Source organism: Dipodomys merriami, unplaced genomic scaffold (genome assembly GCF_024711535.1).
Source record: "Dipodomys merriami isolate MVZ:Mamm:240054 unplaced genomic scaffold, mDipMer1.0.p SCAF_459, whole genome shotgun sequence".
NCBI lineage: Eukaryota > Metazoa > Chordata > Mammalia > Rodentia > Heteromyidae > Dipodomys > Dipodomys merriami.
Genome location: NW_027206023.1, coordinates 366,465 through 488,360, shown reverse-complemented (window position 1 = coordinate 488,360; position 121,896 = coordinate 366,465). Strand labels below are relative to the sequence as shown.

At 41.8% G+C, this 121,896-nt stretch overlaps 1 long non-coding RNA gene across 5 annotated transcripts; it reads left to right on the top strand.

Moving 5' to 3' along the window:
* The first annotated feature begins 1,293 nt into the window (after nucleotides 1-1,293).
* On the top strand, nucleotides 1,294-51,166 carry LOC138808601 (uncharacterized). 5 transcript variants are annotated; one of them, XR_011366513.1, is made up of 7 exons: nucleotides 1,294-1,484; nucleotides 20,088-20,242; nucleotides 21,923-22,044; nucleotides 23,543-23,581; nucleotides 30,262-30,346; nucleotides 39,367-39,587; nucleotides 48,769-49,569. It is a non-coding gene; the product is annotated as an uncharacterized lncRNA (long non-coding RNA). The 5 variants fall into 5 exon arrangements; XR_011366512.1 differs by lacking the exon at nucleotides 48,769-49,569 and adding an exon at nucleotides 40,674-41,659; XR_011366514.1 differs by lacking the exons at nucleotides 39,367-39,587; nucleotides 48,769-49,569 and adding an exon at nucleotides 49,779-51,166.
* The last annotated feature ends 70,730 nt before the right edge of the window (nucleotides 51,167-121,896 follow it).

Here is a 121,896-nt window from a genome sequence, read left to right as displayed (position 1 = left end):
GGACATCTTTTGTTCCCTAGGGCCACCACATAAATAGGAAACAAAACCCTAAAAAACTGTTCTGACAGAAATATTTTTGGATAGATTAAATCTCTGGAAGAGTTTTAGTAGGAAGTGATTACTAAAGATTTTAAAGGATAGTCAGTAAAAGGGAAAATAGATAATGAACCTCCTCACAATGAAAAACTTGCTCAGGGAAAGACTCTAGGAAGAAAGGAAAAAGATAAACTATAAACTAGCGTGAAATATTTGCAAGCCATATAGTAGAGGAATTAAATCTCCAATAAACAGTGTTCTCAAGTCTCTGTAGTACATAATGATAAAAACCAAAACACAATGATTGGATAATGACCAAAAGATACAAATAAATGTTTCACTGAAGAATATATATTCAGCAAATAAGCACATAAAAGGATGCCTTTGTCCCAGCCGTTAGAGGAATGCAATTTAAAAGGCTCAGTGAGGTACCACTACATACCTATTTGAATGGTTCAATCAAAATAGTGACAACACAAGGTTGATCAGAATTCAGGGGAACTTGATTATTCATACATTGCCACTAGGAAAATGAAGTGATAGTTTACTTGGGAAAAGAATAGAAAAATACCTTGTTTTGAGACAGTACTGTGGATTGAACTCAGTGCCATGGCACTATCCCTGAGCATTTTGCTCAAGTCTAGTGCTCTACCACTTGACCCACAGTGCCAGTTTCTGTTCATATGTTACTGAGGAATCAAACCCAGGGCTCCATGCATGCTAGGCAAGCTTTCTACTGCTAAGGCACATGCCCAGCCTAACAGTAACATTTAAAACTAAACTGAGTAGCCCAAGAGAAAGCTTTGGTTCCCATAAACACCTATACATAAGGTTTCTGAATCATCTTATTTCTGTGATAGTCCCAAAGTACATTTATAGCATGGACTATTCAGAAACAATAAAAAAAAGTCTTAATACAATAGAAGTTGGTCTGGAGGGACTTAAATGCTGTGTAAAAAATTCTTAACAAGTGGCATGCTATGTAATTTCATCTATACTTCTTGAAGTGAAAGAGTTTCAGTTGAAATCTGTTGAAATCTGAAGATTGGTGGATTCTGCCACAATGAATTATGCTTCAGTTATGGAAGCTGTTATTAGGAGAACGTGGGGGAAGATCTGTGGGATCTTGTCTGTATTAATTTACTAATGTTCCTGCCTGTGACTCTGTGAAAGTGTCAAAAGATTTAGACAAATAATGTATACTAAAAAAGCTGACCTCAATCACTTTTTTCCCTTGGGCTTTCTGATAACGATGATCCTTGAGACTCCAGTGATAACTGAAGATGGAAACTGGGAGTCAGTGGAGAATTCTGAGTCTGTGAAGACTAATGAATCTGTTGACCAACATGCCAATCAAGAAAGTTAATGGAAGCTGTAGTGCCCAGTTGAAAAGACCAGATGTTGGGTCTTCCAGGGACCCTGAGACTTCAGAAGTTCTCCCTTTTCAGGTATTACAGACAGCCACTGACTAGAATCTCTATTTTTTTGTGGGTCATGGGGCTTAGAGCTCTGCGCTTGGGCGCTGTCCCTGTGCTTTTCAACTTAAGGTGAGCACTCTACCACTTAAACCACAGCACCACTTCCGGTTTTCTAATGGTTTATTGGAGATAAGAGTCTCATGAACTTTCCTGCCTGGGCTGGCTTTGAACTGTGATCTTCAGATCTCAGATACTCAGCCTCCTGAGTAGCTAGGAAAACAGGTGTGAGCCTCTGGTGCCCAGCTAGAATCTCTATAAAATATTGGGATTTAAAAATATTGGGGTTAACCTGGTACCCCTGGCTCACACCAGTAATCCTAGCTCCTGAGGATGCTTAGGTCCAGATGAAATGCAGATACAATTTCCAACTAAATTTCAGCAAAATGCTACACTAGAGGTATGGCTCAAGTGGTAGAGTGCCAGTCACGAGCAAGCAAACCAAACGTGTGAGGCCCTGGTACAAGGAAAAAGAAGTTGGGGTTAAGAGACTCGAGCTCAATGCTAATTTAGGATTGAACTTCTTTACTTGTTTTTACAACCATAAATAATAGTTTTCAGTTCTATAAATGCCATCAGCGGTAATTACCTTTGCTGCATGGTGCCTACATGATGAAAACATGCAAGTGTCTGTCAGTCAAGCAGTGCATTAAGCAAATATTATTTGGTTCCCCATACTTTGGCTAATAATTAGATAACTTACGTATATTATACTATTGCTCTCTAATTTTTCATACTTTCTTTCTTTTTTTTTTTTTTTTTGGGTCCGGTCGTGGGGCCTGAACTCTTGGGCCTGGGCGCTGTCCCTCAGCTCTTCAGCTCAAGGCTAGCAGTCTACCACTTGAGCCACAGTGCCACTTCCAGTTTTTTCCTTTTTGCTTATGTGGTGCTGAGGAATCGAACCCAGGGCCTCAGGCATGCAAGGCAAGAGCTCTACCACTGAGCCACCTTCCCAGCCCTTTCATACTTTCTTGTGTCTTCCCTCCCCCGCTCATTTACTGGGATAGTAGGAAACTTTCCAAAGATATATCCCAGGCCAGATGGGGATATTGGGGCACCTGGAACAAGTCCTTGCTCTCCTCAGGCTCAGCTACATTAGCCACTGTGTGTAAGATCATCAGTCACTTCATGACTGTCTGTGTTCGTTTACATTGTTACAAGGGACTTTGTTAATAAATCTCCTTCTACATTTGTTCAAGGGATTTATTGTTTGAAGACAAGTGATCATGAGATAGATGATAGACATCGCATGTAGAATTGTTAGCATTTTCTTATTAGAATGAAGTCTAGAAATTGCTATAAATGTCTGTTCTTTATTGATGTTGTATCAGAGTTTTTGTATAAAAAATGTTATACTAAGGAGATATTTCCAAGGATTAATAACCCTAATTGTTAAAAATAAACTGTCTTATAGCTATCATGATTTTAGACACATGGACTTTGATATTACATTTTTGAAATTTAGTTTGTTTAGTTTGGGTAATAAAGAGCAACACATTTTGATTTTTCTCTAGGACAAGATACTTCAAATATCATTGAAAAGGCAGAGACTTCCCTTGGGATCCCTAGTCCCAGTGAGATTTCAGCCGAAGTCAAACATGCTGGAGGTCTATATATGGAAACATTAAGTCCTAGGATACTTTGGATTCAGTAGCTAGCTTGTGCAATTTTGATACTAAGGACATGGGGACATTCTACTGGTGTGGTGTGTTGTCTTGTGAATCCAGCTGCCAGTTAGAGATCTGTGTCTTGGAACTGCTCATATCCCTCTACTCTGCCTCTGAAGTAATTTCAAGGACTTCTATATATTAAAATTATATTGTCATATATGTTGAATATAAGAATTGCTTAGCACTTTGTTTGGCAACCAGGGCTAGGTGAATTTAAATCTGTCAGGACCAAAAAGTATTTTTGTTCATTTAGGGCTATTTTTTTGCCTTTTGTTCTTTGTTTGTTTGATTGTTTTTCTGCCTTTTGTTTTTTGATAACTGGGCATTGAACCCACGTTGTTGCACTAGCTAGACAAGGTTTTGCCATTGAGCTGAGGTACATTCTAGCCTTTTTTCTATTTTCTTTTTTGCATTTTCTTGATCTACTGAGGGGCATCTGAGTTGGTTCCATATCTTAGCTATGGTAAATAATGCTGCAGTAAACATAGTTGTGCTGATAGCTTTAGGATGGTCTTGTTTGTGATCATTTGGGTATATGTCCAAAAATAGGATTGCTGGGTAATAGGGGAGCTCTATGTAGTCTTTTGAGGAACCTCTATACTACTTTCCAAAGTGGTTGAACAAGTTTACACTCCCACTAACAATGCAGTAGGGTTCTGTACATATCCCCTCCAGCATCTGTTGTTATTAGAGTTCTTGATTCTAGCCATTCTAACTGGGGTGAGGTGGTATCTCAATGTTGTTTTGATTTGCCATTTTTTTATGGCTAGGGTGGTTGAGCATTTCTTGATGTGTCTATTGGCCATTCTTATTTCCTCTTCAGAGAAGTTTCTCTTTAAGTCTTTAACCCACTTATTTATTGGGTAGTTGTTTCTTTGAGGATTTATTTTTGGAGGATTTGATTTTTTGAGTTCCAGGTATATTTTAGATATGAGACCCTTGTCTGTTGTATGGCTAGTGAAGTACTTCTCCCCATCCATGGGCTTTCTATTGATCTTGCTAACTATGTCCTTTGCCATGCAAGAAGCTCTGCAATTTCATGCAATCCCATTTGTCCAATCTTTCTTTGATTTGTTGTGTTTCTGGGTCTCTTTTAAGAAAAATTTGGCCTGTGCCAAGGTTTAGTCTTGAAAGTTTGTATTGATCAAAAGGAAACCTGCACTTCTAATCCATATGGAAAAGTTTTGAAGACCAGTTTGTTTTCTTCATCTCTCATAGCCCTTATTGTTTCTCATTTAATACTCTGTGCTCATCTCTATCATTTTTCTCTGGAAGGAGATTTATTCTACCTGTCTTTCTACATCTTCAGAGTTATATTGCGTCTTGGCATACATACCTATCAGATACTAATAGGTTCCACTATCACTACTTGTGAATACCTAAGAGAGAACTGGATTGACCTACTTTCGGGTCCATAGTGCATGGGTCAGTAGAATGGAGAGATAACTTCATGGGACATGGCAAATTACTCCATATATGAGGCACTGTTCTTAATGATGCTTGCATAAGTGAGGCTACTTTGTCTGTGACTAACACACTATGTGTTTAAAAATGAATTTATTTTTCTCCCTGAAGAACTCTACAAATAGAGTATTGCATGTTATTTTGGCGAATGTAGGGGCCTGGTATCTTCACTTTTATTTGTTGGGTTCTTTATGATTTTGTAATTGTTGTCAGATCATGCTGTGAGTGCAGGTATGGTATTCTCAAACAGATAAGCTCAAATTCAGGAGTTATAGAGACAGGAAGTTTCATTTCTCCTCATGCTCCCAGCAGCTAGAATGGTTTAATGTCTAACTCTGATGCTTTGAGATGTTGGAAGATTAAAGTGTTGGCATTTTCAGAAATTTTTATCAGGAATTGCTTTTAGTGGGCAAGGAAAACAGGAGTTAGAAGTATGTTTGGATAGTAAACAGCAGTGATTTCATAAGACTTGAAGAATATTTGTCATTCAGAGCCATGTTTTAGAAGGGGAATAAAAATCATGGAGAACCCTGGGAAGAGTGGCTAGTATTAATGTCTTAAAAAGTTAGAGAGTTAATGGATCATGAATATGAAAATCTAAGGAAAGGAGATAGGGAGAATACACCTTTTTTTATACCTTTGAAGACTAGCATGGAGAACAGAATTTAGGTTGTGTTTACTTGTGTCTCATGAGTAGAGAACTCCCACTACTCAGTGGAAGTTTTATGGACTTAGATTTTAGTTGAATATTAAGTGTACCAGAATAGAATGGGTGGCTTTTTCATCCTAACGTCTTTCCCATCTAAAATTTCTAAGCATTAATTTCACTGTGAAGGAAAGTATACCGGAGATGGGTTTTTTTTTAGAAGTTTGAGATAAAAGATACCAATGAAATCACTTGGTATCTTTTTTGCAATTTTGTTATGTTCCTTTAAGGATGTTGTCTTCTGCTGTGTGTGTGTGTGTGTGTGTGTGTGTGTGTGTGTGTGTGTGTGTGTGTGTGTGTGTGTGTGTGTGTGTGTGTGTGTGTGATGTTCTTGGAGCTTGAAGTCAGGGCCTGGGTGCTGTTCCTGACCTTTTTGCTCAAGGCTGAGTAACTAGGATTATGGTTGTGAGCTAGGATTATGGTTGTGAGCTACCGGTGCCCAGCCTCTTTCTTTTTTAATGTGTATGTTCTGGCACTGGAGCTTGAATTCCGTCTTCACAGTCTACCTTGTCTCCCTCCTCCACAGCTGGCACTTGAACCCTGCCTCTCGTTTTTGCCAGATAAATAAATGGAGATGAAAGTCTCACAGACTCTTCTGCCCTGGTGGCTTTCCATTGTGATCTTTAGATCTCAGCCCAGAGTAGCTAGGACCATAGGCATGAGTCACCAGTGACCCTGTCCTGCTTTCCCAATTCAGATTCATACTTAAAAACTTTTTAACTGTTACTAAAATATACGGGTTACAGTTATATAAGTTGGGTAAAGAGTTCATTTCTTTTTTATCAGTCATGGACATGAACTCTGGGCGTGGGCGCTGCCTCTCACCTCTAGAGCTCAAGGCTAGTTAGTGCTCTACTACTTGAGCCACAATGCCACTTCTAGTTTTCTGATGGTTTATTGGAGATAAGAGTCTCACAGACTGGCATTGAAGCACAATCCTCGGATCTCAGCTTCCTGAGTAGCTAGGATTACAGGTGTGAGCCACTGGTGCCCTGCTAAGAGTACATTTCTTATTGGACAGTGTCACCATTTCCTTCTCTGTTAGGCTTGTTTAGAGGGAGTCTAGTGTGGCCTTCAATCTTTTTTTTTAATTTTTATTTTTTTATTGTGATTGATTACATAATTTCCCCAATTTCACAGTATTGTGGGATAGTGATGCTGTTAAAGTCACAAACACATTCTAACTTTCCTGGAACAAATCGTCTATTACGGTATAATATTTATGAGTTCTATGAGCTTTGTGATACAGTCATTTCTTCCGCATTGGGTGGTATGTACATTTCTTTTGTTTTGCATAGTATCAGCTGTTCCCTCTTTCCCATTTGTTCCCACCCTCCCATAATTGCCATTAAGTTGCTTAGTTCATTTTGGTCAATGTCCTGTGCAGCTGATGGGTCCCACTGTTGTATGTTTTTCCCTGATTCCCTTTAGTTCTGTGTCCTCTTCCTGGTTCTCCTCTGGTGTACACATATATACCATACATGTGATCAGCAGCATGGAGTTATTTAGTAGTGGTTTGATCAGATGAGTGGAAGTTCTTTGTTTCTTTTTTTTTTTTTTATTTAATTTTATTTTATTTGAGAACATACTGTACAGAGGGGCTACAATTACATGGGCAGGATAATGCATACATTTCTTACCAAGCATTGCAGCCTCCTCCTTTGTTTACCCTTCACCTCCCTTCCCAGCCTCCCCCCTCCCCCCCAATCATACCCCCCGCCCCCCCCGCACACCGACATTGTAAAGTTGGTTTTGACATGACATTTTGTACATCTCATTGTTGCAACAGGTCCACCTGAATCCTTAAACGAATTGTTTATCCCCATCTCCTCCACATGTTATACTGACATCAAATATAGTGAAAGCGGGGGTTACACTGTGGGGGAGGGACATACAAAGAAATAATCTTATAAATGCACTAGAAACACATGCATGAAAGAAACGAAAACATTAAAATACATATTTAAGGGTTCATTTTCCTAACATTACATTATCTGACCTTTTCCGCTTGACTCATACCTATACTAGATATTGCAAATAAGGGAAACCATGGGACCTATGCTTCTTTGGGCCTGGCTTACTTCACTTAATATAATTTTTTCCAAACCTTTCCATTTCCTAACAAATGGGGAAATGCCATTCTTTCTGATGGAGGCATAGAATTCCTTTGTGTATATATAGCACATTTTCTCGATCATTCATCTACTGAGGAGCATCTGGGTTGGTTCCATATCTTAGCTATGGTAAATAATGCTGCAATAAACATAGTTGTGCTGGTAGCTTTAGTGTGGTCTTGTTTGTATACATTTGGGTAAATGCCCAAAAGTGCGATTGCTGGATCATAGGGGAGATCTATGTGAAGTCTTTTGAGGAACCTCCATACTGCTTTCCAAAGTGGTTGAACAAGTTTACATTCCCACCAACAATGAAGTAAGGTTCCTTTCTGTCCACATCCCCTCCAGCATCTGTTGTTGTTAGAGTTCTTGATTTTTGCTTTTCTAACAGGTGTGAGGTGATATCTCAATGTTGTTTTGATTTGCATTTCTTTGATGGCTAGGGATGTTGAACATTTCTTCATGTGTCTATTGGCCATCCTTCTTTCTTCTTCAGAGAAGCTTCTCTTTAAGTCTTTCACCCACTTATTTATTGGGCAGTTGTTTCTTTGAGGATTTGTTGTTGGGTGGTTTAATTTTTTGAGTTCCAAGTATATTTTAGATATGAGACCCTTGTCTGTTGTATGGCTAGTAAAGATCTTCTCCCAATCGGTGGGCTTTCTATTGATCTTGCTAGCTATGTCATTTGCCCTGCAGAAGCTCTGCAACCTTATGCAATCCCATTTGTCCAACCTTTCTTTGATTTGTTGTGCTTCCGGGTCTCTATTCAGAAAATTTCGACCTGAGCCAAGGAGACCTAGGGTTTCTCCTATTCCATCCTGTAATGTTTTCAGAGTGTCTGCTTTGAGTTCAAGGTCTTTGATCCATTTGGAGTTGATTCTGGTGCAGGATCTAGCTTTAGTTTTCTATATGTAGTTAACCAATTTTGCCAGCACCATTTACTGAAGAGGCTGTCTTTCTTCCATTCTATTGTTTTACCTTCCTTATCGAAGATTAGATGGCTATAGGTCTGTAGGTTCATTTCTGGGTTTTCAATTCTATTCCATTGGTCCTGAGGTCTGTTCTTATGCCAATACCAAGCTGTTTTGATTACTATGGCTTTATAGTAGAGTTTGAAATTTGGTATTGATATTCCTCCAGCAGTGTTCTTTCCGTTGAGGAGCGTTTTTGCTATTCGGGGTCTTTTATTGTTCCATATGAATTTTTGGATTGCCTCTTCTATTTCCTTGAAGAATGAGGGTGGAATTTTGATAGGTATCGCGTTGAATTTGTAGATAGCCTTGGGAAGTATTGCCATTTTCACGATGTTAATCTTGCCAATCCAGGAGCATGGGAGGTTTTGCCATTTTTTAAGTTCTGTGTTGATTTCCTTTTTCAAGATTTTAAAGTTTTCATCATCGAGGTCTTTCACTTCTTTGGTTAAGTTAATTCCTAGGTATTTTATTTTTTGTGGGGCTATTACAAATGGAGTTGCTTTCCTAATTTCAGCCACACTTTTCTCATTGTTGGCATATAGAAAAGCCATTGATTTTTGGGGGTTAATTTTATAACCTGCTACTTTGCCAAAGTTTTGAATCAGCTTGAGTAATTTGGGAGTGGAGTCTATGGGATTCTTTAAATACAAGATCATGTCATCTGCAAAGAGGGAGAGTTTTATTTCTTCTTTCCCTATTTGGATCCCCTTTATGTCTGCATCTTGTCTTATTGCTGTAGCTAGGCATTCTAATACTAGATTGAAGAGAAGTGGAGAGAGTGGGCATCCTTGTCTTGTTCCTGAGTTAAGAGGAAATGGCTTTAGTTTTTCACAATTGAGTATAATGCTGGCTGTCGGTTTGTCATATACAGCCTTTATTGTATTGAGGAATGATCCATGGATTCCTAATTTTTCCAGAACCTTCATCATAAAGGGGTGTTGGATCTTGTCAAATGCTTTTTCTGCATCTATTGAGATAACCATGTGGTTCTTATTCTTGCTCCTGTTGATGTGATGAATAATATTAATTGATTTGCGTATATTGAACCAGCTTTGCATTCCTGAAATGAATCCTGTTTGATCATGGTTTATGATTTTTTTGGATGAATTGTTGAAGTCGATTGGCCAAAATTTTGTTGAGAAGTTTTGCATCAATGTTCATCAAAGAAATGGGTCTATAGTTCTCTTTCTTTGATGAGTCCCTGCCTGGTTTTGGGATGAGGGTTATGATGGCTTCATAGAATGTGTTCGGTAGTGAGCTTTCTCTTTCAATTTCATTGAAGAGTTGGAGGAGTATTGGTGTGAGCTCTGCTTTGAAGGCCTTGTAAAATTCCGCTGTAAAACCATCTGGTCCTGGACTTTTCTTAGCTGGGAGGTCTCTTATTGCTGTTTCTATTTCAATGCTTGATATGGGCCTGTTAAGCTGGTTTAACTCATCTTGGTTTAGTTTTGGCATGTCAATATTTGCTAGGAAAAGGTCTATTTCTGTCAAGTTCTCAAACTTACTAGCATAAAGTTTTGAGAAGTATTCCCTTATAATGTTCTGAATCTTGGTTGTTTCCGTGGTGATGTTTCCATTCTCATCTCTGAGTTTATTAATTTGGGTGTGTTCTCTCCTTTTTCTGATAAGGTTTGCTAAGGGTCTGTCAATTTTGTTAAGTTTTTCAAAGAACCAACTCTTTGTTTTGTTGATTCTTTCTATAGTTTTTTTGGATTCTAATTCATTTAATTCTGATTTAATTTTGATTATTTCTTTCCGTCTAGTGGATTGGGGTTTATCTTGCTGCTCTTTTTCAAGGAGGTTTAGATGTGTCATTAAATTGTTAGTTTCAGATCTCTCCAATTTGTTGATGTAGGAGCTCAGAGCTATAAACTTGCCTCTGAGTACTGCCTTTGCTGTGTCCCAGAGGAGCTGGTAATTTGTGTGTTCATTTTTGTTGAATAGCATGAACATTTGAATTTCCTTTCTAATCTCTTCCATGACCCACTCATGATTCAGCAGTGTGTTGTTCAGCCTCCATGTGATACCGGACTTTCTTTGGTGGCTTTTGGTGTTGAGTTCTAATTTTATTCCCTTGTGGTCAGAGAGAATGCAAGGTATAACTTCAATGTTTCTGAATTTAGACAAGTTTGCTTTGTGGCCTAAAATGTGGTCTATTTTAGAAAACGTTCCATGTGCTGCTGAGAAGAATGTGTATTCTGATGCTGCTGGGTGAAATGTTCGGTAAATGTCTGTTAAGTCTAGTTGATCTATGCAGCTGTTTAGATCTGCGGTTTCTCTGTTGAGTTTTTGCCGAGTTGATCTATCTAGTGGGGAGAGTGGTGTGTTAAAATCCCCAACAATTAATGTCTTTGGATCTATATGGGATTTGAGGGAAAGTAGTGTTTCTTTGATAAATTTGGGTGCTCCATTGTTTGGCAAATAGATATTTAGAATTGTAATATCCTCCTGAAGGAGAGATCCTTTAATTAGTATGTAGCGACCTTCTTTATCTCTTCTCACAAATTTTAATTTGAAGTCTATTTTATCTGATATTAGGATTGCAACTCCCGCCTGTTTATGAGGGCCGTTTGCTTGGTAGATTTTGTTCCAGCCTTTAACATTGAAAATGTGTTTGTTTTTACGGGCAAGATGTGACTCCTGCAGGCAGCAGATAGAAGGGTCTTGTTTTTTAATCCAACTAGACAGTCTATGTGGCTTAATTGGAGAGTTCAGTCCGTTAACGTTAAGAGATAGGACTGAGAGGTATTTGGGAGTTCCTGCCATGTTATCCACCTTCTTGGGGGCTGCAAAAACTGGGTTCTTCCTAAGGTTCTTGGATTCTCAGTTTGGGTGCAGTTTCTTGGCCTTTGTTGAGGTCTTGTTGGTTTTCTATGTGTAGGACATCTTTAAGAATCTTTTGTAGGGTTGGTTTGGTGGAGATGTATTGTTTCAATTTTTCATTGCTCTGGAAGGTTTTTATTTGGCCTTCAGTTATGAAGGAGAGTTTAGCTGGGTATAGTATTCTTGGTTGATAGTTGTTTGTTTTTAGGGCATGGCATACGTCATTCCAGGCTCTTCTTGCTTTGATTGTCTCTGCTGAGAAATCTGAGGTAATTCTAATTGGTTTCCCTTTATAGGTGATTACCCTTTTCTCCTTGACAACTTTAAGGATCTTTTCCTTGGTCTGGGTTGATCCTGTGTGGATTATAATGTGACGGTGGGATGTCCTATTCTGGTCTGGTCTATTTGGGGATCTAAAAGCTTCTTGTATCTGAATAGGCCTATCTTTTTGTATATTTGGGAAGTTCTCTGCTAGGATCCTGATAAACAAATTTCCTAGACCATTAACTTCTGTTTCTAGGTGCTCCTCTACACCCATTATCCTTAGATTGGGCCTTCTGATGGTGTCTTCCAGGTGTTGGATAGACCTATCATATTTCTTGGACTTGTCTTGGATGGTTGTATGTTCTTTCTCTATAATATCTAGGCTGTCTTCAATCCCTGAGATTCGATCTTCTGCATGGTCTAACCTGCTGTCAAGACTCTCTACTTTGTTTTTTTATCTCTTTTCCTTCTAATTGGTCAGCTTTGATGGCTTCAAGTTCTTTGTTGAAGCTCTGTTTTAGGTCTTGTATGAATTTCTTTACTTCCTTAATTTGGTGTTCAGTGTTTGTTCTCAAATCACTTAGTTGATTGGTTATGGTTTCTATGGACTCCCATTCCTTCTGTTGGGTTTCATTCAGCATTCCCTTTGTGGTCTCCCTGACTTCCTTCAGCTCTTTGTTAATGGATTCCATGAATGCCTTTAGTGATCTTTGTGTATTCTCTACCTGGTCTCTCAATTCCTGAATTACTCTTTGATTAGCTTCCTCCCATCTGTGGGATTCCTGCAGTTCTCTTTCCTCCCATTCGTGGGATTCCTGCAGTTCTCTTTGAGTGTTCTCTGCCTGCTCACGCCATTCTTCCCTTTCTCTTTGAGTATTCTCAAGTTGTTCACACAAATCCTGTATCAGTTTTTGAGTAGCATCCTCATGCTTATGATATTCCTGTATAAACTTCTGGGATGCCTCCTCTCTCTCCCTATCACGCTCATACAGAGTCCTTTGTACATTGTCAAACTTCTCATTTATCATGTTTGCTATTAGTGTTTGTAGAGCTATTTGGGAACTCTCCTCTGGATTATTCTTTATCTGTTCTAATCCCTGATTATCAAGATTGGGAATTGAGATACCCGAATTTGCCATTTTTCTTGTGTTTTTCTGGCTTACTCGGCCCATTTGAGATGAAGATTGCACCAGTTTTGTGCTAGAACACTATCTTAAGGCAACCATCAACCAAAGTTTGCCTTTGTACAGTCAATAGTCTACAGATACAATCTAGTTCAACAGATACATTTATTCAACATCAAACAACTATATGTTAAAGGACTTCGAACCGCAGAAAAGAATTTGGAAAACCAGAAATTATTAGGATTAGGGAGAGATGTGGGTAAAAAATAGGAATAGATTGGTGTGGGGAGGCACAGGGAGAGTTAACTATGTCCTAATCACAATGCAGGAAATGGGTTGGGTAGGATGCAAGTAGAGAGAGAGAGAAAAAGAAGAGACGGAAAGGGGAATGAAGAGAGACCAGAAAAAAATAGAAACATAAAAATTAATGTTATTATAGAGGTTAAAAGACCGTCTATTTAGAGAGGAATGTGAATATGTTCAGAGAAGGGGAGGGACATAGAGGAGATGTGAAAAACTTTAAGGATGGGAAAGGGAGAAGAAAAGATCAAAAGTTCAGTAGAGCTAGACAAAAAACAAAAAGATAATTAAGAAAGAAAGAAAAAGAGAAAGAAGACAAGAAAAGAAAGGAAAATGCTCATTCACATATTCCTAAAATAAAAATTATAAGATGAGAAAAAAAAAGTTACTGGAAAACAATTATTTTTTCAGAAGAGGCAAAAATTAAAGATTAATAAAAGTTTTAGAAGGGAAAAAATTTATATATATATATAGTAACAAAAAACAAAAAACAAGCAAAAAAAAGAAAAGAAGAAGAAGAAAAAAAAAGAAAAAAAAAAGAAAAAAAGAAAAAAAAAGAAAAAAAGAAAAAAAAGTCTTTTGATTTTTTTTTTTGGGGGGGGAGGAGTGGGAAGAATCCTGTATCTCCCTTTTGTCTGTAACCAGTCTCTTGTTGGAGTCTCTGGTCAGCTTGAGGTCCTGTGGCTTGATTGGTTTCTTAAGTCGGTTGGTTGGAAGAGGCAGAAAAATGCTCTGCTTTACCCAAGATTTTGAGATCCCCCTCCCAGGTTAGTTTTCTGGGAGGGTGATCTGCTTTGAGAATCACAAAAGAGGGGGATGTGGTGATGAGGCTAGGTTCTGGGTAGAGTTGAGGCCTTTCAACACACAGTAGCTTTTCCCTGGGGCTATTTTGTGATAAAGCTCACAGCGCCCAGCCTGGAGCCATTCTCAGGGTTTCTGTTTTTCAATTGATTATGGTGGCTGCTAGAGGGAGGGGCAGCCTCTGGCTCTGGTTACCCAGTGAGTCAAGGCACTCCAATGGCTGGCGCCTGAGCTGGGTGACTTTTCCCTCGATGGAGCTGAGTCTGGCAGGTCACTTCGCCGTTAAGTTCTTGTGACCTGCTAAATGACTCGTTTTATTCCAAGGCCTGAGCTGGAGCTAGCAGCTCCTCCGAGCTTTGTCGGTATCCAAGATGGAGATCACCGGTGCTGGGGGAGGAGGGGTGGCCTTCCCTCCTCTGCTCCCTGAGAAGGAGTGAGGACGTCGGGCTTGTACTCATGCCGAGTCTTGGATCCTGGGTCGTCTCTGGTCTGCAAACAGCAGGATGAAGATGTCCGCTCCTTGTCAGTTCTTGTTGGTGTTGAGTAGAATCCACTCGTCCGCTGCGTCTGGCTCCTTCGTCCCGGACTCTCTGTGTCTCAGGTATGACCCCGCGGCGGTGGTCGCCACCGCGACCCTGCCGCCGCAGCTGCAGCTGATGTGTTTCCTTGGCTTCCCCTCTCTTGTCTAACTCTCTGTCCTGTGATGGCACACTTGGTGTGATTCTCTGGCTTATTCCTGTTCACTGGAACTCTAAAACTGCTTTCTATGCGAGAGCTTGTTCAGATTCCAGCTTCTCCTCCGCCATCTTCCCAGAAACTCTCCAGTTCTTTGTTTCTTAAGTCTTGTTAATTTTGTTGTATCACCTAACATTTTGGATTTAACATCCACTTATCAGGGAGACCATACACCATTTGTCTCTTTGCTTTTGGCTTACCTCGCTCAACATGATTTCTTCTAGCTCCATCCATTTCCCTGCAAATGTCATTATTTTGTCATTTCTAATGGCTACATAATATGCCATTGTGTATAGATACCACAATTTTTGGATCCATTCATCTGTGGTGGGGCATCTGGTTTGTTTCCATATCCTAGCTATTGTGAACAGTGCTGCAATAAACTGGAGGTGCATGTGTCCTTGTATACTGGTTCCTGTTGTTCAGGATAGATGCCTAGAAGTGGTATGACTGGGTCATAAGGGAGGTCAATATTTAGCTTTTTGAGGACCCTCCAGACTGCTTTCCAAAGTGGTTGTATAAGTGTACATTCCCACCAGCAGTGTAATAGGGTTCCTCTTTCTCCACGTCCCCTCCAGCATTTGTCATTGGCTGATTTGTGGATGTGGGACATTCTGACTGGGGTAAGGTGGTATCTCAAGGTTGTCTTTATTTGCATTTCCTTCACCACCAGGGATGGTGAACATTCCCTCATGTGTTTCTTTGCCATTTTTTATCTCTTCATCTGAGAAGTCTCTCTTTAATTCCCTTGCCCATTTAGGTTTGGGAGGGATTAGTTTCTTTTTTTTTTTAAATTTATTTTATTGTGAAAATACTGTACAGAGGGGTTAAAATTACATGGGCAAGATAATGAGTACATTTCTTATCAAGCATTGTAGCCTCCTCCTTTGTTTCCCCTACCCATCCCTTCCCATCCTCCCCCTGGCCCCATCACCTAATCCTCCCCGCCCCCCCAAAGTTGTAAAGTTCTTTTTTGACATAACAATTTGTACTTCTCATTGTTGCAACGGGTCCTCCTGTATCCTCATTTAAACGACTTGTTTTTCCCCTTCCCCTGGGATTATTTTCTTGAGTTCCCTGTATATACTGGATATTAACCCCTTGTTTGATATATTGCTGGTAAATATTTTTCCCAGTTAGTTGGTTGTCTTTTTAGCTTGGTTGCGATAGCTTTAGCTGTGCAGAAGCTTTTTATTTTAAGGTAGTCCCATTTGTCGAGTCACTCTCCTAATTTGTTGTGACTCTGGGACTCTGTTCAGGAAGTTTCTTCTTGTGCCTATAAGTTCAAGTGTCTCTCCTATTCTGTCCTGCAGTAGTTTCAGAGATTCAGGTTTAATGTTAAGATCTTTAATTCATTTTGAGTTGATGTTGGTGCATGGTGATAGGCTGGGGTCCACTTTTACTTTTCTGCATGTGGCCGCCCACTTTTCCCAACACCAGTGGTTGAAGAGGCTTTGTTTCTTCCATTGTATGTCTTTTAGCCTTCAATCTTAAGGACTAGTTTATCTTTACTGCTGCGCCCTGATTCCTCTGAATTCACTCTTTTTTTTTTTGGGTCCGGTTGTGGGGCCTGAACTCTGGGCCTGAGCGCTGTCCCTCAGCTCTTCAGCTCAAGGCTAGCGCTCTACCACTTGAGCCACAGCTCCACTTCCGGCTTTTTTCTTTTTGCTTATGTGGTGCTGAGGAATCGAACCCAGGGCCTTGAGCATGCAAGGCAAGCGCTCTACCACTGAGCCACCTTCCCAGCCCATGAATTCACTCTTATTCCTCAGGTTTTCAGTGAAATCTGTTCACTTTGGTTGTTTAAAAACCAGATGTTTCAGCATAGCTTGAGCTATGGGGATTGTGTTGCTTACTACTTATGCTAGTTCTTCTCCCAACTGTGTGACGTTACCTAGTGTTTGAACAGTGTATTACTCAGATAAAGACAAATCAGCACATCTGTAGATTCTTGGAAAATTTTACTTATATAGCTGTATCCTCTGAAGTTTTTTGACTTTAAAGTGGTAGCTGCTTCAGCCTTACCTGATGCCAGACTTTATCCCTGACTTACATTGCCTGTGAGTGTTCTGTTGTCTGTAGGTTCTCCTCTGTGTGTTGGGGTTTGGAACTTTTCTCTAGGCAGAAAGCCCAGCTGTGGGGTTGACTTTGTTTCTCTTTTCTCCTGGACCAAAGTGGTTTTTTTTTTTTTTTTGTCTTTTTGTGTAGTATCTAAAAATAGTTCTTTCTTCTATTTTGTCTGGTTTTCTAGTTGCTGTATAGGAAGGCAAGTGTAGAACTTGAAAGCAAAAGTTCTCTCCATAATAGAGTGTTTGATATAATATAGTTAAATTACTTGGTGTACTAGTTGATCTAGTATAAGATTTTTAAAGGTAAACAGAACTAATTATTCTTGAAACATACTCATCTTTGTATTGTATATTGATTCCCATACTAAGAATCAGCATAGTCTTTTAGGACAAAGTTGAGCTATAATTTTCATACAGTAAAACTTTTTTTCTGCAATATGCCTTTGTGTTGAGAAATAATGGTTATGTTAATACTGTATAATCACAGTATATTGTGATGCACAGATACAGAATATTTTCTGTATTTGTATGGCTCACTGAGATATAAGAATATTTTCATTATCTGAGGGAGTTCCTTCATGCCAGTTTGTAGCCACACCTTTCTGTCTGTTCACAGCATTTGCCAACCAGTGATCTGTTTCTGACTATAGTTTCCCCTTGTTTAGAAAAATGTTTACTATGTGCAGATCAATATTTTTTTTTTCTTTTGCCAGTCCTGGGGCTTGAACTCAGGATTTGAGTGTTGTCCCTGACCCTTTCTGTACTTAAGGCTAGCACTCTACCACTTGAGCCACAGAACTATTTCCTAAATTTTTTGAGAAGTCATTTGAAAATAAGAATCTCATGGACTTTCCTGTCTGGGTGGCTTCGAATATGATCTTCAGCTCTCAGTATTCAGAGTAGCTGAGAAGCTAAGATTGCAGGCACGAGTCAGCAGACCACCATTGCCTGGCTATTGGAACCTTTCTTTCTTTCTTTTGGCAATATGAAGTACCACTTGAGCCACATCCTTAGTCCTTTCTTCTGCATGCCTCTATCTATCTACCTATTTACCTGTCTATCTGTCTGTCTATCTATCTATCTATCTATCTATCTATCTATCTATCTATCTATCTATCTATCTATCTATCTATCTATCTATCTATCTGTCTGTCTGTCTGTCTGTCTGTCTGTCTGTCTGTCTGTCTGTCTGTCTGTCTGTCTGTCTGTCTATCTATCTATCTATCTATCTACAGGGAGTAATTATTATTTTGCTCTATATTCTCAGAGATGTCAGTTCAAAATGGCAGGGAGGGCATGGCAAAGCAGAATCAATCATACGATGGCAACTAGAAAGCAGAAATAGCTAGTTTGTTTTTGGTTCTGATCATCGGTTTTGCTTGTGCTGGCTTTGGACTACAATTCTGCCTCTACTTTGTAAGCAGCTGTGATTATAGGCATACACTGTGTCTTTGGATTCTCTTTTTATTCTTTTCACTCTGTAGCCCGAGCATCCTTGAATGGATATGAATGTAGCTTAGGCTCGCCTCAGACTCACAATACTCATACCTTAGTCTCTAGAGTATTGGCATTATAGGCATGCACTACACTACAATATTTGGTTATACTTTAGCTTTATGCTTTATATTTTTTCTTAATTTTCATACTGAAAATTAAAACAGTGAATTTTCATAATGTGAACTTGTTCAGAATCTTTTTTCTTTCTTTTTTTTTTTTTGTCGGTCGTGGGGCTTGAATTCTAGGCCTGGGCTTTGTCCCTCAGCTCTTCAGCTCAAGGCGAGCGCTCTACCACTTGAGCTACAGCGCCACTTCCGGTTTTCTGGTGGTTTATTGGAGATAGGAGTCTATCGGTCTTTCTTGCCCGGGCTGGCTTTGAACCGCGATCCTCAGATCTCGGCCTCCTGAGTAGCTAGGATTACAGGTGTGAGCCACCAGCGCCCAGCATTGTTCAGAATCTTTAAGAGACAGTATGCCCCTTCTAGGAAGATAACTATAGTCCTGACTTTTATCTTAGATTAATTTTGTTTGCTTTTATACTTTACATACTTATAGTACATTTTGTATCTAGCTTCTTCCACAACATTTTTGTATTATTTGACCATGTTGTATTTTGGATGTGGTATTCCATTTTGTCACTATGTTATATTTTATTTATCCCACAGTTGTTAAGCATTGAAATAGTTTCCGTGTTGTAGCTATCACAAATACGGCTGCTCTGAATATTTTTGTTTATGTCTTTTTTTTGGCCAATACTGGGGCTTGAACTCAGGGCCCAGGCACTGTCCCTGAGCTTCTTTTGCTCAAGGCTATCACTCTATCACTTGAGTCACAGTGCTATTTCCTGTTGTACTGAGGAATTGTTCTCAGGGATTCATGCATGCTAGGCAAGCACTGTACAATTAAGCTGTCTTCTGATGAACCACTACACATATGTAGCATAGTAGATACTGGCCAGCAGTTTTCCAAAGAGGAGAACCTGCTATGGTTCCACATGCGGTGTGTATTTATTTCCCTTGCTGTTCCACATTCTTCCCAGTACTTAGTATTGTAAGTCACTCTTAAAGAATTGAAACATATAAATGGTTGGGCACTGGTGGTTCATGCTTGTAAACCTAGCTCTTCAGGAAGTTGAGACCTGGGGTTGTGGTTCAAAGACAGCCCAGGCAGGAAAATCTGCAAGACTCTTCTCTCTAATGAACCAGCAAACAAAGTAGGAAGTGGAGCTGTTCCCCAAGTGGTAGAGTACTATCCTTGAGGAAAACAGCTCATAGACATCACCTAGGCCCTGAGTTTTAAGTCCCTGGACTGCTACAAACCCCCCACAATATATGCAAATGTATTTTCCCAGTATAGTAGTAATGACATTTATGTTGCTTTCTAGGGAAAGGACATTATTAGTGGGAGTTTACATGCCTTAGAATTCATTGGGAAGAAGACAATGGATGTAATAGCAAAACGGGATCCTGTATTTAAAATGACTAAGGGTTTGATGAACTGGAATTCTGCACTGTCTCAGGTACTGTTACCTTTACTGGTTTGATTGCTGTTTTCTGTTGTTTGTGTGTTTTTTTTTTTTAATTTGAATTTTTCCCTTTGTTACCTTGGGACTTTGTTAGTGTGTTTTCTTGTAAAGAATTATCAATGCATCATAAAATTAAGGCAATTTTTATGGGCTGGATTTTTTTTATGGGTTTGTCTAATGCTTAGACAAACAGCCAGCTCTTTTCTTTCTGCAGTCGCCTCTGTCAGTGCAGTACAAAATCCTGAGCACTGTCAAGATTACTTATTAGGTTACTGTTGAAACCACTTTTGGAAATGCATGTGGCTCCTTAGGTGCTGCTGTCTAGCATCAAATTTTGTTTAGCTTCTTTTTTATTTCTATGCAGCTCCTGATCCTTAGTGAATTTGACTTGCTGTCCAGGAATGAAGGGTAGTACTTTATACTGGAACTTAGCTTTGCTTCTTTCCACTCTTAAAAACTTTCCCTTGAGCTCTTATTATTTGCTGCATCTATGCTTCCATCTCTTTTTAGGTTTTACAGTAAGAGGCCAAGGAAAAAGAAGAGCTAAGACCTCCAATGAGGTAGCCATGGAAACAGACAAGAAAACTCATTGTGAGCTACCCTTTGATGAACTTCAAGAACATCTAGAAGTTCTGGCGATGCTTTCCCAAGAAAGTGAAATAAAGGTAATTCCAATCCCAAACTCCCAGCTGAAAAGAGTCTTCAAAGAAAAAACGTTGCATGGTTTCTTTTCACTTTGTATATTTGGAAGATGAAATGTGTCTCTGAAGGAGATGTGGGTTGCTGGAAATATTATAATAGAAGAAAAATATCCCCTACTGTTTAATTGTTAGAAATAGTGAATAAGTCAAATATTTCTCTTAAAATTATAGAAAAAGAACAGGGCTGGGAAGGTGGCTCAGTGGTAGAGCGCTTGCCTTGCATGCCTGAGGCCCTGGGTTCGATTCCTCAGCACCACATAAGCAAAAAGAAAAAGAACAGAGGTCTTAGTATCAGATATCCTTTTCTTTCACCTTAGTCTTTAATTTTCTGTTTTTTCTCCAGTGTCATGGGTTTTTAGGTGTCAAAAAGCCTGTTATAGCTGCTAATTTGTATATAATTTCCTGTTAGTTCATCTCCTCTGATAATCTAAGCCAATCTTTCTTCTTCTTCTTCTTCTTCTTCTTCTTCTTCTTCTTCTTCTTCTTCTTCTTCTTCTTCTTCTTCTTCTTCTTCTTCTTCTTCTTCTTCTTCTTCTTCTTCTTCTTCTTCTTCTTCTTCTTCTTCTTCTCCTTCTCTTTCTTCTCCTTCTCCTTCTTCTCCTTCTCTCCTTCTCCTCCTTCTCCTCCTTCTCCTTCTCCTCCTTCCTCTCTCCTCCTTCTCCTCCTTCTCCTCCTCCTCCTCCTCCTCCTCCTCCTCCTCCTCCTCCTCCTCCTCCTCCTCCTCCTCCTCCTCCTCCTCCTCCTCCTCCTCCTTCTTCTCCTTCTTCTCCTTCTCCTTCTTCTCCTTCTTCTCCTTCTTCTCCTTCTTCTTCATTGGTCTTGGGGCTTATACTCTGGCCCTGGGTGCTGTGCCTCAGCTCTTCAGCCCAAGGCAGGCACTTACCACTTGAGCCACAGCAACACTTTCAGTATTTATTCTGGTGGTTTATTGGAGATAAGAGTTTCATGGCTTTTCCTGCCTGGGCTTCGAAGTCATGCTTAAGCACTGATAATTTTCATTTATCTTTTGGCCTATATTACTTTTGGAAATACAAATTCTGTCTATTTTCCTATAATATCTACCCTTTAGTGTTACGGTTATTAAAAAAATTAGTTCTGGCTCTAATCCTAGCTCAGGAGGCTGAGATCTGAGGTTAATTGAAAGCCAGACCAGACAGGTTATTTTTGATAAACAACTCAGAAAGCTGGAAGTAGTGCTGTAGCTCCAAGTGTATATCCGCTATCCTTGAGAACAAAGAGCCTCAGGGATAGCTCCCGGGTCAAGCTCCAGGATCTGCAAAAAAAAAAAAAAAAAAAAAAAAAATTACTACTGGGTACTGCAATCCTAGCTATTTAGGAGAATGAAATCTGATGATTATGGTGGGAAGCCAGCTCAGATAAGAGTGTCTGTGAGACTTTTATCTCCAATTAACCACCAAAAAGCTGGAAGTTGTGCTGTGGTTCAAATAATGCAGTGCTAGACTTGAGCACAAAAGCTACGCCCCCAGGCCTTGAGTTCAAGCCCTAGGACCAACACACACACACACACACACACACACACACACACACACACACAGAGCTGTGCTGGCATGAGCTCTTCAGTCTTTTCTCCTTATGAGATTTTTTTCATTAATATTTACACAATATTTTATTATTTTCATTCAGGTGAAATCTTTCCTTAATTCTCTGAGTGGAGAAGAATTAGAGGCTCTAATATTTGAATTAGAACAACTCAGAAGCATTTTCCCTAGCAGAATTTTATGAGGAAGAGGAAGAAGAGAAGAAAGGTAATATGAAAATTCAGAATCGGAGTGGGAAGATGCAATGTATTTATTATTACTAGAGTATTTATTATTACTAGGGTATTTATTATTATTATTAATATTATTACTAGATTATTTATTATTACTAGAGTAATTTGTGTGTTTGTGTGTGTGCACGCACAACGCCTGTGCTGGTCCTGGGGCTTGAACTCAAGGTCTGCTTGCTGTCCCTGACCTTCTTTGCTTAAAGTTAGACCTTTAAGGACTTGAGCCACACCTCTACTTCCAGCTTATTTTTTGTGATTAGAGATAGGAGTCTCATGGAGTTTTCTTCCTAGGCTGGCTTCCAACTGTGATCCCGAGATCTCAGCTGCCTGAGTAGCAGTCTGACAAGGATAGCCACTGGCACCCTGCATCTCTCTCTTTTTTGCAGTGAGAATTTTCATGTAGAATTCTTTTTGCAACTTTCCCCCATCTAGGTGTTCAGACACGTCAGCCTCTTGCTTATGTCTTCTTTTTTTGTTCCCTGTCAGACTCCTCTTAGCATCCCTCATACTGATATTGTTCATACACCCCTGCCAGTGATTACAGTTAAAGATTGCTCTTTTCAGAGTTTGTCCTCAGTTTGGCTGATGTTTCTTTATATCTCTGGATACTTCATCTGTGCCTCGTGACTTGTGGGATCCTTAATCCCATCTTGAATTGAGGCAGAAAAGGTGGTAGTACCTAAAACTTGAGTGACAATCTTCCCCCTCCCTGCCTCCACAATTTAAAGCCTGTATCTCTTAGAAAATATGAATGTTGAAGCTGCTCATTTTTTATAGTAATTAGGTAATGTGGCAGTTAGTATAAAATGTAATTTCTGGACAAATGAATCTTAAGGGTTGTTTTATTTTAACATTTAATTAGATATATTTCTAAGACATATTATCTGCTAATTGGCTATTTTAAGAAAGTGGAATCCAATGAATTCAGTTTTGTCTTTTTTTTTTAAGCTGGTCCTAGGACTTGAACTCAGGGCTTGGATGTTGCCCTAAGCTTTTTTGCTCAAGGGTAGTGCTCTACCACTTGAACAACTGCACCACTTCTGGCTTCTTCTGAGTAGTTCATTGGAGATAAGAATCTCACAGACTTTTTTGCCTGGGATGGCTTTGAACCATGATCCTTAGATCTTAATTTCCTGAGTAGCTAGGATTACAAGCATGAGCCACCAGTGCCTAGCCCATTTGTAGTGTTTAAATGAACTATTTACTTTGCCATGGAATGACATTTTCACTCTGAAGTATACAAGTGGTCATAGAGACTAGAATTTTATTTGGTGAACATTTCTTAAAAGTGAATGAAATGAGCCTTTACCACGAGAAAAGCAACGATGTATGAGTCATGATACACATTGAAACTAAGTTTCAATTTTGTAGAATGTATTTATTGCTCTATTGAGCTTTGTAGCTTCCCAGTGCTGTTTACAGACTATGCTGATGAAATCTGTGTTGATAATAACAGCTATATTCATTGATTTCAGGACAGTTGGTCAGCATTTGGAAGATTTGTGTGACTCAGTGTGAGTATTTTCCCATTATTTAATGTGTGATGTTAGCAAATCATGTACAGGCAAAAGAAAAGAAAAGACTAACTGATTTTAATTTAATACATCCAAGCAGAAAATCTTATGGTATAGCTTCAGGCTCATTGCTATCTATCTCATTACAACTAAATTTTAAGAGATGACCACTAGTTGAGTTTTAGTGTAATATTAAGGAGTATGCCAGCATTAGCTTTATTGATAATCTGAGAAGGCAACTAAAATACTTCTTCCTTTTCTAACTAAGTGACTTTGTAAGGTAGATTTTCTGCATATACTTGAAACAACATAACCCAAAAGACAGTATAAAAGCAGATGAGAGAATACAGGTGTCTTTCATTAGGCTAAAGGATGAAGAGATTTATTAAAGATGTAAAACAATGGGACTATTCTGCTGAAATTTTACCTTTTTTGGAAAATACAGTTTTTTTTCAATAAGTGTATATTAATAAGTAGTGTTTCTTTTCTTTCTTTTTTTTTCTTTTTGGTGAGTTGTATGGAGTAAACTTTGGGCTTGGGTGCTAACCCTCAGCTCTTTAGCTCAGTGCTAGTATCCTACGACTTGAGCCACAGCACCACTTACAACTTTTTCTGCTTATGTGGTGCTCAGTAATTGAACTCAAGGCCTCATGCATACAAGACACTCTACCACTGAGCCACCTTCCCATCCCCAGTGTTTTTGTTCTTAAGTTTACAAAACTACCATAAGCACTTGAGTTCTAAATTTTCTTTTGTTTGGGTTGTGAAACTAGGACTCAATACCTGATGCTTTGCTCATTAGCTGAGTTCTACTTTTTAACATATCTGTCTGTTTCTCTCGTGTGTGTGTGTGTGTGTGTGCACATGCAAATGCATGTGTATCCCCTATTTTTTATTTAATTTATTTATTTTTGTGCCAGTCCTGGGGCTTGAATTCAGCACTTAGGCATTGATCCTGAGCTGTAGTCTACCACTTGAGTTATAGTTGTACTTCTGGGTTTTTTTTGTTTTGTTTTGTTTTGTTTTCTGAGTAGTTTATTGGAGATAAGAATCTCATTGACTTTCCTGCTCCAGCTAGCTTTTAATAGCAATCTATAGATCTCAGTCTCCTGAGTGTGTAGCTAGGATTACTGGTGAGAGCCACCAGTTCCTGGCTCTACTAACATTTTTTTTGTCGGTTGTGGGGCCTAAACTCTGGGTCTGGGCACTGTCCCTCAGCTCTTCAGCTCAAGGCTAGCGCTCTATCACTTGAGCCACAGTGCCACCTCTGGCTTTTTCTACTTATGTGGTGCCGAGGAATCGAACCCAGGACCTCATGTATGCAAGGCAAGCACTCTACCACTGAGCCACCTTACCTTTTTAATTAGCTCTTTGGGAGCTCTCAAAATTTAAGAGTATTAAGAGGTCCTGAGACTAGCATGTTTGAGAGCTGCCAGATGAAAATTTTCCAAATATTAGTGCTTTTAAAGATGGCTCTCTGTTTACTTCTTTGAACTGTCAGTGTGCTTGCCACTGATATCTCTAAACCTCATTTGATTTTTTTTTTTTTTTGTTGGTTAATATTGTAAGGTCTGCTCCTGGATGGCGAGCAGACTCCACCCTCCTCACAGCAAAGTCTCCACCCAGTTACTGCATTACCTAGACAACTGGTACACCTGGAAGAAGTCACTTTTGCATCCACTGAGGTCATATCTGAATTTGATGTGGCCACACCTTTCTCTGCCCGTACCCTAGATAAGGCCTAGCCCAGGCCCAGACACTCTCTCTCTGCTCTCTCTCTGCTCTCTCTGCTCTTTTCTAGCTCTTTCCTCTCTCTTTCCTCTCTTTCCCAGCTCTCTCTCATTCCAAGGCCTTTCCCAGCCATGTGGAGTGCCAACCTTGCCTGGTCCCAGCAGGTCTACTATCCCTTACCTGAATAGCACGTGCATGTTGCTGTTCTTACTCGGCTATCTCTTTTTTTAAAACCTAACAAATGAGATAAGTGTCCTATGGCTGTAACTACTCAGGAGGCTGAGATCTGAGGACCTCAGTTGGAAGCCAGCCCAGACAGAAAAGTCCTTGTGAGACTCTTATGTCCAATTAACCACTCAAAACCCAGAAGTGGCGCTATGGCACAAATGGTAGAGCACAAGGCTTGAGTACAAGAGGCTCAGGGACAGCACACAAGTCCTGATTTCAAGCCCCACAACTGTCAAAAAATACAGAAAGGAAAAAAGTACTACCGGAAGCCAAGATGACTATCCAGACAGGTTGGTATTGGCATAAGAACAGACATCAGGACCAATGGAATAGAATTGAAAACCCAGAAATGAACCTACAGACCTATAGCCATCTAATCTTCGATAAGGAAGCTAAAACAATAGAATGGAAGAACGACAGCCTCTTCAGTAAATGGTGCTGGTAAAATTGGTTAACTACTTGTAGAAAACTAAAGCTAGATCCTTATATATCACCTTGCACCAGAATCAACTCCAAATGGGTCAAAGACCTCGAAGTCAAAGCAGACACTTTGAAAACATTACAGGATGGAATAGGAGAAACCCTAGGTCTCCTTGGCTCAGGCCGAAATTTTCTGAATAGAGACCCGGAAACACAATAAATCAAAGAAAGGTGGGACAAATGGGATTGCATGAAATTGCAGAGCTTCTGCATGGCAAAGGACATAGCTAGCAAGATCAATAGAAAGCCCACGGATTGGGAGAAGATCTTCACTAGCCATACAACAGACAAGGGTCTCATATCTAAAATATACTTGGAACTCAAAAAATTAAATCCCCCAACAACAAATCTGCAAAGAAAAAACTGCCCAATAAACAAGTGGGCTAAAGACTTAAAGAGAAACTTCTCTGAAGAAGAAAGAAGGATGGCCAATAGACACATGAAGAAATGCTCAACCTCCCTAGCAATAAAAGAATTGCAAATCAAAACAACATTGAGATACCACCTCACTCCAGTTAGAATGGCAAAAATCAAGAACTCTAACAACAACAGATGCTGGAGGGGATGTGGACAGAAAGGAACCTTACTTCATTGTTGGTGGGAATGTAAACTTGTTCAACCACTTTGGAAAGCAGTATGGAGGTTCCTCAAAAGACTTCAGATAGAACTCCCCTATGACCCAGCAATCCCATTTTTGGGCATTTACCCAAATGTTTACAAACAAGACCACACTAACGCTAACAGCACAACTATGTTTATTGCAGCATTATTTACCATAGCTAAGATATGCAACCAAGCCAGATGCCCCTCAGTAGATGAATGGATCAAGAAAATGTGGTATATATACACAATGGAATTCTATGCCTCCATCAGAAAGATGACATTGCCCCATTTGTTAGGAAATGGAAAAACGTGGAAAACATTATATTAAGTGAAGTAAGCCAGGCCCAAAGAAACATAGGTCCCATGGTTTCCCTTATTTGCAATATCTAGTATATATATATGAGTCAAGCGGAATAGGTCAGATAATGTGATGTTATGAAAATGAATCCTTAGATATGTATTTTAATGTTTTTTTCCTTTCATGCATTTGTTTCTAACGCATTTATAAGATTATCTCTTTGTAGCTTTGTATGTCCCTCCCCCACAGTATAACCCTGCTTTCACTATATTTGATGTCAGTATAACTTGTGTAGGAGATGGGAAAAAACAAGTCGTTTAAGGATACAGGTAGACCTGTTGCAACAATGAGAAGTACAAGTTGTCATGTGGAAAATGAGCTTTACAATGTTGGTGGGGGGGCAAGCCGGGAGGATTGGGTGGGCGGTTGCGGGGGGAGGCTGGGAAGGGATGTGTAGTGTAAACAAAGAGGAGGCTGCAATGCTTGATAAGAAATGTACGCATTAACCTGCCCATGTAATTGTAACCCCTCTGTACAGTGTGTTCACAAAAAATAAAAATAAAATAAAAGAAAGAAAGAAAGAAAAAAAAAAAGAAAGTTGAGAGCCAAGGTTCAAAGCCATCCTAGGCATGAAAATCAATGAGACGTTTTTCACCAATTAACCAGCAACAGGTAGGAAGCAGTAGAGCTCTACCCTTGAGTAAAACTCAAGTTTTAGCCCAGGAGCAGCATAAATGAAAAGAATTCTCATTTACTTTCCTGCCCAGGCTGGATTCAAACCACAAATGCTCAGATTTCAGCTATTTGAGGAGGTAGGATTATAGGTGTGAACCATATTTTTAAAATCTTGAATTGGCTCTAATATTTTTGTCCTTCTTTTCACTTAATTTATTATTCTTTTTCTCTTTTTCGCAAGTTTGGGTCATCCAGCTTATTATTAGGGCTGGCCACTCTTTCTGGGTTTTTGTTTTGAAGTTTTTTTTGTGGATTTTTGTCCCAACCTGCAGGATGTCAATGAGGGCGATGAACCTAAACGAGAAGGAATGAAGGGACAAGAGACATGAAGAATGACAGCAAGACAGGGATTCTGATCAAGCTGCAAATTTTTATTTTTCACACAGGGGTATTTATATGCTTGGAATAAGGAAGCTTTTAAATTGGCCATTAAGGAAGCTTTTTCATTGGCCATAGCAGCTGCAGGATGTTTGCGTAGGGCAGGGTGAAAGGGTGGTCATTAGCAGCTGCAGGATATTTGCATAAGGCAGGATGAAAGGGTCGGATTTCTGAGAGTGGTTCTGTAAACTCAGCCACAAGATGTTCCAGTGAGATAGTCAAGCCTATCTTCATGTTGAGAGACTCCTTTTGGCTCCCAACAGATTCTTTTTTTTTTGAGCTTTTTATAGTACTTGAACTCCAGGCCTGGTCATTATTCCTAATTTTTTCTCAAGACTAGTAGGCTTCCCACCTCAAGACAGTTCAAATTGTGGCTCTTTATGTATTTTTCTTTCTTTCTGCATTTATTTTAGGTGATGCTCTTATGGCTTGTACTCAGGACTTGGGCATTTTTGCCGAGTTTTTGTTGTTGCTGTATTTTTTTTTCTTCATTGCTGGTCCAAGGGCTTGAACATAGGGCCTGAACTTTTGCTAGTCATAAAATCAGGGCAGAGCCACTGTGTCTGAGGTTTTTCCCTTTTCTTTCTCAAGACTAGCAGTCTCTATGGCTTGAGCCACAGATAAAGTTCTGGCTTTATTTATTTATTTATTTTCATTTTTGTTGCTAGGGCTTCAACTCATGACATGGCCACTCTCCTGAGGCTTGAAGTCAGGGCAGGGCCACTGTGAATGAAGCATTTTTTGTATTGTTTGTTCTCAAGGCTAGCATACTTTAACAGCTTGAGCAACAGCTGCATGAATGGCTTTGTTTATATAATGTTCTCTACCACCCCCACCAGGCAAAAGTTGTAAAGTTCATTTTTTGAAATAATTTCTTGTACATCTCATTGTTGCAATAGGTCTAGCTGTATCCCTATTTAAACAATTTGTTTTTTCCCTTCACCTTCACAAATTACGCCAACATCAAATACAGTGAAAATGGGGGAGTTATTTATTTATTTGGTTCTGGTCCTAGGGCTGGAACACAGGAAGTGGTGACTGTTCCTAAACCTGAAATCAGGGCAAGGTCACTGTGCTGGAGTCTCTCCCATGTCCTGAGCAAGGCTGGCAGGCTCTAAAACTTAAGCCACATTTTAACATATGGCTTTGTAAAACAAATTTGGTGATTCATAAGGGATAAGTTTCTTATGGAAGAGCTGGGAAGTGGCTCAGTGGTAAAGTGCTTGCCTTGAGCTGAAGAGCTAAGGGACACCATCCAGAGCTGGAGTTCAGGCCCCACAACCCATAAAACAGAAAAAAGAAAAGAAAAAAAAAGCTGAGTGCCAGTGGCTTACGCCTGTAATCCTAGCTACTCAGGAGGGTGAGATCTGAGGATTGCAGTTCAAAACTAGACTGGGAAGGAAAGTCCATGAGACAATTATCTCCACTAAATCACCAGAAAACCAGAAGTGGCCCTGTGGCTCAAGCACTAGCCTTGAGCTGAAGAGCTTAGGGACAGTGTGCAGGCCGAGTTCAAGCCCCATGACCAACCCAAAAAAAAGAAAGATTCTCATGGGAAGACAGGGACATTAGCCAGGCTCTAAAATCAGAGGATGGTGGTTCAAAGCCAGCCAGGGCAGGAAAGTTGTTGAGACTCTCATCTCCAATTAATCACCAAGAGCTTGGAAGTAGAATAGTTCTAGTCTTGTGCAAAACAGCACAAGTTCAGGCCCCAGGACTAGCACACATAAAACCAAGTGTCATGGAGCTTCCTGCCCAGGTTGACTATGAACCACAATCCTAAAATTTCAGCTTCCACAGTAGCTAGGATTATAGGCATGAGCCACTACTTAAAAATATTTCATTGACTTCTCTCTTCTTCTTTTGTGTGTGTGTGTGTGTGTGTGTGTGTGTGTGTGTGTGTGTGTGTGTGTGTCCGTCCTGGTGCTGGTTCTAGACCCTTGAACTCTGGAGCCTAGCCACAGTCTCTGAATTTGTTTTTCTTTTATTTTTAATGCTGTTTCTAGGCTTTGTATTCAGGGCCTAGTCCTTGTCCCTGAGTCATTCTTTTGTTGCTGGTGGTGGTGGTCCTAGGGCTTGAACATAGGGCCTGGTCACTTCCTGGGTTTGAAACCAGGGCAGGGCCACTGTGTATGAGGGTTTTTGTTGTTCATTTTCCCTCAAAGCAAGCAGTCTCTGTGGCTTGAGCCACACAGATCAACTTCTGGCTTCTTTTACTTTTTGGCAGTTCATGGAAGATAAAAATCTCATAGAAGATAAGAGTACTGTATCAGCACCTGAAATCTGAGGATTGGGGTTGAAAGCCCAGGCAGGTAAGTCCATAAAACTTATCTCCATTTCATCCCCCAAAGAAAGGAAGTGGTAGAATGCTACCTTTAAGAAAAAAAAATTCTATTTCAACCCCTGGGTTCAACACCCACACCTGATACATACTCACAAATTCCTAAGGGACTTTTCTGCCTGGGTTGCCTTGGAACCCAGATCTTCAAGTTCTGTCTTTTGTGTAGCTTGAGCTCCAGGTATAAACCAGCAATTCTCTTGGCTTTTGTGCTCATCTTCCACTCTGATTTTTATTTGTGTATTTGTATTTAATTGATTAATTAGTAGTAGTCCTACCTGGGCCTGGTCACTGTTATTTTGCTTTTTCATTCAAGGCTGTTGCTTTACCACTTGAACCACAGCTCTACTTCTGGCATTTTTGCTGGTTAGTTGGAGATCAGAGCCTCATGGAATTTCCTGCCCAGGTGGGCTTTTAACCACCATCCTGAGATTTCATGCTCCTAACTGGCATTACATGTCAGCCACCAAAAAGTGCCTGGCTCACTCAATTTTAATATTTTTTTTTTGGTTGGTCATGGGGCTTGAACTCTGGGCCTGGGCGCTATCCCTCAGCTCTTCAGCTCAAGGCTAGTGCTCTACCACTTGAGCCACAGCGCCACTTCCGGCTTTTTTCTTTTTTGCTATATGGTGCTGAGGAATCAAACCCAGGGCCTCATGCATGCAAGGCAAGAGCTCTACCACTGAGCCACCATCCCAGCCCTCAATTTTAATATTCTTAATAGACTCTTACAGTCTTTTTATTCACATGATGATGATGATGATGATGATGATGATGATGATGATGATGATGTGCTGGTCATAGGTTTGAAATCAGGGCATGGGTGCTGTCCATGATCTTCCAGTTGAGCCTCAGCTCAAGTCCTGGACTTTATTCCTTTTTGCTTCTTTCTTGGTGGTTAATTTGAGAGAATTGTCTCATAAAAAACCTTGGCACTACTCAGGAAGTTGAAATCTGAGGATTGTGGTTTCAAGCCAGTCCTGACAAGAAAATCCAAAACACCCTTTTCTTTTTCTTTTTGTTGTTGTTGTTGTAATGACAAAGGTGAGGTGCAGTGGAGTTGCAGTTTCATTAACAGGTAAAAAGGATGTTTGTTTTTGAGCAATAGCCTCCCAAAGTACACTGCCTCCTGACTAGGGATGGTCCACTGATGGTTAGAATGACTTGTCTTCCTTCTATGACCCTATTACTCTGGTAACCGATTGTTTACAAAGATGTGATCCTGACACCTTAGCAACATGAGAAGGGACAATATCATTCCTAGGTTGGGATGAAAACCAAGTGGATCCCCCCATTTGGTGTGCTGTCTCGCTCTGGGGGGCCAGGATGATAGTGCACCCTTCTGTGAAGAAGGAAAATGACTTGAACAATTCTGTACTCTTTGTTCATTTCTGACAGATGAGGGCTGTAGATATATTCATGGACTTATCTAGGGACAAGCAGGGAATTTTCTAGGATCTCCATTGTGTCTAGGAAGGAAGTGCCTCAGGTTTTGCTGCAGAGAGATGCATCCTACAGTGCGGTTGCAGCAGCCCTGGCTTGCTCCAATGCCAGTGATTTCCCAGATCAGCAATATACCTGGACCCAGGAAATGTCACCTTATGCAGATGAAATAACTCTCAGGACATCTGTCCTGATGACCACGGAAGCCTATGCCAGTGCAAGCGACGGTGACACAATGCTGCTCATGTGGCTAGGAGTATGGAAGTGGCACTGGTGTGGATTAGAGGTGTTGGGTAGCACACGTGGTGGATGCTTTCTGCTCTGCCCACCACATGACTAAAGGCAATGCTGGATTCTGTCTGAATTTAACTGGGGTCTGGGGGACTGTGGATTTTCTGGGATGCCAAAGCTCCCAGGGGGACATAGGTTGAGCTGGACTAGGTGAAAGGGAGTGAAGGAAACCTCCAGAAAAAAGGAAGTCTTGATTCTCTTTAAAAGTTCCTTTAACGCTTAAATTTTAATCAAAATGGGAAATAAATGGAAAAAGTGATTCTAGATCTCAGTTTCCTGAATAGCTAGCATTACAGGTGTGACACTAGTACCCAGCTCACTCTTTTGTATCTATTGAGTTTATTAGGTTCTAGACACTGTAGCAAGAAAAAAAAGAAAAGCTTTGTTTTGAAGGTCTATGCCTTTGTGTGTGGGGTTGGGGGAGGGTAGGGAATGTATACACATAAATATGTTTAAATATATGATGGAAAAAATATATTGAGTGATGTGCTAGGGAGGAATGTTAGCAATTTGCAGTGATGTATGAGTTCAGAAAAGCCTCATGTGGTAAATGACTTAGAAGAGATCAAGGCAACTCATCCAGGCCCCAGAATCAGGTAGAGTCATGAGCTCGAAGTATGAGCACCTACACCGGGTCCCCTCCCATTTCTGGAGTTCCCTCCATACAACTGGCCCCTCCCTCTCTCTGCCCAGACCCACCTGGACTCCCATCTACCTCACTTCCTTTTCCCTCAGATCCTCCTGCTACCAGGATAGTGATGGAGGTCATGTGCTCCCTCTTGGGGGAAATATGGCTTCTCTAATAAACCTTGTAATAATCTTTCTCCTTTGCCTTCCTGCTTCTGCATGGTCCCCTTGCATGGATTTTTGTCTAATCCTCTTACATTGGTCGCCCCTGTGGGGATAGGCTCCCCAGTGGGTTTGATCCTCCCTCCACTTCGGAAGGAGGTTCAACCAGCTTCCCTGGGACCTTTCCTGAGATCCTATACGCCAGTCACCAGAGGACCACCAAGGTAACTTTCTCCTGACTGAGCACTCTACCAGCCCATCCAACACTGCTAATTAAGTCCCACTCCAGGGTAAGTGACCAGTTTATCTGAGGTCTGGGTTTCTGATTCTGATATTTCAGTGTAAGGCCACCTGGGCCTCTGTGACTTACCGAGCCCCCCTTCCCCTCATCAGAGCCAAACCTTGGCCAAGTGCCAGGGGCCTACCTTGGCCCAATGACCCATCCTCCATGGCCCAAGGAATACAAATGGACAAACATGAAGACATTCTCCACTGGCAGGGCCACCACCCCCTTTAGGAGCCAACCTGTACTGTGGAGAACACTCTAATATAGGCCCATGGCATCAGGTCCCTTACCATGGGAAGGACACTAAATTTCTTTACATTAAGGCCACCTGGGCCTTGGAGGGCTGCTGAGCCCCTTCAATCAAATTTTGCCCCAAATTTAAAACTCCACTTCTGTGAGTGCTTGGGCAGATAGCTCTGGCTCTCTCTCTCTCCCTCTCTCCCTCTCTTCCTCTCTCCCTCTCCCTCTCCCTATTTCCCTCTCCCTCTTTCCCTCTCCCTTGTAACTGAAGGTAAAAGTATGGATGAGTTTAAGTTTAAACTCCTCCTCTGTGTTCTGCCTTTGCAGTTTCCCCTCCCCTGCAGTCTCCCCTGTGAGGCGCTCCCCTCTTTTGTGGCCTCCCCCACAAGGCACCCTCACTTCTGCGGCCTCCCAGTGAGGTACACCCCTTTTTGCAGCCTTTTCTGTGAGGCCCCCTCCCCTGAAGGACTTCATCTGTGAGGTCCTCACTGCTCTGCGGGACCCCTCCTCTGCCTTTGTAGTGGGGGTGGAAGCTGAAGCTCCAGTTTTGCCAGAAACAATGCATAAAGCATAAAGTGACTCCATTTAGGGTATCATCTCTTACTCTTTTCCATGGTTTTCCATGGTCAGGACTGACATTGTCCTGGCCATTGTCTCAACATCCATTGCTGGGATAGCTTGTCCCGGTTGGCATTTACAGTTTGGACTCAAGGCCTGGGCACTGTCCCTGAGTCCTTCTGTTCCAGGCTAATGCTCTACTACTTAGAGTCACAATGCTACTTTCAGCCTTTGGCTGGATAGTCCTGGTTCTGTGCTGATTAGTAGGGAGATGGAGTTTTAGAAGGATTTTTTTTTTTTTTGTGCCCAGGATGGCTTTGAACTTTCTTACAAAAGCTCTTTTTATTTCCAGTTAAAGCAACAAGGAGATCAATGAGATGGAGCTTACCTATAACTTGTTCACAATTGACTAACAATTACTTGTCAGAGATTTTTAAAAGAAAGCCCAGTAGATGCTTTTAACCTGAGACTGATTGGCACTCTAAGTACGGCCCACTGCCTCTGGGTAGCCTGTTTAAAGTGGCTTATAGACAACATTTAACCTATAACAAATGTACAGGCCTTTTCTTGGGCTACAGCAGCATAGCCTGTTTAACACCCTGGTTTATAAAAGCATTGTCTGTCTGGCAGAGGAATGCCTACTTATGTAGGCCTTTAGACAGATCTCAATAGGAACATAATCTCAGCTCTACAAGCTTTCAACAGATGAATTTAACCAGCTCAAAAGTTACTGCCAATTAGGACTTTGAGCAGATACAGGGGTTTGGAGATTTACATTCTACAATCTTAGCTTTTACTACCCACTATCACAGATCTCTGGAAAGTTTTGCCCAGTTAGACCAACATGGGTGATAGGCATGTTTACAAACTTATCTTTCCATGACCTTCTGGCTTGATCAATTTTTTGGAGGACCAAGCTCAAGTAACTCAGGACCTGATACCACTTTTGTCATCCAAACATTTGTTTGCAATTGCCTCTGGATATTTTAACAATATCAGGGTCCCTGGAGTGCCTTTCTTATGTTGGGATAAATACATCTTTGGCATTTTCCTTGGTCAGTCGCTGGACTTGAACTCAGGGTTTGAGTGCTGTCCCTCAGCTCTCCAGCTCAGGACTAGCACTTGGCCACTTTAAACTCCAAAACAACTCAGCTTTGAGCACTCTGTTGGCAGATTAGAGATGACAATCTCACAGGGACTTTAGTCTGCCTGTGCCTGGACTGGCTTCGAACTGCAGATCAATGAGTTTTTTTGTTTTTTTTTGTTTTTACAAACAGTCACTTTTACTCCAACTAAAAGCAACAAAGATGGTCATTGGAAGTAGTTTTATAAGCATGGTTTTACTTATTAAATTACATTTGACAAACTTGTCCTATCTTTTACTGTGGGCCTTCCGGCAACTGTTACAAAAAATTTTAGGGGCAAACTAGAATAATCCTATTTTTTTTTTACTTTGAAATAAACCTTTAGGAAAATTTTATCTTTTAAACTTGTCTGGGAGGCCAGCCACTCTCCACAACTTCTCAAATTTTTACAAGGGGGATGTCATTTTAAATCCATTTTGTAAAGTTATTTTAATTTGCATTTAAATGCATCATTGAAACACTGGGCTGTATATTCTTTGCCTGTAGCCTGTCCTGTGAGCAGTGAATATAAAGAGTGGCCATTTTTTTTTTCTGCAGTCTGAGTTACCTTTAGGAATTTACCTCCAATTGTAAAATAGTATAGAAATCAATTTCTATCCTTTGCTCATACACCCCGTATGGTCTAACTTCTGGTGATGAACATTTACAGAACCAAATATCTAATGTGGCTTGTGTTTTACCCTTAATTAACAGGCTTTTGGTCATGTGAGATGCAAGGCCAGAGTCTGAGAGAGACTGTGGCATCTCCCAGCATGTATGGACTGTTGCACCTCCTGTTGGTAACCTGCAATATTTCTACATATACTGGTTAGAGACCTGGTTTACACTGGCTTTTGCAGGCTGGTGCCACTGGTTTAGGCAGCTGTGCCTGAGCATAGTCACTCTGGTCCCTTGATCTTAATTGAAGTTGATCAGCACACAGGGGAGAAAACAGAGAATGAAACCCTTAGCTTTAGTTTATTAGCCATGGTCAGTGTACAATAGTTAACTCTTAGCATAGATGGACATAGGAATGACATAATTCACAGCCAACTTAGTTACCAATTTCATTTACTTTGTAAAGGACATTGTCTTTTTTAAGTCCTTTTCCAAGGTCTTTTAAAACTGCCTGTTTTTTCTTTGGCTTAGTCAGGTCACAAAGTTTTAAAGCAATTTAGATTAATTCACAGCTTCCATTGACAAAGATTTTTAGTAGGCAGAGTAACCTTGAAACCATAATCACTTACATATAGTCGAATAAGACACAGACAGACATGTTTGTGCACAGATTATAGAGCGTGCTTAGATTTTAAAATAGACTTTTAAAGTTTTGAAATTTTAGTGGAACTACTTTTCTAATTATGATGGAACCATGTGGTCAGTTTAAAATACAAAACTTTGCCAACAAGAAACCTAGTGAACAGGAGGCAATAGGAACATACACTTGGCCTAACATAATGGCACCACAGGACAGGGGAGGGGGAAAGGGTAGTACCAAGCTGAAGTACCAAGAGGCCAATTTGGCACATCCACCACTTGCTCAATGCTAGAGAGAAGATTAATACACTTTTGGTAATATCCAAACTTGTTGGCCTTTATTTCGGGGAGTTTAGACTTAAACTCACCCATTTTCTATCTAATGAGTAGAAACAAGCAATTACTGGTTACATTCTTCCAGGGCTTAACCAAAGCGTTTAGCATATGAAATACTTGTGAAAGAGGTTACAAGCAGGTAATTTTGGCAAGAGGCAGAGTTTAAGGGGAGGGGGAGAGAGAGAGAGAGAGCTACTTGCTCAAGCACTCTCAGAAGTGGAGTTTTAAATGTGGGGCCAAATTTAACTGATGGGGACTCAACAGCCCTCCAAGTCCAGGTGGCCTTAATGTAAAGAAATTTAGTGTCCTTCCCATGGTAAGTGACCTGAAGCCATGTGCCTAGAGTAGAGTGTCCTCTGCAGTGCAGGTTGGCTCCTAAATAGGTGGTGGCCCCACCAGTGGAGACTGTCCTTATGTTGGTCCAAGGTGGGTCCTTGGGCCATGGTAGGCCCCTAGTGGCTAATTCCAGCACTTGGCCAAGTTTTTGGTCAGATGGTGAGGGTGGGGCTCAGTTAGCCCAGAAAGGCTCAGGTGGCCTTACCACTGATATTGGAATCAGAAACCCCGACCTCGGACAAACTTGTCACTTACCCTGGAGTGGGAATTAATTAGTGGGGCTGGATGGGCTGGTAGAGCGCTCAGTCAGGAGAAAGTTACCTTGATGGTCCTCTGGTGACTGGAGTGAAGGATCTCAGAATAGGTCCCAGGGCAGCTGTTTGAACTCCCTTCTGAAGTGCAGGGGGAGCAAATGCACTGGGGAACCTATCCCAGTATGGAGCCACCAGTGAAAGAGGATCAGACACATCCATCCTATGGGACCATGCAGAGGCAGGCAGGCAAAGGAGAAAGATTATTACAAGGTTTATTAGAGGAGCCATATTTCCCCCAAGAGGGAGCACATGACCTCCATCATCATCCTGGTAGCAAAAGTATCTGAGAGAAAAGGAAGTGAGGTAGATGGGAGTTCAGGTGGGTCTGGGTGGAGAGAGGGAGAGGCCAGTTGTATGGAGGGAACTCCAGAAATGAGAGGGGGCCCAGATGAGGGTGGAGCTGAGGACCAAAGGTGAGCGATCTACAAACTGCAGTTCAAAGCCAGTCCAGGCAGAGAAAGATTATCATCTCTAACTAGCCAGCAGAGTGCCAAAAAAGTGGGCAGAGTTGCTTTGGAGTCCGAAGTGGCAAAGTGCAATCCTTGCACTGGAGAGCTGAAAAACAGCACTCAGGCACTAAGTTCAAGTCCAGTGACCAAGGGAAATGTCAAGGTTGCGTTTACCCTAACATAGAAAGAGGCACTCCTGGGACTTTGGCAATAATGTTTGGCTCTTCTAAAATTGATCAGAGCTGGAGGTCATGGCAAGCTACTTTATAAGCATGCATAACTGGGCAAGAACTTGTCAACCATTTGTAATAGTTGGCTGTAAAAGGCTGAGGTTGTGAAATGTGGGGAATAGCTTAAATCCAAACTGCTCTGTATGTGCTTAAAACCCTAATTGGCAGAAAATTCTGGGCTGACACTAACCAAATAAATTTGTTTAAGAATAAAATATGAAATTGTTAGGACCAGATCAAAAATAAACAGATAGGGTATTAATTAGAACAAGGAAGGAGAAAATTCAAATTTAACTGAGACAAATAAGTCCCAGGTAAGCAGAGAAACATTGGTATAAACACCAAAATAAAACAAAATTGTGGTCTGATAATTACTAAAAAGATCATTTATATCAGGATTTAGACCAAATGTTAAATTTTCAAAGATAAGGGCTTAAGTAGAGAGTTAAGCACCAGGAGCTACACTAAACATCTGTATTCCAAAGGATGGCCTGCCTGTCCCACCTAGGCTATTTGAGGAGCTAAACAATGCTTTCGCCCATTTGGGGAGGTAATGTTTTCCTAGGATTTCAAGGTAAGACTTGTCCCACCTCCAGGCCTTGAAGCTGGGTGCAATGCCCCCATCTCCAGCCTAGATACCAGGATGTCTACAGGCAGTTGTGTGGACTCAACCACCCTATTTGCCTTGATGCAATTTGTAATCACTAACTGTTAGTTCTGCTTTTATAAATTGTTTGTCAATTACAAAACTGCCACTGAACACCTACAAGTGGAACTTCTTATGGATCTTACCTTTAAACATCCTAGACTATTTAAATCTTTTACAAACCAAAGTACTAAACAGGCTATGCTGCTATAGCCCCCCCCCCCAAAAGGGTCCATACAGTTATGAAAAGTTAAAAAAATATGCCTAAACTCTAGTTTGGAATAAAATGTAATTAGTAAAAAGTTGTCACCTTGACAAACTACCCCACACCATATTCTAAAAGCCAGTGTACAATCAGAAAAATATTAGGGGAGTTTACTAAAGTTAGTCCCTAGGTAAAACTTCTTTAATCAACCTGTGTAGACTAATGCCAACTGTTTACACACCCATAAAACATTTAAGCTTCAATTATTAAAAAAACAAAAAAGGGGAATCCCCAAGGGAAACTTTTGCCTTAACCTTATTTACTCTAAATGTTTAAAATTTCACTCAAAGTGATCCTTTCACTAAAGCTGAAAAGCATTTTATCCCTCTAGCACCACCTCACTATCTATTCCCATATGGTTTAAAAAATTTAATCAATGAAGACTAAGACTAATGCCCCATAAGGGAAAACAGTGTTTCTATCATTCCAGATGGATCCACTGGCAACATCTGGGTCCCTTTTTGACTCATTCGACCTCCAGAGAAGCAAAAACAACACAACACAATCCTGAGGAAGAAGATCTAGTACGCAGCTTTGCAGACCTAAGCTTGAAGTCCCGAGGAAGCCATCATCCTTATCTTAAGAAAACCAGCTTGACCCCACCAACATGGGGTCAGAATAAGGTGTTGACACAAGACCGAAGCCACCCTGGTCAGTACAAAAACCCCTAGAATACCTGAATATCTGTTTTGGCCATGATTGCACTGCTTGTGAATACTTCTGCAGTGAGTAGTGAACATGCATATTGGGCCTATGTCCCTCACCGACCATTGTTAAAATTAGTGGATTAGCTAGACCAAGGTCCGGTGGTGTATACAAATGACAGCACGTATTTTCCTCCACCATGGGATCATGCAGACCCTACTCATCCAGGTGAGGAAGGAATACCTCATATTATTTCCTTAGGATTTGAGTCTTTACCACTGTGTTTAGGGACATCACCTTGCTTACCAACCAGAAGACAGGTATGGGCATACATCTTGCCTGATGATAAAATCAACAATCATATGGGGCTATTCAGCACAATTTCCTTAAATTTTATTGGTAAGGATCATTCTTATACAAATAAGACTGGGCGACCACCTAACCTAGTATGCCAGGACATTAATTATTGAATTTTGTTTATGTTTCTATTCAGTGGTCTCAGTGTCAAAACCCTAGAGGAAAGATTATACAGCATAATGATAACATCTCATTTATAGATTGAGGTCCTCATGGATGTTTCATTGCCAATTATTCTGAAAAGCATGTTGGTGATTGGTATACTAATAATTCTTCTGATGGTGACATCTATACAATGGAGTTATAAATCATGTAGAACCCATTGGCTTGCTCACCTTACATGATGGAGGCCTTGTGCCTCGTAGGCCACATATGAATTTCAGGGGACACTTAGGGCCTGAGCAGTGGCATTTATAAAACTTGCCACCCAATTTTATACAACTCAGAATTGGATTGGTCACTTTACTAGGGCCCATGAGGCAAATTATACATTTTACAGGAACCATTCTTCTACTGTACAGGGTTGTATTAAACTTTCCTATGTACTAGCCCACAGGGACAGTGTCAATCAATGAGAACCCACGCAGCCTGGACTCTTTACATGCTTAAATCATACTATTTCTTTTAATATGCCTTCTCAGTCTCTCCTGATATTAAGATCTCGCTTAGGGGTCTGGGTGCCTGTTAACCTCACCCGACCTTGGCAGGAGAGCCCCACTGTTGGTTTGTTGACAGGAGTCTTCCAGCAACTGCTGAAGAGAACTAGGAGATTCCTGAGTCTGAGTGTAGCTGTGATCCTTGAAATGACTGCTATCATCATGACTGCTGCGACTGCTGGAGTGGCCCTGCATTCCTCCATCCAAACCAAGGACTTTGTAGAGAAGTGGCTGGACTGTCACCAGCTATGGACTCATCAGCACAATATTAAACAGGACATTGATTCCCGTCTGAACACCCTGCAACACACGGTGCAGTGGATGGGAGACCAGATAATTGATCTGCAGAAACAGCTAACCTTCAAGTGTGATTAGAGCTCAATAAACTGTGCATCACTCCTACTTGATTCAACACTTCTAACATTACTTGGCAGGGACTTCACTACCACCTGCCGGTCTTGCAAGGAAATTTGACTTGGGACATCCACCAGTTACAGCAGGAAGTCATTGAGACTTTCTTGGCACAACTCCCTGGGGTGGGATATGAAGGTCTGGCTGAGGAATTGCATCTGTGCTAAACCAATTGGACCCTCATACCTGGTGGCACAGTTTTACCCATAGTGTTTCTACAGGATTGATTGCATTATGTCTTGTCAAGATATTGCTGTCTACATTCCAAAATAGTTTCTGCAAATCCCTTCTGCAAAGGATCTCTTGCTTACGGTTGTACTTAAAAAAACAAAAAAGGGGGGAGATGTCAGAGGCATCAACCGGCATAATCCCATCTGTTGCTGTTTCCACAGCGGGATCTGGGAACACGATGTGTGGTATAGGCAAGAAGGGACTACACCATGTGGGTATAGACAAAATTTATTGAAACATCACATGCTTATATACAGCACACAAGCAGGAGAAGTAAATCTTCAGTCAGGGGCAGAGAGTTAAACAGTTTTATGGGAGCACAGACAATGAGAGTTTAAACAGAAAAAGCTAATCCTTGTCAACAAATGTGGAGCAGTTCCACTAATCAAGGTTGTAAAAGTAGGTAAAGCACAGGTGATTACACATGGGGAGGGGGGTCTCCAGGCATTGTTCTACGTGGTTAAGTAGATGAAGCAGGAATGGTACTTTGAGCAAACCATTACCTGAGTCTTGCACTGGGGCAGAACCTTTGCCCAGCATGGAGGAAAGGGTGTCCCTTCCTCCCTGAGAAGAATTGGAAGTGGTCCTGTGGCTCAGGTGGTAGGGCACTTGCTTTCAGCTGAAGAGCTGAGGGACAGCGTCCAGGCCCAGAGTTCAAGCCCCACAACCAACACAAATAAATAAATTGGAAGGAAGGGATGCATGCCTGTATGCACCCTCAGGGCACAAAGGTGCTCAGATGGGGTTTTGCAGGCCTATGCCTCCAACACCCATATGAACCCCTCTCCTTCTGCTCCCACTCCAACTCCCAGATCTTAGGCAGATTGGGTGGAAGGGGGCTGTGTCAGTCCTGGAGTTTTTCTCCGCCTCTGGCTGTGCCTGAGCAGCTGCAGGAGCCCTGGCCCATGCTGCATGAGGCAGCAACAACTGCTGCAGTCGCTGCTGCAAGTTTGGCCATTTGGCTCCACTCCTGCCTGGTTGCCCTGACACTGGAGGAGTCTCGCTGGCTCCTTTGCTGTTTCACACTGCACCTCCAGCCTAGGGATGAGCCCAGGAAGCTCGGCGCTGGAGCCTTTGAGGCCTGAGGTCAGCCGCTGGAGGGATTTGGAGGGGCTGCCCAGTCTGCAGGGTCTGGCCTGAGGAGCCTGTGCCCCAGCCATGGCTGCTTGCTGCTTCTCACTGCCGCTCAGAAGAAGCGGCGGCGGCGCTGGCCTGTAGCTGGCTTGCTTGCTCCCTCCGAGGCTCTTATAGTTGTGTTACTGGCAGAACAATATCCCAACTGCTCTAGTACTATTTTATTGTATTTTAAAAATAAAAGACTTCATGGGCCCCATAAGTGCTTTATAAAATATGACTGGCAGCCGCTATTTAAATAAATGTGAGAATTCAGGAGTTTTTCTTTTATCTTCCTAAGTGATTTTTTTTTGTCTGTCTTGGGACTTGAACTCTGGGCCTGGGTACTGCTGTCCCTTAGCTCTTCAGCTAAAGGCTAGCACTCTACCACTTGAGCCACAGGACCACTTAGGTTTTCTGGTGGTTTATTGGAGATAAGAGTCTCATGGTCTTTCCTGCACTGGTTGGCTTTGAATCTCGATCCTCAGATCTCAGCTTCCTGAGTGGCTAGGATTACAGGCAGGAGCCACTTGTGCCCAGCTCTAAGTGATCATTTTAAAGGCTAAGCATGATAGATCACTCCTGTAGTACCATCTACTTGGGAGGCATAGATTGAGAGGACTGCAATCCAAGACCAACCCAGGCAAAAAGTGAGATCTGATCACAATCATCAAGGTGGGCTGATTCCAATAATCTCAGCTAGATGGGAGGCTGGTCCTGGGATGGGAAGAAAACAGGATGCCCTAACTTAAAAACTAAAGTACAAAAAGGCCGTGGTGTGGATTAAGAGTTAAACACCTGCCTAAGCATGAAATCCTTTGTATAAACCCTAGTACTGAGAAAAGGAGGGAGGGAGGAAAGCAGGAAGGGATATAGGGGAGGGAGAGAGATGTTATTTCATTAATTTTACATTTTTCCTAACACCATTCATTTTGAGTTTCTTTTTTTTTATTCGAAAGTTTTTTATTTGCTTTCAAGCGATTGTTTATGACACATTCATAAGCATTTTGAGTTTCTTTTGCTCAAGACTAGCACTCTGCCACTCAAGCCTCAGTACCACTTCCAGCCTTTTCTCTTTATGTGGTACTGAGGAACCAAACCCAGGACTTCAGGTATGTGCTAGGCCAGCACTCTATTACTAAGCCACATTCCCAGTCCTTCTTTTATTTTGTAAGATGAGGTTTGGTTTTGTGTTCTTCTCTTGGCATGGAACTTAGGCTAGTCTCAACCTAACTTCTGACTCAGCCTCCTAAATTCAGAGATTGCAAACATAGACCACCATACTCAGCTCAGGATTCCTTTGAGAGAATCATCTTTTCAGAGACAGAGTTATTCTGTCTTCCTTGGATTGGATGGCCTTTTGCTTTTGGCATTGTGTTAATCCCATTTCTTGTCCTGATATATTTCTCCTTCTAGATCAATAGAAAATTTTCAGGTTCCCAACTTGAAGCCTATTTGTGTCATCGAATAATATCACAAAACTTGTGAATACCATTACCTGGCATCATGGGCATGCCAGCCAGCTAAAACTCAGCTATCAGATGGGCTTGGGCTTCAACAATGCAGGCATTTCTCTGCATAATCTGAAAACTGTCATAGATAATGTTGGTTTATTCCATCCTGTTTTCAGCTGCTTGCCATTCTGAGCTTTGTATGTTTTTGCTTTCTTTTATTTATTTATTTATTTATTTATTTTTTGAGTCATAGGCCTTGATCTCTGGGCTTGGCTTGGGTGATGTCCCTGAGCTTTTCAACTCAAGGCTAGCACTCTATGACTTGAGCCACAGAGCCACTTCTGGTTTTCTGGTGGTTTATTGGAGATAGGCGTCTCACGGACTTTCCTCCCTGGGCTGGCTTTGAACCACGATCCTCAGATCTCAGACTTCTAAGTAGCTAGGATTACAGGTGTGAGCCACCTGTACCCGGCCCTGACTGAATCTTGAAAAGAGAAGACAGGAATAGGTCAAGAGACACACAGTATCAAAATGGGGATGGGAGGGATCGAGAGTCCTGACTGAGCAGTGGATCCATATAAAGTCTGATCAGACTTACTCCAAACATGAAGGAACATCTTCAGTCTGGATGTGGGATGCCTATAAACATTGTCAGGGACATGAAAGGAGCAGGGTTGGGATGAAAGTTTTAGGGAGCACTGTGGGATGAAGTGTCATTAAAAACTCAGCTCTGGGGCTGGGAAGTTGGCTCAGTGGTAGAGCGCTTGCCTTGCATGCCTGAGGCCCTGGGTTCGATTCTTCAGCACCACATAAGCAAAATGGAAAGCCGGAAGTGGCGCTGTGGCTCAAGTGGTAGAGCACTAGCCTTGAGCTGAAGAGCTGAGGGACAGGGCACAGGCCCAGAGTTCAGGCCCCACAACCGGACCCTCCCCCCCAAAATAAAACTCTCAGTTCTGACAGCACAGATCAAGTGTATGTCGTGGGAGTCCCCTGTTGTGCTGTGGCAATGCTCTTCCTGTGTATGTCTGCCTAGAGGGGGAGATGTTTGCTCCTCATTTGTCATTAATTCTAGAGGACAGAGGAGCCCCATGAGTCCAGTAAACAGATGCTTTCTGGCAGCTTCTCACAGTGTTTCCTCCAGGCAGCACCAGGCTCTTTACTTGCTCTGATGAGGCAGCTGCATATGGGTCTGCAGGAATTTCTTGTCAAGAAATTAGAGAGTCATTCATTCATTACTCTAGAACAAAGAGTGGCAATGCCTAACTATAGGTTGCTTTGTTATTCCAATGTGTGTGCTACTGGCACTGGCTTGTCTCTTCAGTCTGCACAGGCTCAGGACAATACTATAGTCAGCTCGGACACACCAGCTTACACCCAGTCACTACTCAGAATGTGATGTCAAAGCTACTCCTGGTAATAGATGACAAGGCTGTTTAAATCAGAATAAGATCACAGCAGAATGCACTACGATATCTTTTTGCTCCTCTGATTTAACAGCTTCGAAGCTAGTGTTTCCTGGCTTCCTATCCTTGTGGCGTAGTATGAGAGCCATCTAGGTTGTTGCAATGCATCAGCCAGGAGAAGGGTGTCTATAGTCAGAGTATGACACAAAACATAGCATCTGTGGTGAGGTTAGACTTGGTGTTGGATTATAATTAAGCTCTTGCTGCAAAGCTGGGAACCATGGAAATGGACTGCCATTGTGAAATGGACATGGGATAATTTAGGAGACAACAAGGATCTGAGTAGCTCTCACCTGTAATCCTAGCTACTCAGGATGCTGTGATCTGAGTACTGAGGTTCAGAGACAATCTAGGCACAAATATCAGATAGTTTCTTTCTTCCAATTAACTAGCAAAAACTGGAACTAGAGCTGTGGCTGAAGTACTAGCCATAAGAAAAAGAGCTAAGGGTCAGCACTGAGCACATGCTAGCATGAAAAAAATGAGAAAGACATAAGAAGGGAAATTACAAGGGAAATTACAAGAAACTTACTGTGAACAATTAGACCTCTAATTATCTTTCTTTTTATTAGCAAGTATTGGTTGTACAAGAAGGAGGTTGTGAAGTTCCCATACATGGATACAATTTATCACAGTCATACCCCCTCCATCACCTACCCAGTCTTATTTCCAGTTAACACTAAAAAGCCAGAAGCAGTGAGGTAGCTCAAGTGGAAGAGTCCCAGCCTTGAGCAAAAAACTGAAGTGACATTACCAGGTCCTGAGTTGAAGCCCTAGTACAAGGACCACCACACCCAACAAAAATAAAACATTCCATGGGAATGAATGTAGATCTTGTAACATACAACTACAGAAAATAGTAATGTCTGGCATTGAGCTCCCTTAAATTATAAATAACATGAGGAAACAAAGGTCCAAAGTCTTTTTGAATAGCATTTTATTTTCTGAGGATAACAGAATAACAAGACATTGTTATTGTCTGTTCTGTCACATGGTGTTAGATATAAGTATGGGATACTCTGCAGGAAGAACCTCTGTGCAACTTCTGAGGAAACAGAAGTTGGCTGTTCTTTTAAGGGTGAAGGAAATACTTTGTATCTTTTGATGGCTGTGAATCTATGGGAAATCATCAACCAATTAAAAAAACTAGATATAGTTATAGAATTATATCATCTTTTAATAAGAAAGGTCATTAAAGGCACTTTAAAACTAAACAAAGAGGGGCTGGGAAGGTGTCTGAATGGTAGAGTGCTTGCCTCACATGCATGAGGCCCTGGGTTCAATTCCTCAGAACCACATAAGCAGAAAAGCAGAAAGTGGTACTGTGGCTCAAGTGGTAGAGCACTAGCCTTGAGCTGAAAAGCTGAGGGACAGCTCCCAGGCCCTTTGTTCAGACCCCATGGCCAACAAAATACATACATACATACATACTTACATAAACTAAGAATAAGAACTTTAAGAGAGTACACTAATAGAAATGGAATATAACTTAAATAGCAATCTACAAATTTATATTGTTAAATTCATTGAGTACTTAAACAAATGGGGAAATTCAATTCTTTCCCATAATAGATTGTTAACTGAAGAATATAATTTGAGTGAGGGAATTTTGTGTAGATGCCTATTACATATCATCTAATAGAAATGCCATGTAAGCCAGAACACATAAGCCTCCCACAGGACATAGTGCTGTCTGAAAATGAACTCATGGAAAAATGGTACAAAACCTCATTCAGAAGTCATACTAAACTTTTTCTGTGTATATGCTGATCCTGGGGTTAGAACTGAGGGCTTGGGTGCTGTCTTTGAGCTAATTTTGCTCAGGACTAGTGCTGTGCCACTTGAGTCACAGCACCACTTCCAGGAGTGTTTTAGTAGTTTTTTGGAGATGAGTCTCATGGACTTTCTTTCATGGGCTGGCTTCAAACATTGGTCCTCAGATCTCCACCTCCTGAGCAGCTAAGGCTATGGGCATGATCCAGCAGTGCTGGGCTCCAAACTGACAATTTTCTCTCAAGAAATATCACTTCACACTGAAATAGTGAATCCAAATAGCTCATAATGGAACAAGGAATAATATTTCCAGAGCAACCTATAGTGGATCTATTCGCATATACTGTGACAGATACCAAATGTTCCCAAATCAAATCTACCCTAACCATTTTTCTCTCATAGACCCTTCTTAAAGCAATTTCAGCAGGTTTTGTTAGTTTGTTTTGTGCTTATTCTAGGTCTTGAACTCGGGGCCTGAGTACCATATCTATGCTCCTTTTGCTTAATCTTAGCATGCTACCACATGAGCTACAACCCATTTCCTTTCTTTTGGTAGTTTTTTGGAGATAAGACTCACTGATTTTTCCTGCTTACAACCTTCTGAATAGATAGGATTAAAGTTGTGAGCCACTTTCCCCCACCTTCATTGTTTACTTTTGTAGGAGCACATAAAGTACTTCCACCACATTTGTCCATTTGCCCTTCCCCTCACAATGCTACCCCCACCAAAAACCTTATAATAGCTTTCTTAATCCCTTGATTAAAGTAAACTAAGCAAAGAGACAATTAAAAATGATATGCTATGTCTTAGGTTGCCTTGATCTTAGCAGAGTATCACTTCAAGTTAAAAACTGATTAACAAAAATTAAAGAAAAATACCGAGGAGACTCAAAATTGAACAAAGTAAATCCTAATCTTCAAGTTTCAGGTCTCCAAGTAAAAGGAAAGCAGAAACTGTTGTTGGGAGTTCCAGGTAACCAGTGAGGCTTGATAGTCAAATGTGATGTGTGATCCTGAAGTCTGAGGGGAGTATGAGCAGTACTAATGTATAAGTGTTTAAAATCCCTCACTTCAATGGTTATGCTAGGGTGAAGTTGAGAATGTCCTTGTTCAAGGTTTTGGGTATCATCATATTTATGACTTCATGAAATCCCATAACATCATGATGCCTCTTCCTGAAAATTCATTGAGTAATCCTAGCTACTCAGAAGGCTGAGATCTGAGCATCATGGTTCAGTTATCTCCAATTAATCACCAAAAAGATGGAAGTGGAGCTGCAGCTCAAGTGGAAAATCACTAACCTTGAGGGGGAAAAAAAGCAAACAAGAACAGATTCTAGGCCCTGAGTTCAAGCCCTAGGAGTGGGGGTGGGGGGAGTTTGATTGAGAAGGAAGACAAAAGACAGTCAAAGCCAAGAGTAAAGTAGCTCCTAAGAGTTCAGAGATTACAACCTAGAATGCCTTTAACCAAGGATGCTTGTCTTAGTTGGGTTTTTCTTATTGTGATTTTTTTTTTTTTGGGTCCAGTCGTGGGGCCTGAACTCTGGGCCTGAGCGCTGTCCCTCAGCTCTTCAGCTCAAGGCTAGTGCTCTACCACTTGAGCCACTTCCGGGTTTTTTTCTTTTTGCTTATGTGGTGCTGAGGAATAGAACCCAGGGCCTCATGCATGCAAGGCAAGTGCTCTACCACTGAGCCAACTTCCTAGCCCCTTATTGTGATTTTTTTAATAGGCAAACAGCATTGAATTGGAGAAAAAAATAGCTTTCTCAACCTAAACAAAATGTCAAAATGAAGAAAAAGCCTATCTTGCGCAAGCCTATAAGGCAGGAGTTACTTGAGGGGAATGAAGAAAGCCTAAAGAAGAGCTCAGCATCCCAGAGAATGGTGTGTCAGACCAGGAAGGCAAAGAGGAGGACCAGGAGCCAGAATCATCATGTGACCTCAATTCTGTGGATATGTGCAAAGTCATGTGTTCACTCACTAACTCTTAGGATTTTGTCATGGCTAGGACACTAAACTTGCTCCTTACTCAAATTTTCCCTTTCATCTGCTTGATCTCAAAACTTCTTAACTTGGGCGGCATTTTTTGTGCTTTTGAAAATTTTATTATTTCTCAAAAACAGCCTTTGAAGTGTTAAAAGGACATCTGGGTGAATAAAGTGGAAATATTCGAGTTTTGTTAAAAAAAAATGAATGAACTGAGGCAGTTGGAAGACCATGGGAAGAGGTGTAATAAGAATAGTCTCTTCCGTGGGAAAAGTCTTAGCAGTTTTACCTTCAGCTCCATCTGTAAGAAACCATTAACATTCTCTATTAGTAGTTATTATTTGTATAATTAAATTTGCAATTGGCACTTGATGATCCAAATATTAAGTACCATGTCCCCTGAGCAAAGTTTAGGTTGTCTGATATAAAGTTGAAGAGCCTACAAGTTTAAATTTTTCTTTAATATAATAAGTAACAGACTATTTTTCAAAATCTACTTGGTTTGGCAAACTTGAATTGCTAGGCCTGGTAATACTTTTCATTGTAGGAACAACTAGTTTTTCTACATAGCTTTTACCCTATACCCTGATGCCCTACTCTGCTTTGTTAGCCTTGTCCAATACTTTGGGATGTAGTCCTTTGTTTTATTTTTATCATTCTAAAGCTAGTCTCTATCATCATAGATATGTCAGAATTGGCATGTTGGTCTAAATATCTGGGAATAAATCTATTTCTTCCACTGTTCTCTCCACAGACATCTTTAGGTAGAAAAATGTTGTTTCCTGCTCTTTGCCTTAGCACCATCTTCCTAGAAAAAACAGCACCATGAGAGCCAAGTAGAGGAAGCGAATGCGCAGGCTGAAGGGCAAAAGAAGAAAGATGAGGCAGAGGTCTAAGTAAACCAGTCTGTGCACCCATCGAGGCCAGAGGAGCTGGAGGAATAAGGAATGCCATAGGCTGGGACACTGAGATGCTGGACTGCATGCCGCTGTGATTTCCCAGTGGATCCAGAACTTTCATTGCCAAGATCATCTCTGAAAGACACACCTTGCTCATAACCAAGCATCCCCTGATGGTCCTGTGCCCCAGACCTGTGACATTCTGGACTAGTTCTGTTCATAGTTGTGGCCAAGTGTGACACATGTACAATAAACCATCTCTTTTGCTGTTGCAAGAAAAAAAAGGAAAGAAAAATGTTGTTTCCTTATTGAAAATTCACCCATTTCAAATATTTTGTGGAAGTTTCTTTTTTGTTTATTGTTTTTTGTTTTTTGGATTTTGTTTTTTGTTTTGTCAGTCATGGGACTTTAATTCTAGGCCTAAGCACCGTCCCTCGTTCTTCAGCTCAAGGCTAGCACTCTACTACTTGAGCCACAGTGCCACTTCTGGTTTTCTGAGTAGTTTATTGAGATAAGAGTCTCAGGGACTTTCCTGCCTGGGCTGGCTTTGAACCATGATCCTCAGATCTCAACCTCTTGAGTAGCTAGGATTGCAGGCTTGAGCCACCGGTATCTGGCTGGAAGATTTTTATATGTGGATTTATGGAGGGGTGTATTTGTTTTCTACTTTTCAAACCATTATTTAATGACCATTATTTTGGTATTGAGCAATTTTATTATTTTAATTTGGGGCATTGCTTTATTTTGTTTTGTTTTTGCCCATAATGGTATTTGAAATCAGGGGCTCATACTCACCTTACTTGAACCACTGCTCAAGTCCAGCTCTTTGCTTGTTGAAGATGGAGTTGCAGACTTTTCTGCCTGGCCTGGCTTTGAATCACCATTCTCCAGATCTTAGCCTCCTAATTAAATTTTATGTGTTCAATAGTGTGGAATGTAAGCCAGGCATGGGAAGCTAACAACTATAATCCTAGCTACTCAGGAGACTGAGATGTGAAGTCAATCCCAAACATAAAAGTTTGTAAGTCTCTCAACTCTAACAAACTTCTCAGAAAAGGCTAGAAGTGGTGCCATGGCTCAGGTGGTAGAATGCTAGCTTTGAGCAGAAGAAGCTCAAGACAGCACCTAATCCCTGAGTTCAAGCCTCTGCCTGTTGGGGTGGGGGGCAGAAGATTGGGTTTCAAACAGTCAATTGGAAACTCTTCTTCCCAACATTTCATGACCAGTCTTCCCTCTCCTCATTCATAAAGGCCAGAGTATTACAGGTTTTCTACCAGAGGCATAGAAACTGGTAATATTAAGTGCTTTTTGTTTTACATTCAATTCACTTTGGAACTTTAAAAAACTTCTATAACTTATAATAAAGATTTATACTACTGAAAATTAACTGATTTTTTGAAAAGCATAGAAAAAAATCTTTGTCAAGGGTCCCAGTGGATACTAAGGAACATTATTGGGAAATTTTTACTTGGTTGCTTGTCTGTTGCATCATTTAAACACATGTGGAATTTGGGGTTTTTCAGCATTTTACCACCAAATCTTCAACAAACTACTTTGCCTCATTGGATTTTGCTTCAAAAGTTATAAAATATTTTGACATGTTTTTGGTTTGGTCTTTTGGGGATTTTGGCTTTTGGAGTGCTAGTGGGCCAGTACGTAGGCTTGAACGGAGGTCTGGTATCTTGCTTAGATTATTTTGCTCAATGCAGTCACTGTGTCATTTAAGTCACATTTCCACTTCTGGCTTTTTGCTACTTAATTGAAATAAGAATCTTGAGGATTTGTTTCCTTGGGTTGGCATCAAACTGTGATCTTCAGATCCCACCTTCATGAGCAGCTGAAATTACAAGTATGAGCCAAACCCTGGATATATTGTACTACCTATAAAACCAAAAGATGGACAAAATTCGGAAGCAAGTGTGTATGATATGTATTTTACATAATTATATAGACAAATATAACCATGTAAGTGTGTGTGTGTGTGTGTGTGTGTGTGTGTGTGTGTGTGTGTGTGTGTGTGATTTTAAATGTGTAGAGGGAAATGAAGATGTATTGAGGAAAGATTTCACCTAGGTTTTTTCACAGACTGGGCTACAATACAGTCATCATCCCATCCATCTGCATCCTTACCTAAGATATGCATATCCTGTGGTGGTATCATGGTTATTTTTTGTGTGTGAGCGCCACTACCGGGGCTTGGTTTCAGGGCCTGGATGTTGTCCCTTAACTTTTGTTGTTGTTGCAAGGCTGGTAGTCTGCCTTTTGAACCACAGCTCAGCTTTCTGTCTTTTGCTGGTTAATTGGAGGTAAGGGTCTTTTTGCATGGGTTGGCTTTGAACTGGGATCCTAAGATCTCAGCCTTCTGAGTAGCTAGGATTACAGGCCTGAGCCTCCAGTGTCTAGCTTTTCATTATTACTTTTACAACCTACATACTCATACACATCCCTTGCATCCAAAAATCTGACAGTTCAGGCTAACTGACAAGATGTGAGGAAAGATGGCTGAGTGGATAAGTTTCCAAATGGGCATCTAGCCATATTAATATCATTTTGGTAGGTAACTTATCCTTTAGTGAGCACATATTTCCTCTTTCACTCTTTCTTTAGAAGTCAGTGAAATGTTTTTGATATATCTTTCAAATATTATCTCCCAAACAGGAGATAATATTTTAATATATTTGACAATATTTCAGATGGGGGGTCTTGGTTGTCTGAAGCTCTGTGGGAAGAAGGCATCCAGCTGGGCTGTGAGCACAGAGCTGATGTTTCCAATCTGCTGGTTGCAGAGAAAAAGGTTTTCTTCCTGGGCAGGCTTTGAATCCAGACCCTCTGCTTTCAGGCTTCTGAGGATTACAAGCATATAGCACCACCAACTGGCTCATTTTAGAAGCCTTAGTTGCTTTTCATTCATCCCATTTTTCCTGCAAGGTTGATGTAGGCAGCCTGGTTGTACCTCATGATAAAGTGATTTTTATAATACTTTGCCTCTGCCATTTCTGAAACTTATTTCCTCAGTACTGGGTATATGAAGTTGATCTAAACCCAGTAGCATTTTCCTTCTGAGATGTTAGGTAGCTTATTTAAATCATTTATTCTTTGCTTTGGCAAACAATCAAGATGTTTCTGTAAAACCCAATTTCATGAGAGTATTATAGTTAGAAATTATCATATGCACACTTCAGTATAGTCTATGCTTTTTTATTGATTGATTGATTGATTGATTTAGGTTAGTCATGGAGCTTGAACTCTGGGCCTAAGCGCTTTCCTTAAGCTCTTCAGCTCAAGGCTAGTGCTCCACCTCTTGAGCTACAGCACCACTTCCAGTTTTCTGATGGTTTATTGGAGATAAGAGTTTCACGGAGTTACCTTCCCAGGCTGGTTTTAAACCATGATCCCCAGATCTCAGCCTCCTAAGTAGCTAGGATTACAGGCATGAGCCACGAGTGCCCGGCAGTCTCTGCTTTTATAAACTTATAAGATTGGGTGGAAGAATGGTGATTGTTGAATTAATTTAGTAACTATTCTATAGATTTTAATCCTTAAGGCTTATTAACTCAAAAAGGGATTAAATACATTCAGAATAGTGGAATGTGGCAAGTACTGATTTGATGTATGTGGACAAATGATCAGATTTCTTATGATTACTAAAAAGATTTCTTCAAATTTCCAGTGAGAGGCTGCTGTGCTAACTGGGAGGAGACAGTGGTGATGCTGGAGCTCTGAAAACTGGCTATGAAGCAGAATTTCAGAGGAGAGCATTTGCTAAGGATATAATTTCCAAGGCTCAGACCAAATATATTGAACTAGATTGCCCAATGATGAACAACGGGGCACATTTTGTTTGTTGGTTTGTCTTGTGAAGATTTAAATTTTGAGCCTGGGTACTGTCCCTTAGTGTTTTTGTTCTAGGCTAATGTTCTACCTCTTGAACCACAGCATCACTTCCAGATTTTTGGTGGTTAATTGAAAGTCAGTCTTACCAAATTTCCTCTTTGGGCTTGCTTCAAACCTCATCCTCAGATATTGGCCTTGGGGGTAGTTAGGATTCCAGGTATGAGCCACCAGTACCCGGCTAGCACCACATTTTAAAAGTATTCTCTAGGTTAGTCTGGTGTGTCTGGTTACAATTTGAGAACATTGGTTCTGGTGGGTCATGTCAGATTTAGAGTAAAATCAGAACTTTTCTTCCTGTAACAAGTAGCACACAATATCTAATTTATTCCTGTCTTCATCTCTGATCTCTTTCTTCTTCCTTGTTCCAGTCCTTCCTTGTTCCATGAACCTCAGCATGTCAATGCTGTCTTCCTTTTCTTAAACAAGTCAGGTCCGTTCCCACCATTGGGGATGTACTTGCTGTTCTTGCTACCTGGAACATCTGCCCCCAGAAAATTGCATGGATGATGGCCCTGCTTTCAGATCAAATGTCCCCTCCTCAGGGATGTCTCTTCCTATCCCCACTGTGAAGTTGTACCCACAATACCACAATGACATTGTGATTATGATTTCTGGTTTTCTTCTCAGCATGAAATAGGCATGGAGGCAGCCACATTCACTTCTTTTTCTCCAACCCCTGCAACAGTGCTCAGGAGCCTTAGCATGGGAATGAGCCTGTCCCAGCTCAAGTAATCCTAGTTACCAGTCAGGACAGCTCATCAAGCTGTAGCCTGGTGTCTAGCAGTCATTTCCTCTCATGCTTTGTGCCTCTCTATGTAACTGAGTCCACCTCAGGGCCAGATCAGTGCCTGAAATTTATCTGCTGCCATGGCAAAAGTATCTGTGATGTCATAGAAGTTATGGCCATTGTTTTGTGAAGCTGTGAGGACACCCACCCTCATAAAAGGTCACCCAGACAGGGATCTCCCATGCCCAGGAGTACATTCAAAAGTTCAGCAACCAAACCATCCCTCGCCCCCTGATGCACTCAGTGTGTTTCCATTCTTTAAAAAAGAAAAGAAAAGAAAAATTCAAGACATGCCTTTGATGATTTGTCACAGAATTATTGAAACATAGTATATAATTTTATGTGAGTATTTGTAAGACTTTGTCCATCTCTGGAGCCATTGGCATATTTATATGTGTTTGCAGCTTGGGAACAAAAATAAGCTTTAATTCAGCATAGTCAGAGACTATAGTTCAGAAGGCTCTTTTGAGACCTTTTTGGAGGGAATGCTATCTTTCCATCTACAGGTGGCCATCTTGGTACAGGAATTGAGTAGATTATCATAGGATAAGAAGCTTGTCCTTATTTCTACTGACTTTTCTCTGGGGTCAGGGAGGGTGATCCCACGGCATATGTGTCTTTGCTATCCTGGAGGGACCCAGACTTCCTCTCAAAGTCTAATGCCATGATGGTAAAAGAGGCTAAAACTCAGAACCCACCTTCCTATACAACTAGGGTTATAGGCCTGGACCTTGTACATACAACTCATAGCTCTTTTTTGGTACATAATGTGGTCAACTTAATTATATTCACTTTATAGATAGATGCACAAATGTATATACACATGTATTTATTCATCTATTTATAAACAGTGTTATATCTACACACACAAATATATATTTATATAATTATAATCAAAGTTATATCACCACTTTCCCCAATAATGTTTTACACTAGTTTGTGAAAAAATACCCCTGAGACTAAAAATGTTAAATGCTCTCATAGTTTGAAAAAATCATATTCAATCTTATATAATATATTATATATAATATAGTGTAAAGAATATAACATGTATTTACATATAACTAATTTAATTATGGATTTCCTTCCTGATTAATTATGGAACCATGTAGACAACGATAATTGTCTAAATCTAAATCTATTTTACTGTTGTCAGGAAATACATTATTATAATAAGGCTTGCAAAATTCACATTGGTGAGTTAGAAAGTTTCAATAATTAAAATATACAACTAGGATGATGATAAAAACAAAATAATAGAAAAAGGAAGAATGGGAGCTTGTGGGAAGAAAAAAACCTCCACAACCCAAATCTCCACAACCCATGCCTTTTTCCCCCAAAATCTTTAGAGACTTAATATATTGGAATCAACACTTACAGGCTCTACCCAAACAGAAAACAATCACAAATTTAGAATTCAGCTATTCTAGTCTCAATCCATGCCTTCTGTCAGACAAGCAAGTATTCATCAGCAATCTCCTTTTTTTAAAAAAAAATTCATGTGTATGAATCTTCTCCATTAACAATTTGATATACCAGAATTTGTTCAGAGTAGGTACTTGTGGCTCACACCCGTACTCCTAGCTACTCAAGACTGACATGGAAGGAAAACATTTGGCTTGTCATTCTTTAATGACAGAAGGGAAGCTCAGATGTGTTTAGTATGTAAAAGACCCTTAGTTCGTTACTCAGAAGCATAATAAAGAAATGGAAAGGAAGAAAAAGGGCAGAAATATATGTATATGTTCCATTGGGTAGGTGTGTGTACATATGTGTCTGTCTATATGTACATAGGCATACATATCCTTTAAAATGTGAATTGTATTGAATGTTTCCATTTTAATCCCCCTTTCTATCCTCTCCCTGCCCTGTACCTGCCATTACCTCTGATTTCACTGTTAGTTCCCTACTTTTGTCCATCTGGAGTCTGTCCAACCGCTTTTCTGGTGGACCTCTTGACATCAATCATTCATTTTCCTAAATTTTACAGATATGACATGCAATGTAACTATTTTAGAAATGATAGTGAGGGACAACTTCAAAAAATCAATTTCATGTATGCTGGAGACTCACCTGTAATCTAAGTTCTGAGGATGCTAGGATTCAAAGTCAGCCAGGACAGAAAAGCTTGTATAACTCCATCATATTCACTTAATCAGTCAAAAAACAGGAAATGGAGCAATAGCCAAATTGTAAAAAAAAAAAAATACTGTAAACCGAAGAAGAATCTTATAAGAAAAGCAATATATGCTGACCTCTGCAATTATGGAGTTGGGAGCATTTTGTGAGCCTCCAAGACTTGAGTTCTAATCCCAGTACCAGAGCAACAACAGCAACAAAAACCATTTTCTATTACCAAAATAATCCTGACAATTAATAACCTAAGTTGGTAATGTGTATTTAGTCCAGACGATGCTTATCCAGACTCAAGGGTAAATAGACTGAATTAGGAAAATTGAGTCAGAACTGGAGCTAAGGAAATAATACAAAAATAAAGGACTAAAATCTGAAATTAAAATTTAAACAAAATTATAGCAGTTTGAACAAGAAAAAGATATTTTTTATGAATAATGGGGTTTTGTGTTTTTTTCTGACCAAGGACTTGTACTCAATACCTGTGTGCCGTCCATTAGCTTTTTTGCTCAAGACAAGCACTCTAGTGCTTAAACCACAGCTCCACTTCCAGCTTTTTTTTGGATGGTTAGAGCAGATTATTTCTGCCCAGGCTGGCTTTCAATTGTAATCTTCAGAGCTCATCCTGGTATCTACGACTGCAGGTGTGAACCACAAGCACCTGGCTGGAATAATAGTTTGAAAGATTCAGTTTTAGAAGAGTTGGAAGACTAAGCCGAGTGAGCAGGTATGCTGAAACCAAGAAGCTAGAGGCTTTATTATTTGTTCTGATGTAGGAGAAATTATCTTCAGATTGTTTTAATCCTGGACAAAAACACTGTGGAAAAAATATCCAATGTTGTAAGGAATTTTGTGTTCTCAATTTGGGAATCACTGAGAGAGAGAAAAAAATAATAAGCTGTCCTGCCATAGAGCTCAGAAGTTTAAGTTGACTAGGCAAGTATTCTATTACTTGACCCCTGCCATAGGCAGGTGGTTTTCAGTTAATTTTCAGACGAGGTGTTCAGTTTTTGCCCTGGGATGGCATTCAGATTTGCCTTTTCAAAAGCTGTGGTTGATTATCAGTATGCAGCTCTACTACCAGATTTACAAACCAACAATTATATAAATGGAACAGTTGTGGAAACAGAAGTAGAAATGTAGAAGTCTTGTAAAACTTTGTGTTCCTTGGAAATGGAGGTATAGATGATGGAGAGCTAATATGTTATAGAAATCTTGCCCATGTAATTGTAACCCCTCTGTACAGTATTTTCACAATAAATTAAAAAAAAAGAAATTTGAATCTCTGGACTCAGAGCCTATAGCACAATTGAACAGTACTTTAGTAGGTCATAAATGTCTGATTTCTACTCCCAAAATGACAATAAATACCACCCAGGATATTAAATTGCCTCAAACTGGCAAATTTCTTTGCTTGTCACATTTAAGTCAGGCTTCAAAACTTTTCTAGGACCTCGTTATATGATTTTGTAGAAACTCAGATTTTTCCAAATATCACTGGCTGGGCACTTATTGATTCCCCTGAACATAGACTGGGGGCATTTTCCATTAGCCCCATGGGTAATACTTTATCCTGCACAACAAAACAAGTGCTGATTTGACTAGTTTGGAGCTGATCTAGGTGGATTCTAAACATCAATGGAAGTCATCCTGGATCATGTTCTTCCTTGGTGGTTCATGCAGGTACACCTGCATCACATGTGGGGTTCAGAACCACTGGAATGTGCACAGGACTCAAAACCTGTTTGGGCTTTGCTACCAATGGAACAAACCCCTCTATGTTCACATGCTTTCTGGAGTGCAGGGATGGTTCCAGATCTCCATTGGTCACCATCACCAACATCACTAATAGATTCCTTATCTGGAGTTCAAGAGAAGCTTCTCTACAGTAATGCTAACCTGAGAATGGAAATAAGCACAGGATTTTAGAGTGGACTCTAGAAGTTAAGGTGCAACTAAACTTCCATGAGGATCTAATGGGGGATCAGTATAGTTTGAAGTTGGACTGAACACTGATGAGTGGCTATGTTCATGTATTTTCAAAAAGAAAAATTACCTGGCAGAGAATATCCATAAAAGAACATTTTGCCAAGCCAGGTAGTACTAGGGGCTCTTGGCCATTCAGGCCCATCCCTAGACACCCAGGTTCCATCCCTACTCACAGGCTTTGAGGCATCTAAACAAGGACTTCTTCCCTTTTTCTTGGACTCACTGGTCACACAATCCTCCAGCTTGTCAAGAAGAATATGTAAGGGGAAGACCAGTCTGAAGAGGGCAAGTTGAATTTGCCATACTGTGTAAGTTCTTTCAGGGTGTCATGGTCCTTACGCTCATAGAATTCATCATTGTATAAGTCCATCCACACAGTGAAGATGAAACAAATGCTGCTGTGGGCAGATTGGTGACAAAGAAAGTGAGAGCCTGACCTCCCAATCCTGAGCCTTCTACCACAGCCCCTTTCTGCCAGGACTCATGCTGTGGCTGTCCATCATATATGCAGACTTGCCTGTTGAGAAAGGAAGGAGACTCCTGGGAGCAGAATGATCATCACAACATACTTCCAGGAGCTTCTGAAAGACAATTCTCCAAAATTCACCCTGTGATAGGCAGTGAGAATGTTGTTTCTGCACAGGATCTGATTTTCTGCACACTGCTTTCCCTGTCATCCACTAGAATCCACAATTGCAACCACATTCACAACTGTGTCATTTGGCATTCACTGAAGTGCCAAGCCTCAACCCTCATAAGTGGTAGACAAACAAACTTGCACTTTGGTTCAGAAGCCTCAAAGATACCCAGTTTTCAGGAACAGAACTTCTTTTTGTGTCAACATCCACTTACTGGTTTACTTGTTCATCTTCCTCCCAGTTATGGTGAAGGGATCTGTACCAATAAGAAGAGAGAAGGAAGTCAACTCTATGGTTCTCCTTTTCTGAACTAAGAGGACACCTATGGGACTGGCTAAGTCCTACATGGTAGTATAAAAGTGATGGAGAAACTGATGAGATATGTCTCTACAATACTGTGAAAATTCTGTGAAGAGGCTTGTATGCATCTGTCCAAAGTAAATGCCTGTAATCCTAGCTAATATCTGAGGATCACAGTTGGAAGCCAGTCTAGTCAGTAAACTCTAAAGCCACTCATCTTCAATTAATCAGCAAAAGGACAGAATTGGACCTGTGGCTCAAAGGGTAGAGTGCTAGCACTGAGCATCAAAAGGACAGCACTAAGGCCTTGAATTCAAGTTCAAGTTGCAGCCTTTCCTCTACCTACATTACTTCACAGGCCTGCAAGATGGCTATTGAACCCTTATTTATTAATGGGAAATGTGATTTCATAGGGCCTCACTTAGATGAGGGTGATTGTTAGGTGCCACTGGCTCATGCCTGTCATCCTAGCCTCTCAGTAAGCAAACTGCTGAGGCTCCAGTATCTTCTAAGGAAAATGAAATGCCCTGGTGACCCAGTCCTAAGAAACTAGCCAGGGTGTACACTTCTTTGTCTTATGCCAACCTCCCATGAGAATACCCCCAAAAAACAGGAAGTGGAACTGTGACTCAAAGTGGTAGAGTGCTACCCTTGAGCAAAAAAGCTCAGGGACATGACCCAGAGCCTGAGTTAAAACCCCATGACTGACAAAAAAAGATCACATTTATAGAAAGTAGCAGAGCCACAAGTCAAACACAAGATGGTTGAGTGCTGGAGTTGAAGTTCTATAATGTTTTGGGGCATATTGTAAGATGTTATTAATAAGAAGATCAAAACACCACGGAGATAAACAAAAAATCATCAAGTAGTTGCTTACCTTTTTTTGGGTCAACTCCAGCTTTGCCGTGGGTGGAGTGCAGTTCCCCAGAAAAGGAGAAGAAAATACACCATAGAGGATTCCACAGCACAAGCAAGAAGCTATGGCTGGCATATGTGAAGCATGGAGAGCAGAATTTCCATGACTTGAGACAAACAGGACACAGGATACATACTACAGGTGCTCAAAGAAGTCCCAAATTTCATTCCCTAAGAAGGCTCTAGGGGGTGATGAGATTTGAGCTGCACCTTGAGAGACAGACTACAACTGTGTATAAAGAGAATAATAAAACCAGGCACCAGTGGCTCACTCTTATAATCCTACCTACTTAGGAGCTAAGATCTAAGGATCAAGGTTCAAAACCAGCCTGAACAGGAAAGCCTATGAGACTCTTATCTCCAATAAACGACTAAATAAAAAAGTCAGAAGTGCAGCTCAAGTTTTAGAGTACTAGCCTTGCCCCAGAAAGCTCGAGAACAGCACCATGGCCCTAAGTTTAAGCCCCAGGATTGGTACAAAAGAAGGAAGAGGAGGAGGAGGAGAAAGAGAAGATTCTAGTAGACTGGAAGGAAATACAAAGTTGAAATTTTCCAGGTATACACACTGTATAATTGGCCTTTCAAAAACTTAGATTAGCCACCTAAGACTCAGCAGGAAGCAGGCGGTCAGTCACTGCACTACATGTGTAGACGCTGGAAGTGAAAAGCAGAGATGCTATACCCTGGACTCTCAGAAAAGAGAAAACTCAGAAAGAAACTGGAATCTACCTATCCCCCATCTCTGTAGCAACAAGATGAATGAAAAACCTGGAAAAGGAGTGTGTGTGTGTGACTGTGACCCACACACCACTGTTTTGTTTTGGGCAGAGAAAGTAGAATTCCTGAGGTCTGGACACTCATCCACGAAATGGGACTAAATGTATTTTCCCCCCTAGGGAGATCAAATTAGATAATCCATTTAGAAAGCATTCTAGCCTATGAAACAGAATAACATGAACATTCCCAGGACTGGACAACCTCCTTCTATACAAGTGTATGCATTCTATTTGGGACCAACCTAAATTAAGCTAAAAGCTGTTTCTTGATCTTTTTTTCTTTAATTGTGCATTGATCTTTTTTAAAAAATTGTGTCTATATGCATGTGTGTGTGCACGCACGCGCACAGCACACCACACACACACACACACACTCACACACACACACACACACACACAGCACGTGCACATGCATACGGGAATTATGCTAGAACTCAGGGCCTGGACACTGTCCCCTAGCTTTTGATTTTTAAAATTTTTTTCTCAATGTTGGTGCTCAACCACTTGAGCCACAGCACTACTTCTAGCTTTTTGTTGGTTAATTGGAGATGAGTCTCACAGACTTTCCTACCTGGGCTGTCTACAAACCACTCTCTTCAGATATCAGCCTACTGAGTAGCTGGGATTATAGGTGTGAGTCACCAGTTCCCAGTTTTGCACTGGTTCTGGTTTTATCTTCTCTGCTGCACATAAAAGTATCTATTCTATTTTCATATCTTAGTTCTCCAAGTATTTGCAGCCAATAATTACCACCATTTCCCTTCTCCCAACCAAAGTTCTAGACTATTCAAAACAATCCTTTGCCAGCTGCCAGCGGCTCACAACTGTCACCCAAGCTACTCAGGAGGCTGAGTAGTGGTAGGATTGTGGTTCAAAGTCAGCCCAAGCAGGAAAGCCTCTGAGATTCTCATCTCCAAATAACTACCAAGAAAAAAAGGCAGAAATGGAGCTGTGGCTCAAGTGGTAGAGTGCCAGCCTTGAGCAAAAAAAAAAAAAAAAAAAAAAAAAGCTCAGACACTGCATCGAGGCCGAGAGTTCAAACCCTAGGTCTGTTCATGTATACACAAGCATACACAAGCATTCCATCTCCTTCTGAGGCTCTTCAGGGTTTCACACAAAGACAGAACACCACCTTCTGTCTGACACTTTCTAGAGTTTTCCATATGATGACCAGTAAGAAACACGAGTTCTAAATGTAACCATACCTAGAAGCTAGTTGATCCTCCTACCGTTAATGGTTCTGAACTACCTTACTTTCCTTCTGTAGTCAATCTAATTCTTGCTGGCTAGCTCAACATTCAGCCCACATCCTTGAATAAATAAAGCTTTTTCTGATGAAAGGTAGTGCTCTACCTCTTGAGCTACAGAACCATTTCTGGCAATTTCTGAGTAGTTTATTGGAGATCAGAGTCTCATGGACTTTTCTGCTCTGAACTTTTCTGACTTTTCTGTTTTGAACTGCAATCTTCAAATCTCAGCCTCCTGAGTAGCTAAGATTACAGGCATGAACCACTGGTACCTGGCTTCAGTCTTTTTTCTTTGCTCCAGAATTCCTCTCATGTTGATCCTCATGCACTAAAAGACAATTCAATGTTACTGTCAACATGATGGCTTTTAAAATCAAATTTCTCTGCATACAGTCTAGACCCTTCTATATCACAAGCCACTAACAAGTTATCTGAGATCTGATCATCCACACAAGGCAGGTGACACTAGTAATATTTAGAAGAATTGTCAAAACTGCAAAACTGAGGATTAAAGAAGTAGTAAGATGGGCACTAATGGCTTGTGTCTGAAATCCTAGCTATTCAAGAGACTAAGACTGAGAGGATTGTAGTTTGAGGCCTGACTGGGCAAAAATGTCTGCAAAAATCCATCACCAAAATAACCAACAAAAAGCAAGGCTGGAGAAATGGTTCATACAGTAGTGCACTTAGCCATAAGCAGCAAATTCAAGCCCAGTTACTGGTTAAAAAAATAATAATTTTTACTTTTCACTGTACACTTGAACCACTCAAATGCATATCACTAGAGAGCCCAATTTTAAGTGGTTTTCCTAGATAATTAATATATAGACAGGGATGAGAAGCTCTGAAGTAATGACCTTGATACTTAAAAGGTTTTTTTTTAATACATCATCGTTGTTCTATATTTTTAAATAAGAGTAGATTATTAAAACCAGTTAATCAGTGAGGTCTAGCTTTCACTGTCAACTATGTGTAGTTATTTCATTTATCATAATCCATGAGCTGGACAGTGTTTGGCAGTGTCTTTATATTTCAATTTACATAACTTTCAGTATTTAGCTGTTCTGAGAAACATTATGTATGGGCTTAAGCATGTAAATATCTTCATAGCCACTCAACTGTTTACCTAGGATAAATTCTGAGATGAGGAAGTACTGACTTGGAGGGTAATACACACTTTTCAGACTTTTGAACATGTCAAATTGCTATCCTTAATGGAATGGTCAATAGCATTTGGGGCGCATTAGAGTTACAAATAAGAAAAAAGTACAGTTCAAATTGATTTAAACAATAAAGGGGATTTATAGGCTCATAGAACTGGCAAGTATAGCATTTAAATGAATTTCAAGGCTAGCAGGATTCTGCATTTTAATAATATCATGAAGGATCTGTCTATATCATTTCACCACTCCCCTTAGCCCTGTGCGGTACCAGACTTTTTTGAGTTAAAATAGCTTTTTCTGTAGCCAGCAATTGCAAATGCCTATACAGGGAGAAAAGGAAGCTCTCTAGAAATGAATGGGCCTGGGGAAAATTATAGTTGTTTTTGTTTCTGTTGGATGGAGGGCTTGAACTTGGGTCTGAGTGCTGTTCCTGAGCTTTTTCTGCTCAAGGCTAGCCTTTGAGCCATAGTGACACTTCCAGTTTTCTGGTGGTTCATTGAGGATAAGAGTCTCATGGACCCTCCTGCCTAGGCTGGCTTTGGGCCATGATCCTCAGATCTCAGCCTCCTAAGTAGCTAGGATTACAGGTGTAAGCCACTGGTGTCAGGCTAAAAAATTATGTTAAAGGAAGTAACTCTGGTCCAGAAAGACAAAAGATCACATGTTCTTTCTCATAGATGGAAGACAGACCTCATTTATAAATATATATAAGCACACACTGAGTCATGTGCATACACACACACACACACACACACACACACACACAGATACATACTACAAAAGAATTAACTAAAGTATATTGTATATCATTAACGGAAATAACATGGTATATGCAGGGGAGAATTCTTTGAAAAACTATAACAAAATGGATAACAGGAAGCTGGAACTTGAGGTGGGGGGTAGGTGGATGAGGTGGTACGATGTGGAGGGATGGAGAGAGGAAGGGTGGGAGAATGCAATCATCATATTCAATGTACATCTGTGAAAATGGAACTAGGTAACTTGGGTGGGGTTGAGAGATGGGAAGAATGATGGAAGCAATGGCGTGGATCAAGATGCATTGTACAGCTGATAGCTGATGACTCTTGCCCATAATCCTAGCTACTCAGGAGGCTGAGATTTGAGGATAAAGGTTCCAAACTGGCCTGAGCAGGAAATTCCATGAGATTATCTCCAAATAACTACAAGAAAACAAGCAGGGGAGCTGTAGCTCAAAGTGGCAGAGGGCTAGCCTTGGGTAAAGAAGCTCAGGGACAGCGACTAGGCTCTGAGTTCAAACCAAAAACCAAATTTTTTTTTCAAAAGATGCCCTGTGCTTCTAAACTGATGTGTTGAATTGAAACCTCTTTGTACAACTACTTAAAGATAGATAAATAAATAAATCCCGGAGGAAGGCTCTTTCTTCCACATTAGGCCTCGCCTGGAATTGACTGATCAGAGATGGGATCATTCTAATTCACTTAAGCTCAAATATAAAGGAGCAGCCAGCTGCTCCTTCCAGACCTTATAGCTTTCAGGGGTGATGTTCAGATGTACTGGGGAAAGGAGAAGGTGACTAGAGGAGGCACCTACAAAGCCCGTACTGGATGAGCAACATGTGAGAAAATAAAAACTTGGTGCTGCTTACATATTTGAAAAAAGAAGGGAAGAAAATGGATTTGTGAGAAATGAGCCTAACATTCAATCAAAAAAGTCTACCGTAGGCCATTTCCACAGGTAGTGAATCCATTAGCAGGCCTTATGCCCAGGAATAGAAAGCACATAGACTATACTGTATGTAGTATGTTACATTCACACAAGTGCTGTGGATGTAAAGAACTGTAGTATTGGGAGCTGGTACGCCTGTAATCATAGCTACTCAGGAAATTGAGATCTAAGGATCAATGCTCCAAGCCAGCTCAGTTCTGTGAGATGCTTATCTCCATTTAACCACCAGAAAACTGGAAGTGGCACTGTCGCTCTAAGTGTAGAGCACTCATATTGAGCAAAAGAGCTCAAGGACAACCCTGAGGCCCTGAGTTCAAGCCCCAGGACTGACAAAAACGAAAAAGAAAAAGAAAGAAAGAAAGAAAGAGATATCTTGGAATAGGTAGATTAGTCAGGCAGAAGAAATCAGGAATAAGCCTGCAAGATTTCTCTTAAAAAAAAAAAAAGAAAAATAGGGCTGGGAAGGTGGCTTAGTGGTAGAGTGCTTGCCTTGCATGAATGAGACCCTGGGTTTGATTCCTCAACACCCATAAGCAGAAAAGGCCAGAAGTGGTACTGTGGCTCAAGTGGTAGAGTGCTACTCTTGAGCTGAAGAGCTGAGGGATAGCACCCAGGCCCAGAGTTAGGCCCCACAACCAACAAAAAAATAAATAAAAGAGAGAGAGAGAGAGAGAGAGAGAGAGAGAGAGAGAGAGAGAGAGAGAGAGAGAGAGAGAGAGAGAGAGAGAGAGAGAGAGAGAGAGAGAGAGAGAGAGAGAGAGAGAGAAGAGAGAGAGGATGATCTGAGAAAACTTCCCAAGCATTCTAACTTCCCTTTGACCCAGATAGGTTGGATAAAATGAAAGTAGGATAGTCTTAAATGTCTTTAGGTAATTCCATGCCCCAAGAGCTAAAAGGGAATGACCAATTAAAAATATCATGGGTCGTGACCAATGAGCAAGTCACCTTCCAGCAAATCATTAGCATAAAAGTTAAATGACACCTATATAGATTAAAAGAAAAGAACCCACCATAGATTAAACCAGTTAGTTGGCAAACCGCTATCATGACCCCTCTCACCCAGCAAGAACGTTTTCTCTCTCCTCTTCTCACATGCATAAATTGAAAACTTTTAACACTTACTCCTTGCTGTGGATTTCATTCCTTGAGTTCTCCAGGCAGTGACACAGCAAGATCAGGATCTGCTGCAGCTCTAGTGGTGGCCACTGGTGGGGTGAAAGCATTAGCAGGCATGGTTTGTTGCTGGGCTGAAGGCGGTGACATAATTGGGCCTCTCTGGCTATGAAGGAAACAGCAGGTAAGAAAAGTCAGTGTTCTAAGCTGTCAATATTCACGTGGCTAGAACTGGCCTTGTAGCTTTAAGTCTAAGGTTAAAAAACTTCTATGAGAACTTCTTGATGTTTATGGTACCTTGCATATTTCCCTCTTGAAATAGCAATTGCTCTTACTTTGAGTTTATCATGTGTCAGAATTTTCTAGAAACATACACTTGGGCCCACCCAGTTCTATCCCCTGTTTCCAGGCAAGGTTGTTTAGGCTGTTATTGCCTCCCTTTGAGAAATGTTTCCACTGTGTATAGTTTTTTTTTTTTTCAGTCCCGGGGCTTGAACTCAGGACCTGGGCCCTGACCCTAAGCTTCTTTATGCTCAACGCTAGTGCTCTGCCACTTGAACCACAGCACAATTCCTGGTTTTTCTGAGCAGTTTATTGGAGATAAGAGTCTTAAAGGACTTTCCTGTGCAAGTTGGCTTTGATCCTCAGATCTCAGCCTTCAGAGTAGGTAGGATTACAGGCATGAGCCACCAAACACCTGGCCTATAGTCCTTTTATGACCTCATAGAATAGCTTTAGGTCCAGCTAGCTGCCACTGCTGCAGAGAACAAAGCATTTGCTTTTCCTGTCCCATTTCAAGGGCCTTTGACCAGGTCATTACTAGGTCATTTACATGGCTCAAATACAGCAAAACTCTTTTTTTTTTTTTTGGTCTGGTCATGGGGCCTGAACTCTGGGCCTGGGTGCTGTCCCTCAGCTCTTCAGCTCAAGGCTAGCACTCTACCACTTGAGCCACAGTGCCACTTCCGGCTTTTTCTTTTTGCTTAAGTGGTGCTGGGGAATCGAACCCAGGGCTTCATGCATGCAAGGCAAGCACTCTAACACTGAGCCACTTTCCCAGTCCTGCAAAACTCTTTATTACACCCCTCCCCTTTCCCTCCCTTCCTTTCTCAGGGCTACTTTCCTATCATGTGTCATTTTAGGTCACATATCACTCAAACACAACAAAGCTCTGCTCTCTCTTTTTTCTCCATCCCTCCTTCCCCACACTCCTTCTCCTTTCTCCAATCCCTCTCTCCATTTCTTTTCTTTTCTTTTTTGCTGGTACTAAGATTTGAACTCAGGGCCGGGTGCTATCTCTTAGCATTTTTTACTCAAGGCTAGTACTCTGTCACTTGAACCACTTCCAGCTCTTTCCTGGTTGATTGGAGATAGGAACATTATAGATTTCCCTGCTGTAGCTGGCTTTGAACCATGATCCTTAGATCTCAGCCTCCTGTTTAGCTAGGATGACAGGAATGAGATAGCTATTTTTTGAAGAACACTCAGTGCAGTTTCATTAGTACAATTTGATTAATATCCATCTTTTCACCATAGTGTGGGGTTCATAAGGGATCTTTTTAAACTACTGTGTCTTCAGTGTCCTTGACATTGTACTAACACCTGCTTTACTTATATCTTTAAATAAAATAACATTTGACTAAAAAAAAGCAACATATGTTCTTGAATTTTATTTTCACTACAACTGTTTCTCATTTGCAATCATGCTTAAACAAGTTTCTTGAAGTTAGGGAAAACAGGGTTTTGCAATTGCACGTATGAAATTCACTCCCAAATGGTAACAACTCCTCTCATTGCCATGAGTATTTGAGTACAGATTCCTTCGACTCACTTTCAGAGCTAACCAGGTTCACTGGTTCCCATTGATGGACAGGTAGACTTAGGAAAACATTCCCAATTGAGGAACATGTGTTTCTATAGCTGTCAGATGGAAGCCAGTGTGGAGATCCCATTTAAGGAAACATGGTGGACAGAGAAATCACAATAGCCAGGAGAAAATGACCAGGTGCACCAAGAGCAAGAAAGGGACTAAGTGGAAGATGCTCCCAAGATATTCCCCATGTATGCAACTTTCCAACCATGGTCTGTAATAGAGACAACCCATCAACAGGGTCCATGAAAAGGGAGACAGCCAATCAGCAAAATCCCCACTCCACCATACTGGCTCAGTAGCTAGAGCAACAGAACAAAACAGAACAGCAGCAGCAGCAGCAGAGTACTAGTAAAAGCAGCTCTTTTGATTTGTTGTCCATTAGTTTTTGGTATACATTTTTTTTGGTGGTATCCTGATGTAGATGCTCAGTTCTCCCATTGTACTATCTGAGTACATGCTTTACCCAACCTGGGACTCCAAAAAGAAACAGAAAATGCCACATGTCTGTCTCTGTTGGACGTTGGGCATAGGCATCAGGGAAAGGCCATAGGCTGGTTTGCTTTGAAAAACTTGGGTGGGGTGTGACCAGTTTCTAATTGAATTCCATCCTATCAGGAACGAGATCTTCATCTCTTCTCAGGGTGCCCTTGACTAGCAATTCCCTCTGCTAACATTGCAGTCGGCTACAGTTCTTTCAAACCCTGGGCCCAGAGGAGTCTGGGATGTGAAAGTATTAACCTGTAGATTAATTTCTCATGCCAGTTGTGTTATTGGATTTCTCTCTTTGCCAACTCACTTTAAATGGCTGTAACTACTGAGGTCTCCAGTGAACCTCAAAGTAGAAATGATGTTTGCAGAGAAGGACTGCATCCATTCCATCTACCCTCAGAGCTCCTGCACAGACCCTTTCTCTTCAGCAGAATGGAAGTGCGTTTGTAAAGGTGTAAGTGTTTACATTCCCAGGACCTTTAAAGAGTATTAACTTCCTCCAGGTCTCTGAACGAAGCAATTACTTGGCTAGAGATAGAACCATAGTGATACATATGAGACTAGGTTTCCTTCCCTTCTTCTCTCCCTCTAACCCCCTCTTCTTTCCTCCGACCCTTTTTCTTTGTCCTTCTTCCTTCCTCCCTCTTCTTTACTTCCTCCCTCTTCTTTACTTCCTTCCTTCCTCCCTGTCCTTCCTTCCTTTTCTTTTTATTCTAGTACAGAGACTGAACTCCAAGGTCTGGCTGTCCTTTAGTTTTTTTTTCCCCAAGGCTAGCATTTTACCACTTGAGTAAACTCTACTTTTAGCTTTTTGCTCATTAGTTGGAGATAAGAATCCCATAGATTTTTCTATCTGGGCTGGCTTCAAACCAGTATACTTAGACCTCAGCCTCCTGAGTAGCTAGGATTACAGGTGGGAGCCACTGCCTTTCTGTTCACATCAAATATGCATGGAACTGTTTCCAATCAAGGCCTCTGAAGAGAGAATTGGGAGAATAAATCTTGGGGCTTGCAGTGTGGCTATCCGATGAATGATTCTGAACTACAGAGTAGAGACTAGTTTGTGTGTAATCAATATGGATTTGGTTCCCCATCTTTAAGTGTAAGAAATAGCCAAGCAGTTCATTGCTCTATATCCAACTAAATGCAGTTCTGAGTCTCAATTTTCTAGTTGCCAAGTGTTGGAGTTTCCCTCCCTTTCTTTCCCAGGGAGCAGGGTATCCTATGTGACTCTGGACGCATGGGCAATAATGTCCACAAAGTGCAGCTGGTGATGGGGCTCCCTCTTCAAGCTTTAGAGTCCATCAGAAGAAGGCCATGGTGTCTCTGTGGACTGAGTACAGGTCTGGCCACCCCTGGGGAAAGTCATGTAATCACTCACAGGAGAACAGGCTCTTTTTCTGAGCACACCTAATGCTATTGTTTTCAATTTTGATGGCTGATTTGAGCATACAGTGACAAGCAGATGACAAAAAACACTCAAGAGTTAGATACAAGCTGGGCACTGGTGACTCACACCTGTAAATGTAGCTACTCAAGAGGCTGAGATCTGGGAACTGTGGTTCAAAGCCAGACTGGACAGGAAAGTCTGTGAGATTTATATCATCTCGAATTAACAATCAGAAAAACTGAATCAAAGAGGTAGAGTGGGGGCTGGGTAGAGCACTTGCCTTGCATGCATGAGGCCCTGGGTTCGATTCCTCAACACCATATAAGCAAAAAGAAAAAAAGCCAGAAGTGGTGTTGTGGCTCAAGTGGTAGAGTGCTAGCCTTGAGCTGAAGAGCTGAGGGACAGTGCCCAGGCCCAGAGTTCAGGCCGCATGACCCGACCAAAAAAACCCAAAAGAGGTAGAGTGCTACCCTTGAGCAAAAAAGCTCAAGGGACAGCACCCATGACTGGCAACAACAACAACAACAACCAAAAGAGAACTTGTTAGGGGAACCTTCTTGAAAAGCCTTGAGGTGAGACAGGCCATTTTTTGGGTTGCATACATGTCATCCTGTTTAGCCCCAGGAAAGTTTTGCTATAGAGAATGCTCACCCCTGATTGTTATCTTATATGGTTAGCTTGTGGTGAGCTTTGTCCCCACCCACAACATGGTTTTTGCCTTTAAAAGCTTTGTGCAAGCTCTGTTCTGGGCTGCAGGTCTTTGGGACAGGAGTCTACCTGTAGTCACCGACATTTTACTGAAGACTCCCAGCCAAGCGCTGATGGCTCACACCTATAATCTTAGCTACTAAGGAGGCTGAGATCTGAAGATCACAGTTCAAAGCTAACCCAGGCAGGAAATTCCGTGACACTGTCACTGTGGCTCAAGTGGTAGAGCACTCATCTTAAGTTGAAGAGCTGAGGGACAGTGCTCAGGTCCAGAGTTCAAGTCCCACAACTGACCAAAAGAAAAAAAAAAGATTCCCAATTTGACCTCTCAAGATGTGGCTTCTCTGTATCTTGCAAACTATTCCCATATAATAGAATCCAGTGACCTCCATCTCTTCCTTGTCTCCCCTCCCCCATTCACTCTTACCCATTTGTCCTCTAGGAAATTTAACTGGTCATGCATGCCACTACAGCCATCTCCACAAACAAAACCTGCAAAAGAAAATTCAAAATAATCTTCCATTCAGAAACCTGACATTTGACATATGTGGTTGTCCCTCAGGTATATCATTCAAGTTACAGCCTGATGGTAGAAGGAATTGCTGGTGTACTACTGCATAGGAGACCCTAGGTCTAATTTCCAGCTATTCCACAAACCAGCTCCAGCCTCTTGTCCCTATAAACCAAATAAAGACACACAGTGAAGATGAGAGAAAGGAAATTTATTACCTTGTAGACAGGGGGAAAGACAGCACTTCAGCCCTTCTTCAGAAATATAGACAGGATCAGTAGCTTTGAATACATAACTGGGGGAAGGGGGTATAAGAACTACAGTCTTCAAGCTATATCCTGGTACCTCATATCTGTAATCCTGGCTATTCAGGAGGCTGAGATCTGAAGATCAAGGGTTGAGACCAGCCCCAGCAGGAAAGTCTGTGAGACTTTTATGTACAATTACCCACCCCCAAATGAGGAGTTGACCTGTGGTTCAAAGTACTAGAATGCTAATCTTGAGGAAGGGACAATGCCCAGGCCCTGAGTTCAAGTCCTAGGACAAAAAAAAGAGTTACAATCTTTGGTCAAAATTTGGTTTCTTTCTCTCATACAACTTTGCATAACCTTTGAAATAAAAAGCTATTTTAATTAAGTCCTATCTCCTTGTATTAGTTACATCCTGTTACAAGTTCCTGCTTTGGCCAGCTTTTATGGCTTTAAATTTTTTCCTTTTTAGTTACATTAACTACTGAAGCCACATTGCTAAAGTTTTTTCCTCTTTTTAAAAAAATTTCTTTTTAAAGAATAATCTTTAGGTAGTTATGCATAGGAGCTTCCATTTAATAAGTAAATACAATACGTTTTGATCAGCGTTACCTCTTGAGACAAGGAGAGGGAGACCCCAACACTTGTCAACTTGAAAATTGAGACTCAGAACTGAATTCAGTTGGTTGCAGAGACATGAACTGCCTGGCTGGTTCTTACACTTAAAGATGGGAAACCAAATCTAAATTGATTACATATAAATCAGTCTCCGCTCTGTAATTTAGAATCATTCATCTGATAGCCACCCTGCAAACCCCAGATTTCTTCTCCCAATCTCTCCCTTCAGTGTACTTGACTTGAAACAGTTGCATGCTTATTTGATGTGAACAGAAATGCAGTGGCTCCCACCAGTAATCGTAGCTACTTAGGAGGCTGAGCTCTGAGTGTTGTAACCCAATCAGTAACAAAACAAAAGATGCTACAATTAATAAGCCAAATTATAGGAGTCTTTATTGTCACCTCGGCAGACCAACAGATGCACAGGAGTATATACGTCTGAAATTGTGCTGTCCTGAGACATCTCAGAGTTAAGTCTTTCAAAGAGAAAAAACACATCTTTTTTGGCAAGCAATGCATAAGACTTTTTTTGTTTTATTTTACAAAGCATATACAGACACCAAACTTAGCATTATCAATAAATTTAGACTTACTTCCCAAATATGGGGTGGCTGGAATACTTTCAGGGAAGGGAAGGAGGAAAGGAGAGAAGAAGAATAGAAGAAGAATAGAAGAAGAAAAAGAGGAAGAAGAAGAAGAATAGAAGAAGAAAAAGAGGAGGAAGAAGAAGAAGAATAGAAGAAGAAAAAGAAGAATAGAAGAAGAAGAAGAAGAAGAAGAAGAAGAAGAAGAAGAAGAAGAAGAAGAAGAAGAAGAAGAAGAAGAAGAGGAGGAGGAGGAGGAGGAGGAGGAGGAGGAGGAGGAGGAGGAGGAGGAGGAGGAGGAGGAGGAGGAGGAGGAGGAGGAGGAGGAGGAGGAGGAGGGGAGGAGGAGGGAAGAGGAGGGAAGAGGAGGAGGAGGAGGAGGAGGAGGAGGAGGAGGAGGAAGAAGGAGGAGGATGAAGAAGGAGAGAAGGAGGAGGAGGGAATGGAGGAATAGGTAGAGGAGGAGGAGGTAGAGGAGGAGGAGGGAGGAGGTTCTATCTCTGACCTGGCCAAGCAATTGCCCCATTCAGAGACCTGGAGAAACTGCCCTTTTAAGGTCCTGGGAATGTAAAGGCTTACACCTTTACAAATGCATTGCCATTCTGAACACAGAGAAGGTCTGTGCAGAGGTGCTGAGGGAAGATGGAATGGATTCAATCCCTTCTCCCCAAACATTTCTACTTCTGGAGTTCACAGGCGACCTTAGGCGTTACTGCCATTTAAAGTGAGCTGGCCAGAGAGAGAAATCCGATAGCACAACTGCCTTGAGAAATTAATCTAAATGTTAATACTACCACATCCCAGAGAAAGAATGCACAGATCAACACCCCTCTCCTAGTCATGGGTGCCTAGACACCTTGAGCTCTTCCTCTTCCCCAGTACCTCCCATGCCACTTCCTTTGTAGTCAGGGAGTGCTTACAATTCTAGGCCAGTTCTAATGGAAATTGAGGTATGTGTGTAGTGGAACCCCTTGTGCCTTTAGCTTGACCTTTGGGCAATAAAGTCCTACTAGGGCCTCATGCACACAGGTCACATCTCATTCATATACTTACATTATGGGATAACAATCTTACACATGCACAGATTCTCCTCTAAAAAAAAATCTTCCCAGTCATGATCCCCTCCTCTGCTATAGTTACTAAGAATTCCTCCCACATTCCCTGGGTGGTAGAAAGCAGAAAGTCCTCCTTGGGTTTCCTACTCTGATTCAGGAACAGATATTTCCCCTATGGTCCTTTTTCAAATTGGAAAAAGAAAACATTTTATCTATTTAAATTTGAATTGTAACTACATGTTAGTTCCCACAGTCAAATACCATTTATTAGAGTTATTTCACTAAGCTGGAATTTCACCTCAGCCAATTCAAGCACTCTTCTGTCTCAGGAGTAAAGGCAATTATAACCACCATACCAAAAGGTCATTTTTTAAATAGTCAACATCATCATTCTAATTATTCAGTCAACAATAACAAAAGGCACACTTTCACAGTGGGCTTTTATAGCCAGGATATTATTAAATGTGAATCCCAAAAGGGCAAATTCATAGAAGGAGGAACATATGTTGTATTAAAACAAGAGTAATTTGTTGACATATTCTGCACACAAATGATGTACATTATGCAAACTAATTTGGCTTTGGTGTTAGAAAAAGATTTTTGTAAAATGGGGGAATATTTGTTTTTTCCATAATAGAGTTTGAACTCAGGGTTTTGTATTTCCTAGACTGGCATGATACTACCCAACCTGCCTGCCCAGATTTCCGACTGGTTGCTGTGAAGCATTGGGTCTCACTTTCCACCCTGGCATGATCCATAGACAGATATGCCTACTTTTAGCTATCATCAGCTGTGTGCCACCACATGCAGCTTCTGCTTAAGTTGTCCTCAAATCACAATCCTCCCATACTCAGCCTCCCACATAGGGAACTTTTTCTGCCCCATAGATATTAAAATATTTAAAGACGCAATTTATTTCTTGCATTTCCTAAAAGTGATTACAGGCATATTAGATGTTAATTTCTGTAACATTATACTTCAAGTCTTCTAGAAAAGCTCCTTTGCAAAAGGAGAGAACACACCCAAATTAATAAACTCAGAGATGAGAATGGAAACATCACCACGGAAACAACCAAGATTCAGAACATTATAAGGGAATACTTCTCAAAACTTTATGCTAATAAGTTCGACAACTTGACAGAAATGGACCTTTTCCTAGCAAATATTGACATGCCAAAACTAAACCAAGATGAGTTAAACCAGCTTAACAGGCCCATATCAAGCATTGAAATAGAAACAGCAATAAGAGACCTCCCAGCTCAGAAAAGTCCAGGACCAGATGGTTTTACAGCGGAATTTTACAAGGCCTTCAAAGCAGAGCTCACACCAATACTCCTCCAACTAACTCTTCAATGAAATTGAAAGAGAAAGCTCACTACCGAACACATTCTATGAAGCCATCATAACCCTCATCCCAAAACCAGGCAGGGACTCATCAAAGAAAGAGAACTATAGACCCATTTCTTTGATGAACATTGATGCAAAACTTCTCAACAAAATTTTGGCCAATCGACTTCAACAATTCATCCAAAAAAATCATACACCATGATCAAACAGGATTCATTTCAGGGATACAAAGCTGGTTCAATGTACACAAATCAATTAATATTATTCATCACATCAACAGGAGCAACAATAAGAACCACATGATAATCTCAATAGATGCAGAAAAAGCATTCGACAAGATCCAACACCCCTTTATGATGAAGGTTTTGGAAAAATTAGGAATCCATGGAACATTCCTCAATACAATAAAGGCTGTATATGACAAACCTACAGCCAGCATTATACTCAATGGTGAAAAACTAAAGCCATTTCCTCTTAACTCAGGAACAAGACAAGGATGCCCACTCTCTCCACTTCTCTTCAATCTAGTATTAGAATGCCTAGCTACAGCAATAAGACAAGATGCAGACATAAAGGGGATCCAAATAGGGAAAGAAGAAATAAAACTCTCCCTCTTTGCAGATGACATGATCTTGTATTTAAAGAATCCCATAGACTCCACTCCCAAACTACTCAAGCTGATTCAAAACTTTGGCAAAGTAGCAGGTTATAAAATTAACCCCCAAAAATCAATGGCTTTTCTATATGCCAACAATGAGAAAAGTGTGGCTGAAATTAGGAAAGCAACTCCATTTGTAATAGCCCCACAAAAAATAAAATACCTAGGAATTAACTTAACTAAAGAAGTGAAGGACCTCTACGATGAAAACTTTAAAATCTTGAAAAAGGAAATCAACACAGAACTTAAAAAATGGCAAGACCTCCCATGCTCCTGGATTGGCAAGATTAACATCGTGAAAATGGCAATACTTCCCAAGGCTATCTACAAATTCAACGCGATACCTATCAAAATTCCACCCTCATTCTTCAAGGAAATAGAAGAGGCAATCCAAAAATTCATATGGAACAATAAAAGACCCCGAATAGCAAAAACGCTCCTCAATGGAAAGAACACTGCTGGAGGAATATCAATACCAAATTTCAAACTCTACTATAAAGCCATAGTAATCAAAACAGCTTGGTATTGGCATAAGAACAGACCTCAGGACCAATGGAATAGAATTGAAAACCCAGAAATGAACCTACAGACCTATAGCCATCTAATCTTCGATAAGGAAGCTAAAACAATAGAATGGAAGAAAGACAGCCTCTTCAGTAAATGGTGCTGGCAAAATTGGTTAACTACATATAGAAAACTAAAGCTAGATCCTTATATATCACCCTGCACCAGAATCAACTCCAAATGGATCAAAGACCTTGAACTCAAAGCAGACACTCTGAAAACATTACAGGATGGAATAGGAGAAACCCTAGGTCTCCTTGGCTCAGGCCGAAATTTTCTGAATAGAGACCCGGAAACACAACAAATCAAAGAAAGGTTGGACAAATGGGATTGCATAAGGTTGCAGAGCTTCTGCAGGGCAAATGACATAGCTAGCAAGATCAATAGAAAGCCCACTGATTGGAAGAAGATCTTTACTAGCCATACAATGGACAAGGGTCTCATATCTAAAATATACTTGGAACTCAAAAAATTAAACCACCCAACAACAAATCCTCAAAGAAACAACTGCCCAATAAATAAGTGGGCGAAAGACTTAAAGAGAAGCTTCTCTGAAGAAGAAAGAAGGATGGCCAATAGACACATGAAGAAATGTTCAACATCCCTAGCCATCAAAGAAATGCAAATCAAAACAACATTGAGATATCACCTCACTCCAGTTAGAACAGCAAAATCAAGAACTCTAACAACAACAGATGCTGGAGGGGATGTGGACAGAAAGGAACCTTACTTCATTGTTGGTGGGAATGTAAACTTGTTCAACCACTTTGGAAAGCAGTATGGAGGTTCCTCAAAAGACTTCACATAGAACTCCCCTATGATCCAGCAATCCCACTTTTGGGCATTTACCCAAATGTTTACAAACAAGACCACACTAAAGCTACCAGCACAACTATGTTTATTGCAGCATTATTTACCATAGCTAAGATATGGAACCAACCCAGATGCCCCTCAGTAGATGAATGGATCAAGAAAATGTGGTATATATACACAATGGAATTCTATGCCTCCATCAGAAAGAATGACATTGCCCCATTTGTTAGGAAATGGAAAGGTTTGGAAAAAATTATATTAAGTGAAGTAAGCCAGGCCCAAAGAAGCATAGGTCCCATGGTTTCCCTTATTTGCAATATCTAGTATAGGTATGAGTCAAGCGGAAAAGGTCAGATAATGTGATGTTAGGAAAATGAACCCTTAAATATGTATTTTAATGTTTTCGTTTCTTTCATGCATGTGTTTCTAACGCATTTATAAGATTATTTCTTTGTTGCTTTGTATGTCCCTCCCCCACAGTGTAACCCCCGCTTTCACTTTATTTGATGTCAGTATAACATGTGGAGGAGATGGGGACAAACAAGTCGTTTAAGGATTCAGGTGGACCTGTTGCAACAATGAGAAGTACAAAATGTCATGTCAAAACCAGCTTTACAGTGTCGGTGTGGGGGGGAGGGGGGTATGATTGGGTGGGGAGAGGGGGGAGGCGGGGAAGGGAGGTGAAGGGTAAACAAAGGAGGAGGCTGCAATGCTTGGTAAGAAATGTACACATTATCCTGCCCATGTAATTGTAACCCCTCTGTACAGTATGTTCTGAAATAAAATAAAATAAAAAAATAAAGAAAAAATAAAGAAAAGCTCCTTTGCTTAGCAAAAATAAAAATAAAAAAAATCCTTTCTTGTCATCCAAGCCTAGTTTTTCCAATATGGTAGCCAATAGTCACAAATACCTGGGGACATTTAACATGTGACTGAATTTTATTTTATTTTCTGTTGATTTACCTTAAAAGTTTTAAACAAGGGCTTGGAAAGTGGCTCAGTGGTAGAGCGCTTGCCTTGCATGCTTGAGGCCCTGGGTTCGATTCCTCAGCACCACATAAGCAAAAAGAAAAAAAAAGCTGGAAGTCGCGCTGTGGCTCAAGTGGTAGAGCGCTAACCTTGAGCTGAAGAGCTGAGGGACAGCACCTAGACCCAGAGTTCAGGCCCCACGACTGTACCCAAAAAAAAAAAAAGTTTTAAACAAGCCCGGAGCTAGTTTCTCATGCCTATTACTAGTCCTAGCTACCCAGGAGGATTATATCTGAGGATTGTGGTTCACAACCAGTCTGAACAGGAAAGTCCATACAACTCGTATCCCCAATTAACCAGAAAACCAGAAGTACAGCTGTGTGTCAAAAGTGGTAGAACATTAGCCTTGAGTGAAAGAGCTAAGAGACAGTACCTAGGCCCTGCGTTGAAGTCCAACTAAAATAGAACCAATCTAAAGATTTTTATTGAACTTAGCTATGGTTTTCATAGTACATTATTTCTTTTAAACTGTTGAAGATTTAGCACCTAAATTAGGCTGCTGAAAATCCATTATCCATACTGCAGGTTTATTGTAAAAATAATGAAAAGCATCTTAATGTTGTACTGGTAATTTCTAGAAATAGTAACACTTGCAATCAGTTGAGTTGAAGAAAATAGTCTACTGAAATTATTTTTCTATGTATCTTTTCAAATTTACAAAAAGGTGCTAGAAGGTTTAGATAAAATCTAATGAGACATGGTATCTCTAAGCCACTATTTCTGTTTAGTTCAGCTCATTTTACAACCTAGGAATACCAACTGAGTGATGTTCTAATCTTTATAATAAAGATTCTAACAAATTTACCCTTCCCACAGACAGTATTTAAACACTGAGCCAAATAGAGGATAAAAGATTTTAATTTGGGGCTGGGAAGATGGCTCAGAGGTAGAGCGCTTGCCTTGCATGCCTGAGGCTCTGGGTTCGATTCCTCAGCACCATATAAGCAAAAAAAGAAAAAAGCCAGAAGTGGCACTGTGGCTTAAGTGGAAGAGCGCTAGCCTTGAGCTGAAGAGCTGAGGGACAGCGCCCAGGCCCAGAGTTCAGGCCCCACGACCGGACCAAAAAAAGAAAAAAAAGATTTTAATTTTTGTTCCCATACCTGGGCTTGAACCTGGGCACTGTCTCTTAATTTTTTCACTTTTTTCACTCAAGGTTGGTCCTCTACCACAGCTCCATTTCCAGCTTTTTGGTGGTCAACTGGAGAGCAAAGTCTCATAGACTTTCCTGCCTGGGTTGGCTTTGAATTAAGATCCTTAGACCTCAGCCTTCTGAGTAGCTGGGATTATAGGTGTGAGCCACCAGCATTCAGCCACAAAGGACTTATGAAGACCTTAGAAATGGCCAAAATGATATTTTTTTAAAGAGAGAAGTAGTTAGACTATGGGAGAAGGAACTTTTCTGGATTTAATCCTACCCAAGGCATCACTTAATCTGCAGGACTCTGACTGGACATAATTCAGAGAGTCCCAGGCAGGAGACCTGAAAGGATAAGGCTGGAGTAGGGGGGTGGGGACCAAGGGGTTGGGGGGGGCTGGGGGGAGAGCCTGCCTGAGCTGCAAGAAGGTGACAGAAGCTGCTGGAACATAACATACAGGAAGCTGCAGGAAAGGGAGGCCTTCCCTCTGCATGTGAATGTCACACAGTGGGAATCCCCAGGGTTCACAGACTAAAACATCTGTGAAGCTGAAGACACTAAGCAGAGATCTTACTGTCTATGCACTAGAAGAGACAGTTATATACTAATAAAGCTGAAGACAAAAATCTTGAGCTGGCTTCAATGTATATGTGTGATATTTGTTGTTGAACTGGGTGCTATCCCTGAGCTTCTACTAGCTAGCTCTCTACTACTTTGAGTCACACCTCACCACTTCTGAAAACATTGAACACTGTTTTGTGTGTGTGCCAATCCTATGGCTAGAACTCAGGGCCTGGGTGCTGTCCTTAAGTTTTCTTACTCAAGGTTAATGATCTACCACTTGAACCACAGTAAAAGCAAAGTCATTTCTGGCTTTTCTGATGGCTAATTGGAGATAAGAGTCTCATGGACTATTCTATGCCTCCATCAGAAAGAATGACATTGCCCCATTTGTTAGGAAATGGAAAGGTTTGGAAAAAATTATATTAAGTGAAGTAAGCCAGGCCCAAAGAAGCATAGGTTCCATGGTTTCCCTTATTTGCAATATCTAGTATAGGTATGAGTCAAGCGGAAAAGGTCAGATAATGTGATGTTAGGAAAATGAACCCTTAAATATGTATTTTAATGTTTTCGTTTCTTTCATGCATGTGTTTCTAACGCATTTATAAGATTATTTCTTTGTTGCTTTGTATGTCCCTCCCCCACAGTGTAACCCCCGCTTTCACTTTATTTGATGTCAGTATAACATGTGGAGGAGATGGGGACAAACAAGTCGTTTAAGGATTCAGGTGGACCTGTTGCAACAATGAGAATTACAAAATGTCATGTCAAAACCAGCTTTACAGTGTCGGTGTGGGGGGGGAGGGGGGTATGATTGGGTGGGGGGAGGGGGGAGGCGGGGAAGGGAGGTGAAGGGTAAACAAAGGAGGAGGCTGCAATGCTTGGTAAGAAATGTATGCATTATCCTGCCCATGTAATTGTAGCCCCTCTCTACAGTATGTTCTCAAATAAAATAAAATTAAATTAAAAAAAAAAAAAAGAGTCTCATGGACTTTCCTGTCCTGGCTAGCTTTGAATTATGATCCTCAGATTTCAGCCTCCTGAGTAGCTAGGATTACAGGTGTGAGCCACTGATGTCCAGCCTAAACTAAAAAACAAAAACAAGCAAAACACCACATACTCATTCTATTTTAGAATTAGATATTGATGATAGAAAGGTAGAAAAATTCAAGATCTGTGTCATTGTAAGGAGTTCATGTTAATGAACTGACTCTCACTTGGTTTGGAACAAAGAAAACATCCCTGCCCAGTCAGGATGAGAGAATGATGACCATGGAACATGTGATATGGAAGAGGAACATAAGCCAGCCTTTATCATGAAAGATCACACTTAGACATTGATGGAAGCCGAATTCATATTACACAATCTCAATCTTAATCATGCTTGTCCTCTATTTCCCTAGATAATAACAAAACCTTGCTTTATTATCCCCCACTCAATAAGGCCATCTAAGTTCCTATTTGAAGAGACTTTCATAGGTCTTTTGTTGTTGTTGTTGCCTGTAACTATGTTTAAATATGAACCACATTTTACATAGAAAGACTTCGTTCAAAATGATGCAAAGCAGCAATGAGCAATTAGTGGAGCCAAAATTAGGATCTAGTTCTGATGAGCTCTCTATAGGATCTCACAATTTTGCCCTGGTAATTCCTGCATTAGGAAACTCAACACTGTCCTCTAGTGACAGAAAAGTCATTACAACCCAGAACTCCTGAATCACTAAGAGTAATTATCATCAGTGATTCAATTTTACTCTCCTTCCTTCTTTCCTTTGCTTCCCTAACTTCCTCTCCCTCATTCCCTTCTTCCCTTCCTTTATTTTGTCAGTAGTATGGCTTCAACTCAGGGTCTTATACTCTCCCTTAGTTTTTTTACTCAAGGCTATACTCTCCCTTAGTTTTTTTACTCAAGGCTGTCCCTCTACTACTTAAGCCACAGATCCACTACTGGCTTTATAGTGGTTAATTGGAAATAAGACTTTCACAGATTTTCCTACTTAGGCTGGCTTTGAATCACAATCCTCTAATCTCAGTCTCCTTAATAGCTAGGATTTCAGGTTGAGCTCCTGGTTCAGAAATCTCATTAATTGGCCTTCTGGAAATTAACCACACTGTCTTTCCTTGTTACACATAACTTCAAGTGATTCTTTTCACACATCATGAGCTGTGAAGACTAGTAAGAGAACTCCGAGTGTCACTTTTTCTTCTCTTTCTTAACTTCCCACTACTGAGAAATCCTTTCTAGCTAGCTTACCTTCTGATTACTTTGGGAATATATCTCACTTTAAATGAGCCTTAAAGTGAGATTCTTGTTTGACTGAAGTCTTGGATTACATAAAGTTAATTGTTTAGGAAAAAAGATTATCCAATATGGTGGCTTTGATAATTTGGAGATTTCTTCTGGCTGCTCATGGAGTATAGAGGTGAGCTGCCTGTGATAGAAGCCCTATGATTATTCTGTGTGGTTTGGTTTGGTTTTCATGCCAGTACTAGGGCTTGAACTCAAGGCCTGGGCACTGTCCTGGAGCTTTTTTCCTTAAGTCTAGCACTCTATCAGTTGAACCACAGCTCCACGTTCAGGACTTCTGCTGGTTAATTTGAGATTTCTCATAGCTTTTTCTCCTCAGTCTGACTTTGAACTTCTACCCTCAAATCTCTGCCTCCTGAATAGCTAGGATTACAGACATGAGCCACCAGCAACAGTCTTGGTTCAGTATACATTGGAACCATAGGCCAAAAAAGCTCTTCCTCCACATAATTCCTATTAATGAGCCCATAGCTTCCTATATGCTTTTGTATATATGTCTATGTTTCTCTCTCTATACATATACATATCTATATAAATGTATATATGTATGTGCATGTATATATGTGTGTATACATATATACACATATATATGTAGTATATATACACAATTAGCCAGTCTTGGGGCTTGAACTCTGGGCCTGGGTGCTATCTCTGAGCTTCTTTTACTGAAGGTGAGCCCTCTACCACTTGGCCACAGTGCCACTTCCAGTTTCTTAGTGGTTAATTGGAGATAAGTATCTCATGGGGACTTTTCTGCCCAGGCTAGCTTCAAATGGCTATCCTCAGATCTCAGCCTCCTCAGTAGCTAGGATGACAGGCATGAGTTACTGGCACCTGGCCTTACATGCTTTTTTATACTTTCCCAATCATTTGACTTAAGTAAAATGACTCTTTAGACTGTAGAGGGACATTTCATTAAAAAAATTTGATCAAATATTAGCATCCTCACACTAGCTAATTCAGAATAGATGAGGACTCAGTAAAGATCAATTTTTTTTTTTTTTTGCTGGTCATGGGCATTAACTCTGGGCCTGGGCACTGTCCCTCAGCTCTTTAGCTCAAGGCTAGCGCTCTACCACTGGAGCCACATCACCACTTCCGGCTTTTTCTGTTTATGTGGTGCTGAGGAATCGAACCCAGGGCCTCATGCTTGCAAGGCATGCACTCTACCGCTGAACTACCTTCCCAGCCCAAGATCAAATTTTTAACCCTTGTTACCACACTTCAGGTCCCTCACCATTGTCTTGCTATCTCTTCCTTGAACACACACAAAGGGAGCACTGTCCATCTTCTCTTCTGTAGCTACTGTGTCAGCAGTGCATCACATCCTTCCTGAATTATCCCAGTAAAACCTCATTGCTGTTCTCCCAGGTCAAGCCTCCCCTTCAACGACTCCTTCCCTCACAGATACACACAGAGTTTGTACCACATCAGGGAAATGTATTCTGTGAAAATATAGTGCTACTGACTTGTATGTTGGCCTAATATACCTCCCTCAGAGATGCCTACCATTCCTACTGGTATCAAGACAAGATGGAAGATTGGAGAAAGGAGTTTATGGAAGGGATGGAGATGCCACATAATTGTAGGTCCTTTCCTACCACTGCCTGAGGAACACATCATACAAGGTTTCACTGGATCCATGCAAATTCTTTCTAATAAGACAAAGGGGAACTGCAGATGGACTTGGTCAGCTCCATAAATGTAAGACATATCTATTATATAGCTAAGTCCCAAAGTAGAGCTTTCATGGATGATCTGTACAAAAAGATGCTATTTAAGAATGGCAAGAGGAAGTGTTGTATTGCAAAGTAAAACAGAAAATGATGCTCTTCCCTATAGATACACACTTGGAGATGTACTAGGCATGGTGTCATATTGACAATTCAGAAAACTCCAGCAATAGAGGGGCTGGGAAGGTGGCTCAGTGGTAGAGCGCTTGCCTTGCATGCTCGAGGCCCTGGGTTCGATTCCTCAGCATCACATAATCAAAAAGAAAAAAGCCGGAAGTGGTGCTGTGGCTCAAGTGGTAGAGCGCTAGCCTTGAGCTGAAGAGCTGAGGGACAGCACGCAGGCCCAGAGTTCAGGCCCCAAGACCGGACCCTCTCCCCCCCCCAAAAAAAAGAAAACTCCAGCAATAGAAAAAGAATGTCACTTTGCCTGACATGATTCTCAGCACTTCCTGAGAAACTGATCAAAGAACTGCATTTCCCCTTTTATCTCTTCATAGACTACTCCCCAGGGAGTTCACAACACCTGGATTTGGACAGACTGAGAGATGACACCAGAATGACAAGGGACCATTATCACTGCATTGACACCACCACTTGGATTTTGTCCCTATAGGACCTGTCCCCTTTCCTGCCAGGACTTCAGCTCTCTTGTAAACAGAATAAAAGGTCAGAATCATTGGACGTCCATGTAGCTTTCTTGGCCAGACTGGTTTTTGGGAGTTTGTGTTTCTGTCCATCCTGAAGAAAGAGTTACTATGGATGAAGTTGCCAACTCTGTTTAAACAACAGTTTTGTAATACAGCTTCATCCCACTTTATCTCTCAGAGCCAATCATGCCTTGCTCTCTTATGCCCTGTGAGCATATTTTTAAAACCTGTGAGCATTTTTTAAAGCATTGTTTTCACTTGCAAAGAAGACAGTTAATAACGGGATTGGCACTGTACTAACACAAGTCTTACTCCCACAGGAGAGAGGCTGCAAGACCATGCAAGTGGGTCAGAGATGGATGGGGCTCACTCACACGTTACTAGGCAACTGTGCAAATGGGATGGAAGTGATATTGATACCTAGGAATATGCCTTGGAAATTCACTTGTTTCAAATCTCCAAGGCTACACTTCTCCTTTGCAACAATAAATAAATTAAAAGTGTTGAGAGAACATTCTCCTGCTTTCCAAAACAATTCTGGGGCCAATGAAAACACGAGCCATGTTTCTGAATGCTGAAGGCTGCATTTAGGTTTATTTACTCCCCCTCTTTCTCATTCAACATAGGAGTCATCAACCTCTCTATTTCTCAAGGTCTTGAATATCTCCAAGCCCTACCTTTGGGAATCACGAGCAAGCTTGAGGGATGGATGGAAGAAAAGAAGAAAATTAGAGGCATGGTAGAGGCAATTGGGGCTAAAAGGCCATGGAAGAATGGAGGTTGGAGTGAAGATAAGAATAAGAGAGAGTAAGAGAAAGACTGATGAAGAAATATGCATATTTTAGAGGTAGAAAGATGGGATGAAGACTCATTTTTCCACCAATGTTTACTGCTGTTAGTTTGAAGAGACATTGGGGAGTTGTGGCAAATCTGCCTCTCTCTCTGTCCCTTTGTTTCCTAATATGGTAGCTACTTAAGAGGAGATTTTTCTCTTAGGTAGCTTTGTGTCTGAGCTTCCCTCCATATTCCTTCATGAAGGAGTTAGGCCTCCCTGGCTAGGTAAAGGATAACAGCAAGGACCAGCTCCAATATGGGAGAGAGATGATTCAACAAGATGCCTGAGGAGAAGGACCCAGCAAGATGATGCATGCAAATCTCACAATGCAGTAATGACTCAGTAGAGACAGAGAAACCAAGGAGACTCCCTACAGCACTCCCTACACCCTATCTAACCCTATACCCACCAACTGGACCAGGCCATGCCTCAGAGGGAGAAGCTAAGACCCTATACATAAGGGACAGGTACAGGCAGGATGGAGATGCGATAAGGCTCCCGGATCCATTCTTTTGTTGTTGTTGTTGTTGTTGTTGGTCATGGGGCTTGAACTCTGGGCCTGAGCACTGTCCCTCAGCTCTTTAGCTCAAGGCTAGTGCTCTACCACTTGAGCTACAGCACCACTTCTGGTTTTCTAGTGGTGCAATGGAGATAAAAGTTTCTCGGACTTTCGTGCCCGGCCTGGCTTTGAACCTGGATCCTTAGATTTCAGCCTCCTGAGTAAGTATAAAATTACAGGTGTGATCCACCAGTGCCTGCCTCCAATTCTATTTTAGCAGGATTTCCTTATGATATTATGATATTATTTAGTTCTCATAATCACTGGATATTACAGTCTCCTAGTTTTATAACTTTGCCTTGGAGATGTTGTGTCTCAAAGATGTTAAAATTCTCAAGGTCTCACCCTGAAAAAGTCACTGCTATAGTTTGGGTATTGAATGTGCTAAGGATTTCATCTCTAAAACACCAGTACTGGAGATATTAGGGGCCCTTTAAGAGTTGAGTCTTTCTGGGGAGGTCTTCAGGTCAAGAGCTTCCTGCTCCCCTATTCTGCCTGTCATCTGAGCATCTTCTCTGACACATGTTCCTATCAGGATATGCAATCTTTGCCAGATGCTCAAAGCAAGAGACTACTTGACCTTGGACTAGAACCCACAAACTGTGGGTAGCTAAGGGAACTTTTCAGTTATAAGCTAATTGCTTCAAGTATGTTACTGTAGTAAAGCAAAGCTGACCAATACAACCATGGTGATAAAACACACTCCCCTTCTTTTTGTTTGTTATTAGTCATGAACTTGAACTCAGAACCTGGAGTCTGTCCCAGAGCTCTTTTGCTCAAGGCCAGCTCTCTACCTCTTTGAGCCATAGGTCCACTTCTCTGGTGGTTTGCTGGAAATAGAGTCTCATGGATTTTTGCTGCCTGAGCTGGCTTCAAATAGTGATTCTCAGATCTCAGCCTCGTGAGTAGCTAGGATTACAGAATGAGCCATTGGCTCCCAGTTCTTTTTCAAGCCAGAGCTTTAGACTAAGTTTTGTTTCCAACTCAAAGGAATCCTCTATACCTGCCCCTTGTCACTCTTAGCAATCTGTCCTCTAGCTAAATAAAGGATTGTGAGGAGAAGAAACTTGTGATTCACGTCAGAGTTCACCAGAAGACCATGAAGAATGGAAGATAGAGGATTAGAGACAAGGTTATAAATACTAACCTTTACCTTGCTCATGTAATTGTAACCCCTCTGTACGGTATTTTCACAATAAAAAAAAGAAATAGAAATACTAACCTTGTATTTCCCTACTTACTACTTTTTGCCTCCACAGCAATTTTTCTTTGTAAGTTTAGATGTAATTTGATAGCACTGTATCTTGACTCTTAATGATTGATCATTGATTTTTTTTAAAAAAGTCAAATGGACATCCCAGAGTTGTCAGAAGAGCTGAGGCTCTGTATTGAGTTGTAAAGGAGAATCTGTGACTCTGCTTGCCTTTGGTATTAAAGTAGGCAATCCTGCCATCTAGTGGACTTTGAATCAACTTCAGTTGAAAGTCTTCTGCAATTTAGGGGATTCTATTTTAAATAACAAGGGAAGCCTGGAGTTGCAGTTCATCTCTATAATCCTAGCTACTCAGGGGGCTGATCTCTGAGGATGATGGTTCAAAGCTTGCCTGGGCAGGAAGTCCTGAGACTCCTTATTTGTAAAGAAGCACCAGGAAAGTGGAAGCAGGGATGTAGCTCAAAGTAGTAGAGGGATACCCTGAAAAAAAAAGGCTCAGGGACAATGCCCACGATCGACAAAACAAACAAAAAAGCCCCCAAAATGCCAGAATGGCCTTGTGGGAAAAATATCACTTCTTTCATGTTTCAGCTCTACAGGGAGGAGAAAATGTGAACCTGGCACCCTTGCTTGCCACTGGTAAACTTTGCCCATAATTACTAACACTCATGTTCGCTGGGCCCCCTAAAATAAACACCAAAACAAAGATTATGTTTATCTTTCCTACAGACATTCCTAGTAACCAGAAAGAGTTTGCACATTACTAGTAGCAATCAGAAAATATTTGCTGAATAAATGTATGTGCTTAGGATAAGTAAATAAAAGAGATGGGAACAGGAGAGATTGCCGATGTCTCAAAGGGAAGAAAGTAAGTTTTGAAATTTTTGCTTTCTCAAACAGAGCAAACCTAGTCCCTGCAATTGCTGGGTGAACAGGGAGAAAAGAGCTTTATAAAGCAGCACCATCACTCACACCAAAAGCCCTGGGCTCACCAAAAGTCCCTGTCTCAGGTCTCCCAAGAGTCAGTTGTTGCCTATCTCTGACCAGCAGAGGGCAGTGCATGCTCGCTCAAGCCAGGGCTGAGTTCAGTCTGTACAATATCATCTGACAGACTTTGTGTGCTCTTATTCCTTGGAGATGTCTTTATAGTGCTTATAACTGGGGAACAAGATTGCTTTCTAAGTATTGTATGGAAAACAAGTTGTGTTCTTGTTCTTTCTTTAAACAGTGATGCTGAGAATTGGGTTCAGTTCAATAGGGCTGACACTGACATAACACCCTGTAGTGGGAAGTCAGTTTAGAATGACTTTCAGATTGGCAAAATCATCTGTACATAGAAGGTACCAGAGGCTTCAAATAGAAAATGGAGACTAGAGTCTCAGGAGCCCAGCTAGAACTTTCTTCTAGGTCCTGAGGCCTCTCTCCCGACAACACATGTACATTTTTTTCTTTTCTTTCTTTCTTTCTTTTTTTTTTTTTTTTTTTGCTTATGTGGTGCTGAGGAATCGAACCCAGGGCCTCAGGCATGCAAGGCAAGTGCTTTACCACTGAGCCACCTTCCCAGCCCTCACATGTATGTTTCTTTGGCTGTAGATCTTTCTAGTCATGTCTTGGCTCATTTTAGGGTCTTTGGAGTCAGGGTGGGTAAAGACCACCCCTCAGCCCCCACCCCTGCCTTTCTGTTGAAGGGTTGGTCACTTGCTTTGGAATTTAAATGTAGTCAATCTGAAATCATTTATATTATTTCCAAACCAAACAACAAAATGGGTAAGTTGTGTGAGGTTTGATTTTCACAAATATTTTTTTTGGAGGGGGGTGTGTTGGGTCTAGTCATGGGCCTGAACTCTGGGCCTCAGCGCTGTCCCTCAGCTCTTCAGCTCAAGGCTAGTGCTCTACAACTTGAGCCACAGTGCCACTTCTGGCTTTTTTTTCTTTTTTTCCCCCTGCTTATGTGGTGCTGAGGAACTGAACCCAGGGCTTCATGCATGCAAGCAAGCACTCTACCACTGAGCCACCTTCCCAGACGGTTTCACAAATATATTTTTAGTGATTTTGGTGGTGGTGGTGTGGGGCTTGAACTTGAGGCCATGATGCTGTCCCTGAGCTCTTTAGCTCAAGGTTAATGCTCAACTACTTTAAGCCACAGCTCAACTCCCAGGTATTTGGTCATTAACTAGAGAAAAGACTCTCATGCAAGTTCCTACCAAGGCAAGATTCCATGAGCCATCAGACTCCAGTGAAGGAATACTTGTTTTTTGTTGTTGTTGTTGTTATTTGTTTCTTTTTGTCTGCATGTACTTCCATTTACGGTAGCACCACTCACAATAAAGATAGGGAATCAATCAAGTGTACATCATTGGACCAATAAAAAGAGAGCATATACATTCAGTGGAATGTTATTCAGTCTTAAGTAAAAAATAAGTAAATAAATAAAATAAAATCAGGTTCACGCCTGTAATCCTATCAATTCAGGAAGCTGAGATCTGAAGATCAAAGTTCAAAGTCAGCCTGGGAAGAAATGTCCATGAGATTCTTTTCTCCAATTAACCTCCAGAAAACCAGAAGCAGATCTATGGTTCAAAATGGTAGAGTGCTAGTGAGACAGTGCCCTAGACCCATGTTCAAACAAATAAAAAGAAAACAATTTCAACAATATAAATTGCACAGTAGAACACTAAGCTTCAAGAAATAATGCAGAGCCGGGTGCTGGTAGCTCACACCTATAATCCTAGCTACTCAGGAGGCTGAGATCTGAGGATCACGGTTCAAAGCCAGCCAGGCAGGAAAGCCCTTGAGACTCTTATCTCCAATAAACTACTATAAAACAAGAAGTGGCATTGTAGTTCAAGCAGTAGAGTGCTTGCCATGAGCTGAAGAGTGCAAGGACAGTGACCAGGCTCAGAGTTCAAGCCCCACAACTGACAATAAAAGAAGAAAAAAAAATAATGCAGGTACAGAAACACCAATATCAGACACACCCTTTTATATTTGAAGATTAAGAAATGTGGCTTTAGAGCAGACAGAAAAACCATAGGACACTGCTGAAGCATTGCTCATAGTCCTCCTTCAGTGAAGGGCAGAGCCTGAGGCTCCCGTGCCTTCTCTGATCCTGTCTCTTACCACTGAGCGCAGGCTTCCTCGCTGCAGCCATACTGGCATTTGTACTGTTCTGCAGCAGCCCAGGATAACCTGTGCCAGGCTGGGGGCCACTGTTATTCTACTGCCTGGAATGCTCTTCCCCAGACACCCAGCTGCTCATCCCCCATCCTCCCCCACTCCCACCCACCAAAGAGATCTACTCTATGATACCCTGCTCAAAAATACAACCTTGTGCACATGCATGCACACACACACATGGGTGCAGACACGCACAGAATATTCCCACCACTCATCCTTTCTGCCTTACATCTTCCTTCTGATGTATTCTCTTTATTACTTATGTAAATCTGGGTAAAGTCTTTCTCCATGCTTGAGTGTAAACTCACAAGGAGAGATATTTTTGTGCTGTTCTCAGCATTGTGTCAGTCTTAAGCATGATGTCTCTCACCCTGTGGTCACTCAGCAAATGTCCATTGACTGAAGGCCTACCCATTCCCTCACACACTTATTTGACAAGTGTCCTGTTGCACATGGTCAAAGCTCTTTCCCACTGCTTTCTTATGACTCCCTTCCACAGCCCTTCTCACCCTTGCCTTGTGGTCTCCTCACCTGTGTTTCCATGCCCTTTGCCTGAAGCCTTGTGCACCTCAATCTCACACATGGAGATGGTGTGCACACACCAGCTCACCTGCTCCTCCTCTGGGAAGCTTTTCCATCCCACACTGGCTCCTCCCTCTTCAGTTCTTCCAAGTCTTTCCTCCAGCCCTGGTCCCATCCTGCTGGTTAGAAGCCTATGTAATGATCTGTGTGATATTCTAGCTAAGCTGTGGGAGCCTCATTCTCTGGGGCAACTTTTGGTCCTATCTCCTTCACCTACTGAGCCAAATGCACTCCAACTGTTCCACAAAGGTTTAGGAGTGTTCTAGCATGCGTGTGCATCAGACTATCCATTGAAAAGTCAAACATAGACCTGAGTTTTGGACAGTGAGCTCATCTTGCCCCTTAAGACAAGACTGGCATGGAATCATAAAATGACTTGCCTCCTGCTTGGGATACTGCCCCTCTCCCCCATCTCCACAATGCAACTCAACACTGAAATCACAGCTGCGAAGAGGCACACTCTCTACTGCACTAGGACTACAAGACACTAGCCTCTTAAGCCAAACCCACAGATGTGAATTGAAGCCCACTCCCTCACTCTGAGCCTCAACTGCAGCTTTTGGGGCAGCAAGGCCTTGTCTCCTGGCAGTCTCTGCCTCACTCTGAGGAGATCATTTGACACATCTAGCTCTGCATTGAGAGCTGAACTTGAAGGAAGAAAAGAGCACATTTTCCTTCCTAATTCCGTCTCGACGTGCACATCAGGTTGGGTTTGAAGGAGGCTGATTCCCAGAGGAATTCCTGAGCAGCCATCTGCTTGTGTGCTTCTGAGACATCTTGGTAAAGAGAGAAGGAAGCTGTTAATCAATCATGCAAAGGGAGCTGCTTGCTCTTTCACTAGGAAATGGGAGTGCACATGTCCTTGAGTGTGCACATGTTCTGATATTCTAAGGGTCTTGATACACTTGCACTATACATGTCCTTCTCTCCATGTCCATTCTGCACAGCAGACTAACACCACCTTCCTTCCACACCCATTTTAATGTGTCACTGACACAGCTGTCCTTCAGATAAGTACACAAATACCTTTCATAACAACAGAGAAACAAACCTGTGCCACAAGAGATTAGCAAAGTCAAGTGCACTGCCTGACGCTGGAGGCTATGTAATCCTAACTATCCTAGAAGCTACCTGGATTGCAGCGACAGCCAGTCTAGGAAGACTCCATCATCAATTAACTAGAAAAATGCAGACCTGGAGGTGTGACTCAAGTGGTAGAGCACCAGGCATGAACATGCAAATTGAAAGGAGAGAAAGAAAAAGAAAGACTGAGACAGAGAGATGAAAGACAGAGAAATGGACAGAGTTAGAGACAGATTCAAGAACAGGAAGAGAGAGAGAGAGGTAAGAGAAAAGGGAGATGAGAGGAAGAAGATGAGGGGAAGGAAAAGTAGACTAAGAGACGGTATGAGGTAGAAGAAGAGGAGGGAAGAGATAGTAGAGGGGGGAAAGACAGGGAAAGGTGAAAGAGGAAAGTGATGGAAAAGGAAGCAGAGAGAGAATTAAGAAAAAAAGCACAGAGATAAAGACTTGGTACGAGCAAACACTCACAAACATATACACACAACAAAGAAACAAAAGGAAAAAAATAAAAGGCATGGAAACATCATGGAATTTAACAGTACTTCCCTCCCCACGTACCCTCTTCACTGAACACTGGACCACGAGGAATTCAGGATTCCTCAGCTCCCTTCATGACCTTCCACCTCTCAGTTCTCCTTCAGCATTAGTGTCAACCCTGTCATTCACCAGGTGCCTATCCTTTACCCTCTTTAGCCCTCACTGCTTCTATCACCATAATCCCACCTCATTCTTTGAGGGGAGATCCGCTCCCCAAATAACCCTGAACTGCACTTGTCCACCAGGAGACCCAGTCCTCCTCTTGCTACAAATCTCATCAGTTAGCTCTGCAGGCTCAGCCTCCTAACCCCAATGTATACAGAGCAAAGTCCAGCTGTGCCCAACTCCTCCCCATCACACACTTGTCACCCAAGACAGCATCAGCCTTCAGCACTTCCTCTGTGTGGAAATCTAATAGCCCTGGATGAACCAACGCAAATAAGACAGTGGTGGAGAGTCACATCCAATCTTACTGAATCTCCACTCATGTCCAGAAGTAGTCATCCCAGGCAGGGTCCATCCTCAGATCAAGTCCACAGAGGCCTGGTCCATCCACAGGCACCACTATACCTCCATGTTCTCTCAGGTCTCCTGCTCCTTCAGAGGTTTCTCCAGCTCTCACTGAAAGGAAGAGAACATATTTTAATTAATATACTTTGTGATTCCAAAAATAGGCTCTACATGTTCACAGTGGTCTCATATGTGAAACTCAGCACTCACAACACTCTGTTTACCTGAGGAGAAAAATTGGGCTAACAGAGGAAGTTGCAATTACGACTTCAGGGTGTATGCATTAGGGTCTTTCAAATATGTGTTTTATCTTTTACCAATGTGAGCAAATAAATGAGAAATCGGGTTCTCCTGGATGATGGCTTTATGTTGGGATAGTGATGAGTAAAGGATTATAGAGAAAACACACACAGAAGAAACTGCATTGAAATGGAGAAAAGTGGGGCAGAAACCACTGTCATGGTACATGGAGACAGGTCTCATTTCTTTCCCAATGAAGACTTGCCCTTATGCTCCAACCCAGCCAGTGTAACTGGTGTGCTCAGGAGTTGGACCCAGTCATCTAGAGGCCACAGTAGGAGGAGCAGAGTCCAGGATGCCTCCTGACCCTCAGATCTATGGGCTTCAGCTCAAATGTAAATACAACAAATAAGTATATAAACATACAGGAAACCTACATGAAAGGTAAGGTGATTACCTGCTGTAGCATTTGGAACAAAACCACCTCAAGGACAAAGGTGAATGGTTGTCAGGTGAAGTCACCATGTGATCAAGCTGCAACCCCTACCACCTCTGAAGGTAAAGACACCTTCAGGCTACTTTTCCATTTTCCTTTCAGCCTGGGAAGGCCAGCTCAGTGTCAAATGTACTTTGACCAGAAGCTCGGCTGCAGAATCCTGTAGCACCAGGCACTTGGCCTGAGTGTGCTACACGGGGACTATGCCAGGCATGCTGGGCTCATAGCACTAGTCATGCCTCCTGAAATGAGTGAACTAGTGTGTAAAGGACTGGTAAATAGTCACAAAAATCAAGTCTGTGTGAGAGCTTGGGGGACTACTACTCTTCCATGTAGCCTAGCGGACCATTGCCAAGGCCACTGGGCACATGGGAGGATGCTGCTACTGCTACCTTGGCAACCATGTGGTAACCATGAGGACATGGACCAGAGACAGGGAGAGAAGGGGAGAGACAGACAGACAGACAGACACAGAGACAGAGAGACAGAGACAGAGACAGACAGATACAGAGCAATAGAGAGAATGGGTTGATCAGGCAGTTTGAATCTCTTGGCAAGTATAAATTTTACAGACATGACAAAATTTCATGAAACCAAAAAACAAAATTAAGAGCTAATCCCCAAATAATGTACCTATAAAAGCTTGTTTTTTAAAAGATGGTTTGACTGTAGCCCAGGCTTGCCTTGAACTCAAGAGCCTTCTGCATTTGCCTTCTAAATACTGGGATTACAGGTTTGCACTACCAGTCCATCATAAAAAATCATCTTCCATCCTGAGGCTATCCAGGTGTACATCAAGGGTTGCACCTCTTAGAACATGCTCTTGTGATAGGAAATTCCAAAGGATTTCATAGCTCTGGGTCAGATGCTACTATAACTCAGGAAATTACTAAGGTCTTAGGAGCTCTGATTGAGGAACCAGGGTCAATGACCAAATAGTAGAGCAAAAGATCCTACTACCACCCCTGTTACTCAGGAAAGCATGAGTGTTTTTGGATTTCTATGTCAGGAACCATAGAAAAAGGCCAAATACATTTACATCACAGGCAATCACAGGAGATTGTTTACAAACAGAATGAATTACTCAGTAAGTCATCCTATCAAGGGTAATAGGTTTCTTGGTAGTTACAAATATGGAAAAGGAAAAAAAACTGGAAGAATATTTGGGGTGAGATTGCAGTTGGAGGTGTCAGTGTGAACTCATGATTTTGAGTATATATAGATGGATATATATATACATAGATTGGTGTACAAATCAGAAGTTGAGACACTCAGGAGGCTAAGAGCTTGAACACTGAAGTTTGAGACTAGTCCAGGCAGGAAAGTTTATTAGATTTCACCTCCAAACTAACCAGCAAAAAGCAGGGCTTAAAGGGGGGCTCAATTACTAGGACCCAAGCAAAGCAAGCAAGAGGTTCTGAGTTTACATTTCTTTACTACTAAAAGAAATTAATATAAATTTAAATGTGTATATGTGTAAATATACATGTATGGGCTTGTATATATCAATGCACACCAATATACATGAATACATGTATTTTGTATATTCGTTTTATGTATTTTCCAGTTCTCTTCTCCAAAAGGGCCTAGGAACAATAACATCTCAAAAGCAAAGAACATACCTAATACTCAGATGTTGGTTTCTAAATGCCATCCAGCCACAGCTCCTGGATAATAGTTGATTCAAAGACTAGAGCATGGAAGGTACTAAATAAACATTGATCTTGTGTATGAGTGAAGAACAAAAGCACTAATGAGGGCTTAGGGGTAGAGTGCTTGCCTAGCATCCATGAAGCCCTGGGTTCTGCAGTGCCACATAAAGAGAAAAAGCTGGAAGTGGCACTGTGGCTCAAGAGGTAAAGTGCTAGCCTTAAGCAAATAAGCTCAGGGACAGTGCCCAGGCCCTGAGTTCAAGCCCCAGGATTGGCAAAAAAATAAAATTAAAATAAAATAAAAGCACTAATAAAAGTCTGTTAGAAGGGGCTCGCACTGGCCAAGTCTGGAACCATCAAAACCATGACAGGAGTGGAATTACAACCCAATGCATTCAATAGGAATCCCTTAGCAAGTTCAAACATGAATAAATATGTAAATACATAAGCAAACTGTCAATGATGTGAGGAATGGGATATTTCCACAGCCTTATGTGTTTTCCCACACATCACTCAGTTACAAAGGGAGAGGAGAATTTTTTCAGTAGAAAAACGGGCAAATTTGGCCATCTTCAAGTGATCAAAATTACCTACTACACTCCCAAGACAAACTGATGTCCCCAGCCACCTGGTGGGATGCAGTGGGAGGCACACAGTGTCACTTCACGATAGTCCTGCAAGACCCAAGTCAAATCATGATAAAACTTCAGACAAGACTAAGTGGAAGTGGCATATAATCTTGAAAACAGTCAATAAAAATCTTGAAAAATTTTCAAGATTGAAGAAGACTGCAGAGCCAGAACCAGAGCAGGCAATCTTGACTTCTGGATAGGATCTTTTCACTATCAAAACTATATCATGAGCCAGGCATCGGTGGCTCACACCTGTAATCCTAGCTACTCAGAAAGCTGAAATCTAAGAATCATCATTCAAAGCCAGCCCAGGCAGGAAAGTCCATGAGACTCTTACTTCAAATATCCCTCAGAAAACCAGAAATGGAGCTGTGCCTCAAATTGGTAAAGCTCCAGCCTTGAGCTAAATGCTCAGGGACCTTTTACTGGCCCTAATTCAAGCACCAGAAAGGAACCAAAAAAAAAAAAAAAAAAAAAGAAACCAATACTCAGACACTATGGATGGAACTGGAGGACACTCAATTTCATGAGAAACACCAATATCACACACACCCTTTCATATTTGAAGACTAAGAAATGTGGCTTTAGAGTAGACAGGAGAACCACAGGACAATGTTGAAGCATGGTGGGTCACCACTCTGCTCACAGCTTCCTTTGGTGTAGTGCAGAGCCTGTGCTGCCAAGAGGCTCCTGTGCCTTCTCTGATCCTGTCTCTCCCCACTGAGGCCAGGCTTCCTTGCTGCAACCACACTGGCATTTGCACTGTGCCAGCTGGGGGCCACTGCTATTCCAACTGCCTAGAATGCTTTTCCCCACACCCAGCTGCTCAGTCCTCTATCCTTCCCCAAAACCCCCTTGCCAAAGAGGTCTACTCTGATACTCAAAAATACAACTTTGTGCACATGTACACACAACACACATCTGCAAACACACAAAAACACAGATTATTTCCAACACTCATCCTGATTCTTTCTGCCTTAATCTTCCTTTTCATATATACTATGTACTACTTTTGTAAGTTTGAGTATTCTCATTCTCCATGCTTGAGTGAACTTCCTCAGTGAAGTACACTAATCTAATGCCCTGCTGAATGAATATCACAGTGGTGGAGGTTCATATCCAATCTTACTAAATTTCTGCTCATGTCCGCTTGTACTCATCTCCATCCACATGTTCCTATATTTTCATGCTTTCTTAGGTCTCTTACTCATTCAAAAGTTTCTCCACCTCTAGTTGATAGGAAGGAAAATATTGTAATTCCTACATTTTTTGGTTCAAAAAATGGGCTCTGGAGGTTTATAGTGTGGCAATATTTGAAATTCAGCTTCCTACACACCATGTGCCCTAGGACAATAATCAGGCCCTACTCTTCTTCCATGAGACCTAGAGGCTTCCCCTGGGAACTGCCAGGGAAAAGGAAGCACCATGCCCAAAGCCTGGTGCTCTGGGGAAGGGGGTGTCAACTGGAAGCATCTTTGGTGACTCAAAGTGTCTCTCCTAAGAATCTGACATCTCTCAGTGCTGAAACCCTTGTACTGTGGAAACGTAATTCTCTACCTCTCCATTCTCCACATGCAGCCCAACCCAACACCCTTTCCTTTCCCAAAATTTTCTAAGTTGTCCCTCATACAAGTACACAAATTCCTTTTGTAATAACAGAGAAAACAATCTGTGCTGTACCAGATTCACAAAGTCTAGGTGCTGGAGGCTCACCTGTATAATCCTAACTACTGTACACACTGACACTGAGAAGACTGTAGATAAATCCAGCCTGAGCAGACTCCATGTCCAACTCAGTAGAAAATCAGGCCTAGAAGAGTGACTCCACTGGTAAAACATCAGCCAGAAACACGCCCACACTCAAGAGAGAAAAAGGGAAAGAGGGGGCCTGAGGGAGAGAAGGAAAACAGACAGAGAGAAAAAGAGAGGGACATGCATACATACCTAAACACAGAGAGACAAAGACAAATTCAAGAGAAAGGATTGAATGAGAAGGAATGAGATAGGGAGAAGAGAATGATTAGAGGGAGGAGAAGAGGAGAAGAAGAATGAGGGTGTAAGAAAGGTGAGATTAGAGACAGTAGAAGGGAGGAGAGCCCAAGGAAAGGCCACAGAGGGAAAAGGAGACTGAGAAAGAGAAAAGAACAGAGTTCAAGCCAGCACATTCCCAAATGCATGCACACAACCAACCAAAAGACAATTAAAAAGCATTGAGAAATCATGGAAATTAATAGTACTTCCCTCCCCACCCACCCTCTCCACTGTACATTGTTCCATGAGGAGTTCAGCATTCCTTACATTCCTCCTCAGCTCTCTTTCAGCATCAGTATCAACCCTGTCTTAAACCAGTTATGCATCCTTTGCCTATTTGGACCCTTATTGCTTCTCTCGCCACAAATCCATCTCATTGTTTGAGAATAGCATTGCTCCTCAAATACCCCTGAGCAGTACCACTGACCCACCAGGAGCCCCAGCCCTCCTCTTGCTGCTATTCTCATCAGTCTACTCTGCAGGTTCAGCTGCCTGACCCAGTGTACACAGAGAAACGGCCAGATTTGCCCAACTCCTCCCCATCATACACTTGTCACCCAAAGGCAGCATGAATCCTCAACACTGCCTCTGTGTGCAATTCTAATGCCCTGGGTGAACCAATACAAATATTCTAGTGTGAAGGCTCATATCTAATCTTACCGAATTTTTGTTCTTGTGGGAAGGCAGTCATCCCAGGCAGGGTCCATCCACGGGTGTGGTCCATATACAACCAAAGTCCATCCAGGCTATGTCCTTCCACAGATCCCAGTTTATCTCCATGATTCCTCAGGTCTCCTGTTCCTTGACCACCTCTAGCTGAACGGAAGGGAATATCTTTTAATTCATACACTTTGTGATTCCAAAAATGGCCTCTTGATGTTCAAATATTTAAAACTTGGCTCTGATAGCATTCTTGATTCCCCAAGGAGAAAAATTGGGCTCTGCTATTCTTCCATGAGGCCTAAAGTCTTTACCGGGAAACGGAAGCACCATGCCCAAGCTGGGTGCTTTGGGAAAGGGGGCCTCTCTGGGGACTCATAGAGTCTCTACTAAGAATCTGACACCTCTCAGCGCAATTGTACAGCACATATGTCGTCCTTCCCTGTCCATTTACACAAACCCATCACCCCCTTCCTTCCACAACCAATTGTAAGGTGACTCTACACAGCTATCCCTCACATAAATACACAAATGCCCTTTCAAAATAGAGAAAGCAACCTTTGCCACACCAGATTAACAAAGCCAATTGCATTCCCTGATGCTGTAAGCTCTTGTCTGTATTCCTACCTATCTCCCAAGATGATACCTTGAAGATTGCATTTACAGCAAGTCTGGGAAGACTCCATCTTCAAGTAAATAGAGAAATGCATGCCTGGAAGTATAACTCAAGCAGGAGAGAACCAGACATATCCATGACAACTGAGAGAGAGAAAAAAGAGAAAGACAGAGAGGGAGAAAGGGAAAGAAGGAAAAAGGGAGAAGTGTGGAGAGAGAGGAAGAGTGAGGGAGGTGGAGGGAGAGAGAGACAGATTCAAGAGCAGGAAGAGAGGGAAAGGGAATGGTAGAGGGTAGTAGTGGAACAGCAAGAAGAGGAACAGGAGAAGTAGAATAGGAGTAGCTATGGGAGGAATGAAAACAAAGGAAGAGAAATGGTGGGCGGCAGCAGGGAGAAGGTGAGAAAAGTGTAGAGAGAACAGAGAAGGCAAAGGAAACAGCATAAGAAAAAAAGCACTGAGGTGTAGCAGCACACACTCACAAACACATACACACAACAGACAAAAGGAAAAAAAAAAGAATAGTGATCAAGAAGTCTTACAAATCAACAGTTAATTTCTTCCCACCCACTTTCTTCACTGAAGAATGGCCCATGTGGAATTCAGGATTCCTCAGCTCCCTTCTTAATTTGCCTCCTGTCATTTCTCCTTTACATTTAGTGTCCACCCTGTCATTTACTTTGTACCCATCTTTTCCCTCTTGTAGCCCTTATTGGGACTCTCACCAGAATCCCTTTTTGTTCTTTCAGGGGAGATCTGCTCCCAAATAGCTCTGAGCTGGACCACTGATCCTACCTACTGCAGAAAATCTCATCAGTCTGCTCTGCAGGCTTAGCCTCCTGACATCAGTGCACATATAGCAAAAGTCAGGTGTGCTCAAATCCTCCCTATAACACACTTGTCACCCAAGGGCAGACAGCATCAGCCTGCATCAAAGCCTCTCTGTGGAAATCTCATGGCCCTGGCTAAACCAACACAAATAGCCCAGTGGTAGAGGTCATATCAACCTTACCAAATTTTTGCTACTGTCCAGATGCAGTCATTCCAGGCAGGGTCCATCCAGTGGCACCACTGTATCTCCATACTTTCTCAGGAATGCTGCTCCTTCACAGGTTTCTCTACCTCTACGATCAAGGAAGGAATATTATTCTACTTCATATTTTTAGCCAGTCTAAACAGTGGCTCTGGTTGGTCAGACTGTTCTCTTATTTGAAACTCAGCTAACCCAGCCTTCTGGTTCCCCTTAGAGAAAATGGGGACTCATGGGAGGAGTTGCCATTCAAAACAACCTGTCTTAGTAATAGGGTCTCTTTGATTGTGAGCAAATAAACAACTCTGAAAGAAGAGATGCTTGGATGAAGGTTTTATGTTGGGATAATGATGAGATTTAGAGAGAAATTACACACGCAGGAAAGTGCATTGAAATGGAGGAAAGTAAGGGCAGAAACCATTGATAGTGCATTGGGTGAATGGAGACAGGTACCTCTCCATTCGCAGTGAAGATTTGAATTTATACTCCAACCCAGCCAGTGTAACTAGTGTGCTCAGTAGTTGTACCCAGTCACCTAGAAACTGCAGAAGGAGAAACAGAGTCCAGGATGCTTCCTGCCCCTGAGATCCATGGATTCCTATACCACCAAGTTCAAGGGCCTCACTTTAAACCTAAATAAATAAACTAGCAATTGGGGACACAAGCAACCTACGTGAAAGGTGAGATGACCTGAAGCGTTTGGGACAAAAACACCTTAGTGTTCAGAGGACCAAGGGAAAAGGTTGTTCAATAAAGTGACAATACTTTAAGTAAGGGATCGATGTGTAAATGCCCAGCTCAGAAGGTACAGCAGATTGAGGCCATCTTTCAACTTATCTTTCAGCATTGGAAAGCCTTGGTGATGTCAGCTGTCCTTTCTCCGAAAGGAATCCCTGTCGGAGAATCCCCTAGCAGCCGTCACACAACCTGGCCATGCTGGACTGAGACCTCCACAGTGTGAACTTCCTGCATGATTCCTTTCCCACCTGCAGCTCTTCAATTCCACATCTCTCTGCTTTAGTTAGACTCACCCCGAAGATCTGAGTCTGGTGGCTTTCAACTGTGCTGTTTCAGAGTTCTGCACTGCTTTCTCTGGGACAGCTTTGCTCTCAATCTGTGAACATTACTTTGGGGCCTTCACACAGCAGCAAAGTCTGTGAAAAATGGTGACTATCCTGTTAGCCACCCTCCTCCAGCCCTGTCTAATGTTCCACCTGAGGTCTATGGCCTCCCCCTGAGGATGCCCAGAGGGAAGACCATTTTCCACTGAGTGGAAACTGTCTAGTGTACCCGACCAGCTAAAAGAATCTGGGCCACAAATGAAGCTGGAACTGGAGCTCTGCAGGGTGTAGAGCAGAAGGACAGGCAGACTGGCACTTTGGGTTCTCTTCAGAGGTAACTGAAAATTTGAGGACAAGCTGAAGGTGTTACATCCTGCAGAATAGGTGGCTCTTTTTTGTGGAGGAAGAGGGCTGGTGGGATTGTCCTCAGGAGGTGTGCATGGTGGACTAGCCAAAAGCATCATTTTTGATTCCACACTTCTGGTATTCTCCTTTATGTTTTCATGGATGAGCAGGTAGGTGCCATGGCTTCATTGAATGCAATGTTCTTTCTTTTTAATACCAGCTACCGTGTACACCATGTTGCAAATGACTGTGACAATAATGGGGTCCAGCTTGCTGGGCAGTTGCTAATCAGGAAGCAGGCCAAATCCCACACTTAGGGCCAGCCATGGGTGCTCCATTATCTCCTCAATAGCAGGCCTCAGATTGAAGCCCACAGTCAGCAGTTTAGGAAGGAGATCACGTCCCATTGCAGTTGGTAAAGGGGACCGGTGTACCTGGCCTCTAGGATTTGTTTCCATATCTGAGTCATCTTATTCTCCTCAAATGGGAACTTTCCCATTGTCATCATATACAAAAGCACACCTAAGTCCCCAAATGTCCACCTTGTACCCACTGAACATGTTTTGTAGGATCATTTCAGGGGGGTGGAATAGTAAGGCTCCACAAACCCCCTTTAGCAACTGTCCTGGGGTCACCCTGAAACGTCAAAATCACTGACCTTAACATTGCCATTGGTGTCGAACAGGACGTTGTTGGCCGTCAGGTCTAGGTGTGCAATTCAGTTCTCTTGAAGGTAGTGAACGGCACTCGTGATCTGCTTGAACAACCTCTTGGCTTCATACTGGAATAGGCGTATGCAAGAGGATTTATTGACTCCACCCCAAGAGATGGCCCTGAGTGGCCAGCTCAGTGACAAGGAGTCTTCATCCTCCATCACCTGGAACAATTGGATGATGTGTGGGTGACGTACACTTTTCACAATGGTTACTTCGTTTTCTTTTTTCTGTTTGGTCTGGTCGTGGGGACTGAACTCTGGGCCTGGGCACCGTCCCTCAGCTCTTCAGCTCAAGGCTAGCACTCTACTACTTGAGCCACAGGGCCACTTCTGGCTTTTTTCTTATGTGGTGCTGAGGAATCGAACCCAGGGCCCCAGGCATGCAAGGCAAACGCTCTACCACTGAGCCAACTTCCCACCTGCTACCTCGTTTTCTATCTCATGACTTTTCAGATCTTTCCTTGGGAGAACTTTGACTGCCACTGTGGTGTCAGTGAGGCAGTGATGGGCCAGCTTCTCATAGACACAGCTGCAGTAACCGATAATCTTTGTCAAGTTGTACTGTGCAATGACAGTGATCTCCCCCTCCCTGGGGGAGGAACTAAAGTTGTACATTAACACCTTGTCCCTGGGATGGCAAGTAATCAAGCTTAAGAATTACCTAAGATGATCTAAATGAAGTGGACAACTAATAAATCTTAAGAAACAGAAGGTAACCTACCAACAAACAAGTAAACACAACCCCCAGCTGAATAAATGAAATCCCCAAACCCAAACAACACAACTACCACTCCCCACACCCAAAGAAAGCAATCAAGTAGTTCTGAGTTAGTCCATCAGGTCACCGGAGTAAAAGCTCCCAGCACTGTAACTGAAAAAGCTGGAGAGCAGCTGCCTCATATGTACCCTGTTGGGCATACCTTCACAATCCTCTGTGATGTCAGGGGGAAATGGACCAATCACAAGTCAGGCCATTGACATCAGTGAGGAAGTGGACCAATCAGAGCCCAGTGCACACCTGCTGGCAGTTAGGTACTTGGTCCAGGAAGTCTGTTGCCAATGACACTGGGCACATGGCAGGATGCTCTTACTGCTACCATGGCAGCCATGTGGAAACCATGAGGACATTGGCCAGTGGCCCTCATGTTTCCTCGGGGTTGGGCATCCTAGGATGGCCATCCTAGGATGGCCCCTGTAAGGACATCACCCAGTGGGGTATTGATGAACCACAGAGAGCGAGACAATCCATGGAGGCACAGTGAGAAGTGAACAAAAGAAGTTTATTTACACCAGAAAGGTGTCTTGAGACTTCCTTGTCTTTTTAGATACCCAGAACCAAGAGCAGCCTCAATCACCAAACCTCCAAACCTCCAATAGGCAGTCCTGACACTCCAACTTTTATTGGTTGGTCTTCAAACCACCAATTAGTTGGTCTGCAAACCTCCAAACCTCAGATCTCCAAAGCCCCAAACCTCCAAACCTCCAAAGGGGAAGGCTTTTCCCTTTCTTCCCTTCCTCCCCCACATGTAGGCCTCTCCACTGTCCACAGGCCTCTCTAGAGGGAGGTCCCAAATGGCCTCCAGAGGAGGCCCTGAATGACCTCCAAAGGAGGCCCCAACAGGCCCTTCAAGGAGGCCCTGAGTGACCTCAGGAGGATGTTCCAAATGGCCCCTCAAGAAGTCCCTGAAGGACTGGGATGGTGGCTCAGTGGTAGAGCTCTTGCCTTGCATGCATAAGGCCCTGGGTTCAATTCCTCAGCACCACATAAGAAAAAAGCCAGAAGTGGCCCTGTGGCTCAAGTGGTAGAGTGCTAGCCTTGAGCTGAAGAGCTGAGGGACGGCGCCCAGGCCCAGAGTTCAGACCCCACGACCAGACCAAACAGAAAAAAGCAAAAAGAAAAAAAATCCAGAAGTGGTGCTGTGGCTCAAGTGGTAGAGCGCTAGCTTTGAGGTGAAGAGCTGAGGGACAGTGCCCAGGCCCTGAGTTTAGGCCCCACGACCGGAACCCCCACCCCCCCAAAAAAGTCCCTGAATAGCTCCTCAAGAAGCCCCAAAGGACCTCTCAAGGAGGTCCCAAATGGCCCCTCAAGAAGCCCCAAATGGCCTCTCAGAGCTTGCCCTGTCCTCCACAGGCCTGCCCTGCCCTACTGTGTCAGGCTTTCCCCTCTTGACATCTCTCCCCCTCCACTCCCAATCCTCTCCTTCCTCCACACTCAATTCCTGCCTCAGGACTTCCGGTCTTTCCTTTACTCTCATCTCTTCAGAACCACTGGTCTCCTCCTTACTCCCCTCTCCACAAGAGACCAGGTGTCCTCAGGACTCCTCCCTCCTCCCTCCCAATGTGTTTTCCCCTAACTTCCCCCCTAGCCTTGGAGCATGCAGCCTATATACACCCAGAAAGGCTGCACCCCTGCCCCACTAATGGCATCAAACTGATATTCATGATCTTCCCCCAAGCAGCCCAAGTCCAATCCCAATAGTCAGCTCCCTATGTGCATGTCTCCAGGAGCATGCCCCTTCCCCTTTTGGTGGCCTGCTCTGCCCCTTTCAGTGGCATGCCCCAGCCATGGCACGCTCCTCCAGTGCCCCTTGGGGTGGTGACATCAGCCTCACAATGCCCTGCTCTGTCCAGTGGCTGGGTCTGTGGAGTTGTGAGGCTTGACTCTTGATGCTGCTCCCCCTCCAGCAGGCCGGACCATGAGGCCACACTATTGTGCCCCACTGATTCCCTGGGTCCCACGGGTTATTACAGACACTATCCTTGTACAGAAATTATAACACTGTCCTTTTCACATAGCATGGTCTACATCTAATTGCAAGAGAGCCTGAGATAAGGAGACTTTGTAAAGATTCAACTCAAAAATTTCTTTCCACTTGAGAAGAGAGACAAGACATCCAAGATGAAGTCATAGTTTTGTCCACATCTGCCATTCTCATTTCTGATTCCAGTTTGTATGGGTCCCTGTGCTGCTTTGTACCTCTTTTTACTGTTTTTGATTCACTTACTCCCTTTTTTAAATCTTTATTTATCCCTCACAGGTTAGAAATAAAGTATCTTGCTTTTATATCTTTTAGTACCGTTGTCTTGAATTTTAATATATCTATAATTGTTCTAATAAAAACCATACACAAAGTATGTCTATCTCAGAAGCAGACTTCTATTTTATGGACCTGAAGTTTATTCTACTTGAGAGGTCTTTTATTCTTTATTTCACTTAGTTATTCATTTATTTTTGGCCATGGAGCTTGAACTCTGGACCTGGGTGCTGTCCCTCAGTTCTTCAGCTAAAGCCTAGCACTCTACCACTTGAGCCATAGTGCCACTTCTGGTTTTCTGGTAGTTTACTGGAGATAACAGTCACATGGACTTTCCTACCTTGGCAAGTATTGAACTGCTATCCTCTCATCTCAGCCTCTTGAGTAGCTAGGATTGTAGGCATGAGGAACCACTACTCAGCAACTTGACAGGTCTTTTTAAGCTAAAAGAATTATTGATGTGTCAGGCACTGGTGGCTCTCATCTGTAATTCTACCTACACAGGAGGCTGAGATCTCAGGATTTCGGTTTGAATTCTGACTGGGCAGAAAAGTCCATGAGACTCTTCTTGACAATGACAAGATAACCTCGTGTCCATATGCCTCAAAATGGTTGAGGGATAGCCTTAAGCAAAAAAGCTCAGGGACAGCACCCAAGCCCTATGTTCCAGGTTAAGGACTGGCAACAACAACAGCATTAAAAAGGAGATGAGTATAATAAAGCCATATTCACAAACACAGAATGCAGAAGGCAGAGGCAGGAGGTTCAGAGATTGAGGCCATCTTGGCCTTTATAGTGAGTTACAGTCCAACCTGGGCTACATAGCAAGACCTAGTTCCAAAAAAATCCCTCTTACCCTAAAACACCCAGGAAGTTCACTTATAGATGAATCTCAGAGAGCTGTTCTTCCATAAACCTATTTCATTTTGTCACATATTGTCACCTACTACTTTATTCTTTCTTTTTATAAAAGTCTCCATAAGTAGTTGCTGACATTTATCATTGTTGGGTCATACATGAGGGTTATTTATACATCCCAAAATACTTTGTCCCTATTCTTTGTTCTTTGAATTCTCTCCCTCCTTTCTTTCCTCTGTTTACCCTTCCTTTTCTTTACTAGTTCCTCCTTTTCTCTTCATTTGCTTGTTGCCCTTATTCCTCCCTTTAGTCTGTCCCTTCCTTCCTTTCTGAGATAGAATTGGGTGATATAGTGCAAGCTGTTCTGGAATTTATGTTCTTCCTGCCTCAGCATTCTGAATGGCAGTACTATAGGAGTACACTGGCATGACTGGAAAATTCCCAAAGGGAGAGAATATTGGATCATTATCTTTTTTCCATAAAGTTCTCCCTAGATTCCCTAGACTCTTCACACACATGAGGCTGTTTCATGTCTTATTTGTCTCTTAGGCTCTTTTCTGAATTTCCTTTTGGTTTCCTGTCCCATTCAGTGGCCCTTAGCCTTGGAGTGGTTCCAACCCTCTCTGAGACAAAGTAGCTTGGGCACAGGCTCATTCAGGCACCGAATATGACAGAGCATAGATGAAATGTAGATTGTCCCTTCCTTTCAGGATCCATAAGCCATTAGCTGAGCAGATCCCCTTAAGGGAACACACTCTGAAAGGAAGTTCCAGGTCAAAACCATACTAATCTCGACAATCCCCTGCAATCTCTCATTTTTCAGATAAGGCCATATCTAGTTATTATTTCTAGTGAATAGAACATGGCAGAAATGAGAGATATCATTTCTCAGATTGCAATATAAATAGCTGTTGCTCTCACAGTAGGATTTCTCTCTCTTGCTCTCTCTTGCTCTCTCCTTCTCTCTCTCATTCTCCTATACCCTTTGCTCTGGGTGAAACAAATGCATGTGTGAGCAGTGTATGAGAAGGCCCCAGAACAAGGAGCTGCAGCTTCCAGATGACAGTTGGAAGACATGAGTGGGAAATAGTCAAGCCTGGAAATGACTCTGACTTAAGTCCAGGTTTTGAATCTATCTATTTTGGTTTCTGAATAATAATCAGCTGGGCACAACTTCCCCAATGAGAAAATAATACCCAAAGGCGGCAGGTGGCCATTCCTATAGACTATGCAGAAACCATGTCCTGAATGGCAAAAAGTAGACTTTTTCCCTAGTCTGTGATGCCTCAGCAGACAGTGTCCTCCAGTTAAGTCTCTCATTCTTATCATGCAACAAAACCAGTCTGCTGCATCTTTCCACTGCAGATGAGTGCCCTGCAGTGATTTAAACCATGATCAGAAAGAGGATGAGACCACCTTGGTAAAATGTATCCAGCTGTAACAAGGTCAGTAACAGGGGATGGTACATTCTCAACTCCCTTTACTGCACGCAGGACCAAAGACTGTGGTTCCAAATAGCATGCCCTTTGGATTTGTGAGACAGAAATCTTGACTTCTATCCAGAAAGATGGGCAAAGAAAAAGAGGTCCTTGGCTAGATTTCTCATTACAGGGCAGTTTGATAACAGATGAGACCAAGACTCACAGGTACTATATCTCTGCAGAAACCGGTCCCCAAAGAAGAGTGATGGATGGAAGTCACTTTGGAGAGAGTGAGTGAGTTTCAAAGTGGTGCTGACTAGTATCTGGGGATGGCCCCTGGCTTCTGGCTTGATTAACCATCTCTGCTAAGTTTGTCTGAAGATGTATAAGCACAGGCTTTCTAAACCATAGAGATAAATGATACACACAAACAAACACTCCCACAGAGCAGGTGATATGTCAAACATGTCCATTCCAAGTCGATTGACCTGAATCAACACTTCAACTATTTCAGTGTTTATAAAAGTGCCTATGAGCCAGGTGCTGGTGGCTCATGTCTGTAATCCTAGCTACTCAGGATGCTGAGACCTGAGGATGATGGTTCAAAGTCAGCCTGGACAGGAACTGTCCAGGAACTTTTCTCTCTAATAAATCACTCAGAATGCTGGAAGTGTCATGGTTGTTCAAATGGTAGAGTGCTCGCCTTGAGCTGAAGAGCTGAGGGACAGTGCTCAGGCCCAGAGTTCAAGCCCCACAACCACCAAAAAAAAAGAAAATCTGTAAGAAAATATCAATAATGCTTTTTGAATGCAAAAAATGATACCTGTTGTTGCAGAGAATAATTTCACATGTTTGAAATCTCCTAATCTTGGTTTTCTATTGTGTAAGGATCACCAAAATCTATCTACACTGGTTCATTTTATTCTTTTTCTTTTTCGGGTCCAGTTGTGGGCCTGAACTCTGGGCCTGGGCGCTGTTCCTCAGCTCTTCAGCTCAAGGCTAGCTCTCTTACCACTTGAGCCCAGCGCCACTTCCGGCTTTTTTCTCTTTTTTCTTATGTGGTGCTGAGGAATCGAACCCAGGGCCTCAAGCATGCAAGGCAAGTGCTCTACCACTGAGCCACCTTCCCAGCCCCTGGTTCATTTTATTCTTAAGAATCATCCCAAGAATTGTGTTTTATTTATTATTATTCAAACACACACACAGGATTGCAGCTTAAAATTACAAGTCAGGTATTTAAGTGTGGAATCTAGAATTGGAACCCAGCTCCAACCACACTCATGTGTACTACTCTATGAAGAGGAATGCAAGCAAGCAAATACTTGATGTTGGTGTTTTTGTTTTAATTTTGCTGTACCACTTGAATAACAGCTCCACTTCTGGCCTTTTGGTGATCAATTGGCAATAATAGTCTTAATGGTCTTTCCTAACTGGTTCACTTCCAACTGTGATCTTCAGATCTCAGCCTCGTGAGTAGCTCTGCTTTAGGTGCTTGGCTTTCCCTGAAAGCCAAAATGAATTTATAGCTCTAAAAGAGGATGGGGCAGGAGTGGGAGGGAGGATATATCTGATTTGGTAGCCAAGCTCCAAGAGCCAAGTATCACTTTTTTCACCCATTTAGACTTAGAAAGATATGCATATCTAGATATAAACATTTTTATAGACATGACTACAGAACATGACTTAAATGTGGAAATATACGGGTGAAATGGAGGGAGAATGATAAGGTATAAATAAGATTAAAATACATTGTGACTAGGTAAGAAAATGGTGTAAGGAGACACACTGAAAGCTACTGAATGTGGTGGTAGAGGAGTATGGAAACAAAGCATAATCAAAGAGGTGAATCTGACTAAATTATAATACATGTACTGGTGAAAAAGCATATAGAAACCCCACTGTTGCCTTAAGTTACACTAAAAATATGAAAACAAACTGAATGATAGGAAAGCAAAATATGAGGGAAGGCCAAGAGGGAAGCTGAATGAGGGTGAATACGGTATGAGTGTATTAAAAGAGAACAAAGAAACCTGTTGAGATTTGGAGAGAGAGAGAGAGAGAGAGAGAGAGAGAGAGAGAGAGAGAGAGAGAGAGAGAGAGAGAGAGAGAGAGAGAGAGAGAGAGAGAGAGAGAGGGAGAGAGGGAGAGAGGGAGAGAGGAGAGAGAGAGGGAGGGAGAAAGAGAGAGAGAGAGAGAGAGAGCTTGAATACAGGATCCAGCAGGCACTGTTACTTAGCTTTTCTGCTCAAAGATATTGTTCTATCCCTTGATCCACAGCTCCAATTCTGGCTTCTTGATAATTAGTTGGAAATAAGTGTCTCACAAACTTTTCTGTCCCAGTTGGCTTTCAATCAAGATCCTTGGATTTCAGCCTTCTGAGTATCTAGGATTGCAGGCATGAACCACTAGTGCCTGCCTACATTTGTTTCAAGGATGGAATGAAAGAAAGTGATGGAGGAGTGAGTTTAACTGAGATGCAGTGTATGCATGCATGGAAATAGCACGAGACCTTTCTTTCTTTCTTTCTTTTTCTTTTGATCGGTCGTGGGGCTTGAACTCTGGGCTTGGGTGCTGTCCTTACACTCTTCAGATCAAGCTGAGCACCATACCACTTGAGCCACAGTGCCACTTCTGTTTTTTTTTTTCTCGTGGTTGGTTGGATATAAGAGTCTCAAGGACTTTCCTGCCCAGGCTGGCTTTGAACCACGATCCTCAGATCTCAGCTTCCTGAGTAGCTAGGATTACAGGAGTGAGCCACCGGCACTCGGTGAGACCTTTCTTTAGAAAACTAATTACATGGTAATAAGAATCGTCTTTAAAAAGAGTTTGTTCTGGGTGCCAGTAACTCACTCCTATAACCCTAGGTACTCAAGAGGCTGAGATCTGAAGATCACAGTTTGAAGTGAAACCAGGCAGGAAAGAACATTAAGCCTCGTATGGGCATTGTAGGAAAGTGGACTAGTCCCAGGAGGTGGTGGCCATGCAATGATAATGGTCCCTTGGCATTCTGGTGACAACTCTGCTCAAATCCAGATGTCCTGAGCTCCTGGGGAATGGTCTGTGAAAAGATAGAGAAAATAAGGTTGTTGATGTAAGTTTCACAGGAAGTGTAAAAGACTCATGTGAGCCAAAATGACATCCTTTTTCTAATCCTAGACTTCTCTGAATTATCAGTATGCCATTGTGCCCTGTGAATCTCTTAGTGGATATCTATTGTGTACAAGGCAGGACTTCATCCCCACTGTCAACTCCTTTCTCCAAGTCTCCATTTTTTCTTGTATCAGCAGGAGTAATGGACCTCCTCTTACCATGGCTTCCAGTCCCTGGTGGGGAGGAGGATCAAGAGGAGGGGTACTTCCTGGCAATGAGGGCGTTCCCATGATGGCACCTCAACAAAGCACATGCAGACCAGGAAGACAGAGGTCCACAGGCAAAGAGACATCACTGTAGCAGGTGCAGTGCCAGTTTGGGAAAGGTGGCAATGAATGTGGCTCCAGTTCCATGACCACCAGTGGTAACGGCAGAACTGACCAACCCCGGAGCGATACTGGGGAGTGGTAGCAAGGAGGCCTCTGAGACAGCCCAACCCCCCTTTATTCTCTGTGGGGCTCTAGGGCGCCTTAGTCAATGTCTATGTAGCTCTGCAAGTGTGTTCCCAAGTCCCTTCACCCAGTTTAAGGTCCTTTCACACACACTTACAGTCCCTTGACCTGCGCTTCCGGTCCTATGAGTGTGTGTGTCTGTGTTTGTGTGTTTGTGTGTGTGTGTGTGTGCATGCACGTGCACACACACACACACACACACACACACACACACACACTCACATGCATACGTGCATGTGTGTGAAGTGTCCCACTTACCTTGAACTAGCCCGAGACCGGGAGGCCATCACACACATATTGCAGTCACATGCCCACATGGACTATGAGGATGGTGATGCATGCACTCAGTCTGAAGACACCCTAGGTTTCTCATCCCAGCAACAGGTGCAGCACCAGTTGGGGGAGGACAACAACGAACACGGCCTAGGTTGTGAGACTGCTGGTGGATGCAGTGGATTCAAGCAGCCTCGGGCTGGACCCAGGAGACAATGCAGGGCAGATTCTCAGCTTCCCGCTTCTTTTTTGGGTGGCTACTGTGGTCATACCCATGCAGGCTCATCCAGGTGGGTGTACATGTATGCGCGTCTGTGCATGCATGTCCCTCACCAGCGTGCATGATTATGCGCATTGCATGTGCATTCACTTGACCCTGTGCACATGCCCTTCCCTCACACTTCTGGGCTGGGCTTCTAAACCTCCTGATAAGCTGGAGGTTTAACAAAAGGGATGCGAATGTCACTTAGTGGTACAGTGCTTGTCTAGCATATGCATGAAACCCTGGGTTCGATTCCTAAGTACCACATAAACAGCAGAAAGCTGGAAGTGGCTCAAGTGGTAGAGCGTTGGCCTTGAGCACAGCAAGGCTCAATGACAGTGCCCGGGCCCTGAGTTCAACCCCAAGACTGGCAAAAAAAAAAAAAAAAGAACAAAGCTCACTAGAAAACAGAGTACAAAATCTACTTTATAGATAGTGCTCCAACCAAGCAGGGTGCCCTGCTGCATCCTTCACTGGATGTTTTCCAATACAATCTGGGAAAGTCTCACCTCAGGTCTGGATTCCAGCAGTCATGGGTCCTCCAGCCTCTCAGGAGATATAGAAGCCCAGCCAGGAAGTGTGAAGGAAGGGCACGCATGCACACAAACTGTGACGGTACAAACGTGCAATGGGCATGAGCCCAAATGCTGGTGAGGGATACGCATGCGCACACACATGCGCACAGTCCCAGATGAGTCTGGAAGCACACAACCATAGCGGCCACACAAGAAGGAAGCAGGAGGCTCGGAGTCTGCCCTGCATCCTCTCCCGGTTCTGCCCAGAGGCTACTTGGTTCCACTGCATCCACTGTGTCCATCGACAGTCTCAGGATCCAGGCCATGTTTGCTACCATCCTCCTGCAGCTGGTGGGGCACCTGCTGCTGGCACAAGAAACCCAAGGATCTCTTCGCCCTGGCTGCATGGATCTCCGTCCTCCTAGTCCCTGTGGGTGTGTGACCATGCATGCATGTAATGCCCACCCAGAGTAGGGCTGGTTCGAGGTAAGTGGTCCACTTCACCCCACCCCTTCTTCAGCTAAGGGTTAGCTCTCTACCACTTGAGCCACAGTGCCACTTCTGGCTTTCTGGTGGTTTATGGGAGATAAGAATCTAATGGACTTTCCTGCCTGGACATTCTTTTATTTGGGGGGGGTGTCCAGTCGTGGGGCCTTAACTCTGGGCCTGGGCACTGTCCCTCAGCACTTCAGCTCAGCTAGCACTCTTCCACTTGAGCCACAGCACCACTTCTGACTTTTTTCTTTTTGCTTATGTGGTGCTGAGGAATTGAACCCAGGGCCTCAGGCATGTAAGGCAAATGCTCTACCACTGAGCCACCTTCTCAGTCCCCTACCTGGACATTCTTTCAATTGCTATCCTCAAATCTTAGCCTCTTGAGTAGCTAGGATTGCAGGCATGCGCTACCACTGCCCAGCTATCTCACAGGTCTTCTTAAAGGAAAAGAATTAATAATGCATTAGGCATTGGTGGCTCCCACCTGTAATTCTAGTTACTCAGGAGGCTGAGATTTGAGAATCTCTGTTTAAATCCAGCCTAGGCAGCAAAGTTCATGAGACTCTTCTCAACAATTAATCACCAGAAACTGCAAATGGCCCTGTGCCTCAAAGTGGGAGAGAGCTAACCTTAAGCAAAAAAGCTCAGGGACAGGGTCCATTCTCTGTGTTCCAGGCCCAGGACTGGCAAGAACAGCAGCATTAAAAATGAGCTGGGTGTAATAAAGCCATACTCACAAACACAGAATGCAGAAGACAGAGGCAGGAAGTTTATGGATTGAGGACAGCTTGGCCTATATAGTGAGTTCCAGTCCAACCTGGGCTACATAGTAAGACTTAGTTCCAAATCCATTCCCCTATGACCCCAAAAGCACCCAGTAAGTTCACTCACAGAAGAATCTCAGAGAGCTGTTCCTCCATACTACTTTATTCTTTCTTTTTGAAAAAGTCTCCATAAGTAGTTGCTGACATTTATCATTGTTGAGTCATACATGAGGGGTATTTAGACATCCCAACATATACTTTTTCCCTATTCTTGGTTTTTATTCTCTTCCCTTCCTTCTTTCCTCTGTTTACCCCTACCTTTTCTTTACTAGTTCCTCCTTTTCTCTTTTCTTGCACTTTTCCTCCCTTTTGTGTCTCTTCCTTCCTTTCTGAGATAGAATTGGGTGATATAGCCCAAGCTATTCTAGAATTTATGTTCTTCCTGCCTCAGCATACTGATTGGCAGTACTACAGGAGTACACTGGCATGACAAATTCCCAATGCAGAGAATACTGGACCATTAACTTTTCCATAAAGTTCTCCCTTGATTCTAGACTCTTCACATGCATTAGGCTGTTTCATGTCCTCTTTATCTTTTAAGCTCTTTTCTGAATTTCCTTTTTTTTCCTGTCCCATTAAGTGGCCCTTAGTCTTGAGGTGGCTTCAACCAGTGCCAGGCACACCCAACCCTCTCTAAGACCATGAATCTTGCGCACAGACTCATTCAGGCACTGGATATGACAAGAGCATAGATGAGGTATAGATTATCCCTTCATTTCAGGACTTATCAGGATTAACTGTGCAGGTCCCTTTAATCCCAGGTCAAAAACCACACCAGGACTGACAATTGCCTGCAATCTCTCATTTTTTAGATGTGGCCACATCTAGCTTATTGGTTCTAGTGAATAGAACGTGGAAGAAATGAGAGATATTACTTCTCAGCTTGCAATATAAATAGCTGTTACTCTCACAGTGGGATATTTCTCTTACTCTCTCACTCTCTCTTGCTCTCTCTCATTCTCTTTCATCCTTTGCTGTGGTCAAAACAACTCCATGTGTGAGGAGTCTATGGAGAAGGCCCCATGACAAGGAGCAGGAAGTAGTCAAGCCTGGAAATGATTTATGTACAGGCTTTGAATCTATCTCTTTTTGTTTCTGAATAAAAATAGACAACTAATGAGCTGGGCACAACTTCTCAAATGAGAAAATAATATCCAAAGGTGGCAGATGGACATTCTTACAGATTAAGCAGAAACCAATCCCAAATGGCAAAAAGTCGATTGTTTCAAGTCTCTGATGGCTTAACAGACAGTCTCCTCCAGCAAAGTCCCTCATTCTTATCATGCAACAGAAGAAAGCTGCCTTATCTTTCCACTGCAGACCAGTGCCCTGCAGTAATTGAAACAATGGCCATAAAGAGGATGCAATCACCTTGGTAAAATGTATCCAACTGTAACAAGGTCAACTGGAGGTGATGTTACATTCTGAACTTTACTGCACAGAGGAGCAGACACTGGTTCCAAATAGCATGCCCTTTTGCTTTGTGAAATAGAAATCTTAACTTCCATCTAGAAAGGTGGGACAGAGAAAAGAGGTCCTCGGAAACACAACAAATCAAAGAAAGTTTGGACAAATGGGATTGCATAAAGTTGCAGAGCTTCTGCAGGGCAAATGACATAGCTAGCAAGACCAATAGAAAGCCCACGGATTGGGAGAAGATCTTTACTAGCCATACAACGGACAAGGGTCTCATATCTAAAATATACTTGGAACTCAAAAAATTAAACCCCCCAACAACAAATCCTCAAAGAAACAACTGCCCAATAAATAAGTGGGCGAAAGACTTAAAGAGAAGCTTCTCTGAAGAAGAAAGAAGGATGGCCAAAAACACATGAAGAAAATGTTCAACATCCCTAGCCATAAAAGAAATGCAAATCAAAACAACATTGAGATATCACCTCACTCCAATTAGAACAGCAAAATCAAGAACTCTAACAACAACAGATGCTGGAGGGGATGTGGACAGAAAGGAACCTTACTTCATTGTTGGTGGGAATGTAAACTTGTTCAACCACTTTGGAAAGCAGTATGGAGGTTCCTCAAAAGACTTCACATAGAACTCCCCTATGACCCAGCAATCCCACTTTTGGGCATTTACCCAAATGTTTACAAACAAGACTACACTAAAGCTACCAGCACAACTATGTTTATTGCAGCATTATTTACCATAGCTAAGATATGGAACCAACCCAGATGCCCCTCAGTAGATGAATGGATCAAGAAAATGTGGTATATATACACAATGGAATTCTATGCCTCCATCAGAAAGAATGACACTGCCCCATTTGTTAGGAAATGGAAAAACTTGGAAAAAATTATATTAAGTGAAGTAAGCCAGGCCCAAAGAAACATAGGTCCCATGGTTTCCCTTATTTGCAATATCTAGTATATGTATGAGTCAAGCAGAAAAGGTCAGATAATGTGATGTCAGGAAAATGAACCCTTAGATGTGTATTTTAATGTTTTTTTCTTTCATGCATGTGTTTCTAATGCATTTATAAGATTATCTCTTTGTTGCTCTGTATGTCCCTCCCCCACAGTTTAACCCCTGCTTTCACTATATTTGATGTCAGTATAACTTGTGGAGGAGATGGGGAAAAACCAGTTGCTTAAGCATACAGGTGGACCTGTTGCAACAATGAGAAGTACAAGTTGTCATGTCCAAAATGAGCTTTACAATGTCGGTGCGGGGGGGGGAGAGGGGGGAAGGAGAAGGATTGGGACTGGGGGGGAGGGGGGAGGCTGGGAAGTGATGTGAAGGGTAAACAAAGGAGTAGGCTGCAATGCTTGTTAAGAAGTGTACGCATTATCCTGCCCATGCAATTGTAACCCCTCTGTACAGTATGTTCACAAATAAAATAAAATAAAATTTTTTTAAAAAAGAAAAGGAGGTCCTTGGCTAGGCTTTTCATGACAGAGCACTTTGATACCCGACAAGGCCACAGAGTCACAGGTACTGTAACTCTGCAGAGACCTGTCCCCAAAGAAGAGTGATGGATGTAAGTGAGCTCTGAGAAAATGAGTTTCACAGTATCGCTGACTAACATCTGTGGATGGCCCTGGCTTGATTACCCATCGCTGATAAGTGTGTCTCTGATAAGTGTGTCTGGAGATGACTAAGCACAGGCTTTCTAAATCAAAGAGATAAATGACAAACCCAAATAACAACTCCCGCAGAGCAGGCAATATATCAACCTTTTCCATTCCAGTCAATTGACCTGATTGAATAGTTCAAGTACTTGAGTGTTTATAAAAGTGCCTATGTGCTGGGCACTGATGGCTCAAGCCTTTAATCCTAGCTATTCTGGAGGCTGAGATGTGAAGATCACTGTTCAAAGCCAGCCCTGGGAGGAAAGTCTGTGGGACTCTTATCTCCAACAAATCACTCAGGAAACTGGCGGCATCACTTTGGCTCACATGGTAGAGTGCTGTCCTTGAGCTGAAGAACTGAGGGACAGAGATCAGGCCCAGAGTTCAAGCCCCATGATAAAAAAAAAAGTGCCTATGAATCAGTTCTTACATGTTGCTTTTCCCATATCGAAAATCTGTAAGAACACATCTGTAATGCTTTTGGAATGCAAAAAAGTTACCTGATGTTGCAGATAATAATTACACAGCATGTTTGGAATCTCCAAATCTTGGTTTCCTATTGGGTAAAGATGACCTAAAGCTATCTACACCATTTCATTTTACTCTTAATAATCATCCTAAGAATGGTGTTTTATTATTATTCAAACACCTACACAGGATTTCAGCTGAAAATTACAAGTCAGGTATTTAAGAGTGGAATCTAGAATTTGAACCCAGATCCAAACACACTCATGTCCACTAATCTATGAAAGAATGCAAGCAAGCAAATACTGATTTATGTACATTGCTTTCCCTGAAAGCCAAAATAAATTTACAGTTCTAAAAGAGGATGGGAGGTGGGGATGGAGGATGTGTCTGATTTGTTAGCCAAGATCCAAAAGCCAAGTGTCACATTTTTTCACCCATCTAGACTTAGAAAGATATGCATATCTAGTTACAAGCATATTTTTATAGACATGACTAGAGAACATGATTTCAATGTGGAACTATATGGGGATGAAAGGGAGGGAGAATGATGGAGTACAAATAAGATTAAATACATTGTGACTATGTAAAAAGATGGTGTAAGGAGACACACTGAAACCTACTGAATGTGCTGGTAGAGGGGTATGGAAACAAAGCATAATATAAGAGGTGAATCTGACTAAATTATAATATATGTACTGGTGAAAAAGCATATAGAAAGCTCACTGTTAAATTACACTAAAAAATGAAAACAAAAGGAATGACAGGAAAGCAAAATATGAGGGAAGGCCAGGAGGGAAGCTGAATGAGGGCAAATACGATACAAATAATTATGAGTGTATTAAAATAGAAAAATGAAACCTGTTGATATTGGTTTGGAGAGAGGGGCGGGGAGGGGTGCTTGAACTCAGGATCCAGCAGGCCCTGTTCCTTAGCAATTCTGCTCAAAGCTATTGTTCTATTCCTTGATCCACAGCTCCACTTCTGGCTTCTTGATAATTAATTGGAGATAAGTATCTCACATAATTTTCTGTCCCAGCTGGCTTTGAATCAAGATCCTCCAGTCTCAGTCTTCTGAGTATCTAGGATTACAGGTATGAACCACCAGTGCCTGCCTACATTTGTTTCAAGGAGGGAATAAAAGAAAGTGATGGAAGAGAATGTTTAACTGAAATGGATTGTATGCAAGTATGGAACTATCACGAGACCTTTCCTTAGACAACTAATTACATGCTAATAAGAATGGTCTTTAAAAAAAGTTTGTTCTGGGTACCAGTAATTCACTCATATAACCCTAAATACTCAAGATCACAGTTTGAAGTGAACACAGGCAGAAAAGATCATTAAGACACTTATTGCCGATTAATCACCAAAAGGACAGAAGTGGAGCTGTTATTCAAGTGGTACAATGCTAGCTTTAAGCAAAATAAAAACAAGCAACAACATCAAAAAAACTCAAACACAGCTCCTAGGCCCTGATTTCAGGCTCTAGTACTGGGGGTGGGTGGGTGGGGATTGGGGGATAGTTTCTGGCTATGCATGCATTTAAGTTCCTCCTAATGAAATGCATAAGCTACTTTGGAAAAGTCCAGGAAACATGGAACAAGATCTACTATATAGTGAAACAGTAAACAGAAAAGAAATAACCCATTTATTCATTCATCCCACATACTGGCCTTCTAGGGTTAAGAATATGAAATGTGTGTCTCATACCCATAATCCTAGATATTCCGGATGCTGAAACACGGAGGATCACAATTCAAAACATCCTGGGCAGCAAAGTTTATGACACTCTATCACTAATCACCAAAATACTGTACCAGATGAATGGCTCAGTTTGTAAAACACCAGGGCTGATCCAAAGAACTGAGCAAGAACACACACTCCTGGTTTCTTGTCCAGAAACTAGGCCCACTGATGTCATTTCTTCAATTTTGTATATCCAAAAATAGAGTGTTTTTAGACACTCCAAACACTGGAGGACAGTTTGCTACATTCCTAGCTCAACCTTCTCATACTTTGGACATCAGCAGAGGGATGATCATGCTATTTGTTTGGCCAGGAACACTGCTGAATGTTGCACAGGTTTTGTGTTTTTTAATCCTGCAGGTACCATGCACATTCCCACTCACTTCTACTTGTTCAAGTGTCATGGTGAGTTTCTGGTGCACTCCATCATCAAGTGAATCAAGTCCAAATAGAAAGAAAAGAAAATATTGGGTGATAGTAGGGATTTGATTTGCCTTGGAACCAAAAAGGAAAAAGGAAACTTCTCTCCAAGCTGTCGTTAATGAGGGCTTAAAAGTCCCATGGTAGGAGATAAAAATGAGGATGTATCCCAGAATCATAAGACTAATCCTTTCTTGCTTTCTCTCCCCAGGTGTTAGCTCATGAACTTGGTTCAACTCGACAGTCTTCTGTCTGCTCTTCTAACCAAGCAGCCAAGCACCTCTGTGAAAATTCATTTTACTGTGAAAACTGGAGTCTCTACAATTCAAGGAGAGGAAGCTGGTAATTTCTCTGTTTTTGTTGTTTTCTTTTTTTCCTGCCAGTCCTGAAACTTGAACTCAGGGTTTGGGCACGATTCCTGAGCTTTTTTTTCTCCTCAAGGCTAGTGCTTGACCACTTAAGCCACAGTGCCACTGCTAACTTTTGCTATTTATGTGGTACTGAGGAATCAAACCCAGGGTTTCATGCATGATGATAAGCACTTTACCACCAAGCCACATTCCCAGTCCAAGAAGCTCATAATTTCTTAATATGATCTTTATACATTTTTGTCATCCCCATCCTTCCTGGTACATTTGCAAACTCTTACCCTTTTATTCAAGCTCACTATTTAGTCCTCATTTTGCTCTCTTAACATATGGCCTGTCTTCTTTTAAATTAAATATGGCTAAGTAGCTAGCATTACAGGTGGAAGCCACCATTTCCTGGCTTTGTCATTTACTTTAACCTGTAGAAATTCAAGACAGTGTATAATTCTCTCCCCATACCTCTCAACTCTGCTGGTGGGATTTTGAAATGCTTACCACTCATACCCCAATCATTTGTCTGACAGTTCTTCCCCCAATATCACTATTTGTGAGAATCTTCTAGGATATCACCTTCTCCAGGAAGACTTCCCAAGCACTGTTGCTACCAGATCATGTGAAAGAATCATCCCCAAGTAGCCGCTCTTTGGTGTTCTCAGACATGTCATTATGGTTTCTATTTTGTTTCCTCTACTCCAATCCAGTTTTTAAGCAACTGGTGCACTGTAGCCAGTAAACCAAATGCATCCTTCCACCTAATTTAGTAAACCAAGTTCCCTAGACGGTTGTCGGCTCATTAATGTACCTACTGTGAGCTTTTCCATCATGACAGCAAGCCAGAGGGAATGTGACAGAGACCAACCACATAGGTTACAAAGGCTTCTGAGTTAATATCCAGCCCTATGCTGAAATGTTCATGCCCTCTCTCTTAGGAGAAAAAGAAGTGGACAGTTCACATTTGTATTCACACCCCCTTCTTAGGACATTGGCATAATCTACAAGCATAGTTAAGTACTTCAAAAATGTTGCTGGATTAATGAAGGTAATGCAGAAATTACTTGACCTCATTCCTTTCAAATTGATCAAAATAAAGAATTGTTCAAGATTATATTCCTTAGATGGAAGCACTTAATGTAACTTTCAGGGAAAAATTCCATCTAGAGACCCTTGATCAGCATCTTCTTGAAAACACAATTTTGAATGTTATTATTCTTCAGTTGTACAAAGGAGTTCTCATGTAACAAAGCAGTTCGTGAATACAATATATCTTGATCCATGTCACCCCTTTCAACCCATCCCTTCCCTACCCAGCCCTTCCCTCACTCTTAATTTTGCAGCAGATGCATTGGATTCTTGACTGCATTTCCCCCCATTTTGCTATTTGTTCACAATTTTCCTCTTGACTCCACCCATTTTTTCCAGTACCTGCTTCCTAGTATTTCATTTTGCTAAAATCTGGCTATGCCTTTCTAAGGAATTACATATTTGAGTTCTCCCTTCAATCCATCATATTTCAGTGAACACATTTGTATATACATACATACCACCAACCATATTTACTGATGAGTTTACAAGCTAAATCTACCATCCACAATAGAAGGGGAAACATGCATTGACTTTACTAATTTTTTTAATGTAACTTAAATCTCAATTTTGGTGACATTAGATGGCAGCTCACAAGGAGTTCCCCACC